Here is a 144,179-nt window from a genome sequence, read left to right as displayed (position 1 = left end):
GAGGACTCAGACCTCAATATGGTCAAGAGGCAGGTCTTCTGGGTACCAAGAATAACTACAGGGCATTTAGAATGTCCACATGTGCACTTTTCTCTACATGACTCAGCCTCACTCAGTTAATTACTTCGCCACCCAGAGAGTTCTTATTTACAAATAAAGAACTTGTCTCCATTCTGCCTCAACCTGAGAGGAGAAGCCAGTTCATAGCTTTAGTCTAAAATCAAACTGAGTTTTAAAAGAAAAAGTTTGTTTTATGGGCCCAAAAGGGCTACAAATTAATACTAAATTTCCACAATTTAAAAATATTATTCTGGATAGGGGTCCATTGACTTTGCTAGACTTTCAAAGGGATGTGTGGTACCCCCCCCCAAAAAAAGATTAAAAATATCTACTTTAGATCTTCCTTAATTAAATGACCAGAAACAATCCCAGTGGACAGTGGATATTATAATTGCTCTAGAACTGTGGATCTTTTGCTAGTCTTGGCCCTCACTCCTAGTCTAAAACTACTCTAGATTAAAGTGAGTGCTGTATAATACATGTCCATGAGTGAGTTGTTCAAGAATGTGTTCTCAAGATATAGAAGTACAATCCCAAAGTATACAGTTTCATTTATCTGAGATTCATTGGGTAACAAAATATAATTACCACTCTTTGGAACTAATCTAAATATCCAACATTAAAAAAAATTAAGTCTACTGCTGTTAAAACAAATTAAAAAGTTTGATGTTAGCAAGGTGGCAGAAGTATTTCTTCAACAATTCTTACACTATACAATCCAGGGGGCAACTGGGTAGCTCAATGGATTGAGAACCAGGACTAGAGATGGGAGGTTCTGGGTTCAAATATGGCCTCAGACACTTCCCAGCTGTGTGACCCTGGGCAAGTCACTTGACCCCCATTTCCTAGCCCTTACCACTCTAGTCCTGACCTTAACCAATACACAGTATTGATTCTAAGATGGAAGATAAGGGTTTATATATATATATATATATATATATATATATATATATATATATATATATATATATATACAATCCAACTGGAACAGAATAAATATCAGATTAGAGAGGTTAAATGAGTGGTCCAGTGCCACATAGGTTGAAATGTGTCAAAACCAGCATTCAAACTTTAATCTTCCAGTTATAGCACAGAACCAATGTAGAATTACATTACTACACTCTGCATTGGAGATAAATTAGAAGATTATTAGACCTACAGATTTGTTCATGTCATCTTCCCAGGAAGTAAAATATAATGAAATAAAATTTGCATCTAGTTGATCTACTTTAAATTCTTGCTGGTGCTTGAACAAGATGGTAAGTGGCTCTCTGAAGGGTTAGTTAAATATGATATTTACTGGTAAGGTAAAATATTATTGTCACTTTGGGGTATAAAGAATTGATTTTCTTTGATTAAAGCCTTCAGTTCCTTTGACCAAGTAGTAGTCCTTCTAACCCTCCATAGATCACACTAAATAAGTTGAAAGGTTGCTTTTTGGAAGTTAAGTTGAAATGTAACCTAGAAGTACCTTTTTACTCCCAACTATTGCTTCTTTGTTAAATTTGAAAAAGTTCCTTTCTTTGAAGTTGAGAATATTTTGACATGATTTTTCATGTTCATTTTTCACCCTAAAATTCATAACTAAAATTCAATAACAAAACAAAAACATAAATGATTTTAACCAAATGTATTACATTTAAAAATGTTTAAAATGACATTATTCTCATTTAAATGTTTCAAAAAATTTCTGTTTTAAATATTCTAAATTAATCATTCTACCTGTAAAAACTTGGAATTATATGTTCTACTCTTGCAAATTTTTGTAATCAAAGTATCTAAAAAAATAGAGAGGTCATAAAATAAATAACTCATTTACAATACTTTTGAATTACCTTTTCTTTTCAATAGAATATGAAAATATATCATACTAATCAAGGCAAAGGCATACACAGAATTGTTAAGCAATTCCATTAAACACTTGCTTAAAATCAGATTACAGATAAATGGATTCATTGTGCTCCAGGAAATTGATCTCTTCTTATAAATCTAAGAAAAAAAAATCACCAAATAATTCCCATGATGCATTTATGATATACTGTATGATTGTACCTTGTGTCCAGGAAACAAATTTTCTTGTGTATTATGTAGTGCAGTGTCACTATTTACTCCTAAAGGGTGACAAAAAAAGGGTGAATTTTGTCTTTTATGGGAAAGTATGTTAAACAATTAGTTTCTTTAGTTCAAAGAAAAAAATCTTTACAGAATGCCTAAGGTTCTATTCAGGTCAGCAATAAAAAGTTTCCATTCCTCAAGAAACAGCATATCTCAAGACCATTTTCCTTATAATTTAAAGGGGATTTAAAAAAGAAATCATGTAAGACCAGCTCATTCAATCTTTTTTAAAGTTGCTCCTAGTTCATGCCCACCATGTGTGGTGCTTCCCTGTGGTTTGTTATTTTACTTCAATGGCAGGGGGAGGAAACCAACAAAGCTCAGCAGCCACACTGCATATCACAATGTAACCATGGAAGCATTTGTCCACTTGTCAGAGTCCCTTGAGAATGATTCAGCCATTCATTTCATTGAATCAATATTGAAGCTTTTAAGATTTATGACTTTAGGTTTGCAAGAAAACTAATAATACAATTTCTTCCTTTCTTAGCATACAGTTCTTGTTGAAAGTAGATTACTAGAATTTTTTACCATATTTTATTGATGGATATGGACTCAAGGACTGTGTATCTCCTTAGAAGAATCGCTCAATAGTATATTTGCATTAACATTCAGGGGAAAAGAACTTTTAAATTTTTCAAAGGCATTCTGTGTATATGTGTGTGTGTGTGTGTAGATATAGATATAGATATAGATATAAAACACCTTCAGCAGAAAGATAAGAACCATAAATTAGAACCAAGGATGAAGTACATATTATAGTCTACTTAAATTATGCTCCATTTAAGTAACTTTTAAGCTAATAACTACTTAAATGGGGCATGATATAATACAATAATATAATGGGTCACAGTAGCAGTCTTTTGGTGTGAAGCATTTAACATTTCTCTTGGATTATAGTCTTCCTGACAGAGGGGGAAAGTGTTGTCAGCAAATTTTTAAGATTCAATTATTTGTAATTTCTTTTTGACTAAAATAAGAAACTTCTAGAAAAGTCAAAGGTTTTAAAATTAAAATATTAGTCTTTTTAAACAAGTATTACAATTATAAATGGTTCTAATGGGTTCGATTGCACAGAATAAGTTGACTTTCTAAGTTTCTATGTTCAATATATCCCTTTTCAACAGAAATAACTTGCTATATTTAAGTGATATTGTGGTTAATGATACTTCTATTTGGCCACACTAATTTTGGAACTTTGCTGCCCCTTTAACATAACATGACCTCGAAAAATTGGAAAGAGGTCAAGTGTATCTTTGTTGTTCCTCATATTTATCTTAGGCGCTCCTTGTTACCTGTAGCCCTTTCTTGTTTACTATTCCACATTCTCAAATACCCCATCTATCTAGAGATTATTTACTAAAACTAGCAAATATACTCAATAAACCCATGTTTTTTAGGAATAACTGGGTCATCCACCTATTTTTCCCCATTCCCCCGTCAATCAGTCAACAAGCATTATTATTAAGACCCTACTATGTGTCAGTCATTGTGTTAGGGAGTGGACAGTTGAATTTGTCCCTGGAAATTACTTTCTGTAAAGAATTTTTTCTTATTTAAGTTTTTCAAAATGAGTCATCTAGAAGCAGCCTTCACTTTCATTGTCAAACCCACAAAATATCTAATAAATTAATAATCCAAATATTAAGTCATATGTAAAGGTGGGCTGTGTCAGCCTAAGCTTAGAACTAGCAGGATCTTTTGATGTCCTCCCAAGTCCTGCCTGGATGGCCTCCTAATCTACCAATATATACAGGCAAATGTAAAGCTGAAAAGAAGCTTGAGATCCAGTGAAGCAGACAATGTGGAGTCCTACTTCTGCAGGCAAATGGATACAGTGGTGTCCAGTTCTGAGATTTCATCAAGTGAGTTTAAGTAGGTTTGGAACCAAGAAGCCACACTGAAAAATTTAAAGATGCAATCCCTACAATTTTAAACAGATTTTTCCCTTTGTTTTATGTAATATCATCTCCCTTGAAAATTATTTAGTGTTTCATATATATAATGTGGGGAAGGTCAATTTGGAAATTTATAAAAATTTTCTGATTATAAGTAGTTTTGTTCACATTTTCTGTGCTTTTCTCATTTGGGGTTTTGTTTGGTTTTAAGGAAAGGGTTTTAAGATTGTTTCACAGTGCATTGTAGAAACTGCCTTTTAATGTTCAAAGCAAAATGCAAACCTTCTTTACCTTACCTTAGTAAAAAAAAATAAAAAACAATAATGCAAAATAGAAAATAAGCTATGTTGGTCAATTTCTGATAACTGTAAAATAATGGGGGGTGGAGGGCACTGTTTCAAAGAAAATCATCCTCCAATGAAACCAGTTATTATCCTAAGCTTTAACTTTCTCCCTTTTCCCACTGTCATTTTGTCAATAAATATTTATTAAGCATTAACACTTGGCAGATACTGTGCTAAATGTTGCATATATAAATACAAATAAAAAAGATGACAGTCTTTGTCCTCAAGAAGCTTACAATCTAATTGAGAAGACAACACATAAAGGAAGGTGAAAAGAGATACCCGACATGGGGTATATAATGTATACTGCCAAAATGTATAAGAGACTATAAATACTGTAACTTTAAGATATTAAAATATTAAACTTTTTTGTCATTCTCCCACCAAAAAGAAAGAGTATTCCAGAATACTATAAACATACAACTTCAGAAAGACAATGTAAATCATGATCAAATTTTATGTAGAATATTTTAGTTGATAACACAAGGTCCTCTATTGCTATAGCTACAGAGATATGTGCTACTGGTGGTAATGGAAGCTAAAGGAATATCTGAGAATTATCTAGGCTATAAACAAACAGTTCTCAAAAGAAGAATTGCACATTCTTAAGAACCACATTAATAAAAACAACATGAAAGAATGATTCAAGTAATTCCTAAGTGGAAAAATTCAAATCAAAACAACACTGAGATCTCTGGCACAAGAAGTGGGAATAGTCAAAGTTCAAGGAGAGACACACACATTAATACGTTGTTGGTAGAGCTATGAATTGTTATAACCCTTCTGTAAAGCAATTTGTCCATGGCCTTGGGACCTAGATTCTACTGCTAAGCTAATGCTTCAAGGAGGTAGTGACAAAAATAAAGATTCCCTAGATGTTGAAATATTTATAGCAGTGCTTTTTGTGTGGGGAAACAAAGTAGATGCCCCTAGGGGAATTGCCAGAAAAATTGTGGTACATGAATGTAAGAGAATAATATTATACTATAAGAAATAATGAATAAGATAAATACAAAGAAGCATGGAAAAGCTTATATGAACTGTCTAATATGAGCAAGAAAAAATATATACACAATGACTATAGCTGGCTCACTGGAAAGAACAACCATCTCAGAATAACCAAAACTGAATGTTACAAAACAATAAAGAATAAGTTTGGTCTAAAGGAAAAGTGAAGATGGCACCTTTTCTAGATGTTTTGTTCAGGCTGGGTCCATGAGAATGGAACACTTCATAAAGCACCAGATTTCATTAATATGTTGACCAATGGCACTGATTTTTTTTCCTTCTCCCTCTTTTTTGTTTTTTAAAGAATTCTTTGTGTACGGGATGACTCCCTGGGAGAGGGGAGGAAGGAATACAGAGGGGAAATCTAGGTAATGTAAAAATAGGACATTCAAGAAAAATCTAGGTTTGTGCATGTGTGTGTGTGTGTTTTTCAAGAAAATCTTGGGTTGACATATATTCACATGGAAAGGCAGCTTGAATTAGTAGAAAGGATGATAGACCAGGAGTCAGGAGACTTGTATCCATTGCTGTTACTGTGGATCTATATATACTTGATCTTAGAACCATAGGATCTTGAGCTGGAAGGAACCTTGAGGATCATCTAGTCCAATTTCCTCAATTTACAGATGAGTAAATTATGACTACGAAAAAAGAAATGGAGCTTGAAACAGTTAAAATACTGGTGAATCTCACAAAATTTATTTTAGCATATCATGCAAACAATTTATTTAATTAACACAGAACATTGTTATTTGTAAACTATGTGTAAATTTATCTTGTTTTAAATGGCAACCAATTCCCTGCTCTCTCAAGGGAAGCAATGCAATGTAATGTCTGGACCAATCAATTAAGTACTCACTATGTGCCAGTGATTGTTAAGGGCTAGAAATACAATTACAAAGAGAGTTCCAACTGTCATGATTATATTCTAAGGAGGGATATAACCCATAAAGGAGAATCATGATGCAAAAGGTATCTTGGTTTAGGAGGTCTTCCCATAAGTTTTCTTTAGATTCCTCTTAGTATCATGAGGATACCAATGGAGTATAAATGCTTTCTATTAATTACCATTTGCTCTTTATAAACAATAAACATGAACTATTAACAATAATAATAATTAGTAGTGGTAGTAGTGATGAGAAACAGCAGTAGTAGGGGGCAGTTTGGTGGCTCAGTGGATTGAGAGCCAGGCCTAGAAATGGGGTGTCCTGGGTTCAAATCTACCTCAGATACTTCCTAGCTGTGTGACCCTGTGCAAGTCACTTGACCCCCATTGCCTGGCCTTTACCACTCTTCTGTCTTAGAACTAATGTATAGTATTGACTCTAAGATGGAAATTAAGAGGAAGGAAGGAAGGAAGGAAGGAAGGAAGGAAGGAAGGAAGGAAGGAAGGAAGGAAGGAAAGAAGGAAGGAAGGAAGGAAGGAAGGAAGGAAGGAAGGAAGGAAGGAAGGAAGAGTAACAGGGATGAGAGAAGGAATAAACAGCCATCTTGGGTGTTGAGAAACACTAAGTTCAAGCCCTACATCTAACACATTTTGGTCAGGTCACTTAACTGGTTGGTGCCTCAGGTCATTCTCTAGACTAGGTTGAAGAGCAAATGGTGATCTGTTTTGGCAGAGTGAATTCTTTAACAAATGAAATCATATCACTAAAAAAAAATAAACTAATATTAAACAGAGATGCATGCATCTATAGATTAATTATAGTTATAAAAATAAAAGACTACACAAAATATTTCTCTCAAAAAGCCAGTAGATCTACCATTCGTATTAATCCTAGAAGAATTTGGGGGCTGAATCTTTCCATTCAGCAATGTATGATCGTATGATCGTGGCAGCAAAATTTTTAAATCTTCATAAACCAGATATGAATGTTTATAGAAACAAATAGATCTGGCAAAAGCTCTAATGCATTCTTGTATGTACTTCAGTGAAATGATAATTAATTAAATTTTATTTAAGATTAACTGACTTTCCTTAAAAAATAACATTTTTAGACTTAGAACTGAAAGCTACTTGATAAGTACAGAAATTCTTCTTTAGTATTTAAATACATGAAGGAAAAGCAAAAAAGTAACTTGCAGTATGGTTTTTCTTAACAAACTGTTTAGTGTATATGTGAAAACCAAAGCTGCTCTGAATGAAAACTGGCTCTCAGAAAAGGAGGCTCTATTCCTCTAGCTATATATCCCACAGAGTTGATCTGAATGTGAAACTCCCTTTGAAATCAGCAGGAATTCTGAGCTTCAAAATAATTTTGGAAGGACACAAAACCCAAGCAGGATTAAAGTCTTGAGAGCCTTGGGTTAAAAACAAACAAACAAACAAAACATGGTTAGGACCCAGAAGGAACCCTTCTTAGGGGCAATAATTACTAGAGTAAATCTAGTTTTCTTACGAATAGTTAAAGAAAGGGGCCCTAATAGCTGAGCTATGTAATCAAATAAAATATATGAATAATAGTTACAAACAAGTCATATTGAATAAAGAGATGAGTAATTACAGAATCTAAATAAATCATGCTAAATTGGAGGTAGCCTGTTACTGAGGAAAGAGTGCTAACTCTGTAGAACTAGGTTCAAGTCTTCTGATATTCAATACCTTGTGGTCCTGAGCACATTTATTTAATTTAATTTAAATTCCCTGGGTCTCAGTTTCTTCAGCTGTAAAATGAGATGAGTAAATTAGACAGACTGAGGTCTCTCCCTGCTCTTATTCTATGATCATACTCTCTTTTTGGCGATTAGATTCTTCTTTATTCCTCTCCTGGCTTTGTTCCTAACTAAATTTTTTCACTATGTCACAGCAGTCTTATTACCCTGAGAAGGGAGCCTTTACAGCACCCTTTCCTGACTGAAGAGTTATTTTTTGGAACCTCCCTTTGAGGAAGTGTTGAAGTCATTTATGCTCCATCCTTCACTTCTCTCCTGCCTCCTCTTCTATCAATACTTCTTCACCTTGCTCCCTCTCCCCAACCTCAGCCTCAGTTTTCTGCTTCTCATATGTGTTGTCTTCTGCAAATCCTGAAATTTCTCAGACTTGTGAATGTTAAAAATTTCCACATTGAGGAATCCTCCATTGGAACAAATTCCCTACTGGGAAACATTCCCCATTTTGATGTGAGAACTCGCCAGGATCAGAAACGGGAGGACCTCTACTCCACCCGTACTTAAGACTGCTTTAGGGGAGAAAACTCCTTGCTAAACAATGAAAGTACTTGGACCCATGCTTATAATAAGGCAAGGAGTTCTTTGAGCCATGCCTGTTTTTTAGAATTGATACAATGAGATGCTAGGTACCTAAAAGGGTTGGGCAAGTTTTCTCTTAATGAGATTAATTGACTCAGCTGTGTTTTCACTGGTTCAGACTTACTGAGGAGATTAGTCAACACAGCAGCAATTTTTCTGGTTCAGACTTACTGAGGAGATTAGTCGACCTAGCAGGAATTCAGATGGGCAGTCCTTTGGAAAACGTCTATGGTGATTGGTAGATGTAAGGACTTAGGGAAGGTGACATAGGAGAAAAACCCCTATATAAGAAAAAATAGAATCTCTTGAAAAAAAATCCTTTTGGAGGCTCTCTGATGAGGATCACTTGGGAAGAATCTCTTGAGAGAGGCTCTGGAGAAGGGAAGCTCTTGGAGGACAATCTCTAAGGAGGTCTTGCTGGAGCTCCTCTGAGGGGACTCTGTCCCTTTGGAGGCTCTGGAGAGAGGCCCTTTGGAAACAGTCTCTGGCTGGGCTCTTTAAGGAGGACTCTGGCTGGAACTCTCTCTGGTGAAGTCAGCTGAGATGGAGCTGGCCTGGTGTCACTAGAATCCTTGCTTAGACAGACCTTGTGGTGAGTGTTAAAAGACTGTCTGACTGATCTCTCTCTCTTAAGACTCAGGTCTAGGCCATGTTGGCTTAAGGCCCTTCATACTTATTTCCTTTTTCTCTCTTTCTCTCTTTTCTTTAATTCCACATTTGTATTAATTAAAAGCTCTATAAAACCCAGTTGACTTGGGTATTTGAATAATTGGGAATATTTCCCTGGCTACCACCTTATATTTGATTTAAAAACCAAGACACCGTAGTGAAACATATTTTCTGCGGTCAAATTTACTCACCCTCTCTTATATCTATCACAATTTATATCTTCCACCATTTTAACTCACTACAGTTTACAACATCACTCTTTTAACTGTTACAGTTTAAGGCCTTCAACCATTTTAATCTAACACTTCCCAAAATAGAATATGGGTGCTTAGAGAGAGTGAATTGTCTTTCTTTGGCTTGTATCATCATTATCAGCAATTAGCACAGTGCTTAATAAATGTTTTTAACCAGCTAAGATATTTTGACTATCAAAACATAAGAAAAGAGCAAAATGTCTTTATCTGAACAAGCTATTCAACAATAACTTACCTCTCTCTCTCTCTATCTAAATGTCTAGCCCTGGAATTTTATGTTATTTCCTACAATCTCAGAGTAGGGAGGACCTTCAGTTCAACTCAGACTCAAAGGAATTCTATCATTTACCTAAAAAGTATATGCTACAGTAGCAACAACATGGAGTCAGAGGACTTGGGTCCAACTCCTACCTCAGATTACTTGGAAGACTACAGGCAAGCCACGTAACTTCCCTGGGTCTTAGTTTCCCCAAATGATGAAGAAGTCAGACTAGATGTCCTCTGAAATTCCTTTCAGCTCTAATTCTATGATCCCCCAGGTCATCCAGCCTCTACTTGAAGACAACCAATGAGGGGAAACCTACTGCCTCCTGAAGCAGGTCATTCCACTTTTGGACAGCAATAATTGTTAGGAAGATTTTCCTGATAGGAAGCCTATATTGATCTCTTTACAGCTTCCCCCATTGCTCCTATTTCTATTCTCTGGGGCCAACATGCACAAGTTTAATCTTTCATGAAAGCCCTTCAAATATTTACAGAGAACTATAGTGTTCATACTGAGCGTTCTTTTCTCCAGGCCAAATACACCTAATCTTCCCTCAGTATTTATATAGCATGATCTCAGTGTCCTTCAACATTATGGTTGTGCTCCTCTCAACTCTCTCTAGCTAGCCATAGCCTAGAAGTAAACAGAATTCTCCAAACATGGCATGACTGGGACAGAGTATTAAATGATTTATCTTAATGCAGTCCAGGATTGTATTAAAATGTGTGGCTGCTACAACACACTGTTGGATCATATTGAGGTTAGAATCCATTAAAACCTTTGGATATTTTATGTATTTGTTTGTTTGTTTATATTTAAAACTCTTACCTTCTGTCTTAGAATCTATAAATGTATATTGGTTCCAAGGCAGAAGAGCAATAATGCTAGGCAACTGGGATTAATAGACTTTCCCAGGGTTACACAGATAGGTCAGGTTTGAACTCAGGTCCTCCTGACTCCAAACCTGGCACTCTATCTGCTGAGCCACTTAGTTGCCCTAACCTTCAGATCAAACTGCTATCTTACCATGTGTCTCCCATGCTGCACTTGTGAAGTTGGTTTTGCAAACTCAAGTGTAAGATGACATTTGCCCCTTTTAAATTTCATCATATTAGAATCAGCCAAATTCTCTAGCCTCTCAAGAACTTTTTGGATTGTGACTGTTATCCAGTGCTTTTAGATATACCTTTTGGCTTCCTGTCATCTATAGGTTTAATGAGAATGTTATCAATATCTTCAATATCTTCGTCCAAGTCATTGAGGAAAATGTTCATTAGCACAGAGCCAGTTCCTGGTGCATTCCACTGGAGACCTCCTGCCCAATGTAATAGATGATATTTTAAGGTGTATATTTGATGGTATACTAGATGACTAATGGATCAAGTTTTGTCTATCCTCCTCCCTTTTTTCTCTCTCTTCAGAAGCCTTTCAGCTTCCCCTCCCCCTTTCTTCCAAGAGCTATGAGATTTCAGAGGAAATACTCTTCTTTTCTCAAGTAAGGGTATATTTGGGGAAGACAGGACAAGGGTAGAGGATAAGGTAAGAGGGGTAGGATTTCCCTATTCTCTATAGAGAGTGTTGGTTTGGAGGATATTGAGGGAAATGGCAATTCTGTCACAATTATGAAACAGAGTCAGTCAGAGATAGAGATATAAGGACCACTGTTATTGTCTCTTCTTCTTCTTCTTCTTCTTCTTCTTCTTCTTCTTCTTCTTCTTCTTCTTCTTCTTCTTCTTCTTCTTCTTCTTCTTCTTCTTCTTCTTCTTCTTCTCCTTCTCCTTCTCCTTCTCCTTCTCCTTCTCCTTCTCCTTCTCCTTCTCCTTCTTCTTCTTCTTCTTCTTCTTCTTATTATTATTATTATTATTATTATTATTAGCCAGGTCACCTCCAAACTTGATTAACTCAAGTCCCAGAGATACAATTAGCTTCTTCCTTCACCTCAACCAGACAGCCAAAAGCCCTTCAGCTTCAGTCACCACCATCAGCCAAAAGACCTTCAGCCCAGTTCAGCAGTTGGCTTGGCTCCAACTGCTTTTCCCAGTAACAGTCCAAAATGGAATTTTCATTTGACTGACAGATGATCCATCCTCAGTTTTCTGTCCTTTGAATACATTGTAAATTCTCTCCTCCACACCTATGGACAATGAGCTACTAAAAGCTAATGACTACAAAACTGATCACCCAACCAGCTCTGAATCCATCTAAATGTATTTTCTTCACTACAAAAATAGTAGGAAATACTTTGTCAAATGTCACTCTAAAGGCTAGGTAAATGATATTTACATCATTTTCCTGATCTATCACTGCCCCCAAAACAAAGATTAGTCTGGTATGACCTTATTTTGACAAAGCCAAGCTGGCAGTTTGTTATCAGGGCATACTTGGGGGCAGCTGGGTGGCTCAGTGCATTGAAAGCCAGACCTAGAGATGGGAGGCCCTAGGTTCAAATCTGGCCTCAGACACTTACTAGCTGTGTGGTCCTAGGCAAGTCGATTGAGCCCCATTGCCGAGCCCTTACCACTCTTTGTGTATTGGTTCCAAGACAGAAGGTAAGGATTCAAATTAAAAAAAAAATCAAGACATTCTTTTCTAGAGGCCCATTAACAATCTCTTTAATGACTTGTTCTAGAATTTCCCCAGTAATTGAAGTCAAGCTCAGTAGCTAGAGTTTGATGTTCCTTACTTTGCTTCCTTTAAAAAAAAAATAAGTAGGACATTTACCTTCCTCCAATCTTTGGCACCTCTCCCAGCCTCCTCAAATGTTCAAATATGACTGACAATGGTATTCACTGGGGTAGGGCCCTCCCTGGTGGAGAAACTTCCTCCACTAATGAACATATAAAATTGTGTTAAGAGACTTGATGAAAGACTCACAAATTATATGTGGATCATAGACAGAACATGAATACAGGTCTCCCCGGCTTCAAAGCCAATCTTCTAAGCCTCAAACATACAATCTCTTTTCATATATATTTTTTTTATTTTAAAGGCTTATATTTACTTTGGATGTGCATATCTAACTAATCTTTCTATTCCTTTTACAAATGTAGAAAATCTAAAATTATTTTTATAACAATTCTGCCTCCATTTTCTTTTTTTCAATTACAAGTAAAAAACAAATTTTAATATCCAAAGTTCTTTAAAAACAAAAAACAACACCCTTATCTTTGATCTTAGAATCAATGATTCTAAGACAGAAGAGCAGTAAAGGCTAGGCAGTTAGTTTAAGGCACTTGCCCAGGATCACACAGCTAGGAAAAATGGAGTCACATTTGAGCCCAGGTCCTCCTGACTCCAAGTCTGACTCTCTATCTCCTGTGCGATCTAGCTGCCCCTTAACATTCATTTTTTTCAAAATTTAAAGTTTCACATTTTTTCTTTCCCTCTCTCCTCCCCCCCTTAAGAATTTTGCCTCCATTAAAAAAACAAACAGTAGTGAAACTAAAAGCCTTTTCTCCCTTTAGCTTAACAACAGGGTGTTTTCTTCTCATGGACATTTTATACTTACTGATAACTCAGGCCTATGTATTCCCTTTACTTATTTGCAGTTCTAGTTCATTCTACCAATTCTCAAATCTCCCCGGAATAATTTCAGCTTCTGGGAGCCTCACGGAAAATTTTTTTGGGCAATCTTGTAGGGAAGGAATGTAGTGCCACCTACTCCCTATAACTTTTATGAATCTGAGTTTTCTCATTTATAAAATAGGGGAGTTAAATCAGATATTGTGAATCTTAAAATTTCTCAGACTCTACCTTGGAATATTTGGTTAAGGCTATTCCCCATTTTAAACAATGAAGGTACTTGGTCAGGAATGTATTTGGAACACTAACATTACTCCACCCATACTTAGGCATACTTTAGGGGAAAATAAAGTTGTAAACTCCTGATGGAACAATGAGAAAAATCTCCAACCCATACTTATAGTAAAGCTAGAACCTTAAGCTAGGTCTATTTTGAGATCTAATACAAAAGGGTGCTAAGTACCTATGAAGGTCAAATTAATCACCAAAAGGTCAAGTAACTTACAAAGGGCAAGCTTAGCAAAGAGGTGTGAAGTTTTAGTCTACTCAGATGTGAACTAAGAATGGTCAGTCCTAGGGAAAACGTCTACTGTGATTGGTAGATGTGAAGTTTTAGGGGAGGTGACATAAGAGAAATTTCTCTTAAAAAGGAGCTCTCTGAACTTAGTTCAAGAGTTCTCTCTGGAGGTGGAGGAGTTCGGAGCTGGGTCTCTGAACTCAGTTCAGGAGTTGAGGATTTCAGTGAAGGACTGGAGTTTTGCTTGGGACAAATCTTGTGGTGAGTTGATAAAGGACTGACTAGTCTCTCTTAAGGCCTAGACCAATTGGCCTAGGCCCTTCCTGCTATAAACTCATCTCTCTACTCTTTTTCTTCCCTTAATTCTTTCATTTATATTAATTAAAAATCTCCATAAAACCCAGCTGACTTGGGTATTTTTCATATTTGGCAATTTTTCCCATGGCAACCACTTATTTTTTATTTAAATCAAGACACTAAAAATTATCTTTACCAGTGTGGACAAAACCTTACAGTTTGGCCATTTACACATTTTCATGGTCACATTATCTAAGATCCCCTCTTCTAATTCTAAATTTGAGACTGAAATTTTTAAAGCTCTCCAGACAAAGAAACTCCATTATGCTAGAAATTTAGATATAAAGAAAAATTTATTGCATTTCAACTAAAAAAGCAATTATAAATTAGGCCAAGATGTTGCCATTTGTAGTCATAGTTTAAGTAAGACATTAAAATAAGTATGCTCCCTTGCCCCTAGAAATGCTACTACTACTAGATATATATCTCCTAGAGGTTCCTACCATTTTCTGTAATAGCAAAGTACTGGAAAGAAGCAGAGGTAACCAATCAAATGTCAAACAAATCCATGAACTGATAAAGAGTGAAGTAAGCAGAATAAGGAAAATGATATACAATGGGAGAAGAGGAGGAAGAAAAGAGAAAATGGCAGGAGAAGAACAAGAAGGAGTAAGTGGAAAAGGAAAAGAAAAAATATTGCATCAAACTTGGTCCTCAAGAATAGCTGAGAAAATGCACTTCCCTTCCTTCAATGTTGAGATGGAATATTGACCAAATTGTCAGCTGATTTGCTTTCTCTATCTTTTTTCTCTCCAATCTTTGTAATAAGATTGCTCAATATATCTGAAAAATATATTCAGAAAAAAATGATATAAAAACAAGAATTATCAACACAAATGAAATAATTTTATAATAAAATAAAGTATCTGTCCCCACAAGGTCTAATCCATTGTGGAGAATAGATAGAAAGAGGACATGGAGGTCCAGAATAATAGAAAAGGAAAAATGAATCAGTGAGTTTAACTTAAAAAACAATAACTATTGTGCTATAAGGAATGAACAAGATGATTTCAGAAAGTGTTAGAAAGACCTTCATGAACTGACACAGAGTGAAATAAGCAGAACCAGATCCCTGTACAAAGTAACAGCAATACTGTGGAATGATAAACTGAAAATCTTAGCTACTGAAAGAATTAAGATTAGGACTCTGGTCCTTAGATTTTTATATTGTTTATTAGAATCACTTGGATAGGTAAAAAGATCAGAAATGGGTAGAAGGATAAATGTAAAATAGTCTAATCCAAACTACCACATGGGTGGTCTCAGCCTGGCCACCACAGCTCCCTAGAGCTCCCTAGAGCAGTCATCAGAGTTAGGGACGGAACACTTTCTGGATCATCTCTTTTATTCCTTCCTTTTACACCCAGGTCAAATTCAGAGTCATGTCCGAATCAAGAGCATAGGCCACACTAGGTGATATAACTAGGTGACCAGCCTAGGTGACATAAGTGATGTAGCTCCAGGAGTGCAGAGACACAGGTGGGACACCATGTGTGATCCTAGGAGAGGGTTCCCTTTACACACTACTCATAGCATTACAATGATCTAGGACAAAACGGAAAGATTTATGACAAAGAAGACCCACCTCCAGAGAAAGAACTGTTGGAGTAAGAAGATGAAGGCATATGATTTTTCACTTGTTTATTTGGGTTTATGTTGTGGGTTTTGGTTTTATAAGATTAGTCACTTACAAAAATGAACAATATGGAAATATGTTTTGTGTGATGATACATGTATAATCTAGATTGAATTGCTTGCCAGCAATCTGGGAGTGGGGAGAGAAGGAGAGAAGGAGACAATTTGGACCCTATAACCAAGGAAAACGTGAGTGAAATTTATTACATGTAATTGATAAAATATATATGTATGTAATTAAATTAAAATTTTTTAATGACAACTATAAAATATTTCTAAAAGAAATTAAACAGATTTTACTTCTTAACAAACATAGAGAGTGTGACCAGGAGGGGTCTGGTTAAAGTTGATGAGGCTGAAGGAGATGACCTTTCTCTTGGCTTTGAAGATATCTCCCTAAAGAACATATTAAAAAATTCTCAATGACTTGGGAATTTGATGCTCTCATTAATAGAATGCAAATGGGAGTTTCAGGGACTCAACATGGTTAACTCAACATAGTGTGATATAGCAACTAGGACAGCTAATATGACCATAGGATCTATTTTAAAAGACAAAATATCTAGGGATGATGAGATGAATCTCTCTGTTTTCTACACTTAGCAGAACACATCTGAAAAATTGTGTTCAGTTCTTGGTCATATTTTAGGTAGGACATTGATAAACTGAAGACTGTCAGGAGAAAGGCAACCAGGATGATTTAGGACCTTGAATTCATGCTTTATGACGATCATTTGAAGGAATTGAGGACATTTACCCTGGAGGTTTGTTCATGGTCATGGGAAAGCAGTTGGATAAAGTTGACAGTAATCTTCAACATTTTAATATCTTTCACTTGGAAAAATATTTGGCTTGTTCCATTTGGACCCAGAGGACAAAACTAAGAATAGGTAGAAGTTGCAAAGAGGTGAATTTAGGTTTGTGGAAGGGAAGGAAAAATGTCCTAACCACTATAGCTTTACAAATGATGCTGTCTTGGAAGGTTTCTCTTCATAGAAGGTCTTCAAGCATAGGTTAGGCATCCACTTATCTGACATATTGTCCTTTTTCAACTATATAATTGTGGGTAATATTGTGTGTGTTAGAGGCAGCTGAGTGGTACTGTAGATAGAAGACTGAGCCCAGAGTCAGGAAGTCCTGAGTTCAAATCCAACCTCAGATATTTCCTGTCAGTCTGAACCTAGATCACTTAATCTCATTCAGCCTCACTTTCCTCAATTATAAAATGGGGAAAGTAATAGCACCTATGTACCAGGTTTGTTGTAAATATACAAATGAGATAATATTTGTTTAGGTCATTGCCTGGTACATAATGTGAAGGTGGGATCAACTCTCCCCCGCCCATTTTTAGATTTAATCGCCAGAAGTGTACACCCCACTTGCACTTGAGTGGGGGAGGTCTGTGACCCACATGTGCGAAAGTGGGTGATGTATCAGAAACCACTGACTACCCCCTGGGCAGTCCTAAGCAAAACTATGGACTATAATTCGTCCATGTAAAAAAGTAGAGGAAGGCACAGGAAGTGATGCAAAGAAGCATCTTTAAAAAGAATTACAACTTCTTGTGAGGGGAGTTCTAAGTTCGAGTTGGAGGCTGGTGAAGAATCTGCTTACTGGACCTGAGACCTTGGACTTGGTGAGACTGTCTTTGAATCTCTTCCTTTGAACTACCACATGGAGGAGTGAAAAAGGCTGACTCCTTTCCTAGATTTTCTGAAGGGACTAGCCTCAGGAGAGGCCTCCTCTCTTGAGAGAGGCTTTGTGACTTGAAGTTCTTGCTTTATTCATACCTTGGTCCTCAGCTCAAGGCTGAGGCCCCTCTGGCTGAGGACTAATTAGCCCTGCCTGGGTTGAGCCAGGGCCAGAGCAAAACACTTAGGTTTGATATCTTACCTTATGCTCTCTCTGATTTTCTTACATTTACTCTTTCTCCTTTTGTAAATAAATTACCACAAAAAATCATTTGGAATTGATTAATTCCTGGCAACCATACTCTCTTAAATAATCTAGTCCAACCCCTTACATTCTGCCCCTTAAAATAGTAGGTGCTTAATAAATGCTTATTGCCTTCTTTTCTGGGTAATTATTCTTCTCCAGAATATCCTGACTCCATGAGGCTAATTGCATCACCTCATTTGAGATTACTGAAATAAGTCCTGATTATTGAAGACCTGAGCTACACCATTTCCTGCAGGCTCCTTGCCTTAAGATGATTCGTGCCTGTCCAAAAAAAGTGCATGACGCTAGAGGCAATAGCTGCTGGGAACCTGAGAACTCCAAAGCAGGGTCTTTAGGAAGTCAGAGGGATGAGGAAACATGGCTTCAGCACCTGAGAAAGCAGATCCCAGAAGGTTACTTCTGACTGTCCTGAATCACCATGACTCAGCTGCCTTTTCACCCTATATGTTCTCTCCACTGGATATGGATAGTATTTTGGAGAAGGACCAAGGTCAGATATGCTTCATTCCCTTCATAGTTATGCTTCAAATTTTCTGGATTTCACCATCCTCCTCCTTTCTCCATTGTTGTAGAGTTACATTCCTCCATCTCCCCCTTTTCAGCTCCCTTTTAATTGTTGTCTTCCCCCCAAAAAACATGAAAAGATAGTCCTGGAGGGCAGGGACTATCTGTCTTTGTACTTGCATTTGTATCTTCCATGTTTAAGCACAGTGCCTGACACATAGGGTTTAATAAATAATTGTTGCCTGCCTGAATGCCTGTATCATTGGAATTATCCTTCAAAAGAAAGCTGACAGGGGCAGGTAGGTGGCTAAGTGGATAGAGAGTCAGGCCTGGAGGTGGGAGGTCCTGGATTCAAAAATGATCTCAGAAACTTCCTAGCTGAGTGATCCTGGGGCAAGTCACTTAACCCAACTGCCTAGCCCTTAATGCTCTTCTCTCTTGAAACCAATATTTAATGATTCTAAAAGAGAATGTAAGGAGAGAGACACAGAGACAAGGAGATGACCCAGGGAAGTACAGACATATAGAGAACTTTGTGGCCCTATGAGGGGAACCTGTTCTCCCTTTCTTCCTCCTCACTCCCCACTCCCTCCCAACAGAGAACCTCTCTTGTCTAGTCTGTAGGAATCCTGCCTTCTTCTATTACTAGTTTTTTATATGATCTTGGTCAAGTTCACTTAACATCTTCTTCAGCTTCTTCATATGTAAAAGGATAGTCACGTGAACTTTAAAAACTACTCCACCCTACTTAGACATACTTTAGGGGAAGATAAAGTTGTAATCTCCTAATTGAACAATGAAGGTATTTAACTCATACCTTATAGTGAAGCTAAAACATTAATCTAAGTCTATTTTTAGATCTAATACAAAAAGATGTTAAGGGTAAATTAATCACAAAAAAGGTCAAGTAACTAACAAAAGGTGAACTTAACAAAGAAGTGTGAAGTAGCTCAAAATATATAATCTAACCAGAGAAGGTGAGAACTAAAGAGTGGACAGTCCTAGAGAAAAATGTCTTCTGTGATTGGTAGACATGAAAAAATATAGGGAGAAGGAATTAAGGAGAAGAGAGAGAGAGAGGAAAGAGGTAATTTAAACTGTTCCAGTTCAGGCTGAGTCAGGCAGTAGTTAAAGGCCTTGGCCAAAGTGGCCTCCCTGAGCCCAAGGGAAAGGGAGTCAGTCTTATCACTCACCATGAGACTGTCTCAGGAAAGCTGTCTGAGAGAGATCCTCCAGGCTCAGTTCCTCCTCTGAACTGACCTTTAGCTGCTCATATAGACCTCTTTTTAAAGATCTTTTCTCTTCTGTCACCTCCCCTAAATTTTCACCACTACCAATCACATCAGCCGCTTTTCTCCAGGACTGCCCATACTTTTAGTTCTCACCTTCTTTGATTAGATTTATGAGTTACTTAACACTTCTTTGTTAAGTTCACCTTTTGTTAGTTATTTGACCTTTTTGTGATTAATTTAACCTTTATAGTTACTTAACACCTTTTTTGTATTAAGATCTAAAAATATACTTAGCTTAATGTTCTAGCTTTACTATAAGGTAAGAACTAAGTACCTTCATTGAACAATGAACAATCAGGAGATTACAACTTTATCTTCCCCTAAAGTATGTCTAAGTAGGGTGGAGTAATGTAAAGTACTACAAGACATTCCTGATTCTGTTAAAGAGAGTGTCTTCATTGTTACAATCAGGAAATAGCTAAATCAAATATTCTAAACTATGGTCTGACAAGGGTGGAGTAGTTTTAAAATTCACAATATTCTGTACCTGATAAAATTGTTGGAAAAATCATACAAACTGCTCACAAAACAAAGTTTGCCCTAAATATCATCTATTATAATTCTGCCAGTTTCCCTCCTGTACGTTCCCATTGTCAGACAGGCACACAAGAGAATCCGAATCCAAGTCTAGGTGTCTCCAGACTCAACTTTATCTTAACTCTTTCCACTCCAGCACTGCTTATCTCATGAATTGTTGGTGTTGAAAAGGTACTTTATAAACTGTAAACCCCTATTATGTAAATGTAAGCTATTATTATCACTAATAATTATAATTATTGGCCTATGATTAGTCTTCTTCATATTCAGTTTTTCTTCTACACTTTCTTGTGTACTTGACATAGTCACTTGTCTCTTCTCTTCCCAGAGGAATATAAATTCCTTGAGGGAAGGGCCTATTTTCTTTAACTCTTTAAGCATTTTGCTAATAAGTGTTTCGAGATCTAAGGAAGGAAGCAATGGGAGAAAGAATGAGAAGAGTTGAAAGATTCAAGAATGATCAAGAGACAGCACTGACAACTGTTTTAAACACAAAATGAAATATTTTCAGGGATTTTTAAAAACCTATTTTCCAAGCTAGTTTGTGAATTATTTGTAGATTTTGTGCTATTACTAAGAATGGGTCTTAGTCTTGACTAACTCTTTAAGACTTCATAGTACAAAAAACACATCGCTAGAAATTATGAATCCCTCCAAGTATAGTATCTTTTAAAATATCAGGATCAGCATGTTTTCATAGAATTCACATTTTTACTTCTGTGGAAATTTCAATGTATGACTATGTTTCAGTTTAGATCTCAAAAAACTTAAATCTTTTTTTTTTTTTTAGTAAGAGAAAGCACTTGTTCCTACTGGTTTGATTTCTGGAACATGGCCAAAATTCATGGATAACTGAGTTCTTTGTATATTACAATAACCAAATATAATAGTATACTTAAGACCTTCTGAAAATTCAATAACAGTAGCTTCTTTAAATATAATTCATAATGATTTAATAACATATATACATTTTAAAGAAAGTTTTACATAGAAGAAAACAGTTACATTCCTTTGGTAATACTTCAAATTCTATCATTTAGATTCTAACATGGACCCTGCTGCTTACTGACATTAAATAAGAAAAGTAACCTATATGCAGAATGAAGGTGGTATACCCATTAGCATTCATGAGAGTCCTGCAGCTAGAGCCCTACACATCAAGTTGGGAATATACCCTTTGTCTACTGATGAGAAAATGTCTCTGTGATAAATGGTTACAGACAGGGGTGTCATAAGGGCAAGAACACAGCTCGAATAGGACTATTTTTTTTTAAACTGCTGCTCCAACATTTCTTTTTTAACCTAATGGGGCATAGCTCACATCCACTCAGATAAAGAAAAATATTATAATGTAGATCTAGTTGTCCTAGCCTTTCCTATATCACTTACTTTCAGAAATAAAAAATACCCTAAAAATAAGCTAAATGGATGCCAAAATAGCTTTGAAAGACTCTATGCCATTGAAGATTCTAAAAATAAAACAAAAAAACAACCTTTCTCCTCTAGACTTTTCAAAGATAAAATCATTTCAAAACACTTTGCCATAAATATATGGCAAATTTGATAAAATGACTCAAAAAGTATGCTGATCACAAAGCTAACTGATCTATTACTAGAGTTGGGGACAAAGCAGGGAAAGAAAACTATAGAGCAATATTGCTAAAGAGCATCAGTGTAAAAATATTAAATAATTTATTCATGAAAAGACTGTTAGAAACATATTGAAAAGATTATACAGTATGATTCCAATAAATGTATACCCAGAATGAGTAGCTGGTTCAATATTGGTAAAAATATAAATATAATAGAATATGTTCATTACAAAAAATAACAAAAACCACCTAAATGTCAGTAAAGACATAGTACTTTTGAAAAAATATAACAGTCATATCTTTAAAAAAAGCAAAGGAATAAATAAAACCTTCCTCAATATGTCATATGACATATATATATCTATATATGTGCATATATAGATATATATGTATAAAACTAGGAGCCAGTATTTTCTGGAATGAAGAAACAGTAGATGTTCTTCCAATAAGGTCAGGTATAAAGCAAGGTTATCCTTTACCACCACTATATTTGATACAGTTCTAGAAATATTAACTATAGGATTAAAGAAGAAAAAGGAATTGAAGGGATAAGCATGGGCAAAGAGAAAATGAAATTATATCTTTTTCTGCAGATATGATAGTCTTCTTAGAGAATCCTAGAAATTCAACTAAAAACAAAATGGAAAGAACTATTACTGTTAACAAAGTAGCAAAATTAACCCATACGAACCATCAGCCCATCTCTATATTACCAACAAACCCAACAGAAAAAGAAATTATATTCAAACTAATCATAGAAATGTACAAAACACCTACCTAGAAATACATAGGAATTATTTCAATGAAACTACCAAATATTCTATAGAATTAAAAAATTAAGAGTTATTTGGAGATGTATTATGGAGATGCTTGTGTTTGAGTCATGCTAATTTAGTAAGAATGACAATATTACCAAAATATATTTACTAAATTAGTGCTATATCAAACTACTAAAGAGTTACTTTGGAGAACTAGAAAGATATTGCAAAACTCACCTGGAAGAAAAAAAGTCAAGACTCTCAAAGAAAATAATTTAAATAAAAACACCTGGGAAAAGGCCTAGTAGTACTTCATCTCAAACTATATCACAAACCTATAATCATCAAAACTATTTAGTCATGGTTAAAAAATAAGCAACATCGATCAATGAAACAGATTAGGTTTACATGATCCAGAAAATTAGCATAGAAGCAAAATATACAAAGACCCAATTGTTTCACAAAAACTACTGAGAAAATTGGAATCAGTGTCAAAAATTAAGAGAAGTCCAACATTTCATACCATATACCTCAATAAGCTCCAAATGTATACTTGACCTAGATATAAAAGGTAAACAAATTAGAGAAGAAGGGAAGGTAACAACTCTTTCATCTCTGGTTTGGGAAAGAATTCTTAACCAGCTAGGTGGCACGGTGAATACAGTGGACTCAGGAATAAATGAATTCAAATTCAGACTTAGACACTTACAAATGGGCAAAGTCACTTAACCTTTGTCTGCCTCAGTTTCCTCAATGTAAAATGACGATAATTATAGCTCCAGCCCATCTCCCAAGGTCGTGGTGAAGATTAAATGAGATATTTGGGAGCATTTTGCAAACTTAAAAAACCTATATAAATGCTAACTAGCTATTCTTGGACTATATGTACAGAATAGGACCTGCTCCAGATTGTTAATTTGTTTTGAACGACTTCTAATTTGATACAAGGGATGGTTTGGAGAGGTGGGGAGAGAGTAGTGATAGCAGTGCAGAAAAAAAAGAGAAAGAAATAAGAAATGTCAACAAAATGTTAAAATGTATCAAAGAGAACAGAAGAAAGGCCAGAGAACAGCTAGGTGGTTCAATTGGATAGAGCCAGATCCTAGAATCAGGAAGACCTGACATCAGTTAAGACTTCAGACATTTGCTAGCTGTGACTTTGGGCAAGTCAGTTAACCTGTTTAACTGTTTCCTCATCTGTAAAATGGGGTTAATAATAACAGCTACCTGTCAGAGTTCATGTGAAAATCAAATGAGATAATGATTATAGTTTAGTCCAGTATATGGCACTATAGAAATGTTAGCTATTATTGGAGCTATTATTAAAGAGGTATAATAAGTAGGACGGCTTCAGAATTAATGTTTGAATTGATTATATATCTATTCATGGTTTCATATCCATTTTTTAAAGGAATTGGGCGTTATTAAATTCCAGCAAACTGTCATATATGAAGTCCTGCAGAGGACAAAAGGCACACTTGGGCTAAGTCCTGGCCTTGAAACATGAGACCAAGCACCAGAACTGCTGTTTCTATTTTCTGTTCCTGACCTAATAACGAATCCTACCCGAGCGAGTGTCCACACTTCCCCGTGTGGACTCTTGGTGGCTCACTTTCCTTATCAATTAATGCTAGGGGTTACAATAGGGTGAGTGGGTTTGCCCCGTTTTGGGAGACTAGAAAAAGCCTGGGCTGGGTCCGTTAATTTCAAAAAGCGACATTCCCAGCCCCTCACGAATGCATTCACCCGTAGGGGAGAACAGATGCACGGTCCTCTTCCGGGAACTGCCCGTGCGCCGATGCTCTAGACCCGGCCTCATAACCCTAGCGGTTCGGAGGATAAGGCACAAATTTCCAAGTCGGCTGAGTTTGACTCCCGGAGCAAGCCGAGACGCCACTGCGCGTGCGCATCGGAGGCCCGGGTGTTTCTCCCCACCACCACTCTCGCCCCGGTCGATCCTCCCGCCCTCTCCACCCCCTCGCTTTCCTCCCCCGCCCCTTCCCACCTCCGCGGTCTGACGTGATGACGTACCGCAGGTTTGCGGACGTGGCGGCACTGGCCTCGGTAGGGGCAGCTGGGCAAGTCCGTGCGGAAGGGAGGGAGGTCACCGGCGGTGGCTGTGGCCGAGGAGGCGGAGGAGTAGGTAGCGACGACGGCCGCGGGGAGCCTTGGCCATGAACTTGATGAGATCCGTTGCAACTCCCGCAGTCTCCCCCGCTTGTGGGAAAGGTAAAAATGGCGGTGGGGGTGGTGGAGAAGAGAGGGATTCCCCCCCCCCCCCCATACCCTTCCCCAGTTTGGTCTTCAGCTTCCTTAGAGGAAAAGAAGCTGCTGTTCCCAGGGGACCCCCTTCACGGGCCTTGCTACAGGTGTACGGGCCAGGGCCGGCGAGCACATCCCAACTTCCCCCCATCCTCGGCTCCCCGGAGAGCAAGGCAGATGCGTTCAGTGGACACGAATTAAATTATTTATCGCATTTCTCCTCCCGCCCCCTGTTCAAGCTATGCGGTGTGACGTTTAAAAGTCGTGAGCTGGACATAGACTCAGACGGGCAGGTGTGGATGGATTGTGATCTGCCTCGTTGGAGGGACCATCCACATCGATGAGACCGCAAGTCCTTTGGAGTGGACGAACCCACAACCCAGACTAAGTCCCTGCAGGTGACCAGGAGGTAGTGGTATAAAGGATGGGCTGGGAGGGGGCCAACACGAAATGAACCAAACAGAACTCCGACCCATCCCCTGGAGATCATCTTGGTGTCGCAGTCCTAGCCCCATTGGGGCACAAGCCCTGTGTCACCTTTGATTGGACCTTGTTATGCAGGGTCAGATGACCGCACCCGCGGTTCTTACCTAGGACAGGGGTATTTTAAATTAATTTTGACAGCACGACCCTGTTAAAGTGAGTACTTGTCTCCTTAGCTCCGCTAGGGACAGTCACCTGTAGCCGATCTATAAAATCTCTGGAGTGCAGAATTGTTCTAAAAGAACAAAAAATGTGTGGGCAGTGGAGATTTTGTGAAGAAAGGAGGTGGGTTGTTTGTTTTTTTTTACTCTTGTTCTTTTGCCAGATGACTGCAGTTATATTTGTGACCCTTGTTTTAAATAGTTGGCCCAGTAAATAATCTACATAGGCCAGATTCCCACATTTCCTTTTCTACTGGATAAACTCCTGGTTCTTTAGAAGTTGATGATCAAATTCTGAGGTAAAATATTCACTGGGAGGAAGTTGGAATTCATGGCTTACGTGAAGCTTTGCAATTTCACTGTGGATTATCTGGCTTCACAAAGCTGCAACATAATGGAGAGTAGTAGGTACAGTTTCTGTTACCTTTCTAAATCTAGGGTAAACCCCTTCCTGGAGGGATTGTTTCATTTGTTTCTTTGTATCCCCCAAACCCACAGTGCTCTGTTAGGGGCTTACTAACTGGTAGTTGAATGGGATTGCATTTCAAGTCCTTTTGAGAATTAAATTGATTTTTTTACTTTTGTTGTAATTTAGAAAAAACTTAAAACTTTTTAAATTTAAAACTTGAACTTTTATTGGGGTCTTTGATATGGTATTGTCTCTTTAGAATGGCAACTATCAGAATTTTAAGGCTTAATTACTGTAATAAGGATTTAACAACACTTGAACTTAACAGAATAGCTCATTATTAATTTATCCTCAGTTTTATCCAATTCAGTATTCTGGAAAGTTTGATCACAGAGTGATTTTCAAATTACTTAGGAATATTTCTTTTCTTTTCCCTTTTTTAAATAACCTTTTGTATTTGGGAAGCATACAGTAGAAATGGGGAGTGTTATACAGAGCCAGGGAAGTACTTGGCCAATTTAAATTACATTTAACAAAATATCTTTCCCTTTAAGGAAAAGTTATATATTTTAGTCAAAGTATATAGTACATTCAACTAATCTTAAACTTTAAAAGTAAATCTTCATTCTCAAAATACATTCAAGAATCAACCATATGCGTTGTCCTGGCTGTTGAAATCTCATGAAAACTGAAAAATAAACAAACAGCATAGACATGGGATTCTGCTGTTTGTTTAGCTGAACTTTGAGCATTTAATCTACTGCTTTAATTTTAGTAGTATCTCATCCTGTATGACTCATATGACTTATGCTTAGTTTTTAGTAAATAAGTGACCAAAACAAAGCTTTATCTTAAGATTTCTTTTAATTCAATTATAAAATTGCATTGATTTTCTTTTGAAGGGAGTAAAAGAGTATTTAAAGAAAAATGTTCGCAATGCAGAATGTTAATACTTGGTCAAGACTACATTCTTTTCCATTGTGCATGTCCCAACTTTAGAAAGAGTTGTTTTATTATTAGTGACTTACTTTCTGGGGAACCAAAGGTCAATTTTACATTAGTTTGTTTTTGTCTTAGGTCACCTATCAGTCGACAATATTTATTGACATTTTTTTATGTTATACATTTGTTAATAAATATTATTGATTTTAGGCCACTAGAGTACTGTTGTAATAGAAAACACGCTGGTTGGCCTTAAGTAACAACATTGGTTGCCTAGACTTTATCCTACAAATGGAGAGGTCCAAGTAAGAGCCCTTAAAAAAAAGTTATAGTAATGAACAAAATAATGTTCTGATTCAGAAAAAAAGCAGCTATTGTACATTGAGATTATTCTCTTATTGAGAATATAAATTTGTGCAAGTTGCTTTTCACACACCCAGGAACTTGAATATAGTAGTCCCAGAAGTTTAGGGCACAGGCACAGCATGTATATTTAAAATTCTTCACAATGCCAGAACTGTTCTATCACTATCCGCACTCCATTTCTTTAAATATAGTGCCAACACAGACACCTAATTATCTGGTACCCAGGACAAGCTTCTCATAACCTCTAAGGAGGAGGTTAGTTCTTTGACTTTCAAATTATTCCTTAGAGATTTGTCTTTGTTTAAACATTTTCTCCTCCCTCACCCAAGCACAACACAGTTGGTGAATTATTCTTCTTATCCTCCAAATTGCTAAAATGTATTTTAAGACTTAGAAATTCTAAGTTTATCTATAGATTATATATACATACATATACATAATAAAATTATTTTAATAGCTTTGAAAATAAGCCGCAGGTAGAAAAACTGTTTTTTTGCTTTAAACATTGACTCAAACCATTTTTCACAAGTTTTCTCTTTTCTTCTAGAGTTTGAGGTTATGGCAGGGAGGAATCAGACTCGAAATTTTCAGTTTCCAATAACTCAATCTGTGGTGAGCAACCAAATATATTCATTTGGAAGTAATACAGACACTGATATCTTTGAAGACGATGCTGAAGTATATGAACTTCGACCAAGAGGAAGAGAGAAAGTCAGAAGAAGTACATCAAGAGAGAGATTAGATGATATTGTATTATTAACAAAAGATATACAGGAAGGCGATACTTTAAATGCAATAGCCCTTCAGTACTGTTGTTCGGTAAGTCTTTTTTCTTTAGTTGTCCAAAAAAAAAAGATTTATAACAAAGCCAAACTGAAATTCCATTTACCTTATTTCTCCTTTTCCCTGTATTTCTCATTTTCTCTAAGAAAAAAAATTACATATATAAAATTCTCAGAAAGCTTCTGCATATAGACTTATAAAGATTATAGGCTTCATTTAAAGTTTCAGTTTTGATGGCTAAATATATACCTATTAGAATATTTAAACCCTTTTTAAGCTTATAAAAAGTGTCTATCTTGGATATCAAATAGAAAATCTCTCTCTCCGCCAAGTTCTTAGAACATTGTGTATAATTTATATTGCCATTTTGATGGTACTGATGTAGATAATGTCCATTATGATACTACATTCCAAATTTTATTCTATAAATCCTAAACAACGTAACATTACAAAGATATTGCAAAGTTCAGCTATAAACACCAAAATAAGTTTATGATATATAAGATATGAAAATTAGTGATCTGAACATGCTTTATTACAAAGAAAATGAGCTCCAAATTTGATGAAGTTAGACTCAGACTTTAATTTAGCTGTTTCCTCTAGCAATTAACATGATTCTGTATGTGGAATAGGAACTTGATAAATCTTTTTTTCTTTTTTTAATGAATAACATTTCTTCCAAATTGATAATTTTAGGCATTGGACTAGATGACCTCTGAGGTCCCTTCTAACTCTAGATTTATGATTTTATAAGCCTGTAAACCTAACATTAGACTATTTCAAGATAATAATCATATTAGGAAGGTAAAATATAGTCTATCATTATCAAAAGCAATTTATTCAGTGCATCTATTATCACAAGCTTATAATGTAAATAATATTAATAAGTATGTGGAAATAACATGACAGTCAAAACACTTAAACATAAAAATCAACAGTAATATGAAATTAGAAGTTATTAATCTGTTCAAATTTTAAGCATTTTTTCTTATTTTTGCTTTTAAAAGTGAATTGGTTGTAATTTGATTGTAAAATGATGACCATTAATGAATGAAGCTATTTTGTATTTGTACAAGTAAATTTGAGGTTTACTCTTTCCTCTCTAATACCAGAAGACATCATAAGTATGGCTTAAATTTAACTTTTGAAATGGAAGTAAGAAGATTTTTATATAAGCTAATTATTCTTACTATAAAAATTACCAGATTTGGCTTATTTAATTGGGATGGAAATCAGGCCATCAAATGTAATAGCTTTGTTCGAGAAGACTATTGGCTCTTCTTTGGTTACCTCAGGACAGTTTCAGGGAGGAGGAGATACTTCCAGAAGGTTTTGAATTACTTAGACAATATGGTGGACTGAGAAAGTATGAGTATTTTAGGCAATGGTATTGCTTTGGAGAACGTTTCCAACTGGGAATGTGATACGCAGGCAAGTTAGTGTTTATGGATGAATTCAATAAAACTTTTCAATTATAAAGAGGAAAGATTTATCTTGATGAAGGGCTTTTTGGAAAAGGAGAAAAAATCAATTCATCAGGAAAACAGGATTTTAACCAGACATAGAATAAAGAAAACGTGATAGCAGATAAGTACAGGTAAGAAGTTGTGTTGAATTTAGGGAGTCCAAACAGACATTTGAAATATTTCAGATGAGAAGTAACTAGAACTGAAAGTATTAGTAGTATAGAATTAAGGACAAATGTGGGAACAAAAATGTGTTGTGTATGAAATGTGAATGAAATGAAATGTGTAATGTATGAAATGATTAAGTATTCATATATGATAGTTACAGTATCACTGGTTCTTGTCAGTAGATATCAGAGAAAGGGTGCTATTATCCATTGGTCTGATGTAATGTGTCATGAGACAGTCATTTAGAGAAGTAGAGCCTCTCTAACTTTGTTACATGCAGCCTAAGTGAGTTATCTAGCCTGAAGAGTTTTTGTATGCCAGGCTAATAGAAGCTATTTTATGAGTTTCCTTTTTTCGCTTGTACTTCCTTTTCAAATCCCCTTGATCTGATCTCTCATTATCTCCTCCTTTCCCACGCAGTGCGCCTTTTCCTTTCCAAGTCCAGTCCCCCTGAATTTGTTATTAATCCCATCACCTTCCATCTTCTCCTTAATTATCCCCTTTCTCACCAAAATCTTCTACCTCTCCCTGTCTGCTAGTTCTTTTACCTTCAGATATGTGCAAGCCTTCTCCATCCTTTTAAAAACTTCCTTAGATCATACCTTCTCCTTAAACCATCTTCTTATCTCTCACCACCCTTTCTCAGCCATACTCTTTGAACAGCTTTCTCTAGACCATGCCTCTACTTTCCTGTCTTTCACTGCTTAACCTTTTGCAGTCCAGCTTTTTTTTTTTTTAAACCCTTACCTTCTGTCTTGGAGTCAATACACAGTATTGACTCCTAGGCAAAAGAGTGGGAAGGACTAGGCAATGGTGGTCAAGTGACTTGCCCAGGGTCACACAGCTGGGAAGTATCTGAAGGCAGATTTGAACCTAGGACCTCCCGTCTCCAGGCCTGATTCTCATTCCACTGAGCCACCCAGCTGCCCCCTGCAGTCCAGCTTTTGACTTCATCACTGAGTCAAAATTGCTCTCTAAAATGTTACCAGTGGTCTTTTAATTGTCAAATCTGATGGCTTCTTAGTCCTCATCTTTTTTCATCCATCAGCTGCATTTGGCATTGTTGAGCCACCTTCTTCTAAATAGTTTCTCCCCTTGGGGCTTTGGGGACATTATTTTATACTAGTTCCCTCAAAACTTTGATTGCTTATTTTCGTCCTACTTTGCTGGTTCTTTATCTACCTCTTGTCCTCAAAGTATGAATGTCTCCAGTTGTCTCTACTTCTTCTCAAAACCAAATCAGCTCCATTTGGCTTACTTATTCTTATGCAAACAGATCTTATATATCCCATTTTCTCTCCTGAGCTTCATTCCTGGGTCACCAAGTTGCCCTTTTGAAATTTGAAACTTAATACCTCAAAGACATCCCAAACTTAGTATGTTCAGCAGAATTGATCCCCTCCCCCCCATACCCATGATGGTGAACCTATGGCAGGTATGCCACAGATGGCATGCCTAGACCTCTGTGGATACGTATGCCAAGGATCCAGTGTGCCCATCCCTGTGTAGCTGGGCTGCTCCGTCTCTCCACTAGAAGTGAGTAAGCAGGTCTCTTCAAGACAACATCCCTTGCAGGACAAGATTGCCCCACCTCATTCAGAGTGCAAAGGCCTCTTTACCTTTGGCCTGAGTGAGACAAAAACAACTTATGTCTTTACTATCAGAAGCAACCAGTGTCTTTACTATCAGCCTTTACTATCAGCCCTGCATCCAGATTAAAACCTGACTTCAACCCTTGACCATTTGCTAAAATAGGTTAATTTGGAGGATACCAGCTTCTGGCAGGCTGGAACTAGATGGGATAAATGTGTCAGGATGATGTCATTTAACCCAAGGCTTATATTTTCCTATAAATAATGGGTTTCCCTGTAAGATGGGGCTTTTTTGCTTTTTTTCCCCCTAGGTTTGAGAAGATCATGGTTCATTTAACTAGAGGGGAATAGAGTGCTTGTGCCTATTACCTCTCCCTCTCCTCAAGCCTGACTACATCACCCACCCCCCTTCCCAGCAGTTCAATGCTTCCTCCCTCTCCTGGATGGAATAAGGGGGGGAAGGGGACACCCTGCTCTCTGGGGGGGTGGGGGTAGGGCCTGGCACTCCATCTGTTAAAAGGTTCCGCATCACTGCCCTATACCCTCCCATCTTTGATCCTCTTATTCCTTTCAAAGGCATCAGCATCCTTCCAGTTTTATCATCCTGATGACTCTCCCTCACCCCACATATCCCATCATTTATCTACTCATGCCATTTCTGCCCCCACTTTCTCATATCTGAACCTTTCTGTGATTCATATAACCACTGCCTTAGTTTAGGTTCTCATCACCTCATCCCTAGATGATTTCTGTGGCTTCCCAGTTGGTTGCTGCCTGAAATTTTTACCTTTCTCCAGCGCATTCTATATACTGTCCAAAATGATGGTTCTGGAAGCATAAATCTGACCAGGCAACTCCCCTAGTCAGTCCAACTCTAGATAACTTTTATTCCCCTTAGATAAAACTCCTCATTCACAACCTTGCTTTAAAAACTTTTCTCTGTTCCTCATGCACAACACACTCTCTTTCATCTCCCTGCCTTTGTACTGGCCATTCCATGTAGCTGGAATATACTCTCCTTATTGCCATTTTATAGAATTTCTTTAAGACAAGCTCATCACCGTCTTCTGTATAAAGGCTGTCCTGATCTCTCTGACTCTTAATGTCCTCCCTCTCTAACTTATATTTTGACTACTTTTCATTTACTTGTGTTTTTTTTTTTTTTGCTTTTTGCTGTATGCACTTTATAGGTATACCTATCTCCCATTTGGATACAAGTTCCTTTTAAGTAGGAATGATTATTATTATTTTTTTAAATTAAAAAAATTTTATTTGGTCATTTTCAAACATTATTCGTTGGGAACAAAGATCATATTCTTTTCCTCTCCCTCCCCAACACCCCTCCCATAGCCGACGTTCGATTCCACTGGGTATCACACGTGTCCTTGATTCAAACTCATTTCCATGTAGGAATGATTATTTTATCTTTTATCCTACACACCTCCAGCACAATGCTTGGCACAAAGGATATCCTTGCTAATTGTTGTTGGTTGATTGATTGACTCAGACTCAGCAGAGGATAATCTTAGGGCAGGAAAGTTGATTTTTGTCTATCATTGAAAAGATCAGTGGCCTTTAATGTGGGATTCATGACCTGACCCTTAGAAATATGTGAATAACTCTCAGGGAAATGGGAAGATGGGTAGCACACCACCCTCCCCTCCATAGCTCATCTGTTGTGGGAATCACAGCTAGCCTTCTCCCTCTGCCCCCGCTGCCCTCCTCTTCCCATTTTGCAAGCTCCCAATCTCAGTGCTACTGTGATGGGTGTTGGCACCTCAGGGTAATTATACCTTAATTATAGCCTAGCTACCAACACCAGCAGCTCTGCAGGTCTTTGTGAACTCTTCCTTCCCTAGAGTACTTACCCTACCTCTAGCACTGGGCTCTGCTCTGCAGTTTAGGCACATCAGAACCCTCCCTTTTTGGGTGGGACAACGTAGTCACACAGAATGTACAAGCATGCTCATTCTTTGGATGAGTTTCAGTCTACAGGCCACTTCACATAATTTTTCTTTGGAAACACACCCCTCATCAAACTTTCTATTGCTATTGAGGGCATCCTCCTCCTCCTAGTCATCCTGGATCACAACCTTGGCTTTGCCTTCAGCTTCTCACATTCCCAGCCCCTCCATGAAATCTTGTCATTTCCTCCACAACTTATTTTGCCCCTGCTCCTTTCTCCCTTCTTTTATAGCCACCACCCTCATTCAGAACTTTATCACTTCTCTCCTGAACTACCACAGTGGCCTGCTAATTTGTCTCATTGCCTCAAATCGCTTCCCTCTTATCCATTCTTTTCATAGCTGCCAAATGATTTTCTTAAAACCATATCATTCCCCTACTCATTGAACTCAGTGACTCCAAGATTGAAATTATTTCAGCTTTATCTCATCCTTTTTACATTTTAATTTTAATATCAAATGTCTATAATTATTAGCATAGTAATATGGGTAAATTTACACATCTGGGGAATGAATGTCAGGAAAAAATTATTTATTGACAGGGGGTGCACAATCAAAAATGTAGCCAGTAACTACTTTTTTTGGAGGAACAATATTGCTGTTGGGTTTAATGGTTGGTTGAAAAGATTAGTATGATTTAGTAGTAGTGTTTTAAAGGTCATGTTAATGATAAACTAGTCTATACTTTATCATTAGCTTAGAGTATAACAGCAGAAATAGTAGATTCTGTAGATGATCCAAAGTTAGAGAAGAAGGCAAGGAGTCCAGAGTCCACAGAGAGGTTCAGGTTCAAGCTGAAATGACCCCAGAGATACTGAGGAGGAGCTAGGAAGTGACCGAGTCTGGTGGGGAATCAAAGTGTGCAAGAATTATTGATCCATTCTGAGGGACTTATGAGAAAGTATGCCACCCACATCCAGAGAAAGAACTGTGGGAGTAGAAATGCAGAAGAAAAACATGATCTATCAACATGGTTTGATAGGGATGTGATTGGGAATGTAGACTCTAAAAGATTACCCTAGTGCAAACATGAATAATATGGAAATAGATTTTGAACAATGATACATGTAAAACCCTGTGGAATTGCTTGTTGGTTCTGGGAGTGGGGAAGGAAAGAACATGAATCATGTAACCATGGGAAAATATTCTAAATTAAACAAATAAATGAATTTTTAAAAAAAGAATTATTGATCCAATGAAGGGGAGCTTGTCAAGGCTGATCACCAAGAAGGAGAACATCACAAGATCATTGGTTTCAGAAGGCCCTTATAACCAAATTTGTGTTGTGGGGCTCATAGTGTTTCTTCCACATCAGTTATGTAGAGTAGATAATGGTAGCATTATTTCTTTTTTACAAGTGAGGAAAACTGTTTCCGACAAATTCAGTGACTTCCCTGTGGTCTTGTAGCTAGCAGCTTTAGCTCAGTCCAAGCCTCTCTGTATACCAAAGCTGGTGCTCTTTCCATGGCTCACACAGCCTGATCTCCAAGATGAAGGTGTTTCATATAAGACCGACATTTGGTTCATTTAACAAACTCTTACTAAACTGCGCCTTGGTGATGGGAATATGAGGACAAAACAGGACAAACACTGTTCTCAAGGAGCTCGCGGTCTTAACTATTAGAAAAAGGACATGTGTACATGGCACGGAGAGAAGTTGAGGCAAAATTCTGTGAGAAACTGGAGGAACAACTTTGACTTGTTTTCAGTAAAAAGTTGGAGGTTAGTGAAGGTCACTGAAATTTTTTCCTCTCTTCTGATTTTGAATTCCATTGACCCTTGTTTTAACAATTTTTTTTTAACAGGTAGCAGATATCAAGAGGGTTAATAATCTCATCAGCGATCAAGACTTTTTTGCACTTAGGTCTATTAAAATTCCAGTGAAAAGGTTTAGCGTACTGACTGAAACACATTACTCTCCCAAAGGACGACAGACTTCACGTCCTTCAGCTGCCCAGTGTGCTCCAGAACTGCAGGAGATATCCCCCAACTTGGATCTTCCAGTTTCAAACGAGACTGCTGGGAATTTCTTGAAAGAAGTGGACAAAGACATAGAACAAATAGTAAAATGTACAGACACAAAAAGAGAGAACCTCAATGAAGTGGTTTCTGCTTTAGCAAAACAAGAGCTGTGTTTTGAACCTGATAGTAAAAGCATTAGACATAAGGATCCCTATTATGGAGCAGACTGGGGAATAGGCTGGTGGACAGCTGTCGTGATAATGTTGATTGTAGGCATAATAACTCCAGTATTTTACTTACTGTATTATGAAGTTTTAGTTAAAGTAGATGTTAGTCACCATTCTACAGTGGATTCCTCCCATTTGCACTCAGGAGTCACAGCTCCATCACAGCAGAGAGAAATAGGGAATGGAATAATTCCAACAAAAGGAACAAATGTTGGACAACAAGATGATTACAAACTTCAAAAACAGAATTCTCAGTCTCCTACATGGCATATAACATAGCATTCACTTCTGAATTATAATGTTTATAACTACAAATGTATCTGGAATGCAGAGAATCAGTTATATCCATTATTTACCACTACTGGGCAGTATTTTGGTTTATTGAAAATGTTTTTATTTCTTCCAGAGACTTTATTTTGAGCCATTTGCAAGTCAATTCTATATGAAAATTAGGCTTGCTACCTTCTTTATGTTTCGAACGGTTTAAGTCAAAGTTTCTCTTGTGGCACTGCAGAAATGAATATCAGTACATAGAAATTTCTCTAGAAAATTTTACACCCTCTTCTCTTATTTAAACATAGCCTTGAAGTATATTTTTTTTAAGAAAAAAAATTTTTTTTGTTTAAGGTATTAATGTTAAAGTTATTCAGCAATGAATAGTAGCACTGGATGTATGCCACTGAAAAAAATACTGCGAGATGATATCTCGTAGCTCAAAATGTTTAATTGAGAAAACACTTGTTTGATTCTAAAAGTATTTGTGACGGGCACATTATGAATATGATGCTACACAGTTTTCTATCACTTATAATTCAGCATAAATACAAAAGTAACAAAATCAGAAAGGAAGGTTATAATATTGGCAAGAGGAGATAGGACTTTCAAGTTGATATTAAAACCTCTGGGAATTATGTAGTGAAGTGGTATCATTGACTATTTAGAATATTGGAGAAAATCAGAGGATCTGAGATGTTTAATTTGCTTAATTTTTTGGACATTTCTTATAATTGCTATGTCTATGTTTTGTTTTGGTCTCCAGTAAAATTTACTTAAGACTTCTGTACATTTGTAGTTCTTTGAGGAAAAGTGCTACACATGTACAAATACATTATTTGGGGAAAAATTCTTAGTGCCCTCTGATGAATTGTTGCAGTTCCATACATGCAGCAACATGCCTTAATTAAATTGAATGCCTTAATTAAATGTTAGTGTTACTATAAGACTTACATACTTTTTAGAATCAAACTTATACTTCAGTGTCCTAGACTTCCCTTTCAATAGAATTGATGCTTTTATTGTATGTGTAGTGTAAACTGATTTTAGCTTTCAGTTAATCAAGCACAATATAATGGGCAACATCTATGTATCTTGTCTTTTTTGTCTAATGTGAATTGCCAAAAAATGGTTCACAAAGAAAAAATTATAAACAGGGTCATTTGCTTTGGTAGGCAAAAAAGATTGAGTTCTTATTTCTTTTACTGATCCCTCACCCTCTCTATCTTCCAAAGGAAATAATTGAAGTAGAAAATGAGTGAAAAAGTTATTTTCTCTCTAAACTACAGTGTATCATGAGGACTAGAGAGGAGGAATTGGCTAGGGATGGAGATAAATTTGTCTTCTGAGGTAGATGATAACGTTACCTGTCATGCCTTAACTTCATAGTAATCTGGCTAAATGAGCACTTGCCTACTGATTGACTATATTTATAAAACACAAAAGTGGTGCTGCCATAGGAGATAGGTTGATGGAGTCTGACTTGCCTTTCTTAGATGTGTAATTTAAATTTTTTGTGTATTTTAGGTATATGATATTGCCTCACTTTCTGGGCATTATTTCCTAGTGTCTGATGTTTGAACTTAAGAAGCAATCATTTTGTATCTTAAGACCTATTGAGTGAATAATATGGCAAATGAGTAACCTAGACCCAGGATAAGAGTATCTTTTTCTTTTAGAAGCAAAGCATCATAAAGATAGAAGGAAAACAACACTCAGCCCTTTCATATATTAGACATTTGCCAGAATGTTTTACTAGTAAATACATCTACTCATTCCTATAAAAACAACCTGAGAAATGAGCAACATTCATGAAGCCACCTAAATTATGTGAGCATCCATCCTCAAAAAACAATCTTAATTTTTGGAGAGGAATGCAGTCTTTTTCTAATCCTTAGTCAGTGTTACCTTTAGCTTTTTAGTAAGCCTACTGAAAAACCAAGTTTTGAGGGGAATAAAATTTACAAATAGTAAAACTCAAATTATGTGAAGAATTTATACTGTTAATTAGATGGGTAAGCTGAAAAGTATCAATAATTGCCTTTTACTGGTGCTACTTTGAAATTATAATAGGGGTGTAATAAGTAAATAGGTAAATAAAAGTACATTACTTTTATTTTAAACATGAAACCTGCCTAGATATAAAAACCACTTCTGCTCTATAGAATGTCATTTTTGGTGGAAATGTGAACATAAAATGCATCCTCTTGGCTGCTAAGTAGTTCTCCCTCATTTACCTGTCATATGGCTCTGGAATACAAATTTGATCTTTAAATACAACAGCTGAGATATGGTTAAACTTAGCAAGGAAATACAATCTTAGTAGTTAATAAGTTTTCAGTTTGTTAATGTGCTAATGAGCACCATGACAATGGTATGTGAAAGCTGCTTAATGTAATTTTCTCAATGGGGGCATCTTTTTTGTTTTGGAAATGGGCTTTAAGGTTAAATGTATATTGAACTCTTATTCTGGTAAGTGTTCAGATTTAATTGGCATACTTTATATTAGCATGTGTCAAACTGACAAAAATACAATTGGAAAAATATACTTGGTTCCCTTGGAAATGTTTGGTTATAAATAAAAATATTTTGTACTTGTGTTCAAAGATGTAATTGCAATTTTAACCACTCCAAGGTAAAACATGAGCCTCATTCTTTTAAAAAAAATGTATTTTCATAGATAATGTGTGAGTAAATTATAAAATCTCTGCCTTCTATATGAATAAGATAAATTAGTTTTGAATAGTAAATTAATTTCTCTAGGCAATTTGTTTTTAAAATCTGCATGATAAGGTGGATTGTGGAGTTATTTAAATGACTTACTAAACAATGATTTAGTCCCTTTCCTGATACTTCTGAAATTTATTTAATTAGGGAATAATATGAAGTAAAAATAGTGAGAAGTTTGCAAATATAATGAACAAAGAATACAGTACAAAGAAATGTTAACGGTTGAACCAGAGATAAACAAAATGTATTTAAATGGTGCACTATGCTGAGAATCATGCTTTAACTTAGAACACTTGCTCAGGAAATCAGTATTTTTCTTCCAAGTATGTGCATATTGCACTGTTAGATCATAATTAGAAATACCTGAATGCTTTATTTAAGTATTTTTATGCACACTAATGCTGTAAATCTCTTATAAAAATATATTTTATACAAATGCAAAATGTAATTGTAGAACCATGTGTTTAGCATGTAAGTTTTTTTTAATGGTGGCTTGAAAATTTTTGCCACTTAAAACTTTTCATATCTTCAGATGTCTGAGTGTAAAACATAATAAAGTTTCTATTTTATTATCCAATCTAAAATGGAAGCTGGTGAATTTAATCAAAGAAAGCCAATCTCTCCTTTCCATTCTCTATATTCAAACAATAGTTTGAATTGATGTACCATTTTTGTTAAGATTCAAGCTAAGAGTTTGAGGAGCAGACCAGTTCAGATATACTTCATTTAAAGGGCGTTATTAAGCCAAAACTTTGTATCATTTGTAGTAAATACATTGAACCAGAATCTGGGTGGCTATAATTTCTGTGGTTGAACTATTGCAGGGAGACAACTGACAGCTAACTCTATGACAGCATAGTAAACCAAGAGCCCTAATTCAGATTTGCACTTGGAAAGGATGTTAGTATTTTTTCACTAACTTCCTCATTTTACATAAGACCAAAGAAATGTGCCAGCATTAAGTAGCAAAGGCCCCAATTTGAACTCCTGGTTAAATAATCCTTTCACATAGCCTCTTAAGTTCTACTGAGATATCAACTTCGGTACAAGATGAAATTGTCTGATGTCTACATGTTTCATCACTTTAAAACATAGAAGTTCGGTTTTGATCTGAAATATCAGATGGCATTAAAAACTTTGTATATTCAAGTTCCAGTCATAGTGCCAAAGTAATTCTAACAAAAGAAAATGCCCTTCAAATACACAAATGGTTTGATTATATGAATATTCCTTCCAATGGTACAGAATACAATACATCCTATGATTTTGGCCCATACCCCTCTCTAGGAATCTTATCATCCTGGAAGCCTTCCTTGATTTCTCTTGACCCTGTAAGGAGCAAAAAGTCTTAGCTTTCACCCCACAATCATAAGTCTTTTTGCTTATCATTTCTCTGAAGGTTTCTTTTTCAGGGTGCTCTCCAAAAGAAAGCTTGAGGACAGGGAAAATCTTTTTTGTACTTATATCTCCAGCACTTAACAGTGTTTGGCATACAGTAGGAACATAATAATCCTTTATTACAATCCCTTTTTTGTAATATAGTTAACTTACACCATAAACCTCATTGCTCTTTTATTGGTCTTCAATTTTAATTCTACAGAGACTGTAATATCTTATGACATAGCTATACAACCCCTGAAACATACTGGATTTTAAACATACACTTTTGTTTCTGATGGATATGGATAAAGTACATTATTCAATGGCTTCTTTGTCCATAAACGGTTCTTCATCTACTCAGTGGATAGTTTATGCCAAACTCTAAAGTGATTATGACTCTTATTTAGGAGCCACTGTAGGACTTTGGCCTGATGCAACCAACACAGTTTCTTCTGCACCTGTCTAAAGGACCTTACCACCACTAGGGAATGCCTGTTAAGCTTGGACAATGAGCTGATTCTCCTCTATAACAACAGTGAAGAGACTAGTAGTCTCTTCCCAATTTTATGCCAAGTAATATTAATGACCCCAAAATTTCTTCATGACTTTCAAGGGATCTTAAAGAATGCTTGCTTATTAACTAATTAATTGCATTAACTACAACTTTCAATTGTGTAATAGAAAGGGCATGGTCTATTGTATAATAGTGCTGGCAAACCTTGTTCTGTGCTGATGTCCTTATCTAAAGGAAAGACTAAACACATCTATATAATTCTTGTAAAATTTTTTTATAAAGATTGGAAAGTGGTTATATGGTTTGGCAGCTGCTTTCTTCTCCTTAGGGCCCCCATCCCTTTTATTTTATAGCAGGACAAAAGAGGCAGTATCAGGAATTTTGGTTGATTTTTTTTCTTTTGGATGTTTTGGGTCTAAAAGTATTATGATTCTGCTTGCATATAGCACTGTACAGAGTAAGTAACACTCCCAGTGGGTTCCCAACTTTTTGAAAATTGTTATAACCCAAATGCTGTTTGGGGCATATTTGTAAACAATGCTTCTGGAATTGGAGGGAGTAGCTAGATTAAAATATTTTTCAGAATTTTAGTGATATCCTTTGAGTTAACTTGAGTGCTGGGATAGCAAAGGTTAGAAATCATTGCTCTACCAAAAAGATACTTCTCAGTATGGTACCCCAAACTGGAGATAGTTGCGTCTCATATACAAACAACAACACAGGTATCATAAAGACAACTGTTATTGTTTGGGGAGCTAATTAAATTTCAGAAAAATATTGTCTTTGACCGATCAGAAAAGCATAAGCAACTAATTGAATAATTTTAAATAGAGATGTTATTTTAAAAATAGTTTTGATAAAAGATCAGTGTAAACCTTTCTCTTAAATCAACATTATTTTGGTGGATAATAAAATTATTGTGTAGTCTAGGTTTTGGAAATGGCAAACCACTCCAGTATCGTTGTTAAAACCCCAAAAGGAAAAAACAAAACAAAAGACAAGGGGTCATGAAAAGATGGACATGATTGTGTGGAAAGGAAATTAAAACAAGTTCTGGAGTTTCTGCCACTGTGTTGGAACAAGCAATGGTGGGAATATTCAAGAAGAAACTGACAAGACTGACAGTTGGTGGGAGAAGGGGCAACTGGGAGTGGCAGTTGGTCTAGTGACTTCCTGGGGTGGGGAGTAGGAGGAGTTGTTCTTCCCAGTCTCTGGATAGAAGTGCCTCTACTTTCTTCAGCCCAAAGAGACAGGCCCAACCAGCTCTGAAGATCAAAACTTTTCTTGTTTGCTGTCTACTGCTAAGATTTTGAAATTAAGAAAACTTGCACAGGTATAGCATAGACAGGAATAAGAGAAACCATCCACCAGCTTGTGAGGCATGGCCTCAGCTCCAAAACTGAGAAAACCTCAAACCTTATCTAGGGAGATCCCTCTTCCCTTTTCCCTGATACCTCTCCAATCTGAATTGGTTATATAAATTTATCTTATTTGAATATCACAGTCAGATAAGTGGACTATCTTTTCAGGGGATATAGAGGGAGCTGAACCTCAGTTTAGTCATTCAACTACAAACAGTCCTTATCAGACCCCTGCTGGGCGACCAAAGTCTGGGGAAAGGCTTGTCCCTCAGGAGGGTTCATAGGTTTACCTGCTCTGGGGCATCTTCAGCATCAATCCATAGAGAAGACATCCCTACAGGCTATCATAAGTGGTTCATTTCTTGGACACCCATTTTGTTCAAAAATAGCCTCTGGGGGGGGGGGCAGCTGGGTGGCTCAGTGGATTGAGAGTCAGGCCTGGAGACGGGAGGTCCTAGGTTCAAATCTGGCCTCAGACACTTCCCAGCTGTATGACCCTGGGCAAGTCACGTAACCCCCATTGCCTAGCCCTTAACACTCTTCTGCCTTGGAGCCAATACACAGTATTGACTCCAAGATGGAAGGTAAGGGTTTAAAAAAGAATACCCTCTCGGGAGTGGGCTTCTCTTTCCAGCAGCCATATCCCCTCTCTCCCTTCAACTCCTCCATTCACTGCTACAAACCTTCCATATCCTCTGTTCTTATCCAGCACATCTTTCCCTATAAATGTTACAGTTTTGGGCAAAGCCAGCTAGGTTTTCCAACCTATTTTGTTAAGAATTTGGGAAGAAGTCAGTTGGAGGTATCAGAGAAGTTTTAGATAAATCAGGACTACATACATTTCAAAAGCCTGTGTGACTATGGAAAGCAGCCATTTTGAGAGCAGTGTTGAGTGCAACTAATCTGCCTAGTAACACCACAGCCAAAAGAAATCACTCCTTCTGAAGGGAGGAGGCAACTCTTAAAGGGCCAGGCTTAAAAACATTTATTTTTCTGTTGCAAAAGGCTTTTCAAGATACAAGATGACAAAGAAACTATTACTTGCCATGGGTTATCTAGGCTGGATTGGACATTTCTTTTATATGTTTTAGAACTTCTTTTTTGTCAAGGTTCCAGATTATATTTATTTTCTGCTTACCATCTCTGAAAGTTTCAGTGGCTGAATATAAGTGTAAATTGCTTGATTTCATTCAACCCCACATATGCTGGAGCATTATTCTTCTTAGTCCAATTATACTATGCCCTAAAAAAAGGTGTGCATCTAATTTATGGAAAAAAAGCAAAAGATAATGAAATGGCCGTGGTGATTTTAGCCATGAGGGATGAGATGACACAACTAAAGCAAATGATTAAGCAACTGACTGAGAAACAAAGTGGCAAATATATTAACACACAACACGACATACCTAAAAATAACAATGTAGTTAAGCAAGAAAATACAGATGGGGCTGAAGGTGGAATACCAATATTGCCACTAAGAGATCAAACAAGCCTACAACCAGATAGTGGCATAATTCATATTAAAACACATAAACCATTTACAACAGCTGACCTTGAAAGTCTGAAAAAACAGATGCCTTCCTGGTTTTCAGAACCTGTGAGATGTTTGAAAGAATTTAAAAGAGCAATTAGGCTTTATGATCCAGATTTCCAGGACACTGAAATTCTTCTCTCATAATTATTTTCAAAAAGGGAAAAACAACAATTCATTGATGAAACTAGAAACAATCCAAATTTAACATCATGGCCAGAGGAAGGAAAAGATTTAGAGTTATTTAATAATGAAAATCTACGTTATCTAAAAAAGGCCAGACAAGATCTATTAGAGGCAATGAAATTTTTTTTCAAAAAGACCAGATACTTGGGGACATTTTGAGAAATTGAGACAGTAAAGTGGGAAACATCCATCAAAGTTCCTCGATAGAATGATTGAAGTAGCAGGGGATGTGCTTGGATTTGAAAATTTAACTGAACAAAATCTTCAACACATAAGGAGACAATTTGTGAAAGGCAGTAAAACACCTATAAGATCATATTTTAAACTTCAATGCCCAGACTGGGAAACAATAAGTCTGGAAGATTTATGAAAAACTGCAACTTACATATTCACAGTTCTTAAAGGAACTGTGAGGAACTTAGAGGAAAAGGATGAAATAATAAAAGAGCTTAAAACCAAGCTCAAGGAGGCAAATAGCACAATTAAACATAAATAAATTGAAGAAATAAAAAATCTAGCCACTCTGCAATCATACAAATCCACAAGAAATTACACACAAAGCCATCAAAGGAGAAATGTACCCAAATGTTTCCTATGTTGAAAAATGGGTCACATGGTTTGATACTGTTATTTAAAGGCACAATTAGTCTAAGATAATAACAAACAGAGGTCCTGGAAAAGCAACATAAATTATAGCAGCAACAATACACAAACAAATACAAAATGTTATAATTGTAATTGCAAGAATTCATTGCAAGCACCAAATTTGGAAACCATGGAGAGATACATCCAACAAGGAGCGAAACCATGTTATTCACAAGTAGACTCAGGTTCTGCCAAACAAAGTCAGTTATGAAGCCAGGTGCATGGGGTAACATCAAAAAAGGCAAGATGGGAAAGGAAATGGGGAAAATGAAAAGGAAGGAGACTGCATGCAAATAGAATTTGGGGGTCCAAAAGAACAAAAAAACTAAAGAACAGATAGAAGAAATCCAATTAGATAATGATGTAACAGAGATTAAAGAGAAAATTTTTGGAACAGTGGAACAAGCTACAAAAGAAAGAGGAAGGAGCAGAACTGGCAACAGTCTGTAGTACACAAATCTTAAACTTATTAGGACATTATAACTTTAAAAGGAAAGAACATGAAAGATTATATCCAAGCAACAGTGATTTGCAACATTTCTCAGCACAAGCCAAAAGTAACTTAGCAGAAAGGAAAGAATATACTTTAGAAACAGGAAGTATCTCTCCACACAACTAAAACTAGACTTGAGCAATTGGAAAAACATAAGAGCTAAAGCAGTTGTACAAAAAATCAAGCCATTCTCCAATTGATAAATGGGCAAGGAACATGAATAGGCAGTTTTCAGCCAAAGAAATCAATACCATTAATAAGCACATGAAAAAGTGTTCTAAATCTCTTATAATCAGAGAGATGCAAATCAAAACAACTCTGAGGTATCACCTCACACCAAGCAGACTGGCTAACATAACAGTGAAGGAAAGTAATGAATGCTGGAGGGGGTGTGGCAAAGTCAGGACATTAATTCACTGCTGGTGGAGTTGTAACTTGATCCAACCATTCTGGAGGGCAATTTGGAACTATGCCCAAAGGGAGATAAAAGACTGTCTGCATTTGATCCAGTCATATCACTGCTGGGTTTGTATCCCAAAGAGATAATAAGGAAAAAGGCTTGTACAAGAACTTCTGCGCTCTTTGTGGTGGCCAAAAATTGGAAAATGAGGGGATGCCCTTCAATTGGAGAATGGCTAAATAAATTGTGGTATATGTTGGTGATGGAATACTATTGTGCTAAAAGGAACAATAAAGTGAGGAATTCCATGGAGACTGGAAACACCTCCAGGAAGTGATGCAGAGTGAAAGGAGCAGAGCCAGGAAAACATTGTACACAGAGACTGATACACTGTGGTACAATCAAAAGTAATGGACTTCTCCATTAGTCTCAATGCAATGTCCCTGAACAACCTGCAGGGACCAAGGAGAAAAAAACACTACCCACAAGCAGAGGACAAAGGGTGGGAGTAAAAACATGGAGAAAGGACAACAGCTGGACTACAGGGGTGGAGGGGATATGAAAGAGGAGACTCTGAATGAACACCTTACTATGGAAACCAATAGCATGGAAATGGGCTCTGGCTGAGGAAGCATGTGATACCCAGAGGAATCGTACATGGCCAATGTGAGGGGTGGGGGGAGGAGGGGAGGAAAAAAAAAGTGATCTTTGTTTCTAATGAATAACTTTGGAAAATGACCAAATAAAATAAATGCTTAAAAGTTAAAATTAAAAAAAAAACTATAGGTATTCCTTCCATATCTTGAGGGTAGGAGAGCAGCACCCCCACGGAATCTGGAAAATCTGGGTGAAAATTTTGGCCCTCCTTTCATACCTGAGAAATCTGTATTTTTTTCTTTTATGAGGTGTTTACTGTGTATAGTTATGATATTAAAGATAAAAATGTGTTGATATTATATAAAAAAAAGAAACAGGAAGTATAAAACCAAAAACAGAACCAAGTAAGACACAAATAGTAGAGGGTTATAAAGATAAACAAACTGTAATGAATTAATTGAAGTACAAGAGCAAACAACAGAAGCATGCAATGGGGAGGAAAATGCAATAACAGAGAACATTCAAATTAGCAGACCTCCTGGAGACAATGACACAATGAAAGCAGGAATGATATTACAAAAGAAAATACCAATGACATAATAGAAAAGTCAACCTTAAATCCTTATGCAGAATAATTCCAACCAATAGTAACTGCACAAGAAAAAGCAAACACAAACATTATTATGCCATCCTTAAGTCTTCATGATAATGCAATTCCATTGCAAACTATTGATGGATTGCAAAATGAATGTTCAAAGCAACAAGAAAAGTCTGTAGCTTTCTCTATAAATATTACAATTGAAACAACTGAACAACAACAAAAAGAATGTGGATTCTGTTCTGAATGCTTGCTAATTGAAAGACAGACAAGGGAGAATTCCTCCTAGAGTCTCCATTTAGGAAGAATGGCTTGGGCAGTCATCTCTTCATTTCCCACCTAGCTGCAGGATTTCATCATGCCCCACCTCTCTCCCATTCAGCCCTCTTTTATACTTCTTTTATGTGTGGTCTTCCCTCATTAGAATGTGAGCTCCATGAGGGCCATCTTTTGGCTTTCTTTGTATCTCCAGCACTTAGCTTGATGCCTGGGACAAAATAAGTCTAATAAATGTTTCTAGTCTCATTTGTCCCTAGATCCTTTACACTACGGGCTTCAACACTGTTAGATATCATGTGAAAATGGTGGGGTGGTTGGTTCAGTGCAGAGAAATGAGAGGAAAAGAACAGCTTTAAAAAACACACACCTATAAAAATGGTTAAAAACTTTATTTGAAAATTTTGAATAGCAATCATTCAAAGTGCATTAGATTTCTTCACTTCTCTCTGGCAAGAACATCACTTTTCTCAGTTTTTTCTTCTGCTTTTCCAATGAGATTTAATGTGAAACTGAAAATTGATACTGAACACCAGAATTGGCCCTGGCAATTTTCTTATTTAATATCTACCATGTAAAATTATTTATCAGATTACAAATATATAATGTTAAATTATAAAATATATAACTACAAAATTAGTGATATAAATGTATTATCTTTATGTTCTGTTTATATATTTTATATCTTGAAGTATATTTATTATATCTTAATAAACCGTAATATACATTCATTAACGAATACCTAAAAGGATGATTAAATCTCCCTTTTGATCGGACATACATACAGTGCTTCCCAGACAAGCCCTTCACCACAGTATCCCCTATATCAATGGTCTTCAAACTGGGATGCACTTGATAATCCACTTGTATGTAGAAAGAATATTAGCTCTGAAGAAAGTAACATAGTTGTTTAGAGTTGCAGCTGCTACTTTCCTCTAGTCTCCTTTCCTCTGCCTGGCCGAGGTCCAGGGTAGGGTTGTGTTCCCACTAAATTGCATATGCCTGGTCCTCTCCTGATCCCATTCCTACAGCTTCAGCAACACAAACTCTTTGTCTCTTTCCCAACTCCTCCTCTCCTGGCCCCTAGGAAAACAAGATAGGGCTCCTGTCCTGAGATTTAAGGCAAATAGCAGTAGCTGGCAGAATGCAAAAGGTGGCCATGGTGGCTGCCAGTGGGCTTAGCTAATCACATAACTCTCTCAAACCTAAAATTCTACTCCTGATCCCCACCCTATCAGTCAAATTAGAAGCAAATAAAGGCCATTCATCACTAGGAAATTAGGACCTAACCTGGACTCTTGTCATCATTTACTTTCAACTGCTCCCTTTCCCCTCGTCTCTGCCGTTCTCTGGCCATGAGATCTCACTTCCAGAAACCAATCCTTTCCCCCATATCCCTGTCCAACTCCCAAGAAGAGCATATGGAAATTGACTACCTAGATGCCAATAAAACTTTGAATAATTTATGAATGGTATTGAAAAATGGATAGCCTGTGGACTCCTTTCATTTGATCTATACTTCCATGAGTTACCTTCTGAAGTTATGAAGCCATTAAAACTTAAGCCTTGAAAAAAAATTAAACAAGATTTTAAAAAATAATGAATGCCTTCATTAAAAATTATATTAATTCTCTGACTTTTAAAGCCTTTCATAACCTGTCACTTTCCTATTTTTCCAGTTTTCTTACACCTTACTCAGCCCACTGGATTTTATATTTCAGTGGCACTGGTCTCCTTGCCATTGATACTACATGAACAACTGTCCCCAATGATAGACATTTTCTCCCTTCTCACCCCTGCCTCCCTAATTTCTTCAAGTCTCCAATGAAATTCCACCCTCTGTAAACCTTTCCTATCACCTTTATTTCAAGTGCCTTCCCCCTCAGATTATCTCCAGTTTATCCTGTATATAGTTTATGTATACATAGTTGTTTGCCTGTCCTCTCTCCCCTATTAGATTCTGAACTCCTAGAGAACAAAGACTTGATCTTTTTTTGTATTCCTTGTACATCATAGATACTGAATAAATGCTTGTTGATTTGACTTTAAATAAAAGTTTTACAAGTTATTTTTAAATACTTTATTTAACCCATCCTTTTTAAAGTTCAATTTTTTCATTTTTACAATGTATTATATTAATATAGTAGCAAAAGTCCTATTCAAAATTGGCTTTGATGAGAGAACTAGAAAATGACCAAAAGAAACAAGAAAATGCACAGGATGAGTTGAGAAACTGTTCCACCAGTTACTAGCCCTATGGTCTTGGGGAAATTATTTAAAATTATTTAAAAATGAGTTTTAGCTTTCTCTTAAGTAAAATGAGAGTAATCCCTGCCCTGCCTAACACACACATATATGGAAGATCAAATGAGTCACTGTATGTAAAAGTCCTTTCAATATTGTAAAACACCATATGAAAAAAGTATGCAACTTGGTGGAACAGATACAGAATTGGAAGACAGAGATTCAAATACTGCCTTAGACATTTATATTAGTCATATGACCTTGGGCATATCATTTAATCTTTCTGACCATTTAATCTTTCTTCATATGTAAAAAGGAAATACTAGCACCTACCTCATAATGTTATTGTGAGGATCAAATGAGAAATATGTAAAGTGATTTTATAAACCTTAAAGCACTATATAAATGGGAGCATTAATAAGTAATGGTCCTCTTCTATAAAGATATAAATCCACAAGAACCACTCTATTACATTAAATGTATATTTATTTTTTTTCCTCCCCAAAAATATATTAAGCATTTTAGTGTGGATAAAGTATCTGGTCATTTTGCTTTTAAGAAAATTTAATTTTTAGACAAAAAAAAATACAAGAATTTCCTTAATTCACATAAATGCGTTATACAAGAGGAAATTAAAGTACTGCTTTTAGCTTCCTGCATAGCAAATTTTAAAAGTTTTTTCAAATAAAGACTCCAAACTGACCACATTCTTTCAATCAGAATTGACTTCATATTTTGTAAAATAAACTATTTTATTCAAACTAGAAAACCAAGAGCTTATAAAAATAAAGCACCCACAGAACTGAAAATGCTTTGCTGTCTCCTTTTCTTATGTTAGTAGCCTACTTGAAGAATTAATAAGAAAAGTGGCAGCACAGAAGAGTTGGTAGAGCCAACCTCAAGAATCTGGAAGACCGGGCTTCACATTTCATCTCATTACATACCATCAATTGCAAGATGCCTACTGATCTGCATTAATACAGAGGGTCCATATAGAAATAAATTTAAAGTTCAGACTTAAAAAAATTTTTTTTCAAAGGGGAAAGGCAGAAGAGCAATATACTAAGGTCATTCCTGAGTGATTCCTTGATCATAAGGTTAACTTAATCACCTGCAGAGTCAATACAGGAGGAAACAGTTGGGAAAGTGATCTAACCCAAAGGCCAGTAGTTATCTGCAGGGCTTCAGTAGAGCAACTAATTTTATAAACTATATGTAACAATTTTCCAAGTATTAAATATTATTTTACTATAGAGAATCTTGGAACAACAACAAAAATATTTGTGGGTTTATATATCTTATCCTTCCAGGAACAAGATTTAACTGTATATTCTCTTTACTCCTTACTGGGGCAAATCACTTAACCTCTTAGTGCCCTAGGCAACGTGGGAGTAGGATGTCAGCCTCCAACCATAGGAGTTTCCTTCCTCAGGAATTCCCTTTACTAATGAAACCACAAATTAAGTTAATTCTATTGGAATTACTGTCAAAGCACAGAATCTCAGAGTTGGAAGGGACCTCAGAAACTAGCCAAACTTGGACCTGAACAAATATATTGTCTTTACAACAGACCCAGCAAGTGATTATTCAGTCTCTGTTAGTGGACCTCTATTTGGGGCAGCCTGTTCTTTGGAGACAATCTACTCATTTTTTAATGAGCTTCTATTACTGCCTCAGAGGCCAATAACAATTCTAATCCCTTTTACTCTGAAAGACCATCAAGATCTTGAAGACAACTAACCATGTCTCACTTAAATTTTCTCTAGATCGAACACCCTTAGTTTCTTTGATCTTCACACAACATTAAATCAAGTCTTATAAATAAAAAGTAATGATTTCATGGGAAAGGTCCAATTTAAAATGCAGCCTGCTCCAGCTTACTCAAAGATTTTCTACATTAAAAAAATAAAGGGCATTTTGAATTTAAAATAGTTATTTCCCATTTGAGTTAAATCCTTTAAACTTGAAGTGATTAGCATCTTATTAACAATAGCCACCATTTTCATGTCTAAAGATACTACAGTAGCAGGATTGAAAACACTATTTTGCCGTTACCCAGGGGTTACTAGCATTCTGTTTCCAGAGGAACTGATTTCTAAATTCTCAGAAAAATGCAGGTAAACTTCTAAATTTCCTCCATTAGAAAAAAGGGAAGATCTTATAACCAAAACAGTATATTGTGAGAAAAATATCAAAATTTGTTTTTCAAATTACACCACTTGACAATTAAATGGTTTATTTTCTATGGTACTCCATTTTTTTATTAGTAGAGGTTATAAAACTGTAATTTAAAAAATGGATCTCTAAAAGATATTTGGTGCAGTAGAATTAGTTCTAGGGTCAAAGGATTTAAATTCAAATCCTGTATGCTTTGCTTTCAAGCCCATGGTGACCCCGGGCAAAATCTCTCACTTAATTCCCTGGGATTGAGTTTCTTCATTGGTAAAATCAGGAGATTGAACTAGATGGTGGCCTCCAAATTCCCTTCCTGCTCTTTATATAGAATGTGAGCTTCCTGAGTGTAGGCAATGGTTCATTTTTGTCTCTTGTCTTCCACATCTGGTATTATACAGGCACTAAATGTTTGTTGACTGCTGAGAATTTTTTTTCTTGTTTTACTAATTCATTCATATTAAGGCAGAAAAAAATTTAACTGAACTACCCAGTATGTCTGAATGGATCAAATACTTCAGGGTAGAAATGGAATCTAGGGCTTCAGACACCTTGACTAGATAATATTGTTGAGTAACAATGATAGGGATGAGAAGTAGGAATGGGGAAGATTTTTTTTTTTTAATTAAACCCTTACCTTCTGTCTTGGAGCCAATTGGCTCCAAGGCAGAAGAGTGGTAATGGGCTAGGCAATGGGCGTCAAGTGACTTGCCCAGGGTCACACAGCTGGGAAGTGTCTGAGGCCACATTTGAACCTAGGACCTCCCGTCTCTAGGCCTGGCTCTCAATCCACTGAGATACCCAGATGCCTGGAATGGGGAAGATTTTTAAAAATCTTTTTTCTTTTTAAAGAGAAAGACCACAGTCTTTGAGAATGAAGACCTCAATTTTTAAAAATTATGTTCGACTCAGAAATTAGGATTTCTGAGAAAGCTTATATTTGTGAGTGGAGAAAATTTTTACAACAGGCTTTTAAAATAGATTTGAGGTATTACTGATTATGGTCAGAGACAGATTCTAAAATCACTTATATCTGTCTAATAATACTTTCCACAGATTATTCTCGAAGTGTGAAAGCCATCACTAAACAGTACACTACAGTCTTCAGAGGACAATGTCTTCATATTCTGGAGGTTTCAAAGAAATGTCCTTAAAATCTAGTTTTCAAAAGGCAGAATGGGGTATATTTTGCTGTTCTACTGAAAAAAGGTAAATTTTATTTTCAAGATATCCTGAGCTTTATTCAACATCATTATGTAAACAAATATAATTAATTCTACAGCTTATATGTTCTATGCAGTATTCAACAGACTTTATCTACCTCAAAGAATTTATACCTGCATGGGAGTTTAAACATCCACACTAAGATGCATTATTATGTAGGAATAAAACTTATGGAGTAACTGTCTCATATTCTTATATATTACAATACTTAAATATTGTTTCCCAAAATAGCCTGATTTTTCTCCTCTGAATCCAACTGTTCATGGATGAGAATTATAAAATGACTTTTAGCCTTAGCCATTTCCTATACTGCCATGTATAAAGAAGTTCCCTGGCATCTTTTTATCATTCAATGTTCTTTCATTTCATCTGACTGAGGTCGGGAACTATAAAAATTCTGACTTTTACTTGCTTCCTTGTACAAAATTCATTTTAACTTTAAAGCTAACTTGGAAGATGTCTAAAAGGGTACAAAGCCATCAGTCTAAATGCAAGAGGGTCAAAAATACCAACTACTTTCAAACTTCTTTGTTTTTAAAGTGCTCCATGTGCAATGTAAGATTAATTTCCAAGATAAAGAAATTCATTATGAAGACCAATAAATTTTTCAAAAAATCAGTAGTTAAAAACATGAGCAGCTTGGTTCAAGTATTAATTTGTAGGCTTTAGGCACATTCAAATCAAAATGGTATTTGCAAAATTTCTTTGAATATGATTGAGGCAAAGGTGTTTACAGGAAAGGCCTGCAAACTAAGATGTAAACTGTAACAAATCTGTAAACTCAAAGTGACTTTGGAATTTTTAAGTAAGAAATGCTCACAGGATAGTGAACAAGAATACAATACTTACTTCATTTCTCATCAGAAACAAAAGAGGTAATAAGTTTGCCTAGTACTAGTCAGAGGCCATGTAATAAACAAAAATGATCTGAACAATTATCACTAGTAGGTTGCTTCATCCATGTTGTCATCACTTTCTGCACCAAAATCATCTCCATCTTCAAAGTAAGAATTGATGTAATCATTTTCCTAAGTAATAATAATAGCAACATTAATACATAATTAGAAGGCTAAATTATACTTCCACTTCTTATGCAATAATGGGAATATAATCTGGAAGTAATGACTAAATTTTTAATTTAGAATTCCCAGAATTATGATTTTGTTTATCTATGTTAACCTTGCCTAGCAACCCAATTTATACACATAAAAATACCAAGAAAAAAGTTAACTATTCCATTGCTCATTTTTAAACTTCTCCTTCCCCCTTTCTTTTAACTATTTTTCAAATATCCTTGCATCAAGTTATTTGATTTTGAGTAGGCAAAAGCCCTCACTTTTTTTCAAGCTTTTATTTTCTGCTGGCTTCAGTCAAAAGGAAAAAAAAAACTTTCCTATTGCTCTCCTCAAGAATATGTGTTTTTCTAAGGAATGCCGATATTTCTTTTTTTATAATAAACTCTTACCTTCTGTCAGAAGAGTGGTAAGAGCTAGGCAATGGGGGTCAAGTGACTTGCCCAGGGTCACACAGCTGGGAAGTGTCTGAGGCCAGATTTGAACCTAGAACCGCCTATTTCTAGGCCTGGCTCCCAATCCACTGAGCTACCCAGCTGGCCCCCCACCAGCAGGATTTCTTAGCCAAATCTCACTGGTTTCAGGCAGGGCTGAAAGAATATTTGTCCAATAAAGTTAGTCTTTTAGGAATCTACCAAGTTACCAAGTTAAAAGAATTTTGAAGAAAGACTCAGTAATCCTCATCAGTCCAAAACAGGGGACATTAAAGCTGATGTGACTGATTCCAACCCACAGTCTGGGGTAACACCCCCTGGACTAAACAGCTCTAATCTTGGGTTGTCCATAGTCCAAAAGGGGAGCAAAAGGGCAATATCATCCCTCATTCTTCACATCTAGGTAGTATTCCTTAGTCATCCTGAAGATGAGGGTAGCCACAGAGACTATGGACTTGGAACTAAGTCTTTGCCACATTTGAAAAATTTCCAATTCAAAGATATCCAGAGAGCCTAAATACCTTTAATGGTTCGTTAGGACTTGTGTTTAATCAATCCAAGCTGTCACCAATACAGCTGGATTAATAAGGTATTTATTTGTGGGATAATATAAACTGATGCTCAACCCAAATCAGAATACTAAAGGACATATATATATATATATGTATATAGTAGGTGTGCATTAGAGCCAGCTTATATGAACTCAAGAGTGAGCCAACTGTTAAATTTTCAGTGTAAACACTTCAGAAACTATCAAATGCTACAAATCAGGGCTTGACTTGTTTTGTTGACTGTCTAGGCATGAGAAAGTGATGAAGAAAATGTTAACAATGTAGGTTAAACTTGTTAAACATTTACCACCAATCTCCTGCTGAATGTGTTTGTGTATCTGTGTATGTTTGTATATATGGTAAGGTAATGAATGAAACTGGAGCATACCACTCAACAAAAAATCCATTTCACTTTATTGCCATTCAAATAAATAAATAAACAAATGAATAAATAAATAAAGCGAAGTCTTTGCTTTATTGTAAATATAGAAGACTTGTTAGTGGTTACAAGAATTACTGAAAAGGTTATAAAACTCCACTTCTACGGTCCTGTGCTTCAGTGGAGAATGTGACCCTATCCTATGATAAAAAGAAGGGGCAAGGGACGCCAGTATAACTCAGAGACTCTAAAGCATTTATTTATATTGAGGACAGAGGCAGAAAACTCCCCAGACATCCCTTACCAGACCCGAAAGGCTTTGTAAGTAGAGTCTGAATTGGTCTTATCAGGCTTATGCCAACAAACCATATGTCTGACCTATTTCTTCTTACCCTATTCCTAAATTTCTGATTTAAGAAATTCACATGAGTATCTGAATAAAAATCACTCCCATAAATTAGAGCGAGAATTGCCAATCCATTATTATAAAGCTGACTACCAATCAAGCACATTTACTTTCTAAAACTATATTTACTAAATCCTATAATTTCAGCATCATAATCATCCAATTGATTTCATTGTTCTTTATGTCATTGGTAATAATCAGGTTCCTTGTTCCTATTAACCAGTTGTTTTAAAAAACCATACGCCCATTCTTTATTACCTCTATCCCCAATTTTGTTATTTTGTTAAAATATTTTGTTGTTATTTTTGTTATTATTGTTATTATGTATTATGTTATTCAAAAATGGTACCTCTTCCTGTTCTTCTTCATCATACTCTTCCTGGTCGTCAGCTGCTTCATCATCTTCACCATCATCATCTTTTCTTTTCCCTTTGCCTCCTTCTTTCTCATCAGTTTCTTCATCTGATTTCTCTTCATCACCTTTCTTTTCCAAGTCCTGGTATAAGTTACATTCATTAACCAATTTAGAGTAGCAACTTGGTCACAACCACTCCAAACACATTTACAAGACCACAAAATGGTAGCAACAGATCCCCAGAATTCTTCAGAAGAACTGATATAGTAACTTATGGCTAAAAGATTTGGTTTTCTACCATCATGTCAATTTTTAAAAATGTGTTAATTACAATTTTGAGACTTAAGGTAATGCTTTATTTGGGTGATAGATCTTTCAAGAAAATAATACAAGTATATACAAGTGCTGTACAAATATCTCACTGGCTTCTCACAACTACCTTATTTCTATTTTACAGATGAAGAAACTAAGGCAGACAGAGGGAAAGTTATTTGCCCAAGGTTGCATAATTAGTAAGTATCTGAGGTTGGAGGTAAGCTTAGATATTCTTGTTTTCAAGTCCAGCACTCTCTCCTCTGCACTACTACCTTGATGCCTCTTCTTCTAATGTATATTTTTAAAAAGAGAAAAATCATATGCTCATTATAAATATTTAATTTGATTCCTTCTAAAACTGGAGTGAATTTTCACATATTTATAAAGGAACTACTAATATTATATGGGTAAGATTTCCTAAAGTATAGGTATTTTGTTGTTGAGTCATTTTTCAGTCATGTCCAATTTTTTGTGACTCTATTTGTTGTTGTTGCTTTTTTTTTGGCCAAGATACTAGAGTGGTTTGCTATTTCCTTCTCCAGCTCATTTTGTGGATGAGGAAACTGAAGTAGAATTAAGTGACATGCCCAGAGTCATACTGCTAGTAAATATTTGAGGCCAGATGAGTCTTCTTGATTCTAGGTCAGGAGCTTTATACCACTATGACAACAAAGTATCCCTAAGCATAGATTTTAGTGCAGTGGTAATTATTTTCATCTTAGTGTACAGGTTTTTCAGTTTGTAAATCCATCATGACTATCTTCTTTTCCTCCAGGCCTATCTGACTACTGTTTGTTGACCTTCATTCTTATTAATGTATTCAGAGGGTTAATAAGGGAAGAGAGGATGGAACTTGAGGCAATCAGAGTCATTTCCAGTGACATTTGTGCAAAATGGAAAAGGGTTGGAAGTTAATACTTAAACTTTCACTCTAGCAATATTTTGACTTTTCACTTAAATGACTATGCCAGCCTGTATTTGCAGAGAAATTTAATTTGACTACATGTTGACATATCTCCAATCTATTAATGACAGTCTGATTTATATTTCTATGGCCAATATAAATTATTTGTTTAAACTAAAGTCAACAGCAATGGAGTAGTAGAAAGAATGCTAGGTTTGGAGTTGGAAGACTTAGGTCCAAATCACAACTCTGATACTTTTAAATATTGTATTATCTCTTTCCCAAGGGTGACTTATGATGGTCCTGAGGATCAAATGAGAATCTGTGTGCAGAAGCATATATGTAAACTGTTATAATTACTGTTATTTATTGAAGCCATTAGAGCTGAAGTCAATGCATAAATAATGTATTTAAATTTCTTTAATGTGTTAAAATGTCAAATTAGGTAATATATACAATGTACTTTGTATTATTATTAGTATCATTATTATTAGAATTTCAGATTTCCAGAAATATGGCTCAACACCACTTTTGCAACTGGCATTATAATTTAGGCATAAATTAAGATTTTTCCACTAAAAAAGAATTTTTCACAATAAAAAATTCTAGTTCACAATTTTACAAAAAAAATCTTCCATGTAGAGAATATAATCTGTTCAATTCCATCTTTATATGTGAATAATGGAATTGATCTTTTGTGCCTTTCTGCAGTTTTATCAGAACTTTCAAGAATCAGAAACAAGGAACATATTTGGATGGCCTTGAATACTAAAACACAATTCAGTACCTATCTTTTTGATATGTCCATCCCTCAGGGAACGATTCAATGATATTAAGCTAAAAAGCAAAGATACAGTTTTTAAAGAGTCCTTTGACTGAATCTGACTTCCTATGTGACCTTAGATAAATTACTCATTCTCTTTGCTTCTAGATTTTTAATCTGTAAAACAATACTTGCCTACATACTTCCCCAAATGAATGAAATGTTTATGTGGTCTTCCTCTCAATATGTGCATTAGGATGTTTCAATGCATTGCTAATAAATAATTCTGCAGAAATCCTATAAAATATCATCAGAGAGATATGTAACTGAAAAAAAACCAAAAATGTAGACCAGTTCTGTAGTAGAGATAATTGATAGGCAAATAGACCATTCTATTGATATCCATGCAATGTTAGGATCACTGGAAAAAGCCCCCCAGCAAACTGAGTGAACCTCCTCAGAGAATTCTTTGTAGGCCATGGACAAGAGTTGAATAAAATAGACAGGCATCAATGGATTTCAAATTACAGCCCATGAGAGAAGACACTAATTGATGAGATTGTAGAACAAACTATGTTGCTAATAATAACAATAATAATAATTAGCTTTTAAAGTGCTTTTAGGTTTGAAGCAAAGTGCTTCACATATGTTCTCTCATCTGATTCTTACAACAACCCTATTAGATAGCTGCTATTGTTATCCCATTTTACAGAATAGGAAACTGAGCCTGACAAAGGTAAAATGATTTGTCTAGAGTCACACAGGTATTAGAGGTTTGAGGCAACATTTGAATTCATGTCTTCATGACTTCAAGACATGTCAAACAGTATTTTTTATTTTCCTTTAAGAGGCAACATTGATGCCCCCCCCCCAAAAAATAGACTTATCAGGTTAGGCTTGGAGCTAAATTAATCTAACGAGTAACACTATTTCCATCAAGCTGGGATTCTAACTACTATCTATAACATAGGTTATAAATATAGTGGTGGCAAAGGGGAAGGAAGAGGTGAAATATGCATTTTTTAAAAAGTTACGGGTTTGCGGCTTTATACCTATAGTATCAGATTCATTTTCTAAAATCTAGGTAATTAAAAACCAAAAACTTGCCATGGCCTTGAATCAAATCTTTTGATTTCCGTAGCATTCAGAACCTAGAACTGGATAAAACTCAAATTTTACTGAATGCAATTTGAGACTTAACTGTGTTATTTTTCTTTGAATATACATACATTTCATATTAAAGACCTGGACTATTTCTTATTTCTGCCTCTGAAATAATGAGATGGTCATTTCAATTCTAATTTTATTCTACTAAACTGATAACTTTGATGAACTTTTTAGGTTTCATAGGTTAAATATGGCTTGGTCCATATTCGAGTTTCTCCCAAAAAGCCCTTCTACCAGGAGAGTGACTCTCTGTCCTAAAGATAAACCATTCAGAGCTCCAGATCAATTGTCCTTATCATGCACATCTCATGCACATCTCTTTAGTACTCATCCCACTGTTGAACTCCAAGACTGGCCAGAACCTAACCAGTTTCAAACAATAAAAACTGGCTAATGCTCAAAACCATTAACAATCTCATTCATCATCTCACCAAATTTAAGTCTGGCTTATTTGACTATTGTTCTTTTATTAATACTCACAATTTTAGGAAGTCCATAATGGCACAGTGGGTACATATACAAAGTTACGTAGAAATAAAATTCTATATAGACATGGTAGAGATAAAGGGGGGTGGAAGTACATTTAGAAACTAAATATTGTAAACAAAAAGGATATCTACAACAAGGGAAATAAGAGCTATTTAAATGTATGCATTTGTAATTTGTATAAGTAGTAAATTATAAATGTTTACATTTCACACACTTATTCCTCTTTCCTTCCCCCTAGTTCCTTTATTTTCTTTTTATCATTTCTGGGTAGGAAGTCACTGAGTCCCTAGAGGAAGAAGGCAAAAGAATAGAGAATAAAATATGAAAACAGATGTTTACAGTGGACAGCTAGGTGGCTGAGTGAATTCAGAGCCAGGACCAGAGATGGGAGGTCCTGGGTTCAAATGTGACTTCAGATACTTCCTAGATGTGTGACTGCGGATAAGTCACTTAACCCCCATTGCCTACCACTTACCATTCTTCTTCCTTGGATCCAATACATGGTATTGATTCCAAGATGGATGGTAAGAGTTTAAAAAAAAAAAGAAAAGAGACATTTACAAATAAGAAAGGAAAAGATGGTAAAGGCTGAGAAAATGGTGGGAGACACTTGACAATCTCTAGGGTCTCTGCCAGTTCTAATATTCTCTGATTACATGAAACCAAGGAGACAAATTATGTCACTTTCCAGTTAATCCACTGGCTTATTTAGAGAACACATGTATTTTCTGCAAAGTGTGTTTTCCTTCTGCCAAATAGGTGATATCAAGGGATGGTATAGAATAACAGTGGGAGTAAGCTTTTTCAAAAATATGGTACCCACCACCCTTTAGTGGAACACATATTCAGAGTGCTTAACAAGTAGATGAAGCTTACCTCAATTTTTTTCAATACATCCACAGTACTAATGAGTGTAGAAACTTTGGCAGTACTTTTTGCCCTTTGGCATTTGGGGCCTGCTAGGGAAAAACAATTAGTTAGTACATTTTTCATAGAACAATAAAGAAGGCTGAATGGTGCCATGCATTACATTGCTTTGTATTTCATTGAATAAATAATAATGAGACCCTACATTCCATTCTTCTAAAGCACATCTCAGTTTATTAAGCACTTTTAAGTACAGGTATCCCTTCTATATTGCTGTGGTTGCAGGAAAAGCCCCTGCCCACCATTTGGAAAAATCCCCATAAAATTTTTTTGGCCCTCCCTTCCTACCAAAGAAGTCTGAGTTTCTCTCTCTCTCTCGCTCTCTCTCTCTGTCTCTGTCTCTGTCTGTCTGTCTGTCTCTCTCTCTCTCTCTCTCTCTCTCTCTCTCTCTCTCTCTCTCTCTCTCTCTCACACACACACATACACACACACACACACACACACACACACACACACACAGTACCTTGTTGTAAAATTTGGTTTAAGTATCTGGTCATTGGCCATTAAGTTTCTAAATTTTTTCTGAGCCATCTGATGTCCCTCATATGTCTTCATGGCTTCCACAAAACTTTCCCCAAATTCCCATTTAATTTCTTATGCTGATCCATGAAAATCAAAACTATGATAGGCAAAGGTATGATGTGGAAGGGATGTCTGCACTTTCATTTGGTTCCTTAGTTAGAAAAAATGTCATCTTTATTTTAAAGATAAGGAACTGGAAGAGAGACTTATTTGATCCAAGTCCCACAGTAAATCAGGAGTTTGGACAGAACCAAAAATGGATCTTTAGACTCTATCTAGTAAGTGTTATTCCACCGATAGTACCCAGGCTCTACCTTTGACTTGAAAACACTTATTATATATTGACTATGGGCAAGGCAATCCAGGCATATTCACTAAATGGCTATAATCTAAACAAAAGACCACAGCTTATATTAGTAAACAAACATGGCAGAAGCCATGAAGGCATATGAGGACCATCAGATGGCACAGAAAAAAATAAGAAACTAAATGGCCTATGGCCAAACACTTAAACAAAACCAACTATTTTAAATAAAAGTATCAAATTTCATAAAGGGAAAACAGTATAGTACAATAGTTTAAAATGCTTTAGCACTATTGCGTTTTTAGTGGGAGGCAGGAATTGGAGTAGGGAAGAAGTTAATACTGATATTTGAGATAATAGCTGGAAATTCTGATCAAATCTCTAAGCATGAATCCTTTTGATCAATCACTATCCTATATACTTTATAAGAGAAAACATTTCACTATGCTTGAAAAATAAAAATGTAAGATTTTTCTCTTCATGAATACAATCAGATTTTTAACATCTTCTGCACTAAATTGGTAGAATAGGTTTACTCAATAAGCTACTCAATGATTAGTATTGAATTTGTATTATTTCAAATCGACACAATGACTCTTCTCTTCAGTCCCACCATGATAAGCTACAAAATAATACATTAGCCTTTGCTCTGAAAATAATGATCCTCCCCTCCCTCAAACCTCAATTTAGTGAGATAAAATGTACACAAAGGAACACCTGATTAAATTAAGACCTTTATTCAGACTTTTTTGATGTACTGACCAGTTTTATTGATTTTGTTTTTGCAGTCTTTCTCTTTTCCTTTCTTTTAAAAAATATCATTTGTTTTATGGAATGGTTCTCTCGGAATTGAAATAGGAAGATTCTGGTACCAATTCTGGTGATTTTTAAAGAAAAGAATATCAAATGAAAACTTTTTTTTCCAGAGGTCAATCAATAAGCATTCTTTACAATGTAAACTTATTATGAGTGGGGATCAGTTCATTCTTTGAACTTGTAGCCCTAGCACTTAGCACAGTAGCTAGCTCACAGTTGGGTACTTGTAAATTCAGTATTTACTGTATGCTAGGCACTACATTAAAGCACTATTCTAAGGCCTGGGGTTACACAGAAAATGCAATATGTAAAACTACAGAGATAAAAAATAGAGTAGTGGAGTGTGTTTGGTCAGCCATAACTGAAAGAAATGCAATTTTCTATCATTTGCACCAAATTATGATTAATTAAGAAAATAGGCCCATCCATGGCCATAAATTTTTGATGAGCTCTTACTCAAATAAAAGTAACTTTGTTGGACTTAATGGTTGTTTGCTTAGTACTCTTAACTTTCTAGTATTTTAGAATGGGATACCCAGAAAGAGAACAAGGACACTGTTCACTCCTCTCTGTAGAGCAATAAATAGTCACACTTGGGAGAATCCCTAATAAATAGTGCATCAAAAAGTCAAATAAGCCAGAGGTAGTAAAACATTATGTACTAGAGTGTTTTTCTCTAAGGAGGTCTTATCAAAAGTATCTCATTTCAGGGGGCAGATGGGTAGCTCTGTGGACTGAGAGCCAGGTCTAGAGACGAGAGGTCCTAGGTTCAAATCTGGCCTCAGACACTTCCCAGCTGTGTGACCCTGGGCAAGTCACTTGACCCCCATTGCCTAGCCCATTACCACTCTTCTGTCTTGACTCCAAGACAGAAGGTAAGGGTTTAAAAGAAAAAAAAAAGTATCTCATTTCATAGAACACAAATCCCTCTAAACTATGTACCAAAGATTTGAAAAAAGGAAATGTGCTTCATAAAGAGGCTTGCTATATGCACTTCCCAGCGTGTCAGAGACAGAACTAAAACTGCTGCATGTTCTTGTTACAGAGATTTTACACTATTACCTAAAATGGATCTTTTCCTATTCACAGGAATATCGAGTTCTCAAGATCTGTGTTCAAGTTTTTGATTTAAAAGTGTTTTCATGAAAGTATGGATTGTCAATATAAGGTAGCTCATACCCTTGCAAATAGTGTTTGGCTATTAGAAAATTATTCACATTCATATTTGTATGTTTTAGTGATGGGGAGGGCTAGCAATGTCTATAAAAGACTTGATCTTTAGGGGAGCAAAAATCCCGATGTTCGCTAGTCATTCCTTCCCTTGACCTTCCTCTTTTCATCTGTCTTTATAACCCAAAAGAAAGTTACTGAAGGTAAGGCAAAATGTGAAAGAGTCTCACCAACAAGAAATCAGAAGATAAAAAATGGTTATTTTTTAAGCACTATTAGGTTTCCAAAGCACTATACATATAGTATATTATTGGATGTTCACAAGAACCCTGGGAAATAACTGCTACAAGTCTTATCATCCCCATTTCTGAATGAGGAAACCTCCATTCAAGGAGGTTAAGTAATTTACCAAAATACAAAATAAAAATCAAGGACATCAGGAAATTTTAAGGCAATATGAAAAATGGCAGCTTTTAACAGGAGTCTACCAGTAACAAATACCTAAGCAACAAGAGATTTTTTTAATCTTATTTTTTAAAAAAAGAAATGGCTTTTATAAGTTAGAATACAGAAATGAGGGATCTGATCTCAAAGTATTGTGAAAATCATTAATAGTTCAACTTCCCAACACCCAAGTTAATCTTAAAGATCTCTCAAACTTACAGCCTATTTTGCATCTATACAAGGTCATAAAAAGGCCAGTTAGCCATCTATCCATCCTCCCAGTAACAGTGACATGGCAACCCAGAGACATGCATAACCCAGCTATTCTTTCTATTCCGCCATGATTATTAAAACCTCTGCCATTCCAGCTAAAAAACTGATAAGGGAGAGTAAGGATTTGGAAAGAGTACTTGATATCTTCTATAAGGCTAGTCAAAGTGTTAGGAACTAAAAGAAAAACAATGTTATATATGATGAATGCTTTTTAATTTCTGTTTTAGTGAAAATTTTATGTCTAAAAGTTTAAGGAAAGGGAATATGACCTAGTGCATAAAATGTTAGTCTCAGAATCTGGAATACCTGAGCTCAAGTCATGCTCATGATACATATTGACTATGAGACCTTGGATAAGTCATCATTTGCTCTGCAAACCTTTATGATGCCAAACATGTTGATTTGTATGGGGAGAAATGGTCTATTTATTAAGAATTCTCTGTACCAATGTGAAAAACAATTTTTTTAAAAGCCTGAGGTATCAATAATCAAAGTAAACTAATTTACACATCAGCATTTGGAATCAAAAGTATACAGTAGTTCTCCTCGAATTACTCCTTCCTTCAAAACAAATCATTCATCTAACCCCCACGCCCAAATCACTCACTCCCTACACATCAATATCTGGTAAACTATAAAAAGGACTTCAATTCTTATTGTGACTATGACTGCCCAGTCCTGCCTGGCAGCTATCATCGGCTATGTGTGCCCTGAGCACCTAGAAGGGGATAACTGTATCCTGTTTTTCCCCCTGTACCCTTGGCACCCAGCAGCATTTCAGACTCTGCCCTGAACATGTAGAAGGGACCGATCACAAACATCATGTTTTTCTAGCTGTTCCAGGAACCCCCTGACACATTTACCTGAATCTGGGTATACAAAGACCCCTAACAAAAGTTCTCCCACCTTGCCTGCCAGGAAGTAGACCTTCTCTGGGACTAGGCCACTAGCTTTTGTGATAATAAAGCTCCCCTTTCATCCTTAAAAAGAGGCTCTGTGAAATTTTCACATTTGAATCTACAACTGGCCAACCATTTTATTTTGGTACTGAAACACTGGATCCCTCTTTGTGGGTCTGGCTCATGAAGACTGATTCCCTCTTAAGGTATATTTTTTCATTTGAGTCCCTCTCCTCTGACTTGGTCCTGGCAGGTTTCTTTACTCTTTCTTGGAGACATTCCATAGGAGTGTCTAGGTATCCTAAAATTATGGCTCACCCAGGGACACCTGAGGCAAGTGTTTGGGGACCTTAGGAAGGGGCTCCACTTGTGTGGAGGGCATGACAATCATGTCGACTTGGAACCACCCTGAAGATAATGGGCCAGATCTAGTCTATTCTGAAAGATTCCTCTTTGGGGTGTCTCTTAAAAAACCAGGACAAATTTGATGGGCAGGAATTAAATATAAACACCTCATTTTCTTTTGTAAGAGTGAATAGCCACATGATAATCTGGAAGACCAAGAAAAATGGACTGAGGACCCATTCATCCAAGCATTCATGACTCTTTGTGGTTCCAGGAGATCTTGTATATCTTCATTTCTGGAACTGTTCTGTCCTGGATGGAAGGGACCTTATAAAGTCATCCCTACAACTACCATTGCTGTAAAACTCAAGGGACTTTCTGGTTGGACTCATGTATCCAGCGATAATGGAGAAGGTGGTAAAAGAAATAAGATCTAGGAGAGACAGCTGATGTTTAAGATTAGCTCAGAAAGAGAAGGGGTTTGGAGATTTTTCTTCCTTCAACCTTCCCTCCTCAGCTATGGCTATTCTCCTAGATTTGCTCTTGTCTTTCTTCCCCCTTGTCCTTCCCTACTACTAAAGCCTAAATGTTCCCTCCTTTAAATTGTTCCACTCACACTTGATTCAAATTTGGGAAAGGATAATCACTTTAATGTCAATTAATTCAATTAAGCTAATACAAAAGAATGGGAAAGAAAAAGGGGGAAAGAGGGTCCCTTCTCTAACTAACCTTTTCCCTCCCTCCTTGAGTTTGGGGGGAACTCGGGTTTTGGCAGTCTGAGCCCCCTGAGTCATAATCAGGTTGACTGATCCTGGGTTTGGCCCCTTGGCCACAGTTCAGACCCAGGGCAACAGGAGCTGAGGTAAAGTCTGACATGTCTTTCTGAGCTTTCTTTTCAGTAGTCTTTTCAATTAGGAAATGTTGGGGGGAATGATATCCAGTCACCAACAAGAAAAAGGTAGATAACCCTCAGGAAAAAGTCTTAATCAGCCCTCTCTCTTCAGCTTCTCAAAACAGAGACCAACTGCTTTTCAGAAGGAACCTTCTGGCTCCTCAAGATTCCAGCCTTAACATGGGGCCCCTCTCCTGATAAGGAGAAATATTTGGCCTGGCATTCCTCTTTTAGTGCCATTCGCTATCACAAGGCATTACAACATTCTCCCCTTCTGAACTGCCAAAGGTCCCTAATTCCTATTCCTGTGGAGGATCTCAAACTCCTTTGCTGATGCAACAACCCATCTGATGGTGATCACTGAATCCTTTGTCTTGCTCTTTGTTCTTGTGTGGCTGGTCCTCATTATCCTCATAGCCCTCTAGCTCTCCTATCTTCTCTCATGGGGACTCTCTCTGACTGACTTTCTGTCTGACTCTCTCTCTAATCATGTCTCAACTATTCTGCTCATCCTTATGACCTCTTCCTCTCAACTGAGGTTAGATTTCACAAACACCACTGCCAGAATTCTCAACCTCCAAATGTGCTGACTTTGTCCCCAGGAAGAGTCTACTTAAGCCTTCTTCCTGCCTCCGAGTGGGATTGGGGTACCACTGTTATGTATATAAAAGTGACCCCCTCTGGCCCTACCCCTGAGGTGGTAACTATACTCCCAGCTAGATGTGAAAAGAGCAGATAACCTTCTACAATGTGCACTCCACTTGTAAAAACCCCAACTGCACTTCTCCATACACCTCCGAGTTGTACAAATGCCTCTATATCCCTTGTATGGCCACCTTAAACTGGTCCACTTTACACCAATTTGCAGATCTCTCCCAATCTTGTTTTCCCATATGTTAAAAGCCCTAACCTTGGAACACTCAATTTATCACTCTTCTCCTAGATACTCTCTTTGATTTTTTCTTTTTTGTGGATATTACTCTCTCCTAATTTGCTTAGCTATCTGAAAACTCTACATTCTCCTATGTCTTTATCCAAATCATACCCAGTGTGGAAAGGAAAACTAAAGCAAGTTCTGGATTTTCTGCCACGGAGTTGGAACAAACAGCAGTTGGAGGATTAGAGAGAAGATATTGACAAAACTGACAGTTAGTGGGGGAAGGGGCAACTGGGAGTGGCAGTTTGTCTTGTGATGAGCACTTCCTTCCTGATCCTGGAACTGGTAGGAGTCTCTCCCTCCCAGACTCTGAATAGAAGTACCGCTATTTTCCTGAATTTCCCAACTGTGTGCTCTCCCTGGACTCCTGTGATCCATGTCATCGACAAAAGGACTTAAGGGATGCAGTTTGAACTATAAGGCCGGTCTTTAGGGGTGTCAGCCTGAAGAGACAGGCCCACCAGCTCTGAAGGTCAGAATTTTCTTTCTCTCGCTGTCTACTGCTAAGACTTTTGAAATTAAGAAAGCTAACACAGATATAGCATAGAAAGGAATAAGAGAGACCCTCCACCAGCCTGTGAGGCCTGGCCTCATCTCAAAAGCTGAGAGAGACTCAAAAACCTCATCTAGGGAAATCCATCTTCCCTGATACCTCTCCAATTCTAACTTGTTATTAAATTTTATCTTTATTTGAACATCACAGTCAGATAAGAGGACTAACATTTCAGGGGACATAGAGGGAGCTGAATCTCAGGACAGTCAGTCAATTATAAACAGTCCTTATTGGACCTCTGATGGGTGACTAAGTCTGGGAGGAGGCTTGTCCCTCAGGAGGATCCATGCTTACCTGCTCTGGGGTATCTTCCACATCAATCCATAGATAAAACATCCCCTCAGGCTATCATAAGTGGCCCATTTCTTGGGAACCCCATTTTTCAGAAATAGCCTCTTGGCAGGGGGCATCTCTCTCCTTTTACCTCACTGGCAGCCATATTCCCTCTCTCCCTTCAACTCCTCCATTCCCTGCACAAAACCTTCAGTACCCCTGTTCAACCTATCCCACCCATTTTCCTAATAAATATTATACCAGTAGCTCTGAATGTCTTCCAAAGCTCTTCCCCAGGTCCTTTTCTCTTTTCCCCTCTATTCTAATGCACTTGATGATTTCATTAGCTCTCAAGAGTCTAAATATTATCTTCATGCAGATCATTGTCACCTAGCACTTTAGAGCTGAGTATCAAACATAAAGTATATGGCCCATGACATTTCTAAGTGTGATCCAAACCAGATCAAAATGCAATTGGTAAATATTTAATAAAAAATTTTAAAAACATGAAAAAATATAGCTAATATTAATATGTGATCTTCTAAGTCAATATGTGGCCTACATGGATTCTTATGTGTGGTTTAGTGGCCCTGGTTCTATGTGTTTGATGCTGTTGCTTTAAAGTACAGAATACATTTGTCCTGTCTGCCTTACAGAGTTATTTACATATTCATTCATCTATTTATTATTATACCAATCTTTATATCTGTCTACTAAGATTTTTTTCTTTTCCTGACAATCTGATGTCAAATATGCTGGGATTTTTTTCTACAATTATTTCGAGAAACTCTTGTGATTTCTTTGCGGGCTTCCTATAATTCTCCTGGTCCCCTTTTTTCCTGTTTATTTCTCAGTCTCCTCACTTTCACAAAAATAACTAATTTTTCACTCCTTTTGGTCCCCCTTCACAGTAGACAGGGTAAGTGGGGTAGATAAGTAAGGGTAAGTTAAAGCTAGATAATCAGAAAGTCTAAAAAAAATTTTTAAAAGCATAATTTCAATTTAAAATATATCTAATTTCTCAACTTATATTTCTAGTACCAGTCCAAGTAAACAAGTTCTGTGGGGGAAAGAATGACTCATTAAAAGGGAGGCACAAAAAATATCTGTAAGATGGTATGAAGAATTAGCTGTTATGTATGCTCAGAATGCTCTCCTGTCTCTTTTCTCTATCTAGGTTTTATGCCTGTCACTTCTTCAGTTCAAGGATAAAGGTGAATGAGGAAAATTGAGCATAAAAGGCAGTAGTCATGGAGATTGGTTCAGCTTTATCTGTTCCTTTCAGAAACACTATAGGGAAGCAGGATATTAAAGGTGAACAGGCAAGGTTTTATAGAAAATTAAAGTCCTGTTGCAACCTCTAAAGAAAGACAGAGAAAGTACAAAGTTGCTTGGACATACTGCTAATGATTGAGAACAGGCTCCACCTTTCTCTAGTAGAGTTATATAGCATTAAATATTTCAACTTTTTAAAATAGCAAATACAAGACTAGGTGAGATAGATTTTAAGCATGGAAGGACCATACTATCAATTTCAAGGAATGAAAATTAGATATAAAAGTACTAAGTGTAAAACAGTAAAAAGGAGGGTGGGGTGGTGAAGGGTAGAGCAGAATGACTTGAGGTTTTAAATGATGACTAAGGATAACAAAAGGCCTTTTTTTGTCTTGTGTTAAAGCTTGGTTGGAAGCAAAAAGATAAAAAAGGATCACCCATGAGGCAAAAGAAACACATAACACATAATGGAGAGGGAGGAAAAGAACTCAATTTCCGTTTTACTTCTGTTTCTTCTACCTAATAGAATGCCATTCAGGATTGGAAAGTCTAGAAAAGAAGTGGCTAATAGGAGATTGGAACATAAGTGATAAGATGATGAAAGTACATCTCTCCATTGAGCTCAAATCATCGGTCTAGGAATCTTAGGATCCTGAAAGAACTTATGGTCACAACTGACAAAACAAACTGATTTTTTCTCTGACTCTTTTTTTAAAGACTGGGTCTCCATAGATTGCCCAGGCTAGGAGTACATTTGCCCACTTATAGGTCTGATCCCATTGGTGATCTACATGGAAATTCTGACCTGTTCCATTTCTGACCTGGGTCCCAATTTGGCAACCTCCTTGATTCCCTTGGGATCCTCCATATTGGTGCTGGACTTAGTATACACACTTTCTCAATTTACCCTTTCTGTGGCTTAGAACTACAGAGCTCATGGGATCCAAGAGGTTCCGTTTTCCCAGAAGCAGGGATTACAGATCAAGTGAATTTACTCAAACTGTCCTGACAGAAGCATGGTATTCAGAATAAAGCGGTTTATAGTTCTGTCCTACTTAAACCAAACCTAAAATAATATTTTCTGTTCTATATTCTACACTTTAGGAAGGATACTGAGAAGTTATATCACTGGAACAATATGAAAATGTGATGCCTGGAAACCTTTTCTACTAGAACTCATTAAAGAAATAGAGCATTTTAGCCTAAAAGTAAGGAAAGACTTTGGTTTTCATCATGATGGCTTATCTTCAAGTATTGAAAAGTTATCATATGGATTACTACCTCATTATTATTCAGGCAGCTAGTGAATAGAAAACTTGAGTCAGGAAGGCATGAGTTGAAAGATAGCTATAGACATTTACTAGCTGTGAGATAGATAAAAGCCATTTCACCTCTGTTTGCCTTAACTTTCTCATCTGCAAAATGGGGATGATTAAGTACCTACTTCACAGGGTTGTTGTGAGAAATCCAATGGCAATCCACTGTGTGCTGTTGCATATGCATTACGTACCTCTTACCTCATTACCTTAATAAAAAGAGAGGAACAGCTGATCCTTCCTCTTACCTTCCTTTTCTCTCTCACCAGGAACTTGGCTGCATGCCAAAGAATCACTCCCTCTATGGAGCTCCATTGTGCTCTCTAAAGATCTTCTTTCTTTATTCTTTTATTCCTTCTCACCTGACCGCCAGCCAGTGCATCTGCACTTGGAGTTTTAAGCTCCCATTTCTGCCAGCGGTACTTTTTCTTCAACTGATCTCTATCCTCACACCTGATTCCACATATTCTTGACTATTTTTATCTTCCTTCACTGTACACCCTACAAAGGAAGACAATAGGAACCTGCCTGCGCTGTTCCTCCCCAGCATCTGATCTGTGTGTGCCTCAGTTTGTCAACCCTCTCTCTGGCTTCTGTTCTCCTCCTCAAAATTACATTCTTTTAGATTTCCCTTTTATGCAGTGGTTGTTGGCCGACTGCTGTAATAAGGGACATGTTTGTGGAGGGTCTGGCACACAAATAGGCACTGGAAAGATGCTAATTGTGATGATGAGGCTGGAATAATACCGATTTTGCTTGCTTTCACGGGGACCAGATTTCTTGGAGGTATATTTAGGACCAATATAAACAACAAACTTCCTAACAATTAAGAGTTCTCTGAAAATAAAGTGATCTACATCAGAAGACAAAACATTCCACTGAAAAGGAAAAAAACAAACAAACCTGAGTATCCATATAACATGATGGAATCCTATGAAACAAAATAGTACTATGTATTTTATTTTCTTTTTAAACACTTACTTGCCATCTTAGAATCAATACCATATATTATTTCTAAGGCAAAAGAGTAGTAATGGCTAGGCAGTGGAGTGACTTGACTTGCCCAAGGTCACACAGGTAGGGCATATCTGAGGCCATATTTGAACCCAGCTGGGACTTTTTATTTCTAGGCCTGATTCTCAATCCACTGAAGTACCTGGCTGTTTCCATGGCTTTTAAAATGTGGTAACATGAAGGAACAAGAACACTAAACCCAGAATAGGAAAAGCTTTCTGTTACAAATGCACTTCCTCCAGCACTAACTGGTTGTATGGTCCAATGCAAGTCTCCTTAGCTTTCTATACATTATTTCCTCATCTCCACAATGAAGTGAACAAAATCTGTGTCAACCACCTAACCAAGTTTCTTCCAAGATCAAATGAGATCACTTATGCAAAATGTTTTATAAATCTCAAAACATTATGAAAACACTAGATATTAAGCAACATATTTGTTTTAGCTTATTTCCTAAATTTAAATAAATATCTTAAGGAAATACTTCTGACTCCTACACAAAACTGAAAAGCCTTGATGAGCCTATCAGGAAACCCCAATAAAAGCAGAATCTTAAAGAATTCTTAGGTCATTATGTTTCATCAAATTAATTTGTTCAAGAGAGAAAGTATAAAATAATGGATAGAAAGTTGATGTATGAATAAAGTACACTTGGGTACAAGTCCTGCTTTTTACACATGCTGGCTATGTAACTTTGGATAGTCAATTAATCTCCTAATGCCTCAGGCATCTCTATAAGATAGATGGTAATGTAATGGTAAGGTAGATGAAATGTAGTAATAGGAGTTGCTCCTATCAAGAGTTCCCTGAACATCAATGAAATCACAGGTGCAGATTCTACACATCTCACCCAGGAAAAAAAAAGGAATACTGAAGCTTTGAAGCAAAAATGGAACTTTGGATAAAGCCAATATCAAGTAGTAATATAAGAATCTGAACTTCATTTTTTACCATATATTACCTTTTGTGTGTTTTTTCCTTGGCATCATTTCTCTTGGAAGTCTTCTCCAATCTAGGACAGGAAGCGGGGGGGGGGGGGGGGGGGGGGGAACAGAGGAGAGAAAGAGAGAAACATAGGGATGTTACCAGTAATTCTGACTGAGGAGACCATGTCTCTAGGTTCAATATATAATCCAGACCAATATTTTCTCTGGCAGAGATGAAAGGGGTCAAAGGCTCTCTGTTCAAATAATGGTAAGACTGTACTTTAATTCAAAATGTTAAGGTTCTCAGAGTAAAGCACGCTACTGCTGTGTCTGCCACCTGCAAGGAACAGTAAAGAATTGACAGTTCTCTGCATTAATCTAGTATAAAATCCATATTGTTAAGATAAAGGTAAACTATTTCAATCAAAAGTCTGCTTCTATCTTTATTCACCTTTATAACTACTACTATTTTCCTTGTTTCTTCAACTGTGTAGACATGGTACCAAGCTTAAAAATAAAGCATCATTAAAAAATAATACATCCAAAACATTGCCAAACCACAAAGAAAGCTCATTAAATTTGTAGCCAAAAATATTTAAATCTCAAGTTCATGTGGCATTCCTTAGCTAATGATTTCTACCCTGAATATTTACATTTAACGGAGAAAATGTTTCATAGAAAATCAAGCTAAAGTATGAAGAGATAATGTTTTAGGGACCAGTTGAGCTGAATAAGAAAAAAACAAGAGACATTTATTTGAGACAGTTTCCATGGAAACTTATGTCCTCATCAACAATAAATGCTGACTGACCACGTATGTGCACATTATAAGATATGAAAGAAGTAAAGCTCTCTTAAGCCCCTTTTGAAAGGTCAGGTGCAGAAAAACATTGAAAATACTGATTAAAATATGAGATGGGTAGTACAAAAAAGAAAACAGCCCTAGTTTGAGAGAAAAGAGATCTAAGTCCAGGTTCTGGCATTTCCACTAACTCACTTACCACTATGGTCTCAATTTCCTCATCTGTTTCTAAAATATGAGAGGGGAAACGGATTAGGTGATTCTCCCCAGGGGCCTGAGAAGAAAAAAACAGCCCTAAACCTTTAAAAGAAGTATTTGAATAAGTTTATTGCCATTGTAATCTTACATGTTTTCTTTTTACTATTTTTTTGGTAAAATTTTTGCAAATTTTTCAAATAATTTTTTATAAATTATTCTGAGAAAGGATTTATCATCTACTTTACCAGACAGCCAAAGGAATCCAAGAGACACAAAAAGCTTAAGAATCCCTGGGTTAGATGATCTTTAAAAGTTCCATTCATCTCTAATTCTGTATCAAAGGTAAAACTTGTGGATATTGTAATTACAAAGCAGTCAAAGTAGATGATGTTAGAAAATGCACCCATACAACTAAAAATAATTTTACATATGCATAAATGAAAGAAAGGTGAAGTATTGAGAGCAGTGTGGAAAAAATACATTTGAAAAGTAGAGTTTTAAGTGTTCAAATTCTCTCAGAAGAGGGGTAAACCATTATTGGTTTTACAATAGGGTTAAAAGTCTGAATAAGAAACAGGAAAGTGCTTTTATCATGGAAATAAAATGTTTTTGAGACTATAGTAGTCCCAACAAAAAGAAATGTCTTTTGCTGACAACTCTAACTAGATATTATAGCTCATCCTTGCTTTCTAGTTTATCCCTGTTTTAAAATGTGAAAAATCCTTTTTTTAATACCAGCTCCTGAAGTATTCACATATCAGTTTATGCTAAGGCATGGACCATGGGTCACTTATTCTTGTACCATTTCTAGTGTTTAACAAAGGGTTCTGCACAGATTAGTTATTTAATAAATATTTCTTTAATTGAATTATTGAAGCCCTAATAACACATTATTAACTCAGAATATATAAGAGAAGACAAAATTTTGAATTTGGGAAGAATGCTTTTATCTCTAAAGTATAAAGATAATAAAGAGATGCTCATGTTATTTATTCTGAGGTTCTCAAATGACCAAAAAATTTCTATTTAAAAGAAGACAAAAAATGCTTAAAATAAAAGTGTTAGCTACATATTTTCTATTTACCTGGTACCCATTCCAAATCATCGTCTTTGTAACTTTTCAGATATCTTTTACTGTATCTTTCAATTTCTAGAAAAAAGATAGAAATTATACATTAGCATAAAATAATATGATAATAAATAATAGCACCACGCAAGCCTGATTTCAGGTCATATTTATTATAATTAAAGGCACTGAATATTTCCTTTCATTTCATGGATTTTTTTTCTTCTAGTATATTAAAAACAAATTTCTAAATATATACAGAAACAATGGGTTACATTCTTGCCTTGGTCACAATGAGATTAAGAATTAGACATTTTAAAGTTCAAAGAAATTTCAGAGATCCTTTAATTTTACACATACAAAAAACTGAAGCCCAGAGATTATATATATGTGTGTATATATATATACACACATATATATATTACTTGCTCAGGTTCAAAGAGCTAATTAATGTTAGAGCCAGGAACAGAACCTGCAAATTCAGATTCCAAAAAAAAAAAAAGACTCTTTCCCTTACTTTATACTTTGATGTATTCTTTTTATAATTTATCTTAATGGATTTTCTCTTCCTTCAACCTACCCTTAACATTGAAAAAGAAAACAAAACACTTCTAACAAATATTCAGTCAAAAAAAATAATTTCCTATATTGAACATGTCCAGAAAATACATATCTCAATCTGAACCTTGAATAGATTATCTGTTTACCAAGGAGTAGTGAAGTATGCTTCATCATTAGTTCTCTGGAATCATGATTAGTAGTTCCATTGGATGAGAATTTTTCTTAAGTCTTTCAAAATATTTTTCTATAGTGTTACTTATTGTAAAAATTATTCTCCTGGTTCTGATCACTTCACTACATCAAATCATATAAGTCTTCCTGGGTCTCTCTGATATTGTCCCATTCACCTTTTTTACAGCACAATAGTATTCCATTACATTTATATACCATAAGTTGGACCTATCGTCCAAAGGATGAGCACATCCCTTGTTTATCATAAGTACATGAGTATTTTTCCTCTTTCCTGGTCTCTTGGATACAGACATAGTAGTGGTATCCCTTAGTTAGAGAGTACATATGTCCAATAGTAACTTTTGGGTCCTAGTTTCAAATTGCTTTCCCAAATAGCTGTTAAGTTCATAATGTAATATTTTTAGGGAAAGAATGGGAAATTGAAAAAATAGGGGATACCAGAAGGTTTGTGGTAGGGTATGGAGGAGTTGAAGGAAGAGAGGGAATATGGCTGCTGGTGAGTCAAAGGTGTGAGATGCCCCCTGCCGAAGGGCTATTTTTGACCAAAGTGGGATGTCTGAGAAATGAGCCACTTATGATAGCATGTGGGAATGTCTTCTCTCTGGAGTGCTGCCGAAGTTGCCCCAGAGTAGGCTAAACACAGACCCTCCTGAGGGACAAGCCTTCCCCCCACACACACTTTGGTCGCCCAGAAGGGATCCAATAAGGACTGTTTGTAATTTGATGACTGAATTGAGGTTCTCTATGCCCTAGAAAAGATAGTCCACATATCTGACTGCGATATTCACATAAGATAAATTTTAATAACCAGTTCAGATTGGAGAGGAATCAGGGAAAAGGGAAGAGGAATCTCCCTACATAAGGTTTGAGGTTTTCTCAGTTTTGGAGCTGAGGCCAGGCCTCACAGGCTGGTGGAGCTTTTCTCTTATTCCTGTCTATGCTATACCTGTGCAAGTTTTCTTAATTTCAAAATCTTAGCAGTAGACAGCAAGCAACAAGAAAAGTTGTGATCTTTAGAGCTGGTTGAGCCTGTCTCTTTGGGCTGAAGAAAATAGAGGCACTTCTATCCAGAGACTGGGAAGAACAACTCCTCCTACTCCCCACCCCAGGAAGGAAGTGCTAGTCACTAGACCAACTGCCACTCCCAGTTGCCCCTTCCCCCACCAACTGTCAGTCTTGTCAGTTTCTTCTCTAATATTCCTACTGTTGCTTGTTCCAACACAGTGGCAGAAAGTCTAGAACTTGTTTTTGATTCCTTTCCACAATAATTACATTAAGAATGCATTAATGTGCCTCTTTTCCTGCAGCCCCTTCAGGATCTGTCATTGTCCTTTGTCAACTTTGTTGATCTGTTGGGTATGAGTTAGAACTTCTGAACTGGTTCTCTAATGCCTGGTGATTTGGAGGATTTTGTTTTGTTTTGTTTTGTTTTGTTTTAATATCACTGTTGATAGCTTGGATTTCTACTTTTGAAAACTGCCTATTCATATCCCTTGACCATTTGGCAACTGAGGAATAATTCTTATTCTTAATAGTCTGACTCGTTTCCTTATGTATCTTGAAAATAAGATTCCTGTCAGCAAAACTTAACCATAAAGATTTTCTCCCAGGATTCATGTATTTTTAAAAAATTTAAATTAATTTATTTAGTCAATTTATAACATTATTCCTTGGTTACAAGAATCATATTATTTCCCTCCCACCTCTACCCCCACCTTTCCCATAGCTGATGTGCAATTTCACTGGGTATTACATGTGTCCTTGATCAAAACCTATTTCCATGTTGTTGGTGTTTGCATTAGGATGTTTGTTTAGTCTACATCCCCAACCATGTCACCTCAACCCATGTATTCAAGTAGTTGTTTTTCTTCTGTGTTTCTCCTCCTATGGTTTTTCCTCTGAATGTGGATAGTGTTTTTTCTTGTAGATCCCTCCAAGTTGTTCAGGATTACTGCATTGCCACTAATGGAGAAGTCCATTACATTCGATTGTACAACAGTGTCTCTGTGTACACTGTTCTCCTGGTTCTGCTCCTTTTGCTCTACATCAATTTCTGGAGGTCATTCCAGTTCCAAGATTCATGGATTGTCATCATTCCATACTGCCTGTTTTGAACAGAGCAAGTCAATAACCCTCATTGCCTAGCCTTCTGCCTTAGAACCAATACATAAATTTGCTTCTAAGATGGAAGGTAAGGGTTAAAAAAAAAACAAATGGAAGGGAATAAAATGAAATTGCACAGGAAAGATAGCCTTGAATGTCAAACATACCCTGACTGTTTTATTCACAATGGTCTCTCAACAAAGATATACATTTCTTTTCTAACTGCCTACCTCTCAAAAAAACAAGCAAAGAAACATACCTTTTAAGATTTAGCTGAAATGTAACCTGCTTCCGGATAGTTTGATATCTTTAGACAGAAATATCTCTCTTTCTACTGAACTCCTATTAGAAATCTGTACCTTTCTCATACCATTTAACCTGTGTGTAACCTATTATATCAAAATGAATGTGGTATCCTGTGTATTTAATTGTTTCCTGAAGTCAAGGATCATACCTGTGGAACTTTGTAGCCCTCCTCATAAAATCATTTTCTATTTGGGTTTTAACTTTGTATTCACAAATATCTAAATAAATGAGCTAGACATGAAAGTTAAATGGAAGTGTGTTTTTTTTTAAATGCAGACATTTCCCAGAAATCAAGCCATGATAATGAACTTCAAGCAGCTTTGTTTTTAAAAATTAAACACACTAGCTATGTTTCCCATAATTATGAAATGCATGTAACATTAAGATGAATTACTTTCTTTTTCACTTCTTAGCCTTTCTAAGTCTTTCTGATGGAAGGAAAAGAAAAGTGAATGCATTTTTAATACTAATTGAATGTGATATTTCTATATGCATTCATCATCATGTCTTAATGGCAGTATCTTTGATAATACAAGGATGCTATTGATTTGTCTAACTACTACAATGAAAGAAAAAACTAAGATCAATGCACAGCCTAAACTAGCTGCTCAGCAGAAGCTGTTAAGTATTTATGAAGACACTCATAGCTCCACTTTAATTATTGTTAGATGAATAAAGTGCTCATCACAGTCATTAACTACAAACAATGGTCAATTGAAGGTCTGTAGAAACTGAAGTTTGTTTCTATAGCCTTAAATACAAATTGAAGTCCATACATATTTACTGAATGCCTACTTCATGCAAGGCCTTGACAGTTCTAGACACTGTGAGGGATACTAAGAAGAAGAAGACAGAATTTTTGACCATGGCGAAGCTTAAAGCCCAATTGAAGACATAGATCTCAATTAAGCTCTATGCATATAACCAAAAGAAATATATTTAACCAACTAATGGAAACAAAATTTCTGTAGCAATGGATAGAAATGATCATCTATGTTTCAACTTCAAAAGTATAAAAACCTGAGAGATGTTTACTATCCAAACAACCCCTAAGTTTCATAAGATGATGTGCTTACTGAAAAAAATAAAAGGAATAATATAATTAACAAGCATGATTTTTATATTAACATTTTTGTGTAAAAGCCAAGAATATAAAAACTTTCATCAAAGTTCAAGTGAAAATATTCAAGACTGGGATCCTTCCATTTTTCTTAAAAAGGAATGATCACTGATGTGCATGAAGAATTATGTCTATATTCATAAAGACTCCTTTTAAAAATGCTAAATGTAAATGGAACTCAATTAATCATATTCAATATCAAATAGCCAGTGGAAACAACAAAACTTGGACATGGCCATTGTGTGGATTAGTTTTGCCTGATTATGGGTATTTGTTAGAAGGATGGTTTTTTTCTTTTCTCCCCTTTAATTGGGGACTTTGGATGGGAAGAATGTGGGTAATTAACTAGAGTAGTGCCAAAAAAACCCAAAGGGATGATTGTAACATGTTTTTAAAAGCCATAGAAGAGAATAAATGGAAGTTCAGAAGGAGACAAGAACTATTTGACAATAACATGTAGAATTGATCATATAATTTTTAAGAAATAGACAGCAAGAAAAACATTCATTATTTTATATATATAAATATATACATATTTATCTTTTTCATTCTGCTATCAATATAGATGCTTTTGATATTTAAATTCAAAACAGAAGGGTTTTGTTGTTGTTGTTTGTTTTATAGTTTCCTGTTGCCTTGTGAAATCGTTTGCTTCTAGTTGTTGGATTCAAGTTTTTAAAGACTGAATTTCATCCCTGGCTTTTTGGTTGTCCTTCTCCTTCTGGTCTGATTTTCTTTGGAGGTCATCTTTCATCTCCTTTGCCTCATTTTCAAGCTGATTAATTTTGGCTTCAAGAAACTATTTTCTGTTTCCAGATGGTTTATTTTGCTTTTTAAGTTCTTTTCCCAGTTGTCTTCAGTCTTTATTTTTTTTTAATTGTATTTTGAGTTCTTCCAAAGCCTGTGTCCAATTTGCTGGAGTTTCTGTGTTTTTGCTTGGTGTTCCTTGATCCTCCTCTGTTTTATTTTCTCTTTGTTCATTGCCTGGATAGAAGCTGTTGATTGTAATTTCTTTTTTCTTTTTCTGTTGTTTACTCATATTTCCCCCTTCTTTCCCAACTGTAGTTGCCTGTAGTCTTGTTCCTCTCATTATGTGCTGGATCTGTGGGTTTGGGCTGTTCTGTTCTAAAGGGGCTTCTCTGTTCTGCTGATTGATCAGGTTAGTCAGATCTTCCCCACCTGACAGTAGAAGCTGAAATGGAGCTGGGCTTCTCGCCCTGTTATCAAGGTTGTTGCCTATAGTTTATTGCAGCCTTTGCCTTTGAAGCTTAGTCAGCAAGGCTCTCAGATCAGTCTGTGGGGAAGGGGTGATGGATCTTGAGCTTCCCTGCCCTCTGAAGACTTCTTATCTGCCCTATTGATGAGACTGAGACAAGGTAGAATTGATCTGCAAAGCTGGATGTGCCCTGAGGCCAAAACTTTGAGAAGGGGAGGAGGGGCAAGATGAAGTGTCTTGGTTGTGACTAGGCTACCTGCTCTGTGCTTCTCCTCCAGCTGCCTCTACACTGCCTGTGTTCAATGCCCTGAGCCTGGCACAGCTGTGCCAGCAAGGTACTCCTTCAGGACTAGTGCCCTTGCCCTCCCAGAGATTCCAGCCACCCCTTGAGGCTCATCACTGTATGTGGGGGAGGGGTCCTGGGACCTTCCTTCTTCCATCCCCTTAAAGCCACGTGTTTTAGAATTCAGGCTTTTGGTGGGTCCAGGAGGAGGGTTCTCTAGCTCTGTCCTATTGTTAGATTTGGTTTTCAGTCCCTTCCAAGCATTGTGCGTTTGATTGGTGAGGAAGGGTTTGCGGAGGTCTGAACTGTTGCTGTCTTGAAGCCCCCATTTTCAAAAGGTTTTTTTAAAAAGATAAGATATGGAAAGAACTAAGTTTAAAAAAAGAAGGAAATCATGAAGGTAACAGGGTAAAGACTGGACTAGTAAGGTAGGTCATAGATTGAATTTAGGGAAAAATTTGGTGAAATTTTGGAGAATCTCAGGAAAATATAAAGAATCTTTAGGTTCAAATAAATACTGCTTCAGATTTTATTTTTGGGTTGAAAAAGGAAATGCACCTCTGTTTTCATATCTAAAAAAAAGAAGCATTGGTACTAGATGTTCTCTGACATCTCTTTCAAGACATCTAGGATCTTTAGATTCTATCATAATTAAGGAAAACATAAAATGATGAATGAGAATCAAGTAGGATTAGACATTTATACTGAAGAAGAAAATCCAAGAAAAAGGAGGAGGCAGTTGACAAGACCAGGTAAGTAAATAAAGTTGATTGGAAAGTAAAGCAATACTGATAAAAGATATTGGCTGGTAGGACAAACTGGTGAAACAACTAAGAGGCAAATATGAAGCTAACAAGGAAGTAGCTATGGTTTATGGAGTTGTTAAAACTAAAGAAAAGAAGCTGAGTGGGACTGTCAAATCCTTAAGAGGTGATAATTGGCTATAAAAGTTTTAACCAGGCACTTAAGAGAGAAGGAATCAATATCCATAAAAATAGCTGTTTTTTTAAAGAATGAAAATCTCAGCTATTTCTAGAAAAACAGAGAAAAAATTATAGTGACTTATGTAAAGTGTGCTGAATACATTTTGCCATAGCAAGGTGACTTTCCTGTGTTCCAAATGAAGACTGATCACCCCTCCTAGAGAAGTCAGTGTATTTGAAGAATAATTCTCCACAATTCAGATTGTTAGGAAGAATGAAGTGTTCCAAAATGAAAAAGGAGCAAGTATTCTATGGCAGGGAGCGAACAAAGTAAAGAAAAGGAGACTTGGTCATTGTCTGAATACTATAGAGTTTAAGTACTCTCTAAAGAGAAGAAAGGAATGGGGAAATAGATGAACAAAAATGTGCTTAAAAATTTTGGGGGACTCTTCTGAAGAGGAGGGAGCTGATGTTCTGAGAAGAAAGAAGCTGCTTCTTTGAATAATGACACAGTAGAACCAAAGAAGCTATCAGGTAAAATATCTAGTAAGGGCTAGAGGAAGAAGAGAATAACAATAGTCACTGGTGATTCTCTATTCAAGGACAATGAAGCAACTATATGTCTACCTTACAATAAGAGAGAGGTCAGTTGCCTTTCCATGAAATTACAGATTATTATCAAAGATTTATCAAAAATGGATGACAATTATCCACTGCTGGTGATTCACATTGGCACGAATGACACTGCCAGAAAAAAAAAACTAAAAAGGATCACAAACAATTATAAAGTCTTGGAAGAGAAAAAAAAATCCAAAACTAAAGACCATCCTCAAGGCTACCCACTGAAGTAAAGGAATATATATATTTTTAAAAAAAGGGAAACTAATTTGGAAACTGAATGACTAGCTAAGAAAATGGTAGCCAAGACTGGAATTTGGAATTCTATCCCATGGTTAAAATTCAGGGATAATAGATTCCTGGCCTAAGAAAAAAGATACCTAACAAAGGCTAGTAAGAATGCTCTTGGTATCCATGCAAATTCAATTCAATAAACATTTATTAAGTACTCAGGATGTGCCAGGCACTCTGCTAACTAGTGGGAAAACAAATAAGAAAAGATAGTCCCTGCCCTCAAAGAACTTACAATCTAATGGAAGAAGACAAAACAAAAATGGAAGGTCCACCAGATGGTATCAACACAAGAACATAATGTTTCTTGGAATCAAAACCAGGTTGAGCTGCTGATGGTAAACAAAGAGTACCTGGAACGTTTTGAGCACTCTATGAAGGTAGGCTTTGTCAGGACGTTAGACCAGGGATTTTAAATGGATATAAATATTCAAAAGAAACAGAAAAGTTAAAGAGGTTGTATATTATGAAAATATACTCATATGAGTAAATCTAGGAACTAGATGAAAAAAGTATGATGGAAATTATTTTAGTGAAGGTTAAGGGAAGAAAGAAATTATTTTTATCCCTGAAGTATGTAATAGATCACCAGACGAAAGCTGAAAAAGAAGTCTGAGAAATAGATTCCAAACCTGACAAAGAATGAGCACTATCTCAAGATCAATGTCAATACACAATAACCAACTTAGATTTTTAAAAGATCCATATAGAAGATGGCAGCAAGGGCACATAACAGAGGATGAATGTAAAAGTATGGTGGAATAGTGTCTTAAATGATTTTCAGAATGAGCAGAGGCTGGTAGTAATATGGTACCAATAAGTGATTTCAATTATCTAGCCATTTCCTGAAGCCTTCTTTCTCTCTCTGCAATAAGCATAGTATCTAATTAACTTTTTCACCTAGTGATAATTTTATCCTTCATAATACAGAAGACCTGGTGGCAGAACCAAGATGGTGGCTTAGTAGCAGTGAAAGCTGGAATCGCTCCAAGAATCCTTCCATAATTTGGAAGATCAAAAAGGGGAAATTCCATATTAGATCTGATTCTCATTAACTAGAAAGAAGGTAGTGCTGCAGTGGGCCTTAGGAAGAACTAGCCATTCTCCTAGAGTTTATGATTGAAAGAAAATCTGAGCATAATTTGACATGTACCCTAGGTATTAGAAAAATAATTTCAAAGGCTTTAGAAGAAAGATAGGTAGAGGATGTCATGGATTAAAATGTCACAAGAGAAGAATTCATCCCAAGAAGATAGGAGATTCTCAAGCTACAAAAGAAAACAATTCCTATAATGAGAAGGAAATGAGCACTATCTCAAGATCAATGTCAATACACAATGTACTCAATAACCAACTTAGATTTTTAAAAGATCCATATAGAAGATGGAAGCAAGGGCACATAACAGAGGATGAATGTAAAAGTATGGTAGAATAGTGTCTTAAATGATTTTCAGAATGAGTAGAGGCTGGCAATAAAAAAACTTTTAAAAAGGATCTATGGTGAAGAAAAAAAAGGTTAAAGGAAGGAATACAGACTTTAGGAAGGATGGGACTACAAAAGCAGAGCTGCTTAATTGTTACTCTGATTGTTTTCTTTGCCACTAAGAATGACTTTGATATTAGAAATCACAAAATAAAATAACAAAATGAATAAGGACTAAGAGAACATCTACAATGCCCTTGATAATTTCAAGTCACCTGGCCCAGATGAATTCAAGTAATGAAAGAATCAGCAGATGTGATTGATGAGATTTTGAAGATAATGGAAAATTAGAGAGATACAATAATATTGGGAAAAAGAAAATAACCTGAACTTCAAAAGAGGAAAAAGACAGTCTACAAATTATTAGTCACTGGGTTTGACTTGAATACTGAGAAAAGCCTAGAATTGATCATTAAAAAGTTTTATAAGTAAGAGAGAAAATGAGGTAGGTCTGCAGGGAGATGCAGATGCAGAGAAAATATTCTAGAATATGGGAGGGGGGGGAGTGTGAGACAGTAAACTAAAGTTGGAGCTGAGGTCCTTCTCTGGTTTGACCTGGAGGGACTGGCTGCTTTCCCTTGGTGGCTGTTTCTACCTTGTCTTTCCCATCCTACCTGCTTACCTGCTGGCTTGTCATCTACTGAGCTTCCTGGTGTGATCCTGAATCATTTGGGCCATCTGTCTGTAAGATTAGATTTGGAATCCTTCTGGATCCAGGATCTCTCCCTGGGCCCTGCCCCACCAAACTGCCAAAACTCACTACCTCTATTACCATCAAAAGGGGGGGGGGGGGCTTCTGGGTAAACATGGCGGCAGTCTAGATGCAGGACTCTTTCTCTCCTCAGCACCCACCAATATAGACTACCTCAAAAGACCAAAAAAAACCAAATTCATAAGAACGAAGGGACTCTACAGTAGGGAGCAGCATTGAAGGATTTGGGCATTTCCACACTATAAGGGGGTGAAAAATCTTTCACCAAAACACGAGCTAATCTACACTCCCCCACCCCACCTATGGAGCCAGAGTCAGAGCCAGTGCTCCCCATAATCAGCAAGTGAGCAGGGGGCACCTCTAGGTCCTTGGGAACTGACTAAGACCACCAAAGACCTACCCCTGAGAGCAGCTACACCTGAAACCCCGGTGGGCTGGGGAATGCAGACCATGGGCTCTCTCGGGAAGGTGGTGCAGAGAAGGGCAGCGAACAGCAGAAGCTGAGAATATTTGAGAGCTTGCCTCAGGCAAAATCCTTGCTCCTTAACACCATACACAGAGAGCCTGCTCATATCACTCATATTTCTGACTAAAAAGGGAAGGAAAAACCTTGACACCAATGGCAAATTGTGCCCAGGAGCTACAACCTCCCTCCACCAAAAAAAAACAAACAAAACCAAGAATAAGGCATTGACCCTGGAAAATTTTTATGGAGGAAAAACACAGGCTACAGAGGAAATAGAGGAGGAAATTCAAACAAAGTCAAAACCTTCCACAAAAAAATGGAAATTGTCCACAAGCTCTTGAAGAATTTAAATTGGAGCTTATCAAAAAGATGGAAGCCTTCTAGCAAGAAAAGTGGGAAATAGTTCAAAGAGAAAATAATAGTTTAAAGAACAAGAAGTTTCAATTGGAGATACAGCTGGAAGACATGAAAATCAGGATAGATTAAACTGAAAAGGAAAGCCAGTCTTTAAAATCCAGAATTAGGCAATTGGAAGACAATTATCTTGCAAAACAGCAAGAATTAACAAAGCAAAGTCAAAAGACTGACAAAATAGACGAAAACATAAAATATCTCACTGAGAAGATAACAGATCAGGAAAACAGAGCAAGGAGAGACAATTTGAGAATCATTGGTCTACCTGAAAAGGTAGAAATAAACAGAAATATTGACATCATATTACAAGAAATCATCCAAGAAAACTGCCCTGATGTTCTTGAACAAGGGGGTAAAATAGACATTGAAAGAGTTCATAGAACACCCTCTACCCTAAATCCTCAAAACACAACTCCCAGGAATGTAACTGCCAAATTCAAAGGCCTTCAATCTGAGGAGAAAATTCTACAAGAAGCCAAAAAGAGACAATTCAGATACCAATGAGCACCAATCAGAATTACACAAGACCTGACAGCTTCCACACTAAAAAACCATAAGGCTTGGAATATGATATTCAGAAAGGCAAGAGAATTGGGTATTCAACCAAGGCTCATCTATCCATCAAAACTAACTATATACTTCCAGGGGAAAGTATGGGCATTCAACAAAATAGAAGATTTCCAAGTATTAGTAAAGAAAAGACCAGAACTAAGTGGAAAGTTTGATATCCAAACACAAAGATCAAGAGAAACATGGAAAGGTAAATAAGAAAGAGAGGGAAAAGGGGAAAAAAATTTTTTATTCTAATTTTCTTCTTTAAGCGCTACAATAAGATGAAATTATTTCTATTAATATATGGGGAAAATGTTATTTGTAACTCTCAAAAATTATATTCACTATTATAGTAATTAGAAGAATCATTCACAGGAAGAAATTGGAGTAATAAGTGCTATAAGATGATATGCAAAAAAAAAAAGAAAAAGGGAGGGGGGAATCGAGGATGGCACCAAGAGACACTTGAAGAAATAAAATAAATAGGATAATATTTATCACGCAAAGATTCCCATGGGAAGGAGAGGGGAAGAATACTCTTATAAGAAGGAAGAGAGTGCTAATAGGTAATATATAAACTTTACTCTCAGTGAAATCAATTCTGAGAGGGAAGAGCATCTAGATCCATTGAGGTATTGAATTTTATCTTATCCTACAGGGAAACTGAGAATGGAAAACTAAGAGGGGTTAGGGAGAAGGGATTAAAAAAGGGGAGGGAAAGAGAGGAGAGGGAACTTAACAGATCCTAAACAAATAAGAGGGAACGAAAAAAAAGGAAAGAAGAAAACCAAATTAACAGTATCATAGATGAAAAGGGAGACCTCACCTCTAACGAAGAGGAAATTAAGGCAATCACTAAAAACTATTTTGCCCAATTACATGGCAATAAATATGCCTATCTAGGTGATATGGACGAATACTTACAAAAATACAAATTGCCTAGAATAACAGAAGAAGAAATAGAATTCTTAAATGATCCCATATCAGAAAAGGAAATTGAACAAGCCATCAAAGAACTCCCTAAGAAAAACTCCCAAGGGTCTGATGAATTCACAAGTGAATTCTATCAAACATTCAAAGAATAGCTAATGCCAATACTATACAAACTATTTGACATAATAAGCAAAGAGGGAGTTCTACCAAATTCCTTTTATGACACAAATATAGTACTAATTCCAAAGCCAGGCAGGTCAAAAACAGAGAAAGAAAACTATAGACCAATCTCCTTAATGAACATAGATGCAAAAATCCTAAATAGGAGACTAGCAAAAAGGCTCCAGCAAGTCATCGCGAGGGTTATTCACTATGATTAGGTGGGATTTATACCAGGAATGCAAGGATGGTTCAATATTAGGAAAACCATTCACATAGTTGACAATATCAACAAGCAAATCAACAAAAACCATATGATTATCTCAATAGATGCAGAAAAAGCCTTTATCAAAATACAACACCCATTCCTATTGAAAACACCAGGAAGTATAGGAATAGAAGGGTCTTTCCTAAAACTAATAAACAGTATTTATCTAAAACCATCAGCCAACATCATCTACAATGGGGATAAACTATATGCATTCCCAATAAGATCAGGAGTAAAACAAGGATGCCCATTATCACCTTTATTATTTAACACTGTACTAGAAACACTAGCAGTAGCAATCAGAGAAGAAAAAGAAATTGAAGGTATTAAAATTGGCAATGAGGAGACCAAGCTATCACTCTTTGGATGATATGATGGTCTACTTAAAGAATCCTAGAGAATCAACTAAAAAGCTAGTGGAAATAATCAACAACTTTAGCAAAGTTGCAGGATACAAAATAAACCCACAGAAGTCATCAGCATTTGTATATATCTCCAACACATCTCAGCAGCAAGAAGTAGAAAGAGAAATTCCATTTAAAATCACCCTAGACAATATAAAATACTTCTATCTGCCAAGACAAACACAGGAACTATATGAACACAACTACAAAACACTTTCCACACCATTAAAACTAGATCTAAACAATTGGAAAAACATTAACTGGTCATGGGGAGGATGAGCTAACATAATAACAATGACCATCCTACCCAAACTTATTTACTTATTTATAGTGCCATACCCATCGAACTACCAAAAATCTTTTTTACTGAATTAGAAAAAACTATAACAAAGTTCATATTTAGGAGGACAAAAGATCAAGGATATCCAGGGAAATCATGAAAAAAAAAATGCGAAGGAATGTGGCCTTGCAGTCCCAGATCTCAAACTATACTATAAAGAAGTATTCATCAAAACAATTTCGTACTGACTAAGAGACAGAAAGGAGGATCAGTGGAATAGACTTGGGGTAAGTGACCTCAGCAAGACAGTCTATGATAAGCCCAAAGATCCCAGCTTTTGGAACCAAAATCCACTATTTGATAAAAACTGCTGAGAAAATTGGAAGAAATGTGGGAGAGATTAGGTTTAGATCAACACCTCACACCCTACACCAACACCTCACACCCTACACCAAGATAAATTCAGAATGAGTGAATGACTTAAACATAAAGAAGGAAACTATAAATAAATTAGGTAAACACATAATAGTATACATGTCAGACCTTTGGCAAAGAAAAGATTTTAAAACCAAGCAAGACTTAGAAAGAAAATCACAAAATGTAAAATAAATAATTTTGATTACATCTCATTAAAAAGTTTTTATACAAACAAAACCAATACAACCAAAATTAGAAGGGAAGCAACAAATTGGGAAACAATCTTCATAACAAAAACTTCTGACAAAGGTCTAATTACTCAAATTTATAAAGAGCTAAACCAATTGTACAGAAAAATCAAGACATTCCCCAATTGATAAATGGGCAAGGGGCATGAATAGGCAATTTTCAGTCAAAGAAATCAAAACTATTAATAACCACATGAAAAAGTGTTCTAAATCTCATAACCAGAGAGATGCAAATCAAAACAACTCTGAGGTATCACCTCACACCTAGCAGATTGGCTAACATGACAGCAATGGAAAGTAATGAATGCTGGAGGGGATGTGGAAAAATCAGGACATTAATGCATTGCTGGTGGAGTTGTGAATTGATCCAACCATTCTGGAGGGCAATTTGGAACTATGTCCAAAGGGTGCTAAAAGACTGCCCTTTGATCTAGCCATAGCACTGCTGGGTGTGTACCCCAAAGAGACAATAAGGAAAAAGTCTTGTACAAGAATATTCATAGCTGCACTCTTTGTGGTGGCAAAAAAATTGGAAAATGAGGGGATGCCCTTCAATTGGGGAATGGCTGAACAAATTGTGGTATCTGTTGGTGATGGAATGCTATTGTGCTCAAAGGAATAATGAACTGGAGGAATTCCACGTGAACTGGAATGACCTCCAGGAATTGATGCAGAGCGAAAAAGGAGCAGAACCAGGAGAACATAGTACAAAGAGACTGATACACTGTGGTACAATCAAATATAATAGACTTCTCCATTAGTGGCAATGCAGTGATCATGAACAACCCAGATGGATCTACAAGAAAAACCACTATCCACATTCAGAAGAAAAACCATGGGAGCAGAAAGACAAAAGAAAAACAACTACTTGAATACATGGGTCGAGGGGATATGATTGGGGATTGTTAGATTTAAAAATAGTGGGACCCATAAACTATGATAATTAAAATGGTTGAAGGCCATAAACTGTAGTAGATTAAAATAGTGGAAGATATAAATTGTGATAAATATAAGAGTGGGTGAGTAAGTTTGTGACCGCAGAAAATATGTTTTCACTACAGTGTCTTGTTTTAAATCAAATATAGGGTGGTCACCAGGGAAATATCCCCAATTATGAATATGCCCAAATCAACTGGGTTTATAGAGAATTTAATTAATAATACAATGAGGAATCAAAGAAAGAGAGAGAGAGAGAAAAAGGAAGTAAATGAGAAAAGAATAGGCTGGCCCAGGCAGCCCTGGCCAACCCAGGCCTAAGCCCTAAAAGAAAAGATCAGTCAGTCCTAATCACTCACCATAAGATCTGTTCAAGCGAGGATTCAGGGGGACAGAGTCTCCCCAGAGGGAGTTCCAGCCAGAGTCAGCCTCCCTTGAAAGACCTCCTTAGAGATTGTCTCTCAAGAGCCTGTATATCTCAAGAGATTTTTTCAATAGTCTGTCCTTTTTCTTATATAGCGGGTTTTCTCCTACGTTACCTCCCTTAAGTTCTTCCATCTACCAATCATAGTAGACATTTTCCAAAGGATAGCCAATTCTGAATTCACACCTGAGTAGATTAATCCTTTTAGTAATCCACACCTGAGTAGGTTAGAATCTCTGTGTAAGTGTTTTCCTCTTTGCTCCTTTTAAGTTTACCAGTTGCCTGACCTTTATAGGTACTTAGCACCCCTTTGTAATTAATTCTAAAAATAGGCATGGTTTAAGTATGGGTGTAAGTATTTTTCATTGTTCAGCAAGGAGTTTTCTCCCCTAAAGCAGTCTTAAGTACAGGTGGAGTAGAGGTCCTCCCATTTCTGATCTAAGTAAAGTTCTCACGGTCCAAATGGGGAGTGGTCCCAATAGGGAATTGTCCCAATGGAGTATTCCCCAATGGGGAATTTTTTTAACATTCACAAGTCTGAGAAATTTCAAGAGTCACAGGATGTAGACTCTAAATGAACATCCTAGTGCAAAAATCAACAACACGGAAATAGGTTTTGATCCAGGTCACATGTAATACCCAATGAAATTGCACATTGGCTATAGGAAGGGTGGGGGAAGAGAAGGGAGGGAAATAATATGATTCTTGTAATCGAGGAATAATGATTGAAATTGGATAAATTTAAAATAAATAAATAAAAAACATTTTTATAAAAGGGGTGGGTGGGTTAGTGTAGGTTTATCTGTATTAGGGACTGGGGTCTTTAGACAGATAGGTAAGGATTAGGTTAGGTCAAAATCCATGAAGACTCTTGGTGACGAGACATTTAGATCTGGGAGAAGTTTAGGTAGTTGTTATTAGTTTAGGATTATCAATCCCCTTTTCACCTTTCCTTGTCATAATAAATCCAACATCTATCCCTGTTATATAGTGGTCTGTGTTTGTTACCTCAGGATAAGCTCTGCTTGGACTGGGTCTGTTAGCCTGTCAGCACACAATTAACATACTGACACTGTTTCTTTTGATCTTCCCAATTCAGTTAAATCTTCTGATACTGGCCCTATCTGAACCATCTAATCCCATCCCCAAACCACCCTCCATTACTGATTTCTAAGTGCCCCCCACCCCCAAATAAGCAGCAATGACAAAGAGCCAACAAGCTTCATATAGAACAAATAATTGAACTAGTCAATGACAAGCAAGTGGGAGATATATTTCACCCTGATTTTTGGCAGGCTTTTGAAAAGTAAAGGCAGTGTTGCATAGTAGATAGAGTTAGCTTTGAAGCCAAATAGACCTTTGTTTAAGTCCTCTCTTCAATACATTGATCGAATGATCCCTGACAAGTTATTTAATCTCTCAGTGCTTTTGGCAACCCTCTTTCTTAAGCTATCTGGTAAAGGGATATCATCACCTGGGAATTCCGAACACCAGTGAAATCACAATTCTAGTCCCCATCCTTTTAATAAAGTATCTCACAATATTTTTGTGGAAAAGGTGGGATGATAATATAGTTAGTTGTATTCAGAACTTGTTAAATGGTCAGAGTTTGATAGAATTGATAATGAAGAAGAGTTAATACTGAATGGTTCAATGTCAATGTGGTAAGAAATCAGTGAAATTCCCCCAGAGATCTGTTCTTTCTTTGGCTGATGCTAGTTGACATTTTTATAAATAATTTGGATAAAGGAATCGATAGCATGCTCATCAAATTGGCAGATGATGCAAAATTTGTAAAGATAACTAACACATGGCAGAGTTGGAATCCAAAAGAATCTTGATAGGCCCAAGCACAGGTTAAATCGAGTAAGATGAAATTCAATAGGAATAAATGTGAAGTCTTACATGTAGATACAAAAAAAAAGATCAATTTCACAAATATAAGAGCAGAAGGCATGCTTAGTCGATAGACTGTCTGAAAAAGATAGGAAGTTTTAAGTGGACTACAATTTGAATATGAATTGGAAGCATAATGAGAACCAAAAAGTTAATGTGAACCTAGACTCTAGGGAGGGAGGCAACTCCAGCAATATGGATATCATAGTCCTATCATACTCTACCATACTACATCAGAACTGACCCACAATGTTTTATCTAGTTCTGGGTACCACAAATGAAAGAGGATACTGATAAGCAGGGGAGTTTCCCGAGGAGGGCAACCAGAAAGTTGAAGGGCCTTGAGTCCATGTCATATGAGAATCAACTAGGCATATATAACTAGGAAAAGAGAAGATTCTGGAGGAATATGACAGCTATCTTAAGGTATCTGAAGAATTTCCATGTGCAAGACGAATTTGATTTATTCTTTTTTTGCAGAGCAAAGAACCAGGAATAATGGATAGAAGCTGAAAAGAGGCAAATTTAGGCTTGATAGGGGAAGCAAGGTGGCTCAGTAGACAGAGAACCAGGACTAGACATGGGAGGTCTGGGGTTCAAATTGACCTTAAACACTTCCCAGCTATGTGACCCTGGGCAAGTCAGCCATTGCCTAGCCCTTACTGTTCTACCTTGCAACCAACACATAATATTAATACTAAGATGGAAAGTGGGGGTTTAAAAAAATTTATGCTTGAAATCAGGGGAAACATCTTATCAATTACTATCTAGGAGTGGCATGAACTGTCTCAAAAGGTGGAGGTCTTTAAGAAAAGGATGAATGATCAGGGAGTGGGAATTGCTTTCATTTGTGGGTGAAGCTAACTAGATGGCTGCTGAAGTCTCCTCCAACTCTCAAATTATGCAATTCTTTTTTTTTTTAATTTTTAATTTAATTTTTTTTGGTTACAATATTCACTTTATTTCCCTCTCTCCCCTCCACCCACCATTCCCTTAAATTATACAATTCTGAATGTTTTGCTTCTCTTAGCATTAGAACCTGTTAAGACTGTGGAAATGGAGATCAATTAAGACTTTGCAGGATCCCTCTATCTACAAATTTCACCATTAAGAGAATCAATAAATAAGATTCTTAATTTTGTTTTCTATATAAACACTGATTTTAAAACAAACTAGAATTTTGAAAATTGAAACATACATGTATGCATTATTATCTCCAATATTATAACTTTTTAAGGCTATCTATCATATATTGGTGGCCTTGTGTAAAATTGTTAGCCTCAATTCTAAGCAAATAGGCAACATTAGGCAATGTTAGCAGAAGATATTTGAGACAACTCTTCTTCAGCAGTGGTTCTGGGCTCCTAGGTAAGTGGTATTTTTTGACATTGTAAGGATTTTTTGACATAAGGGTTATGTAAACAATTAAAATGTATATATGAAAACCACAAATTCCTTGTAGCCAACAAAATCACTATTAACTAAAAAAACTATTATCACACATTAACTGATAATGATGAGGATGCTTTCCATAAATAAAGATAATTCTTATTTGTTATGAATAAGATATGTACTTTGAGTGATTCCAATTCAAGAAATATTTACTCAGTAAATCATCTACCCTGGCTCAGTTACAACCTCTCTGAGTCTGTTTCCTCATCCAGAAAATGAGAGGGTTAGTTGAGATGACTTCAGAAAGGGTTAGATGAGATGATTTCCAAGATTTCTTATGGTTCTGGCATGCTATGATTGTCATGTGTAAAATACTATTCTAGTGAACCTGAATGAAAGCACTGCTGAAAGTTTAAATACCGCCTATCTAGATAATATCAAAGTAGGGGAAACAGTAACTTTAAAAAACAGCTAACATTATGTTCTTTGGAAATTCAGAAGAAAATGTGCTTTTTCTCTAAATAGCACACTTAAATTCTATCCAAAGCACATTAATTGAGCATTTGTACTTCAGCACTTATATTAGTAAACTAAAAAAAAATCACCAGGAACTCACGCACACACCTTGTTTTTCTTCCTCTGTGTCCATAAAATAAGGTGTTCTTCTCATGGTTGCTCTAAACTCCTGTTTTAAAGCCAACATGTATTCTTCTGCTTCTCCTGCTTTGAGAGGCACTGGCTTATAATCTGTGTCCTATATAATTAAAGAGAGAGGGAGCAAACGTATTTATTTTTTTAAAGAGCACACATATATTACAATTTTTTATCCCATTAAATTTCCCTTTCATTTCAACAGGGGTAGCTAGGTGGAACATTAAACAGAGCTCTGGACCTGAAGTCAGGAGGATTTGATTTCAAATCCAGCCTCAGAAATATACTAGCTGTGTGACTGTGGGCAAGTGACTTAACCTCTGCTCTAGCTCCTCATCTGTTAAATGCAGATAATAACAGCATCTACATCCCAGGGTTGTTGTGAGGATGAAATGAGATAATAATTATAAGTGTTCAGCAAATAGTAAGACCTAGGTAAATGTTATTTTATTTTATATATTATACAATTCTTTAGCCCATCAAATTTCCTTTTAATTTTGAAAGGGATGGCTAGGTGGCTCAGTGGATAGAGAGCCAGGTCTGAAGACAGGATGTCCTGGGTTCAACATCTGGCCTCGGACATTTCCTGGTTATGTGACCCTGGGCAATTCAGTTAACCCCAATTGCCCAGCTCTTACCACTCTTCTGCCTTGTAAATGATGCTTGGAATCAGTTTTAAGACAGAATATAAGGTTTATTTTTTTTTAAATAAAAGACTAACCAACTAGGAGGCCCTGCAGTAGTTTAAGGTAGAGATAACTAGGGCTAAAATCAGGATTGTTTTGTCAGGAGTAGAACAAAGGAGACAGATATGGGAGATGTTATACAGATATAATGAACATGACTTAGCAACTGATTAGATATGTGGGATGAGGAAGAGGAAAGAATCAATTATAGCTCTGAGGCTATAAATCTGGTACCTGGAAAGATGGTGGTATCCTCTCTAGAAATAGGGAAGTTCAGAAGGAAAAAACCTTGAGCTCTATTTTAGACATGTTGAGCCTGACATGTTTCTTGAACATCCTGAATTGCCCAATGGGCATTCAGTAATATGGGACTAGAGCACAGAGATATTTGGGAATCACCTGAACAGAGATGTTGGATAAACCATCCAAAAAAGCTAATGAGATGTCTAATATTCATAGTCCTTGATTTCTTAAGCAGCATACCAAAAATTGGGAATTGATTTAACAAGTGTGCAACTGGATAGTGTAAATAACTTGGAGTCAAGAAGATCTGAGGTTGAATAATTTCTCAGATACTTACTAGCTATGTGATCCTGGAAAACTGACTCATTTTCCTCATCCTCAAAATTGAAATAATAATGGCAGCTTCCCCACAGGGTTGTTGTGATGATCAAATAAAATGATATAAAATACTATGTAAAACTTAAAGCTTCCCATAAATGTTAGCTATTATTAAGCTTGAAGCATGTTAATTAAATCTGGATATCATGCTAACTTGGAAAATAAAAATGTTTCAAAGTAACTTGAATAAGTTAAATAACTAGTTTAAATAGCATACTTAGGAACAAAATACAATTTTATACATACAAGAGGGACAGAGTATTTAAGTAAAAGTATAGTTTAAGCCCTTTCTTGCCCTCCAGGGGGGGGGAAAACCTGGTTGTTATATGTAACAATTTGAATATAATTTAATAAAGCAGGCCTATAATTTTTTAAACAGATTAAGATCTGGAGATAGCAAAAAGTAAAATATTTAAAAGTAGTAAAGGTTATTATCCTAATGATCTATTTTGCTACTATTTGGACCCATAATTAAATCCTAATCCACTCTTTCTCACTTTCTTTATTTTATATTTTATTTTCACAATTACATGTAATAACAATTTTACACGTTTCTCAAAATTATAAGATCCAAATTGTCTCTTTCCCTTGCTTCTCTTGCCACTCCAGGAAATAGTAAGCAATTGGCTCATACATCTTGCAAAACTTACCCCCCACATTTTAAAATAATACATGTAAATACAGCATAGTGAATAATAAAGTCAGGAAGATATAGTTTTGTCCTCTGTTACTTTCTATTTAGGTTACCATAGACAAGTCAAATAAATTCTTGGAGTCCCAGGTGTGAATCTTAAAATTTCTCAGACTTGTGAATGCGAAAAATTCTTAGACTCTACCTTAGAACATTTGGTTAAGTCCATTCCCCATTTTAAACAATGAAGGTACTTGATCAGGAATGTGAGAACTCTAACATTACTCCACCCATTTGTAAGCATACTAAGGGGAAGATAAAGTTGTAAACTCCTTACTGAACAATGAAAAAGTACTAAACTCTTACTTATAGTGAGGCAAAAGCCCTTAAGCTAAGTCTGTTTTTTGATCTAATACAAAAAGGTGCTAAGTACCTATAAAGGTCAAATTAATCACTAAAAGGTCAAGCAACTTACAAACTTGCAAGGGACAAGCTTAACAAAAGAGGTGTGAAGTTTTAGTCTACCCAGAGAAGTTGAGAACTAAAGAAGGTGTAAATTAAGAGTGGTCAGTCCTGTGAAAACATCTCCTGTGATTGGTAGATGTGAAAACTTAGGGGAGGTGACATAGGAGAAAATTCTCTTTAAAAGGAGGTCAGAAAGGCCTCTGAAGGGGATTGCAGCCTTGAAAGCTGAAGTTGAGCTGAGGAGCTGAACTGGTGGGTCTCTCTGAACACTATAATCTTGCTTGGGACAAATCTTGTGGTGAATGGATTAAAGACTAACTGATCTCTCTCTTAAGGCTTAAGCCTAGGCTGGCCTAGCTCTTTTTCTCATTATTTCCTCTTACTCTCTCTCTCCCTTTCATTAATTCCTTAATTTGTATTAATTAAAATCTCCATAAAAATCCAGCTGACTTGGGTATTTCATATTGGGAATTTTCCCATGGCGACCACTTTATTTTTAATATAAAATCAAGATACTGTCTTGAAACCATATTTTCACGGTCACAGTTTAAGGCAAACACACAGGTAACTCTCAAAATTATAACAAAATTGCTCATCTGTATTGGTAGAGGTAGTTTCTATACTGGTAATTCTCCATCTGATGAAATCATATTTCTAGACCAAAAGAGGGCTGTGTAGAAACTGAAATCAGTTCAGAGAAGAATAAACTAATTCAGCAAAAGTAAGTGAAGTAAACTTGAATCTCTTCCATTATTATATGGGCTCATGTAATTGGGGTCCATGTAATTGGGTCCATGAACTTTAAAAAACTGCATTTCAGTACAAGTGATTCCCTTTGTAATTAATTTCATGTATTTTGTTTTATGCATTTAAATTGATTCTGAGGTGTCCATAATCTCTACCAAACTGCTGGAAGGGTTTATGGTTGAGAACCCATACATAAAAAAGAATAGCAAACTGAGATACTTACAGGATATAGAGGTGGAGGTTTCAATACCACATCAGGTAACTTTTCACCTCTAGCAAAACCAATGGCCTCGATATTAAAGGTAAAAGAAGCACGCCCTCTTCCTCTGTTTCCAGCCATTAGAACTTTTATTCTATAAAAACAGACAACCAAATCCAAAGTACAGCATGTTAGGGGAAAAAAAATTAATTTGAAAAAGATTCATATTCCCCCATTCAATTATAAATTTGTCACTTCAGAGACCATCTCTTCAAAAAAGATTTACTGTAGCTCCTATTATGTTCCAGACACTGACTTAGTCATTAGAGGTTACAAAAAAAGAAAAGAAATAAAAATTACTGATGTAAAATTGATCGTTTTGGGATAGAGAAAAAGAGAAAGAAGAGAGATAGGTGAGCAGATATGAACATACCCAGATAAATATAATAAAAAGCAGGGAGAAACTGGTACTAATGAAAAATCTAGACAAAGTGCTCTAAGAAAATTTGAAAAATGAGAATAAACTGGGGAATCTGGAAAAATTACAGAGAAGTTGGCACCTGAGTAAAGTATTCTGAAAGGGAAAGATTAACAGGAAATGAATCCCATGCATTGGAGATGTTCAATGTGAATACAAGGAGGAAGAAGATAAAAGATTGAGCTGAGGGAATGGCAAGTAACATAGATACATTGTAAAGGGTATGAAGGAAACTATTAGCCCATTTTTTCACCTTCATAGTCTCATTACCCAGTCCAGTGCCTTGCATGAAGTAAGCACTTAAATAAAATTCCATAAGAAATATTTATTTTTATATAAAAATGTTATTAGTCCCAGTTCTATGTAGCACTAGAACCATAGAACATAAGATCTGGACAAGGCATGGGTATACCAATTCTAGTTCTGTTTTTTTATTTGTAAAATGGAGGAATTAGGAAAGATAATCTAAATTTGCTTTTACCAGTGAGAATTTGAAAATTGGGTCTCTTAACCAAGAAAACAACATACCCAATGGCTACAACCCTGAAAATGAAAAAAAAAACAACAAAAACAACTAAAGAAGTTAATACCTCATTTTATAATGACTTAACTTACCCCAATAGAAGTGTTAAGAAAGTTAATTTCTTTCCCTTACAGAAGTAGTGGTCTAGGGGCAGCTGGGTGACTCAGTAGATTGAGAGTCAGGCCCAGAGACAGGAAGTCCTGGGATCAAATCTGACCTCAGACACTTCCCAGTTGTGTGACCCTGGACAAACCATTTAACCCCCATTGCCCAGCCCTTACCACTATTCTGCCTTAGAACCAATACCTAATATTGATTCTAAGACAGAAGGTAAGGGTTTAAAAAAAAAAAGAAGTAGAGGTCTAGGAGTATAGAATTTTAACATATGAATTCAGATACCATTTAAGTTTTAAGTTTGCTTGCTTTGAACTGACGTTTTTCTTTCTTCCTTTTAAAATATTTGTTAATAGGATGACTCTCTGGCTTGAAGGGCAGGAAAATTAATTCATAAATGAATATGATATAAAAACAAAAGGGCATCAATAAAAACAAAATTTAATCAAAAAGGAACCCAGATCTCAAAATTCACAAACCAAAACTCTATCACAATATCTTGTTTTAAAAGTTTTATTGTTCCCTTCTACTTTTATGACCCTATCATTTCCCCCTCATTGTTTGTCCTTTTTTTCCAAGAGGACCAAATGGGGAGTTGTCTTGACTCAAGTGTGAATTGGACTTAAGTAAAGCAGAGTTGTACAAAGTCAGTAGTCTAATTCTCTTTTTTCTTATTAATTGAATTTTTTTGCAAGTATCTTAGCCCCTCCCTCTCACCCCTATATCATAGAGGCATCATTCACAAGATAGATATGTGTGCATAAATCAGTCTTTCATTTTTCCAATTTTCAGTTCATTCTTTGAAGGTAACATTCACAATTTACTTAAGTATTAAATTTGTAGCTGTGTATAATGTTTTCTTGTTTCTACTCATTTTGCTATTCATTATCCAATGTAGTTCTTTCAAAGTTATTTGTTTGTTTTTTAAATTAGCCTGCTCATATTTTCTTATGGCATAGTAGTATCCCATCACAATCATATATCACATCCTATTTAGTCATTCCCCAATTGCTGGGCATTCCCTCAATTTACAGTTCTTTGTCACCACAAAGAGAGATGCTATTAATATTTTGGAATGTATAGGTTCTTTTTTCTTTTTTTCAGATCACCTTAGGAAATAAACCTAATCATGGTATTACTGGGTCAAAAGGTATACATGGTTTTATTACTCTCTGGATATAATTCCAAATTGCTCTACAAAATAGCTGGATCAGTTCACAATTTCACCAACAGTATTTTGATATCCTCATTTTTCCATATTCCCTCCAATATTTGTCATTTCAGGGTATCTGTTGGGTGTGAGAAGATATCTCATAACTGTTTTGGTTTACATTTCTCTAATCAGTAGCTATTTAAGACATTTTTTCATATACTTACATATGTCTGATTTCTTCACTGAAAAATTATCTCTTCATATCTTTTTGCCCATTTATCAACTGAGGGATGGTTCTTACACTTATAAATTTGACAAAGTTCTCTATTTATTTTTATTTTCAGTTGCATGTAGAAAAGTTTTTTGACAATTCTTTTTTAACATTTTAAAATTTAGCACCTCTTCTTCTCTACCCTACCTGATGTGGTGAATAGTCTGATATAGGTTATATCTGTACTTTCCTGTAATAAATATTTCCATATTCTTCATGTCATGATAGAAGACATATATCATACATAAAACAGAAATCTGATGAAGGAAATATAGTAGAAGATGGCATGTTTTGATATGTACTCAATGTGGATAGCATTTTTATCCCAAGTCCCTTGTAGTTATCTTGAAATTTTGCTTTTCCATTTTTTTTTGCTGATTCATTTTAAAACACAGTTCAAAAGTAGTTAATTATGTTAAGCATCCTCATTTAATTTTTTCCCCTTTTCTGCTAGTTGACATTTTATGATTCTTCACTTTTTTTTTTTTGCTACAAGACCAAAAGGCCAAAAATATTAATGCTCAAGTGGCATACCTACACCCTCCACTGGTTTTTCAAATGCTAAGTCAATGGAACATACTAGGTCCATCAAGACAAAATTTGAAAATACTGGGAAGACTGGCAGACTAAACATTTTTCCCAATTCTCATTGACTCTGAAAGAAAATTCCTCCAAAAAAGGAATTATCTGACAGCTTAATTAAAGCTGAATCCATAGAAAGAGAGAAAAAAAGATGCCCTCATAAATAAAATCCTTAGAAATTAACATACAAAAAAAGCTAAGACTTCACTTAGCACCTTTCCTCCATGAGCCAAAAGGTCCCTGGGGCAGAGGCACACAAATCAATTGGAGAGCCTGGACCTGGGGATTATCCTTCCTACATCTCTCCTCACACTCTTATCATACTGCTCCTAGCTTCTCTCCCCACCCCCCCAGAAGGCTGTAGAGGCTGTTAGGGCAGATCCTGATTAAGCTGAACCAGCGAAAGAAAGGGAGGAAAACCAAAGGTCCTTCTAGGGCAAGCCAACATGAGTCTGAAAAGAAAGAGAACTAAAATTCAGTTAGATCTACTCTTGTCCCCTACAAAGGATATGTGAGAGACAGGAACTCAAGTCAATACATGCCAAGTCCCTAATGAGGAAGGAGGCTAAGATAGCTTTGCAGCCTCGCTCCAGGATACCTATCAGCAGAGAGGGAGGAGACATAAAGTAAGCATAGGAATATCCAGGGGAAAAGAGCACAGGCAAATAAAACAACAGAAGATAAAACTAGAAGGGAGGATAAGAAGATTACAAAACTCTTTTAATAAATATTACAGAAGAAAGTGAACCAAAGCCTGATGAGGCACAGAATTTTGTAGCATCCCAAGAAATTTTGGAACAAAAAGAAATTTGAGGATGGGTCAAAAATAAAAAGAGGAATTTAAGACATTCATGAAAAGAAAAAAGAGGTGAACATAATAGTAGATTTACAAACACCTCAAACATTATAAAATAAATTCCAATGCATTCAGAAGTTGTTGGTTTTTTAAAGGAAAAATTAACCTGGAGTAAAAAAAAATAAGGGGAAATCATGAGGAAATAAAAAGCACATAAGGAAATAAAGTAGAATTTAAAGGGTTAGAAAACACAAAGCAGAGGAGCAGAATTGAAGCTCTAAATACTCTCTAAATAGTCTCTCAACAAGAAGCTGGGGTACAGGAGAATGGGAGAGAGGTGGAAGAAGTGAGAAATTAAAACTGAGGGAATAAAAAGGGGATCTTAACCTAAGAGAGAAAGAGGAAAGGGTCCAATAAAAGAATACTAACTATGGAGAAGAAGAGATATATGACCATGAAGAGAAATGGTGACTTAATCTAAGAGGAGTTGATACATGGAAGATTCCCTCCTCTAAGAATATGTTGCACTATGGTAACATCTTGTGCCAAGAGGAGGGAAATTTGAACTCCTAGGAGCAGCTGGCTTCCTAAAGTAGGAGGGCATGGATTAAAAAGTGAATGGTCAAGCAAATCAGAATATAGTAATGGGAAGAGCAGATTATAAAACTTGACATTTTGGGACACTAATTCCTACAATTTGACTGTTTCTATCCTATATTATTTCCCTATTAAATTTCTAAGAGTAGGGTACAAAAGAAAAAAAAAGGAATATTTGGGCAGAGTCTATGAAGGCAAAATGTTAAAACAGAGTATTCCAGTACCTCAAAAGCTTTAACTGCATGAGAAAAGCAAATAAAGAAAAAATTAGGATACAGAAAATAAAATTGCAAAGAAAGTGAAAAAATCACTTTTAGAAAAACCTTCCAAAAGGCCACAAAATCTGTTGTAGGAAAGAGGAGGAAGATTTTATTTTAATTAACCACTTGACTTGGAGTGAAAGGAAGGAGAGGAAGAAATGGATAACCAAATGAATGACTTGAAAAAATTTTAAGTAAACCCTCCAAAACTAGAAAAAAAGTTGACAAAATTGAAGACGCCTTTAGGAATAGGGTTATATGTGGGAGCTAAGATTTTAAATTTAAAAAAATTAAATATTAGGCTTAATGAAGGAAAGGGAAATGAAGTAAAGGAAAATATAAATATATCTCTCATAATATTAAATGTTGAGCCAAGATGGCAGAGAAAGGCAGAACAGCTCAAGGTTACCATCAGAATTCCCCCAATCAATATGAAAAAATAAAACAAACAAACACAAAATGAATACAAGAGCAAAAGAACCAATAAAGAAAGAGACAGAAACAATGTTCAAGAAACAAAAGACTTAAAAGGAAGGCAGAGAACATCTGGGGCACTGGGGTGAGAGGGGAACCCAGACAGCAAGCCACACACCCTGACCTCACATCTGTTACCCCAGGTTTGGAATCTAATACTAAGCCAATATTCAGACCCTGAGAACTTACCTGGACAAACAGAGGTCCAAGCCAAACCATACCATTTGAGGTTTCAAGCCTGTAGTGAAGTTCAGAATCCCAGCCCAGGGCAATCTATACTAAAGTGGACTGATCTGTATGGGCTCAGAGGAAGCCAGGAGTCCCAGTCTGACCCTGTGGTGAGGACATAGACCCCAGCTTGGGGTAGTTAGTTTATCTAAGGGGGGAGGGAGGGATCTGGATCTTTTTGCCAGGGGCTCAGGGCAGAGCTCACTGTGTACTTGATTTGATCAAGTTCATAGTGAGATCAAAAACTTATGCACTAGCCTGAGGCAAGTCATAAAGCTATCAGCATCTCAAGGGTTAACTGAATAGGCAATGGCAGGAGGCCCTCAGAGCTCCCAGCCCTCAGGCTATCCTACTATCTTAGAAGAACTAAAATTGGCAGAAACCCAAAAAATAAGGTAAGGAGCATCAGGGAAGGACTGAAGTTTAAGAGGGTAACCTAAACTCCCAGAAAACAAAGCCTACCTACAAAAAGGTAGAAAAATGAGCAAACAACAAAAAAAGTACCTAACTCTAAAGACTTTTTATGGAGACAAAGACCAAAGTACAGACACAGAAGGGGATAGTGAAAGCAAAGCAAAAACACAGAAAGTCCAAAAGAAAAATATGACTTTGACACAGATTATGGAAGAGCTCAAAAAAGACTTCAAAAACCCATTAAGAGAGGCAGAGTAAAATTGGGGAAGAGAAATGAAAGCATTGCAAGAAGAAATAGGCTAAATGAAAAAAAAAAACTGACAGAAGAAAATCAGGCCTTAAAAATCAGAATTGATAACTAAAAACTAATGGTTTCATGAGAAATCAAGAAACAATAAAGCAGGATCAAAGGAATAAAAAAACAACAACAGAGGAAAGCATGAAATATATTCTTCAAAAAACAACTAACCTGGAAAATAGATCCATGCAAGACAATTTGAGAATTATTGGACTACCTGAAAACCATGATCAAGAAAAAAGCTAGGACATCATAATACAAGAAATTATCAAAGAAAGCTGCCCAGATATCCTTGAACAAGAAAATACAATTGAAATTGAAAGAATTCACAGATCACCTCCAGAAAGAAATCCTCAAATGACAACTTCCAGGAATGTAATAGCTAAATTCAAGAGCCCCCCAAGTCATGGAGAAAATATTGCAAGAAGCCAGAAAGAAACAATTCAAATACCATGGGGCTATAATCAGGATCACACAGGACCTAGAAGTTTCTACATTAAAGGACTGAAAGGCTTGGAATATGATATTTAGGAAGTCAAAAGATCTAAGTTTACAACCCAGAGTCACCTACCCAGAAAAACTGAGTATATTCTTCCAGGGGGAAAAATGGACATTCAATAAGATAGAAGATTTCAAAGAATTCCTGAGGAATAAGCCAGACCTAAACAAAAATCTGAAGTCCAAACAAGAAGAAACCATAAAAGGTAAATAAGAAAGAGAAAATTTAAGAGATTCATTAAGGTCAGAATGTTTATATTTCTACATGTAAAGAGGATATCTGTAATTCTCAATAATTATTCTTAGTAGTAGAGGAGATAGAATGAATATACTTAGAAATATGGTGGGGCCGTAAGTTGATTATGTTGATATGATATATATGATGATATGATGTGTATATAAATATGATAATATAAAACAATATGTATGTATGATGATATTTATGCATATGATAATATGTAAAAAAATCAAGAGTTGAAAGAGGATTGCATTGAAAGAAAAGGGAAGGGAGAGACAATAGAATGGAGTAAATTATATAATATAAAGAGTTGTGAAAAATCATAATAGGGAGGGGTGGAAAAGGATGGTAATGGGCATTGCTTACATTTTATTCAAATTTTAACTGGCTCAGAAAGGGAAAAACAAATATACTCATTATGGTATAGAATTATATCTTACCCTACAGAGAAGTAGAAGGGAAATGATATAAGGGAAGGGGGAGATAAATGAAGTGGGAGGAGAGTGGGTGGGGGGGTGATAAAAAGCAAAATATTGGTGAGGAGGAACAGGGTGAAAGGGAATAGAGCAGGATCTAAAGTGAAAATAAGATGGAGGGCTATACACAGTTAATAATCATAACTCTGAATGTGAATGGGATGAACTCACCCATAGATGGAAACAGATATCAGAGAGGATTAAAAACCAGATTCCTACTATGTGTTTGCTTACATGAAACACATTTGAGGCAGGGTGACACACACAGATTAAAGGTAAAAGGCTGGAGCAAAATTTATTATGAATCATCTAAAATAAAAAAAGCAGATAACCTTCCCAAAGTTTATTCTTCTGATATTGGCCCTACATTGTAACATTCCCAAAAAACCCTACCATTATTTCAATAGCAATCATGATATCAGACAAAGCCAAAGTAAAAATCGATTGGATTAAAAGAGATAAGGAAGGAAACTACATCTTGCTAAAAGGTACTATAAACAATGAATTTCAGTAATAAACATTTATGCACCAAATGGTATAGCATTCAGATTTCTAAAGGAGAAACTAAAGAAGCTAAAGGAAGAAATAGATAGTAAAACCATACTAGTGGGGGACCTCAACCTTCCCCTACCAGAACTAGATAAATTGAACTAAAAAAAAATAAGAAAAAAGTAAAGGAAGTTAATGAAATGTTAGAAAAATTGTTATGAATAGGTATCTGGAGAAAACTGAACAGGGATAAAAAGGAATATACCTTCTTTTCAGGAACACATGGTACATATACAAAGATTGATCATGCATTAGGGCTTTAAAAATGCAAACAAATGCAGAAAAACTGAAATAATCTTTAGATCATAATGCAAAAAAAATTCTAATTAGTAAAGGATAATGGAGAAGCAAAATTAAAATGAATTGGAAATTGATCTAGTTCTTCAAAACTGGGGGGGTCAAAAAACAAATCATAGAAACAATTACTGATTTCATTGAAGAGAATGACAATGAGGAGACAATATATCAAAATCCATGGATACAGACAAAACAGTGCTTTTCACATCTCTGAATGCCTATTATCAACAAAATAGAGTGAGGAGATCAATGAATTGGGCTTGCAACTAAAAAAATTAGAAAGAGAACAAATTAAAAATCCCCAGATGAAAACTAAATAAATGATAATCCCTTACTGAATTTAATGAAAAAGAGTTGAATAAAATTAACAAAATAAAAAAATGAACAAGGTGAAATCACAACAAACCCAGAAGAAATAAAAAAAATCATGACTTATTCAGTACCAACACAACAGAGAATTCAAAGATAGAGAATTAGCTACAAAAATATAAAACACCTAAATTATAACACCAAACAGAGATCTTAAATAATTCAATTTTTTAAAAAGGAAACTGAAGTAGCTTTAAAAGAACCAATGATATGGCATTGACTAAGAGACAGAAGGGTGGGTCAATAAAATAAACTAGTGGTAAATGACCCCAGCAAGGTAGTGTTTGATAAACCCAAAGACCCCAGGACAAGAACTCAGTATTTGACAAAAACTGCTGGGAAAATTGGAAAACAGTATGGGACAAATTAGGTTTAGATCAACATCTTATACCCTATACCAAGATAAATTCAAAATGAGTAAATGACTTAAAAATAAAGAATGAAATCATAAATAAATTAAGTGAACATAGAATAATATACCCTTCAGATCTGTGGGAAAGACAGGAATTTAAGACCAAGCAAGAAATTAGAACATTGCAAAATGTAAAATGAATGACTTTGTCTATATTAAATTTAAAAGGTTTTGTACAAACAAAAGCAATGCAACCAAAATTAGAAGGAGAGCAACAAAATGTTAAAAAAACAATTTTTATAACAAAACTTTCTGACATAGGTTTAATTTCCCAAATATATAAGTATAAATTAAATCAAATTTACAAAAATCAAGCCATTCTCCAATCGACCAATGGTCAAGGGACATGAATAGGCAGTTTTCACATGATGAAATCAAAACTATCAATAAGCACATGAAAAAGTGTTCTAAATCCCTCCTGAGCAGAGAAATGCGAATTAAAACAACTCTGAGGTACCACCTCACACCTAGCAGACTGGCCAATATGGTAGCAAAGGAAAGTGATAAATGTTGGAGGGGATGTGGTAAAATTAGAACACTAATATAGTGCTGGTGGAGTTGTGAATTGGTCCAAACCATTCTGGAAGGCAATTTGGAAACATGTGCAAAGGGCTTTCAAATGCCTGCCTTTTGATCCAGCCATACCACTGCTAGGTTTGTACCCCAAAAAGATAATAAGGAAAAAGACTTGTACAAAAATATTTATGGCCATGCTTTTTGTGGTGACAAAAATTTGAAAAATGAGGGTGTATCCATAGATTGGGGAATAGCTAAACAAATTGTGGTATCTGATGGTGATGGAAAATTATTGTGCTGAAAGGAATAATGAACTGGAGAAATTGCATGTAAACTGGAAAGACCTACAGGAATTGATTGGTACAGAGCAAAAGGAGCAGAACCAGGAGAACATTGTACACAGAGACTGATATATTAGGGCACAATCAAATGTAACAGATTTCTCTACTAAGCAGCAATGCAATAATCTAGGACAATCCAGAGGAACTTATGAGAAAGAATACTATCCACATCCAGAGAAAGAACTGTGGGAGCAGAAATGCAGAAGAAAAACATGTGATCAATTACATAGTTTGATATCGATATGATTAGGGTTTTGATGTTAAAAAGATCACTCTATTGCAGATATGAATAACATGGAAATAGGTTTTCAACAATGATATATGTATAACCTAGTGGAATTGCTTTTCAGCTCCAGGAGCAGGGAGGGAAGGGGGTGGTATTCATGAATCATGCAACCATGGAAAAATATCCTAAAGAAAAAAAAAAGAACTACCAATGTATGGAGGTTGGGGAAAGGTCCTTGGTTTAAATGTATTTTCAGTAAAGTTCTACAAAATTTTAAAAGAATAATTAATACAATAACATTGCTAATCACTAATCATTAGAGAAATGCAAATTAAACAAACTCTGAGGTAGTTTGACACACCCAAAAGGATTGGCAAAATTCACAAAAAGGGAAAGGACAAATATTGGCGAGACTGTGGGATAATAAGTACACTATTTGCGCTATTGGTAGAGCTGTGAATACAAAATTATTGTGGAAAGCAATTTAAAATGATGCCACAAAACTTATTGAACTGTTCATACCCTATGACTCAGCAATGTCACTTCTATGTCTATACTTCAAAGGAATGAAAAACACAAAGAACCTATATGTACACAAATGTTTATAACATCTTTTTGTAGAGGCATAGAACTAGAAACTAAAAGGATGCGTATAAATTACAGAATTGCTGACTTCCCTGGTTTCCTATAAGAAACAGCTGAAATCCTATAGTAAACTTTCCCTAAATATTCTTCCATTGTCTTTCCTCTTTTAATTACCTTCTGTTAATCCTGTATCTTAGCAGTTAAGTGGCACAGTGAATAGAACACTGGACCTAGAGTCAGGAAGATCTACAGTCAAAATCTGCCTCAGACAATAACTGTGTGACCCTGGGCAAGTCACTTGCCTCAGTTTCCTAAATTATAAAATGAGGTGGAGAAGAAAATACAAATTGCTCCAGTCAAGAAAACCTCAAATAGTCACAAAAAATAGAACATGTCTAATTAAACTCCTGTCTTTTGGTTCTTTATGCATCCTCTGTATTTAACACAGTTATCTAGCACATAGTAGACACTTAGTAAATGTTTTTTGATTGATTATATGAATGTAATGGAATACTAATGTGTTATAAGGAATGATGAAGGGGACAGCTTAAAAAAATATGTGAAGAAATATGTGAATTGATGATGTGTAAAGTGGGCAGGACAACAATTAATACTCTTAACAAGTATAACTGTAAAGAAAATAACTCTGAATGACTTCAGTTTTTATCAATGTAATGATAGGATGTAATTCCAGAAAGGAGATGATAAAGCAGATCCCCACCTTCTGATAGGGTGATGGTAGATAAAGCATGCATGAGAATTTTTTTTTTGGCTATAACCAATGTGGAATTTCTTCTTGATTATGCAGATTTGTTACAAGGGTTTTGCTTTTTCTTTCATCTTTCTCTCCTCTCCCTCAAAGGTGAAAGTAAATATGGCAAAGAGAGAAAAACAAATATTTATAAAGCTTTTAAAAAAGTATATCTAGTTATAAAAAGTTTTAAAGGAGAAAGTTGTAAATTAATATTATTAGTGAATATAAATTCAAAAAATGCTAAATAAAATCCTTGCAAAAATGCAAGGCAAAAAGCTAGCAAAAAAAATGAAAGCGTTTTTTTCAAAAAGTCATTTATTCTGATTAAGTTGGATCTACAACAAAGATTAAAGGCTAATTCAATATTAGCAAAGCAATTAACATAATCATATGAGGGCAGTCTAAAACTGCATCATTTTATCAATACTCAAATAGATCTATAACTTCATTGATTTTGGAGTTCCCCAGTTCCCTCTAACAATGCATATGACAATGCATCTTTGCTTGCCCACACTGCTGGTATGACTCAACTACATTTGCCCTAAATTTTACCACATGGAATCCACTCCAACATTCTGGATGAATGAATGAATGGATATAGAAAGAAAGAAATATAGATATTGATGTTGATAGAGAAAGAAAAAGCATTTAAGTACTATATGCCAAGCACAGTGCTCTGAGTGTTTTGGAACCTGTGCCATAGGCTTGCCATCATTGCCCAGAATTACCAATAAACCTATGCAAAAAGAAAGGTAGTTTCTACCCTCAAAAGGCATACATTTAAATGAAGAAAGACACAAAAGAAAGGAAGAAGAAAATCAGGGAGAGGAATAGTGTGGGAGAAGGTAGAAAAGCAGTCCAGAGAACCCAACCTGAGGTAGAAGTGCTCACATCTAGCATGGGGAATTCCTCAAATGGAAATATGAAGGGAGGAATCTATTACTTTAGAAAGACCACAGGGCTGGCAGTATCATTTGCTAGCATGAGAAGGCTGCTGGCACAGAGGGTGAGAAGTGGTCTGATGAGTGGCTGAGCCAGATTTCAAATAAGCATGGCTGGAGGCCTTTCTTACTTTCTCCTGATTTTGTAAGGGTACCAGCAGAGTACTCTGGCTGTCCACCTGTCATCTTTCATTTTTGGCATACATCCAGTCCTTCTTCTATTCTTGTCATACAATTCAATGGAACAGTTTAAACAAAGAAAAATCAGAAATAATTGAGCACCTCAACAATCTATCGATCCTCTTATTTGACAAGAATTACAGGGGAAAGCAAAAGAAGCAACCTTGTAGAAATTAGAATTAGACTAAGGTTTCATGGACCCCTTTGGCAATCTAGTGAAGCCTATGACCCCCTCAGAATAATTTTGTGAATGAATAAAGTAAAATATATGGGATTACCAAAGAAACCAATTGTATTGAAATGGTTATTAAAATATAAAAACACACACACACATACATGCATGTACACATTCACATTCCCCCAATTAAGAACTCCTGATTTAGACCAACATCTTATACCATCTTCCACAATAAATTAAAAAAGGATATGTGACCTGAATATTAAGGATCATATCATTTAAAGATATTAAAAGAACAATAGATCAAATGCCTTTCATAGCTATGTAATGGGGTTGAATTAATGGAGTTGCTTAACCAAATGAGGAATAGAGGTTAATACAACTGAAAATTTTTTGTATAAGCAAAATGAAAGCAGCAAGGATAAGAATGGAAAGTGTCAAGTAGAGAAAAAAAAAATCTTTTGTTTCAAATATCTGATAAGGGTCTGATATCTAAGATAAAGGACTAAGGAAAAAAATAGGTGACCAAAAAGCCATTTCCTAATGGAAAAGTCTTTGTTTTGTCATTCCTTTTTAAACCCTAGAAGTGCTCTAGAACTTAGCAGAGAGCTCAGTGCATAATACAAATTTTAATGAATGCTTTTTCATTCATTCATTCATCAAAAGGCAAAATTTTCAAAAGAAAAACTAACAACTATATGAAAGAATGCTTTAAATTATTAATAAGGGAAATCAAAAACATAAACAACCTAGAAATCTAACCTCACAAGTAGCAAAATGACAAAGATGACAAAAGATAGAATGGTCAGTTGTCAGAGGTACTGTATGACTAAGCATACTTGGTGATATGAATTGGTCCAACCAGTCTAAAAAGCAATTTGAAATTTTGCAAAGAAAATTAATAAAATGTCTATATTCTTTGACTAAGAGATTTCTACTGCTATGCATACACCTTATGGAGGTTAATTATAAAAAGGAAGGCTTCACATACACCAAAATATTTTTGTTATTTTTAACAGGAGTAAAAGACTGGAGACAAATTATATTCTTCTGATTGGAGAAAAGCTGAACAAATTATAGTACAAGAGAATTATGGAATATTACTAAGATGTAAGAAACTAGGTATATAACAAATATGAATAAGAATGAAAGAACTTGGGAACAGATGCAAGAGAGGTAGGAAAGAACAGAAAAATCATATACACAATAACTTTGAGAATTTACATGGTAAGAATCACAAAACAACTAGGAACTAAATATTACAGAATAGTAATCTCTACGTCTTGTCTTAAAAGAAGAGAGATGATTTGCAGAGGTAATATACCACTGATGTGGAACTTTGTGTATAATGGAAGAGTTTTTTAATGGTTTGGCTAGGTTTGCTTATCTTTTTTGTTGGTTTTTTAAAAATTTTGTTATATGGTGAAAATTTATCACACCAATACAGAACTCCAAGCTAAATAATAGGTTTATTGATCAGAACCAGAGACCCTGAGCCTTAGAAGATGGCCTTGTTTAAATGGAGAAATCCTATAACATAGTGACAGTGATACAAAAAAAAAAAATAGTGAATGCAAAAGAAGATCACTTTGGGTGGTAACTTAGGTCTATTATTGTTGCTGACCTTTCAAAGGCCTTTCTTAGCCCTCTTGGTGTCTTTTACTGACAATATTAGGAATCAGCAGTTTGTAAAAACAACAGTGACCCTCTACCTCCAGTGTGACTGTCCTGCTTCTTTGCTCAAGGAAGGCCTCCTTCCTGACCTTCTTGAGCTTCCACCCAATAGGATTTGGTGGGCTTGGTAGAAACTTTTGGATATAGCTTAAGGTCAAAAGATGTAAACAAGATTTGATGCCACCCAAAACTGTAACTTTCTTAGCTAATTCCTATAATTTTATAAAGTAAACTGTATCACTTTGACTATTAAATCAAAACTAATGATTAAATTACAAAAATAATCATAAAGGTAAGTATTATCATAATCATAAAAGGGGGTAGGAGATTTCACACTCGCAGTTATTGTGAGAGATGCTTCTAAGCGGGAGTTGGCACAGGAATATAGTGGGATATACAGGTAAAAATGAAAAATATCGATAAAAATATGTTAAAAAATAAGGAATAAGGCAAGGCAAGCAAGAAGCAGCAATACAAAATAGGTGGACAATCAACAGTTTAGACAACAATCACCACTGACAATTTAGACTAAGGGCAGGAAATTCATCTAAATTTGTAATAACAGAATTATATGGTCTTTTTTAAAGTAATTATTTTATTATTTTCAAACACTGTATAGGTGACACAAAATAAAGGCTTTCAGAGGATTCACAGAAAAGGTTATCTGACCTGTTTTAAGTAAGACAAAAAGAATTATTTAGAGTTAACATGCCATTTGTAAATTTGAAAACGAGTTGTCGACAAACACTTATTAAGGACCTACTATGTGATAAGGTGAAGGCAAAAAAAGGCAGTTCCTGCACACAAGGAACTCAGTCTAAAGTGGAAGACAATACACAAAAACCTTTGTACAAAATATATGCAGCTTAAATTGGACATAATTTCATCGACTGTTAAATAGAAGGTCTCAGTGCTTTATTTCTACTTTGTATAAACTCCCTATTCTAATCTCAAAAAAATCAAAAAGCAAGTTTTTTCTTTAGGTAGCCTTTTATTCTCTTCAGGCTCAGAGGAAGAAGTATTCCTTCCCCCACTCCACCATCATTAAGTCCCTCCATATGGTATTATCTCTCTCATCCACTCTGGTCCAGACTTCTGTCTTTCAATTATTCTCCCCTACCTTCTTCTCTGAAGTTCTCCCATCCAGTAAAACAAACAAACAAAAAACCTTTTGCTCTAATTACTAATTACTACTACTACTACTACTCTAAGAATTAATTCCCTTCTTTCTATTGTCAAAGTTCTCAAATGAGTCCAACCTTTCACCAGAACTAGTCACTGGAATCTGACTTCAGTTTCAAATCTTTTCATAGAAACTTGCTTTCAAAAGTCAGATAGCCTTGTATGGACCTGATTCTAGAACTTTATTTCAAATCCTCATTCTTCTATATCTCCTTGAAGCACATACCATATATAACCTTCCTGCTTCAATATCAACAAAACACAAAACTCACTATCTCCAAAGAACATATATTATATTGGGGGAGGAAAGGAAATATGTTCAAAATAGTGAGGGATGGAGAGATTTCGAAGTGTTCAAAGAATAATTCATGAGAAAGAGAAAGCTTTCGGCTGTTAGAATTAGTTAAGGTTATGTGAAAGAGGTAATACCTGGGCAGAGGCCTTAAAGGTAATGAGGCTAGAAAGTGAAGATCATGTCTATTCCAGGCATGAGGAACTACTTGTGAAGCTTTCTCCATTTTAAGATTTTCTCCTCTCTGGACTTTGCATTTGTTTATTTTTTTAATTATTCCAAAATTTACAAAACAAGTATTTCCCTATACAATGAAAAAGACAGTACACAAATGAAATCACAAATCTTCTATGTTTTTAATTAAATTTTCATCAAATTGACATAAAAAAGCCTGCCCACAAGTGTTCCAGCCCCTCCCCACTCATCACAGATCTTCATCACAGAGATATCCTCAAGGAGACCAACATGTACAAATAAATCTTTCATGTTTCACCTTTCTGTTCACTTTCTGGAAGTAATATTCGGTTTATTCTTCCAGCATTAATTCTGTGGCTGTGTATAATGTTCTCCTGGTTGTACTCATTGCACTGTTCGTTATCTCATGTAGTTCTGTCCAGGTTTATTTAAAATCAGTCTACTTATTGTTTCTTATGGCACAGTAGTATTCTATCACAATAATAAACCACATTTTGTTCAGCCATTCCCCAATTAATAAGCATCCCCTCGATTGCCACCTCAAATATTTCTTTTCCTCTTTCCCTTATCTCCTTGGGAAGCAAGAGTTTTATAATTCTTTAGGTATAATTCCAAACTTCTCTCCACCATGATTATCAGTTCACAGCCCCACCAACAATGTATTGGTGTCCCCATTTTTCCACATCCCCTCCAACATTTGTCATTTGTCTAATAGTTCTAATAGTTCTAAGGTGATATCTCAGAATTGCTTTGGTTTGCATTTCTCTAATCAGTAACGATTTAGAGCATTTTTTCATATGCTTGATTGCTTCATTGAGATTATCTGTTCATATCTTTTGTCCATTATCAATTGAAGGATGGCTCTTATTCTGGTAAATTTGACAAAGTTCTGAATATATTTTATATATTAAACCTCTACTAAGAGGCTGTCTATAAAAATTTCTCCCTAACTTTCTACTTTCCTTATAATCTTGGCAGCATTTGCTTCATTTGTAAAAAAACCTTTCAACTTAATGTATTCAAAATTATCCATTTTATATTTCACAATGCCCTCCATCTCTTGTTGACTCATAAATTCCTCTCCTATCCACAAATTTGATGGATATATTGCTTATTCTTCTATTATTCCTTTTTTGTAGAAGGAAGCCAGTATCAGGGAAATCAGAATTTTAGATTCAAGCTGGATGGGATCTTCTAAGAGATCATTTCATCTAAGCTCCTCAGAATGGTCTAATCATTTGCTGCCTTCCTTCTTCAATCATCAGTTCTTATTCTTCTCTTGGCCTTAGTTTTTCCCAATCACAGGCTTAATAATTTTTAAAAAAAAACATATTTATTTAAATTTATTTTTAGAATTTTTTCCATGGTTACACGATTCATGTTCTCTCCCTCCTCTCTTCACTCTCCCCTCCTCAAGCTGACAAGCAATTCCACTGTTTTATACATGACTTATTACTCAAAACCTATTTCCATATTATTCATATTTGTAATAAAGCAATCCTTTAAAAACCACAACCCCCAAAATCATATACTCATATAAACAAATAATAAATCACATTTTTCTTTTGCAATACTACTCGTATAGTTCTTTCTCTAGATGTGGACAGCAACACAGGAACTGGCTGCATCCATACTACTGAAGGACTGAAGGGCATGAAATATGATATTCTAGAAAGCAAGGGAACTGGGTCTACAACTAAGAATCAACTACCCAGCAAAAGTGACTATATTCTTGCAGGGGAAAGTATGGTCATTTAAGAAAATGGAAGATTTCCAAGCATTCCTGAAGAAAAGACCAGACAAACAGAAAATTTGATGTCCAAATACAGAATTCAAGAGAATCACCAAAAGGCAATTAAGAAAGGGGAAAAAAAAATTAAGGGACCCAATAAGTTCAAATGATTTGTATTCCTATGTGAAAAGATAGTATTGATAACTCTTAAAAATTGTTATTATCTGGAGGAATTCCATGGGGACAGGAACAACCTCCAGGAAGTGATGCAGAGTGAAAGGAGCAGAACCAGGAGAACACTGTACACAGAGACTGATACACTGTGGTACAATCAAATGTAATGGACTTCTCCATTAGTGTCAATGCAATGTCCCTGAATAATCTGGAGGAATCCATGAGAAAAAACACTATCCACATGCAGAGGGAAAACTGGGAGTAAAAACACTGAGGAAAGGCAACTGCTTGACTACAGGGGCCGAGGGGATATGATTGGGAATGTAGACTCTAAATTAAGATCCTAGTGCAAACATCAACAACATGGAAATGGGTTTGGATCAAGGACACATATGATACCCAGTGGAATAGCGAGTTGGCTATGAGAGGGGTGGGGGAGGAAAAGAAAATGATTTTTGTATCCAATGAATAATGTTTGAAATTGACCAAATGAAAATAATGTTTAAAAAAAATTGTTATTATCATAAGGGTAGCTAGAAGAAGTATACTTAGGGGGTACAGTGACATACTGTATAGGATATGTCAAAAAAAACTAAGGGTAAAAAGGTTAATACTAAGAGAAATGGGAAAAGAGATAAAATTAGGTAAATATATATTTCAAAAAGAAGTACACAGGAGGAGAAGACCAATACAATAGATGTGGATAGCATTCTTTTGCATAAGTTCCAGGGGATTGTTCTTGATCATTGCATTGCTATTAATAGCAGAGTCTATTTTATTTGATCATTCCACATTTCACTTTCTGTCTATAATGTTCTCCTGATTCTGCTCACTTCACTCCACATCAGTTAATGGAGGTCTTTCCAGTTCAGATAGAAATCAAGCAGTTCATCTTTCCTTACAGCACAATAGTAGTCCATCACCATCATATACCACAATTTGTTCAGCCATTCCCCAATTGAGGGACATCCCTTGTTTTCCAATTTTTTGCCATGACAAAACCTCAGATATAAATATTTTTGTACAAACTTTTTTTTTAACTCTTTGGGGTACAAACCCAGTGGTGATATAGATGGAACAAGGGCAAACAATCTTTTAAAGCCCTTTGGGTATAATTCCAAATTGCCATGGTTGGATCAATTCACAACTCCACCAGCAATGTGTCCCAATTTTGCCACACCTCCTCCAATATTTATTATTTGCTTCTAAGGCAAAAAGAACTAAGTGACTCTTTTTGCCTTAGAAGCTTCCCCATTGTCCCACATCCCCCTTTTGGGGATCCAACTGAGGACCTTCAGCTTATGTGATGGAGGTGCTGCCTACTGTGTAACGAGTCACTTGGTTTATACTTAGTCCCACCTAACTAGGATTGTCATTTACCTTATGATCCATTATTCAGTCTGAAACTGCTAGCCTGAGATTCCCTTCAGGGTGGATTCTCAATGGAACCAAGAACAAGTAGAAGCTTTGGGGTCTCCAACCCACAAGTTAGTCCTAAAACTGGGGTTCATCAGATCTTACTAGGCTACAAGTTTGGGGTTTCTAGATTCCATGTTGACACTACTTAAAAATATAAGCATGTAAACAGTGATACTGGTTAGAAGTTATGAATTTTGTATGGTGCTATAGGGCCTGTTTAATTAGCTGCACATTTGGAGCCCATGAAAATCTGAGGGAAATTAATACACTTTTGAACAATTCAGGGCAAAAGATTTCCTGTGTTTTAAGAACTACACTATGTCACTCAATAGTCTTTGATAAACCAAAGAAAAAGGCCATTATGTAAACCCGCTAAATGTGGAAAAAATTTATCACACCATTGCAAAAACTCCAAGATAAACAGGTTTACTGAGAGGGGACCAAACTCCCAATAAAGCCGGACCCTGGTCAAGATCAAGACCAGAGACCCTGATCCTTAGGAGACAGCTTTTTTTATACCAAGAAATCTGATGATGCTGTGACAGTAAAAAACAATCAAAATTAAAATCAAATGGATCCAAAAATCTTTCACATGGGTGGTTCTTAATTAATGATGAAAGTGCTAATTAAACTAGTGGGTGGAAAAGAAGATCATTTTGGGTGGTAACTTAAGTGTATTATTATTATTACTGACCTTTCTAAGGCCTTAAGTCAGGGTCTTGGTGTCTTTTATTGATGATTATGGTGTAATATTAGGAGTTATTGGTTTGGCAGGTACATACAAACAAGAGTATCCTTCCACCTCCTATGTGACTGTCTTGTTGCACAAACAAGACCATACTCTCTTTTTGTTTGTCCACCGTGTTATACACCCAAGAGGGATATGATAGGATTAATGGAAATTCTTGGAATATAGGCTTAAAGTCAAATGCCTGTAAAAAAGATTTGATACCACTCTAAACTGTAATAATCCTTATACTTTCTATAAAGCAAACTACATTATTTGACTATTAAATCAAAATTAATGATTGTGTTATGATAATAATCATAAAGGCTAATACTATTATAATCACAAAAGGGGGTAGGGGATTTCACACTTACATAAGGTTATAATGTTTAGGTATCTCTTAGAGAAATGTAACAAAATTCTCTGGCTTTCAACCTAATCATTCCACTCACATGGTTCTCTCCAAAGATTACTAATGATTTCTCAGTTGCCAAATCAAATGGCTTTTTCTCAATCCTCATTCTTCTTGACCTCTCTGAAGCCTTTGATACCACTGGTCCCTTTCTCTTCCTTTAATAACCTCTTCTCTCTGGGTTTCTGGGACACCACTCTCTCCTGGTTCTCCATCTACCTATCTGACCATACCTTCTGTCTCCTTTGCTAGAACATCGTCCAGATCACACCCTCTAACTGTGAATGTTCCCTCAGTGTTCTGTCCTGGGTCCTCTTCTTTTCTCTCTCTATAACACATTACTTGGTGAACTAATCAGCTTCCATGGATTTAATTACTATCTCTACATTAGTGACTCTCAGATCTACCTAATCTGCCCCAATCTCTCTGCTGACCTCCAATCTGGCATCTTCAAAAGTCTTTCAGACATTTAGAACTGGATGTCCAGTAGACATCTTAAATTAAACATTTTCAAAACCAAACTCTTGATCATTCTACCTAAATCCTCCTTTATCCCTCACCTTCCCTATCACTGTAAAGGGTAATAAATCAAGCTTCCAGTCCCTCAAACTCACAATATTAGTGTCATCCTCATTTCACCACTATCTCTTAACCCCTCTTTACCTGTTTTCAAGGCCTGTCCATTTCACCTTTGCTGTATCTCTTGAACATACTTCTTTATGATTCTACCATCATTCTAGTGCAGATCCTCATCACCTTGGACCTGGACTATTATAATAGCCTGCTGTTTGCCTACTTCAAATCTCTCCCCTCTCCAATTCATCCTCCTACTAAATTCATCCAGCTACTAAAGTGATTTTCCTAAAGTGAAGGTCCAATAATATCACCTCTCTATTTAAAAAACTCCAATGGCTTCCTATTGCCTCTGGGATCAAATACAAAATGCTCTATTTGATTTCAAAGCTCTTAATAACAGAGGCCCCTCCTACCTCTCTGGTCTTCTATCCTACTGTCTCCAACACATACTCTGTGATCCAGTGATGATGGCCTCCTGGCTCTTCCATGAATAAAATAATCCAGTTTTTGGCTTTGGGCATTTTCTCTGGCTTTCCCTCATACCTGGAACACTTTCCTTCCTCATTACTGACCTTTCTAGTTTATTTTAAATTCCAATTAAAATCTCTTCTTTGACTGAAAGCCTTCCTTAATTTGCCCCTAATTCTAGGACCTTTCTTCCTATAACTATTTCCTATTACTTTTATATATTTTCTGTTTTCCTCTCTCCCCTCCTATTAGACTCTAGGCTTCCATTAAGCAAGGACTCTGCCTCTATGTGTATTCCCAGTGCTTAGCATGTTGTAGTTGGTGGTGGTGTTTAATAAAGGTTTATTAATAGACATTAATTATATATTACATAAAAAACATATACAGACATAAAAAGGAACTCTGCCTGTCTCCTAATCCATTCACTATCCCCCTAACTAGAGTGGCTTTTCCAAACATTTTCATTCCTCTTCAAACTTCCAGAAATCTCCTATCCCCTCTACTTCAGTGGAAAACTGAAAAAAAAAAGTCATCTCACATCACTCAGATCCCTTCTGTTGTAGCCTCCAGTAGACTGTGAGCTGCTTTGAGGGCAGGGACTGATTTTTTTTTTGCCTTTCTTTGTATCCCGTTAGTAAGGCATATAGTAAGTGCTTAATAAATGTCTGTTGGCTTGACATTCTACTGGGGTATAAAAAATGTGAGCAGAAAGGTAAATTTGAAATATTTAGACAACATTTTCATAACTAAAGCCATCTTAAACAATTTTGTAGTCTAATAGCATACTGTCCTTCAGAGGCATGTTAGTATTTGCCTCCATAAAATACAGTTTGTCTAATTATCTTTTATGACTCCATATAGCAGACTTCAAGAAACTCTCAATCTTGGAGGGCCTGTGTGATTAGAAAAGCTCTTACTGGCCAAAGCCTGAAGCTACAATCCAGAGGTATTTTCTAAATCTTGGTGGATGTAGTCAACATATGCTTGGGGTGAGAGAGGATGGGGAGGGCAATTTAGAAAGGAAAACTTATTTTAGATGGCTCACAGGGCCACACCCACCATACCCAATCTTCTCCAATTCATTTCTTGCCAGCTACTTGCTTTTACTTAGCTTGGCCTCTTTCAGTTCCCATCCTCTTACCTAGCTTTTATTCCAACCATGTAAAAAGTGTCAAAAAATTGATTTTATTTTGTTTTTAACCTTGGCAGCCCTCCTCACCTCATGAAATGGTTTAATGTGCTGACTGGTAAGTAAAGAGATACTAAAGGTTCTGCCCTTTGCTGCATGCTTGCTGCAATGACCAATAATACCTGAGGGGAAAACCCTTCACTACAGAAGGTTATGTTCACATAACGTGCTTAATGGCCCACAAAGTCTTCAGTAATGAGTAAATTACTTTCTAATCCCATTGCAGTCAATCCCAGCAAGGGGGGTGGGGGAGGCACACTAGGTTACAATCAGATAACAACCATTATAGGACATTTGAGGTTTAATGTGAGCAGGAAGAGGCAGCCCGGTCCAAACTTCTTTCTAGCTGGGGGCTATGTTCTCAATTAACTTCTCCAAAACCGAAAGCCCTTTCCTCAAGGCTCCACGTTAATCCCCCTTTCCCCTCAAGGTCCCCATTGCCTACCTCTCCTCCCTGGCCGGACTTGGCTGGGGCTGCTTAGGTTCTCAAACTCACAAGTGTGCTCTCGAAGGCTAGCAGGGAAAGGGTGTTGGGTTACCTGGGTAGCTTCTCCCCGTCGCAGGGTTCCACCTCCAAGAAAACTGGGCCCCTCCCTTCTCTTTTCCCCCTCCAGAGCAGCATTCAAATTCCAGCTTACTGAGGCCTCTTAGCCCCGCCCTAAGCCCCGCCCCCTACACAGCAGGCTTTTTCAGCCCTGGGCAGGCGCCCTGACTGCTGCCCGACTAGCCTCGCCCCCACCCTTTCCAGGCCGGTTTGGCGAGCACGAGTAGGCGCGCCTGGGCCCCGCGAGCTTCGGGCACGCGCTCTCAGGCCTCGTTCGCGCGGGACCTGTGGCTTTGCGGACGTCGCTCTCTCTGGCTTCCCCCTCCCTGCCGTTGCAGCAGTTTGATCCACCCCGGGGTGAGGAGGGTGGAGCGAGAAGGTGTCGCTTTCCTCGCTCTCTCTCTCTCTCTCTCCCTGCTGCAGTGGTCTCTGCGTTGCAATTGGAAGGCGCTGCCCCGCGACGCCCATTCGTGGGGGCTCAGTTGAGGCTGCTGTTGCTACAGCGTCCTTCCCACCTCCCCCAACCCCCATCCTCCGCCTCTCGCCCGCCCCTCCTCTTGGCCCTGGGCAGCGCAGCCTCTCCCGCGCCCAGCCCCCCTGGACTGAACCCCCAGCCGAGCCCTCCTCCTCTCCAGACGACGCCGACAGCCTGTGGGAGCTGCAGCTGTGTCAGCAGCCTGAAGAGAGGGAGAGGCCTGGCCGCACCCCTGCACCCGCACCCCCACAAATACACCCCTCTGCAGCTCACATCCCCACCCCTGCACTCCCTTCCCATCCCCGACATGTCGGCTCTGGAGTGGTACGCGCACAAGTCCTTGGGCGACGGCATCTTCTGGATCCAGGAGCGCTTCTTCGAATCCGGCAACCGTGCCAACATCTGGCTGGTGCGCGGCACTGAGCAGGACGTAGTGATCGATACCGGGTTGGGGCTTCGAAGCCTGCCCGAATATCTGTACTCGGCTGGCCTCCTGCAGGACCCGGACAAAGGAGAGGACTTGGTGCGACGGCCGCTGCTGGCCGTGGCCACTCACGTTCACTTCGATCACGCCGGTGGGCTCTACCAGTTTGACCAGGTAGCCGTGCACCGGGCCGAGGCGGACGCCCTGGCCCGCGGAGACAACTTTGAGACGGCGACCTGGCTGTCGGAGAGTGAGGTGGTGCGGGCGCCCAGCCCTGGCTGGAACGCCAGGCAGTTTCGAGTGCAAGCGGTGCAGCCCACCCACATCCTGCAGGAGGGTAATAGAGCCCTAACCGCGCTGGCCCCTAGGGGGGAGAGAGGGGCTAAGTGAGAGGGAGGGGGAGAAGAGAGGGTGCATGCAGCCTGGAAGAGCAGTTAGTGCGTTTAGCGAAACGGGAGGGGGGGGGGAAGAGGGGAGGAGGAGGAGGAGGGAGATCCTTTTCCTCGTCACCAAAATGACACCTGTCTCCATTCCTTCCCTTGGAAGGGAAAAAAAGATCCCTGAAGAGGCCCCTTCTGGGAGTGGGTTCCCAGAGTCCTGAAATGGGAGGGGAAGCAGCTCTGCTACAGTAGAGATACTGTGTACTATCAGTGGAGTAGAAGACGGCTCCGCCCCCTAATTAGTTTATGGAGCCTGGTGCAGTGGGAATGCCACAGGCTGTGAGACTGGATTTCCGGAAAGATTTCCACCCACTCAATCCCACCCTGAGCACCAGCCTGGCATTGCAATTCCTTTAAAAAAAATTTTTTTTCTTTCGATTCAGCCACTTCCTGATATAGACCTCCCCTCCTTCAGACCCAATCTTAGAACGAAGAAAAATGTTTAACCAAAACCAAAAGACACAGCAGCCGTTTGGAGCATTCCCTATCCTTACTTTCCTTTACCACTCAAAGGGGAAATGTTTTATTTGTATTCCAAGACCAACTCTCGTTATTGCATTTAATCAGAGTTCAGATGCTTTTTAGTGTTACTGATTCACATTATTGAACTCATTGACCAGTCTTCCTTAGTTCTGCTGTCTTCATTCTGCCTCAGTTAATACAAGTCTTCCCATGTTTCTTTGTATTCCTTATCACCTCCTAGCCTGACCTTATGTATGTTGGGTACTGTGTAAAAAGCACAAGTTCCCAAGTGAGAAAGCCTGGATTCAGCTTCACCTCTTACACTACATATGTGACCTTGAGCAAATCACTCAAAGCTCCCTGAGCTTACAGAGCTTACGGTTTTCTTAAGGGCGCTAGATACCATTTAAGGTGACTCCCAGTCAGAGATTCTGAGATGGGAGAAAATCGCATTTTTATTTTAATATAATTTCTTTTGTAATCTTATGTATTGTATGCCCTTGAAAACCTTTTGAGAAAAAGGCCACGATACTTTTGCCAGAAAGCCAAGGGGATACATGACACAAAACAGGTGAAGAACCCTACCTCCACTATTATTTAGACTAATAATCTCATTCTCATGTCTCCTCTGGCTGGGCCTGTAATTTCATTAGGGTATAACACTCTCCACTTCATCCTTGGCTTAGCCCCTTTTTTGTAACTTTGTATTTTCAGGTAGCCTGGTACTTTGAAAGTTTAAGGGGCAGCTGGGTAGCTCAGTGGATTTAGAGACAGGAGGTCCTGGGTTCAAATTTGACCTCAGACACTTCCCAGATCCTGGGCAAGTCATTTGACCCCCATTGCCTAGCCCTTACCACTCTTCTGCCTTGGAGCCAATACACAGTATTGACTCCAAGAAAGAAGGTAAGGGATTATATTAAAAAAAGAAAGTTTAAGTGACTTCCTTACCAGCCCATATTTAAATGTATCAGGCAGAACTTGAACCTGTCTCTTCCCAAAGCCGTATCAGTAGCCACCAAATCAGAGCAATATTCCATTACATTCATATGCTACAATGTATTCAGATATTCTCCAGCTCTTGGGCAGGCTCTGTGTTTAGATTAAATGTTGTTTTTAGATGCATATACAATTCCACTCAGTTCACACAAGTCTTCCTGTGTTTCTCTGAAACTTTCCCCATTCATCTTTTCTTATAGCACAATAGTGTTCTGTTATACATATAACTTTGTTAACCATTCCCTAGTCAATGAGTACCCCCTTCAGTTTTTAATTCTTTGCCACCACAGAAAGATCTGATGTAAATATTTTGGTACAGATGGGTAATTTTCCTCTTTAAGGTGGGAGTATGGAACTTGTTACCAAAAGGCATGCATAGTTTAATGACTTAAGTAACACTTCCAAATTGCGTTCAAATATGGCTAGATTTCAGAACTTGTTTTCCCACAGTCCCTCCACCATTTGTCATTTAACTTTTTAGTCAATTTTGCCAATCTAATGAGAATGAGGTGGAATCTCAGAGTTACTTTAATTTGCATTTTTCTAATTATTAGTCATTTAGAAGATTTTTTCACATGACTAGAGATAGCTTGGACTTTTTTCTTTGAAAACTGCCTGTTCATGCCCTTTGATCATTGGTTAATAACTTTTATACTTAAAAATTTGAATCAATTCTCTATATATCTTAGAATGAAATCTTTATCGGAAACTTAACTGCAAACCTTTTTTGTCCAGTTGACTGCTTCTCTTCTAAATTTAGCTGCATTGGTTTTGTCTGTGTAAAAATGGTTTCGTTTGATGTAATCATAATTGTCCATTTTACCTTTTGTAACCCTCTCCATCTCTAATCATTCCTTATCCATACATCTAGTGGATATTTTTTTGTATTCTTAATTTAGTTATGATATCACCTTTGGTCCAGCAGCATTTTAAAATTATTTTTTAAATTTTATTAAATATTTTTAAATTATTCTTTTTCATAGAATCTCTGCCATCAACTCAGTCCATTGCATCATCAACATATAGCAGATTTTTGCCTTTTGACTCAGAGGACCCTTGATTGTGAGAATAGAAAACCAATGAAGTTGGCATCAAATGAACATTTAACCTACCCAAATTCTATTACACAATTCCACTAAATGCACTAGGCAGAAGAGAGGAGAATCAACAGTTTAAATGATACCAGTTCTGGCTGCTCTAAGTGCAAATAGCATATACCCAGTAATGTATTCGAGACTGGGAGAGGACTCTGCTGCTTCTTAAGCTGGTCTCAGTACATATGGAACCACTAAGTGTGATTTTTAGAATCATGCCTGTAAAATGGTAGAGCTAATAGCTAGAGTTGGCTTTCTTAGTTTTCTCTGTTTATCTGGAAGATCCCTGCTGTATACCTTTTACTTTATTGTGTTCCCTCTTGGACTCATGGGGAAGCAAGAGGAAAAAAACATTTTTATTCCAATCATTTTTTTGTGAAACTTTTTCAAGAATAATTTTTTCCCTAATTATCAGTTTGCCAGCCGGCTAAGACTTCACCTGTTTTGTTGTCTTCCTTTTGAATGGAAGTTCTGACTACCTGCTTCCCCTGATTAATAACTTAAGTAATGGAATTGTGAAAAATAAGTGTCAAATTCAATTGTTTCCATAGCAACCATCTCAAATCTCACTTGTTCTTTTATGCCTACTGACTTGTCCCCCTTCTAAATGTTAACTTTTAAAAGATGCTTTACTGTTTTTTTGTGTGTGATTTAAAGAAATTGTCAGAATCCTGTCATCACCTTACACACAGAATTTGGAAGTTTACTCTCTCTTGTAAGAAGCAATTCCATTTTTTTTTAAATAAAGAAGCAATTCCATTTTTTTTTTAAATAATATCCATTTCACAACTGCAAACAAGGCTTGCAAAAGAGCCTACTGACAGGTGTTTTCTTTGATATGAGGATGTGAGTACTCAGTAAATTGTGCATTTTGAGTAATGAGTAGTTAGTTGTCTGCAAATGTTAATGTATTTCAACTAGTGCACTTAGATATTTTTCCCTCCCAATTTGGGTCATCTTGAATTTTGTTGTTGTCAACAATGTATATTTTAAGAAGGCAAGTTGAGCTTATGGACCTGGTAGAAACTGTGCCCATAAAGCTAAACTATTCTAGAAGAGGGCCTGTTGTCTCTTTAATTCCTTAACCAACTTAGCTGATTGGTTACAACAGCAGTGCCACATCTGAGGTATGGACATATCTATTATTCCCAGTTTATAGTTAAGAAAATTGAAGCCTGATTAAGAGAAACTAGGTCCTTTTTACCCTAATCTCTCTACCACTCTAATCTATCTTCTATACTGTTGCCAGTGATTTTCTTAAAACTCAGGTTTGAGGTTTGATCACTCAACTTGGTAGGAGAAGGTGAAGGGAATGAGCATTTATATATATAGTATTTTATACTTGCCAGGCTTTTGGCTAAAGGCTTTACAAGTAGCTCATTTGTGACTCAAAAGAACCCTTGTTAGGTATTGTTATTATCCCCATTTTATAGTTTAGGAAATGGAGGCAAACAGGTTAAATGACTTGCCCAGGGTCACATTGCTATTGTTTGAGGCCAAGCTTGAACTCTGATCTCTCCTAGTCTAGATCTAATATTCTATCCACTGTGCTACCTAGCTGCCTCCAGTGACCCCTCTGTCCTCCAAAATCAAATTTAAAATCCTATTTGATGTTCAGGGCCCTTCATAACCTGCTCTTCCACTACATTTCCAGTCTTCTTTCATATCTTGGATATCTTCTTCTACACCACCCCCACACACCCCATATAATCCTGCCATCCAAAGACACTGGCCTCCTTGCTCTTTCATCTCCAAATTCCAGGCATTTTCCCTAGCTGCCCCTCCTGGCTAGAATTCTCTCTTCTCATCACTGCCTACTGATTTCCTTTAAATTCTAGCTAAATCTCACCTTCTATAGAAAGCCTTCCCCATCCCTCGTTAATGCTATTGCCTTCCACCTATTAATTATTTCCAATTTATTTTATTTTTTTTAACCCTTACCTTCCGTCTTGGAGTCAATACTGTGTATTGGCTCCAAGGCAGAAGAGTGGTAAGGGTTAGGCAATGGGGGTCAAGTGACTTGCCCAGGGTCACACAGCTAGGAAGTGGCTGAGGCCAGATTTGAACCTAGGACCTCCCATCTCTAGGCCTGGCTCTCAATCCACTGAGCTACCCAGCTGCCCCCTTATTTCCAATTTATACTGTATATACTTGTTTTTATGTAATAGTTTATATGTTGTCCCCCTCAACTGGGCTATGAACTCCTTGAGAGTAGGGGGCTCCCTTGACTTAACTTTGTTTTTGTTTTGTTTTTTTTTTCAAACACTTACTTTCCATCCTAGAATCAATACTATGTATTGGTTCTAAGGCAGAAGAGTGGTAAGGGTTAGGCAATGAGGGTTAAGTGACTTGCCCAGGGTCACACAGCTAAGAAGTGTCTGGGCCAGATTTGAATTTAGTACCTCCTGACTCTAGGCTTGGCTCTCAATTCACTGAGCCACCAAGCTGCCCCCTTAACCTAACTTTGTAACTTGACTTAACTTTGTTGTTAACATTGTTAAGCTATTATAATTATTGCATTTATTAAAGATGTTTTATAAAAATAAAGTCAAGCATTTAAAAAAAGTAATGGTTTAGGCAGTTATTAGTTACAGCTATATAAATTTTAAAATTAATAAAATATTTGGAGTGCCTGTTTGTATTTTAATGTTATAAAGAGCAGCTTTTGGAAAAGGTAAGAGTAATTTGAGAAATTTGGGGGAAATTGGGCATCTGTGAAGTCCATTTTTCATGACTAAATGTGGTGGTTTTCTAAATTTTAAGGTGTGGGGGAAAAAACATAGTATTTACAAAAACACTTGGAAAATTGATAATTCTAACAAGCAGCTTCTACTAACACATCAGGAGCTGTAAGTTTCACCTTTTATAAGTAGTATCTAATATCCTCCTTACCTAGGAATGTTAATTTCCTGTCGCTGAAAAGTGTGTCCTAATACTTTACGGGCAAAAAAAAAATAAAAGATCTAGAAAAAGCTGGATTTTTTAATAATGATGTGGAATAAATAATAGAGGTATTTCTTTTTCAGAATTAAGCACTAGAGAAGCAAAGGATTGAATCGACTTTATTAAGTGACCAGTTAACTTAATTTCTTTCCTTATGGCCAACAGTTGTTGAAATGTATCCCTTTGCAGCCAATAAATTATGCACAGAGGGCACAAGGAGAGAGTGACCAGTTCATCCCACTTAGCAATAAAAGAAAAATTATCCCCTTCTATTAATGATATAGAAATATCATTTTCATAGTTTAAAATCATGGCTTTCACTTATAATTTCATTTATGTTTGGTGCCTTTGTGATATGAAGATGAGTGAATATTATAATTTTATAGAGTGCTTAAAGTAGAAGTCATTGTACCCAAATAATTCTACCAGACTAATTATACTGCCTGATTACAGGACTTGAATCTTAGAATGTTTTCAGATTGGGGTTGAAATCCATTTAGCTCTAATAGTCTCTAGGTCAGTGATGGCAAACCTATGGCATGGATGCCAAAGATGGCACGCAGAGCACTCTCTGTGGGCATATAGGCCACCTTTGCCCACCTGCATACCTTCCCCTGCCCCCCAGTTTGTTATTAGAAAGGCAGAGGGACTCTGGTGGAGCTACTTCCTTCCCCTTCTATATCATGCCTGGGGTTAGGGGTGGTGGCGTACAGCACTCAGCCCTAAGAGGTGTGGTGGGGGTGTAGCCTGGCACTCTGTCTCTAAAAGGTTTGTCATCACTGCTCTAGGTGGTCCAATGCTTCTAACACAAGACCAGAAGTAGACTACTTGGGAATGCTGAGACAATGCAAAAATTTTAAAGGATACAAGCCTAGAGTACATACAAAAAGAGGCATCATTGTTCAGATTTGGGGTATGGGGGTAATCTATACCTACTGTACCCAGCTTTCATCAAACCATATTCAAAATATTGTGTTCTGTTTTGGGTGTGAAATACCCTTTTAGAAAGGGTATTATCAAGCTGGAATGAGTCCAAAGTTCACAATGAAGGAACTAAACTATGTCATGTAAAGTTATTTAGAAGGAATGAAAAAGGTGCTTACCCTAGGGGAAGAGAGACCTACAAGATATTGGATCAAAAAGTCGTCATGTGGAAGAGAAATCAGGCTTCTTCTGTAGAACTTCAGAGGGCCAAGATAGCTGGCTCAATGATTAGATAGATGACTCATTTTTGTTCATCAAGATAAAATTTCCCAAAATTCAAAATAGATTCAGAAATGACTTATCTAATGAGGTAGCAAGTTTTACATTATGAGTAGGGCTCAAGCAGAGTCTACAGCTTATAAATTATGTAAAGGACAATAATGTACATGGTGAGAAGTTGAACATTTAGTTTGTATTTAGCTCATTTGGAATCCTAAAGCTCATCCCTGCCCCAATTGAATTAATTCATTCTTGGAATCCTTGTCTAAAGAACAATGAAAATGAGAACAGAATGGCATCTATTCCATGATCAGCTAAAGAGTTTAAAGTTTTTTTGCCTGGAAAGGCAAAAATCAATAGACTGAATTCCCTTAATAAATTTTTGATTGATTAAAGTCTTTAAGATCCTATAATATTAAAATCAGAAGACTTCAGTTTTCCTTCCAGTCAAACAATATTGTCCTTTGATGCTATAGATGGCAGATAGGAAATTGGAGTCATTTGGGATACATTCCTAACTCTTTGAATTTGTTATCATGGAGGGCAACTTCAACATTTAGCTATGAAAATGCTTTGGTACCTTTAGCATGCAATGTTATTTTGAACAACTGGATTTAAAAATCTAGCACTCCAAAGATATATTTCCTTTTAAGTACTTTACCTTTTTTAGAATGTGCTTCTCAGCTCTTTGATCAGGTGGTATCTGTATTGCTTCCCATTTGGTTGAGAACAAAATTGTGCTTTTTTCTGTACCCCCCCCCTTTTTTTAACCCTTACCTTTTTTTCTTATAATCAATACTGTGTATTGGAGTTCCAGAGCAGAAGAAAGATGACAGCTAGGCAATGGGAGCCCCAAGTCACACAGCTAGGAAGTTCATAAGGTCAGATTTGGACCCAGGGCCTCCCATCTCTAGGCCTAGCTCTCAGACCATTGAGCCACCTAGCTGCCCCCTAAACTTTATCTTTTTTTTTTTTTAATTCTTACCATTTGACTTATAATCTATATCAATTCCAAGGCAGAAAAGTGGCAAGGGCTAGGGAATTGGGATTAAATGACTTTCCCAGGGTCTTGAACCCAGGTCCTCCTGACTCCAGACCTGGCAATCTGTCCCCTGAGCCACCTATGTTCCCCTCTCCTTTTTAATCCATTCTTTTCTATTTCCCCCCAAATTCTCTCTGTATTAAAATAACTATAAATAACAAAGCAAATTATCAAAGTAAGTTAACTTACGCTAAAGAATAAGTTATTAAAGAATGCAGACATATATTTAAAATATATACCTTTCTTACTGATCTACACTATTGTAGTATTGCTTTTCAACCAATCTTTTAATAGATTGAGATTGCTTTTACTTGATTCAAAACCTCCTCTGGGTATGTACCTTTTGTAGTCAAAAGCACATGCCTTGCTAATGAGATATAATTTAATAGACAAATGGCTTTTCCATTACTACAAACTCTTCCTCCTGACTTTTTTGCTTCTCTAGCTGCAGGTAGAAATAGAAAGAACAACTTGGCATTTCACCCTTTCAAATAGTTTTTTTTAGGAGACTAATTTCTTATATGGGGAAGGGCCAGGGTTGGAGGTACTTTTATTACTAGATAGTTTGATGTCCTGGCTTGGCACTAAGTTATTGGGAGAAGATATTTGAAGTTTAATTATAATGGTACTTGTTCTGAATGTAGGAAAGTATTTTATTTTTTAAATTATTTTTGTGTTTTTGAAGTAACAGGTATTTATTTTTTGTTAACCTGCTCCTCCCCTTGCCTCCCTCAATCTTGCCTAATAAATAAATCCCTCCATATAGTCTACATAATCTGGTTAGCCATGTGTTAAAAATGCATGTCTTTTTCTGCATCTTAAATTCATTACCTTCTGTCAGGCGGTTAGTGGTGTATTTCACCTTTATTTTTTTGGCTTGTGGTTTATCAAAATTTGATCAGAATTCTAAAGCTTAAAAGTAATTCCTCCTGTAAAAATCTGTTAAAGTTTATCCCTAGAGAAGCTCCATGACCTTTCTGTCTTTTCCTTTTTTAAACATGTTAATTTGTGCCAGTTTTCTTCTTCTTAGTCTAATTCATATGTCTTTTATAAACATTTCCTTTGAAAGGTCTTGTGGGTATTTAAGAGCTTACATTTAAAGGAAGGTTCCCAGTCCAGAACATATTCTAGTTTATACTATATACTATATATCGTATACTACTTTTTAAAACTCATTTCATTAGAGCTAATCAAGATCTTTTAAACAGTTATAAAAATAGTTTCACTACATTGCCTATGATAGAATAAAAGACCAGGGAAAATATTGCTCTGATGTAGCATGGCATTTTTGATGTTCTAATAATACTCCCAGGCATACTACTCATGGTATGAACATTAGAGGGTTATTTCGAAGATCAAATGACAATAATGTATGCATGTTTTGAAGCAGAGGCTATGTGAGAGTAAGAACTTATGATTTACTGCTGAATCTGACCTTACTTAAAAGGTTTGGCACCATAAGTAAAAGTTTGAAAAGTAAACTGATCTCTCCTAAGCACTTGCTTACTCAGTGGATGATTGTGGTCAGGTGAGCTCTAACAACTTTCAGTAGGTGCATTCATCTGACCATTATTAGGCTTATCTCAGCCACAGATAACTGAAAGAAGCACATCACCCACATGAACACATTTCCTATAAAAATGCAACTCTTTAAACCATTTGTATTTTGCTTAATCTCTACTTTCTACTAAAACTGTATCCATACAAGTTAGTACAAAGTTCAAAGCAATAGAACACCTAAGTTCAAAGTAAGTACTAGTCTGAAGCTTTTAAAATTTTCTCCATTAATAACATATTGATCAGACAGGAACTGGCAGTATATAGAGCTAAAAGGATCCTAGTCAAGAGTCTCATCTTGTAGATGTGGAAACTAAGGCCCAAAGAGTTGGGCCTTATTAGTTACTCGATAGTAATTAATTAGATAATAATTAATAAAGCTGGAATTTGAACGTAGGACTTCTGTTATTAGATCCAGTGCTCCTCCCATTATTTTATATTAAATTCACAATTAGTAGTAGTAGTCTCTTGGTAACCAAGGATGATGATTGTCTTTGTGTGTTTTTGTGCACAAAGACACTTGTGCATGAAGATTTAAGTGGAAAAGTCGATGCACAAAGACTGTCCCACTCTCTCGGCATTGGAAGCCTGGGTCTAATGGCACGAAAAGTTGTTACATCTGGAGACTTCCTCAGCTTCATTGGATGGCCGTGTTGTCTTTTGTGCTCCAACACGCCCTAAGCACTCCACAGTGCCTTGTTGTGTCGCCATCTCAGCCGTTGAAGCTTCTTATTGGTTTCTTCCGTCTGTTCAGCGAAGCAGTCTTCACATGCTGGGTGAGCAAAGCCCTAGTTCACCAGGGGTCGATGACAACCCGATGGCTACCCTCACAAGGTTTAGCCGGCTTGTCGAAGCAGCACCTGGTTGAAAATCATCACCTTTGGGGGGCAACTTGGTGGCTCAGTGGATTGAGAGCCAGCTCTATAAATGTGAGGGCCTAGGTTCAAGTTTAGCCTCAGACACTTCCTAGCTGTGTGACCTTGGGCAAGTCACTTAACCCCTATTGCCTAGCCATTACCATTCTTTTGCTTTGGAACCAATACACAGTAGTGATTCTAAGATAGAAGGTAAGGGTTTGGGAAAAAAAAGAAAGAAAATTATCACCTATTCTAGCCTGTTAACATTTGTTTAGGGAAGAGTTCTTTCCAGTAAATTAAAAGGACCTCTGTATAAACCATTTGATCACAACTGAGCAGTTATTTGACAAACCTAAAAGGAGTTTCTTTCCCCTGCCCCACTCCCTCACATACTGAGGATCAAATAAAATTAGATTTGTAGGTTTTCCAAAGGCATTATATTCTTACCTTACAAGAGAATTCTAATCCCAAACCACCAATCCATAGAGGATCTTGGAAATGTCTGGTTCCATTCTCATTGGCTTGAGACCTGGCACCTGGAACAGGTAATGGCAGTATGAGAAGAGTCATTTGTTTTGGACATAGAAGCAAGAGCTTAGTTATAACAGCCTTACCCCAAGTGCCTTAATGTAATCTCCTGAAGCAAATTTCAGCCACCTGATTCTAAGAAGCCATTGTTTTTTCATTTGATTCCTTTCTGGAAGAACAGAAGTATTAATTCAAAACTAAATTCCCCCACAAGCTCCATTCTGAACAGCTAGGGGCTCATGGTATTTTGTATCTCATGTTACAATTGAAAAAGAGTTTCAAGCAAATGGACCCTAGCAATTACTGGCTGCTTTATCTCCCAGAAAGTATTCCTTTTCCTTACTAAGCTCTCTCCTTTGAGGCTTCCTTGAAACCCTACTTCCATTATAAAAAGATTTTACTACTGAGTTGAAATGGAGAATTCATATTCATTTTACTCCAATCACTGACCTCACTAATCCCACTATTTTTATTTCACTCTTTCTGCTTTAATTTTCACTGCCTGCCCCCAAACCTTTTTTATAGTTTGCACAAATAATTATATTAAATATCTTAATTCATATAGCCCATGTTCAGTATTTGTGTAGCATGATATGTGAGTGTATACCCTTTCATAGCCTTTTCCCACTCATACTATTCTAAATTACTAGAGGACATTATTATAGCTCTGTAACCTGAAGATGGAGTTTCTGAAGAATCTAGAACTATCCATTTTGGTCAATTACTATTTTAAATGGAGATAGAACAGAGAGGATTATCCAAGAACTTAACAGTGGAAGTAGAAATGAATGGAAAAAATAGAGAGGAATATATGAACAGCCCATTTATAAACTACACTATCACTACAGAGAATGTAATTGCTCAGTGGCTTAATAGATCCTTAAGAATTACTATGTCCAAAAAAATCATTCCCCTCCAGCCAAACTGGCAATGAGCATCTCTGAGCTTCTTTAAAAAGCCTTTGCCCAGTCATATATTCTATCACCAGGCGGGTACTTGAAGTGTAACCTAAATTCTAATTGTTATGCCACTCTTAAAACTCACTTGGGGAAGTATCTCATTTGTGAAACAAAGTATAGATTGTAAATGAACTTTTTACCACCTAATATTATCTTTCTCAATGCATTTAACTTTGTATCCTTATGCAGTTATCTTTGTAGCAAAGTTGATGGGACTTTTATCTTTAAAATCTGTTTTCATTTCTAGGGGATGTGATCAGCCTTGGTGACAGACAGCTCACTGTTATGCACATGCCTGGTCACTCCAGGGGAAGCATTTGCTTACTCGACAAAGATCGGAAGATTCTATTCAGTGGAGATGTTGTTTATGATGGAGCAATGATTGACTGGCTTCCATACAGTCGGATAAACGATTATATTGTAACCTGTGAGCGTCTGATAGAATTGGTGGACAGCGGTGTGGTAGAGAAGGTGCTTCCTGGTCACTTCAACACTTTTGGAGCTGAAAGGCTTTATCGCTTGGCTTCCAACTATATTTCAAAAGCTGGGTTGTGCCACAAAGTTTCAACCTGTGCCATGAGATCTCTTGCAAGTTTAGCTCTGCGTGTAACCACCTCTAGGACCCCATCCTAGTTTGTGTGGATTGATTTATCATGTAGTTGATACTTTTAAAGCTAAGTAGTTTTGTTGTTGAAATAATTGACCATGATCATTTCAAGAAGTGCTTTCTCAATATTAAGCGGGAGGGAAGGGGGATGATTTGAGAAGGAAGAAGCCAAAAGAGGGAGATTTCTTAAGTTAATTCCCACCAAAATAGTAGTAATAATAAGCCTCTTAAAGCAGTGAATAGCTTGCCAAAGCTGTTGCCTTTTAAATGTTTGTGGGTTCTTTTGTTTTTGGTCACTCAAACTGTGGGATGGTTGCATGGGGAGGGCATTTTGCAGAAAAGGAAAGAAGAGTTATCCATACCCGCTTTGGGAAACTCATTTTATTTCTTATGTGTGTTAAAGTAAGTTTTGTTTGTGCCCCAACCTTGAAATTTTCAGTATTACATTTAAATTGAAAGATGAAACTTCAGTTTAAAATCCATTTGAACTCAATGTGAAACATATAATGTAGCTATTTATATGACATCTGAAACATTTTACTACTGTAGGGACTGGATTCATGTGTGCCATAATTTATTTATTCTTCGTGTAACTTATTAATGAAATAGTCACTGTCTATGGAGTGTTTATTTATTTTTAAAAATAGTAAAGTACATTTGGATTTGAGGCAAAGCTTTATAAAACAAATGCTTCAGTAAAAAGGCTGAAAAGATAATGTTACAATTGAGGTGTTTTGCAAATAGTGAAAATTTTAAGTGTGCATATTAACTGCAAATGCCTAGATTTCTTGAAAGGACACTGTCAGGTATATTTAAAAATATATGTGATTTGGAATATTTTCCTTCACTTCCTTTTGGTATAGAAGGAACAGTAAAAACAGGTCCCATAGCATTCTGTCTTTGGGCAACACTTCATTATGTCAAATCAATTTTGTATTATTTTAAAATAAGAGTCCCAGTTTGTATAATCTTGAAACAAAAAGGTATTTTACTTAGTCCTTTGGTCTAAATTACCAAAGGGGTTTACCAAATTAATCTAAACTTTAAATATTCATTTTTTCCTAATTCATGGAATCAGTTCCTATTTGATGGCTTTTAAATGAACTACCATGTTTGGATGAAATAAAAAGATCATGTTTACATAGTCTAAGCAAATGATAGACTAGTATTTATTGATGCATTTTAGTTTGTGTTTATAAATATATTTATGGTTATATAAATTCTTATTACTGCCTTACTAGACCTATCATTCCTGAATTCAAACTGGAATAGTTATATGAAACTTAGTTTTAGGAATGCTAGAGGAGAGTTTCAGAAAAAGTGTTAAAACTCTTTCCTTCCCCAGAAATTCTCTATATTCATTCATTTAAACAGAATTTAAGCATCTACCCAAAGCAACACTATGGGAGACACCTCAGGAAGTTGTGATGGGATTTAAGGATAGGGTTCCTACCCTCCCAGATCTTATGATTGAGCTAAAACAAGCACCCAATGTAGTGGCCTAACAAAGCAAAGTAAGGATTAACAAGGCAAATTTAGTACACATAAATACTGAGAAATAAGACCAAGGGAGTAATGTTTGTAGGGTAAGGTTAGGGAAATGATGAGTAATGAGCCAAATTTTGAAGGAAATAATGGTTGAGATTTGCAAATTATTTCTTTATATCAAATACCCCCATGATGATTAAATAGGTTTAATAGAAAAATTTTCAGTATTTGTGGTATTTTTGATTAATAGGGAAATAACAAGAGCCAACAGTTTTGCTTTGTGGAAGAACCTATGAAGATGTGGGCTTTTTTTCCTACTTTGTTTTTCTATGACCCTATGAGTAATTAAAAATAAGGAAATTAAGGGGTTCAAGGCTATATAAAACTCTTTATTGTGGCTTTTGTATTCTCACTAGCCTCCCACACAAAGCTATGATGCTCATAATCTGGAATCAAAGAAACCAAATACTTGTTTGAATCCATACAAAGAATGATTCTGTCTGTGCTATGTGATCTCTGCAAATCCGGTTCTTTGTGTAACTATATTGCCCTGATCTATATTGACCTTTCTTGTAATTAAGTTTGGAAATTAAAACTAATTTCAGTCTTAAAAAAATGTGTCATCAAAAAAATTTTAATATTAAAAAGTGGACATCATTGGATCTTTCTCAGTGATCACTTTTTAAGACAGTTGTTCTATTAGATTGGACTTTGAGGCTTTTATGTGAATATTAAGTGTCAATATTATATTGAGAATGATTATGATCATATCAGGGAAGCCAAGAGCAAAATTATTAAATAACATTAGAAAGAACCATTAATTTTATATTAGTGATAAAAATAAAAAGTAAACTTCAAACCCTTATGTCATGTAAGACCTATTAGCTACTAGGGTTTTTATATTATTTTTCCCTTGAAAAAGTAGAGGTTTTAAGTTTACATACTGTAATGGGAATGTCCAGAATTCATTAAGGAAGGGAATACTTAGATGGTAAAAGAATATGATTTCAAAACATTTAAATTGATGTGTTTTAAGCAATATTACTCAAAACTGTATTACTCTCCTGCTGTTGAAACTTGTAAAAAGTCTGGCTTATAATCAGCTCAGTGGAATAAACTTGACAAAGTATATTTTTATTCCCCATGATAAGGGGTGTGCCAAGAATTAAATAAATAAAAAAAACTAAAAGCATTTTCCTAATATATGTTAACTTTTAATATGTATATTTTCACCCTGACAGTGGCCCTTTAATACTGACATAATTTGTTACTTTAAAAAATGTTGAGTTGTAAGTTTAAAAAAAGGGAAACATTTAGAATCATTTTTACTCTTTAAATTGGTAGTGCTGTGTATTTAATAATCCAGTTCCCTTATTAACTTTTTTATGTAAAAAAAAAAGTTAAAGGAACTTTTATCTTTTTTCCATCAACTATAAACTATACATAATTGATGTTAAAGTTAAAATGTTAAGCATCTTTGTTCTTGGATGTAATCTGAATGTAATATTCTCAGACTGTCTGCTTGTAATTTTCAGATGAGTGTAATTTAAAATATATAATAAATATTTAAAGGGATATATTATTTCCTTGAAATTCAATGAGTGATTCTCTGCTTGATATTTTATTTTAAAACCCTTACTTTCTGTATTAGTAACAACTCTAAACAGAAGGGAAATGGTTAGGGAAACAGGGATAAGTGACTTGAACCCAGGTCCTCCCAACTCCAGACTTTGTTCTCTCTCCTCTGAGCTACTTAGGTGTTTGATATTGTTTCTAAAAAGGAACATCTACCTTATTTCTTTACATTAATTTTTGTTTGAATTGTAACTTGTTAAATACACAAGCAATAAAGTACCCTTAAAAATAATAAGAAAACAAAAACCTTAAAAAGGCATTTTAAAATAGCCTTCTTTTCCACTTACATGAAAAGTTTATTCTGAAATAACAGGGAATAATGACATTTTTATGAATAATCAGGTTATATGATAAAAATAAGCCTTTAAGTTTGATGATCATAGGACATTTTTTAAATAATCCCTACTTCTAAAATCTCTTCTTGGGTATTCCCCCAATTTACACTTGTAGGCTAGTTCCCCAGAAAGGCCCCTACTAACAAGTCACAGGAGTAACTGTGGGGTGCCTGCTCCTAACACTAGCTCCTGAACCTCCACTGCTATGCTTCCCATTAGCAAAGGATGTGCACCAACATTCCCAAGTAGTCCTCAATTGCCTTTTCCTTATACTTTTGAAAGGAGGTAGATATTCAGTGTTACTGAGATGTCTTGAGGCATAAAATCAAATCAGCAAAATCCAGGTGAGGCAAAAGCTATCTTCCCTTTGTCTTATTTTGCTATTGGATCTCATAGTAATTACTGTGTAAATCTAAAACCAAGGATCACTGACTGCCTAGCAGGCAACCCAACACATATTGGAACTCTTGACATGGTATACTAGTCTACTTCAATCCTCTTAGTCAAAATCTGGTTGTCCATGCACATCCAAATCTTCCCTGACTTCTTTTGTACCATTGCTATAAGTGATGTGTATAGACTGCTGAACTCTGTGATAATACTATTGGGTAGTTCCTTCAGATGGCTTCTGATATCTATCACAAGGGAATCTTGGACTTAGGTGAATTTTTCTAAGCTATATATCTTTACATCCCACTCTTGCTACAAGAACGTCACCTTTGTTATCCAATTAACTTTTCCTCTAACTGGGCCTTCTAGTCTTCAGGTACTGATGAGTCACAGAAATCAAATTTCTCTGCATCTATCTCTGAGTTTAATAAAACCTGATGTGCCTTGATGTGTTTACTGCCATTACCTGCTACTGTTTTCTTGTATGATTATGCATAAACTAAATGGATGTCCAAAATACTCAGTTACTGATTTCCAGCTTGTTGATCACAATATGTTGTTAGTTTCTTGAATAAACGAGTTCATTTCACTCAAAGCTAATATTCCAGAGGTGTTCTCTTAGTTTGGATATAAAGGCAAGGTATCTGATTCACTTTCCACTTCAATGGAATTAGAAAAAAATCTAATTATTAGACTTTAGTCTAACTGTGATGTAGACCAAGTATGGATAGTCCTTTCTCATTAAATACCTTAAGTTCTTTTAAAAATTAAGAATTTTTTCCATAGCGACATGATTCATGTCCTTTTCCTCTTTTCTTTCCCCCCCCCCCCCCCCCCGGCTCCTGAGCTGACAAGCAATTCCACTGGGTCATACAGGTATTATTGTTCAAAATATATTTCCATATTACTAATATTTGCAATAGAATGATCATTTAACATCAAAATTCCCAATCACATCCCCATTGAACCTTGTGATCAAGAAAATGTTTTTTTCTTCTGTTTCTACTCCCACAGTTCTTTCTTTGGATGTGGATAGCATTCTTTCTCATAAGTCCCTCTGGTAAATCCCTTAAGTTCTAACCCTTTCATAGGCTACAGTGGAATTTTCCTCATGTATCTCTTGTCAAAAGATCAGAGCACAATGGTCCTCTTGATTCACTGTCTATATGGCAGTGCATTTCACATTTTTAATCTTCACTGACACATTTATGTGAGGTCCTATAAGTTCAAGTGGATGGACTCACGTACAACTATTGTTGGGGGGCGGGGGCAAACTCATCTTCTGTCTTAGAATCATTATTGTGTATTGGTTCCAAGGTAGATGGGAGTGAGGACTAGGCAATGGGAGTTAAGTGACTTGCCCAGGGTCACACAGCTTGGGAAATGTCAGGCCAGATTTGAATCCAGGTGACTTGTTGAAATCATGCTTATTAGGTGACCTCAGTCTAAAGCCCCATCTAATGCTGGTTCCACCATTCAACCTTTGGAACATCAACTCTGTATTCTTAGGATCATGCATCACTCATGTCTATCCAATCTAAAACTGTTGCAGAATATCTCTAGTGTCCATTTATCAGATGTGGTTATGAGCTTTGCTTCTTTGACCACTAGGTTCTCCTAAGTGTTTCTGTGGTTCCACTTTTTGTTAGGCTTCTACAGGATCTTGACTTTGAGTCTGAGTCATCACAGTTGGTCTCTTGCCTGGTTTCTGTGGCCCACATGTAGGAAAATGTTCTGGATCTAGGCTGACTTGGGTTTTCCCAAGTTAGATCATTCTTTTCTAGTTGGCAAACCATTCTCAAACTGGATTACCATTTCAAGCAATTGATCAAAACCTGGTGCCTCTTATTTGTCCTAAAAACTAATTACCCATTGGGGGTAAGCCATACTTCCATGTACTTGCTCCAATATCATCCAGTCCTCATCTGCTTCAAATTTTATTCTCTTTTACTAATATCTATAGTTTACTCTTCACCTGAATTAACTAACTCAAGGGGCTATCCTTTTTTCTACTGAATGAATTTAACATATGTTTGCTGTAGCATATCATTACCACCAAATTGCCTCTTAAACTCTGTAAGCATCCTTGCCATGTGACTTCAGGATTTATATTTTTCATACTGTTTACAATTTCAATAGCTATATTTGCATTACTTCCTAGCCATTTAACTCCATTTTTCTATTCCAGATATATGCCAGTGTTGTGGTGCTTTGGTTATGTTTTTGAACCAGATATTTTGTGCTTTTTCCCCAGGGAAAGGACCACAGGTCCTTTCTTGAGAATAACCCTAACTTGGACCTTGAAATACCATCAACAACTGCCCTTGGACCTTGTTATTTTTTCCCCTGCTAGGTCAGTCCTGATAAGCCATCTCCAGACATTCATCCTCAATAAGAAGCCCATTTCCAACTACTTTTTGGAACTCCTCTCTTAACAGGAATTTAGAATGATCTACATTCTCAGGTATCTTGTAGAAAACAGACTAGATTTTTTATTTTTTAAAATTATTTTTAAAAATTTGTTACATTAAAATTCCCAGGTACCTCCTATTGTCCCTGTTCTCCTGTTCTAGAGTAAGTATCATTTAACAAAAAGACATATGTATATATGAAACCATGTCTTGCTATGTTTCTGTTACATCAGTTCTTTGGACGTGAGCATACATGTCATTCTTCAAACAGTATTTCTGTTGCTGTATATAATGTTCTCTTGGTTCTACTAATTTCACTTTCATGTAGATCTTCCCATGTTTTTTTAATCAACTTGCTCATTGTTTCTTATGGCCCAGTAGTATTCTATCACAATCATATGCCATAACTTGTTCAGCCATTCCCCAATTGATGAACATCCCTCTCATTATTTTGTGAGATACTTGCTCTTGATACTTTGGGGATTGTGCTATGTTTATACAGCACAACCTACAAATGTAAGTATGTGTTCATAAAGAACTCTCCAAAATTTCAACCTCATAAAATGTTCTTAGTGTCCCTTCCTTTTAAGTCATAAAACACACCTTTGACTAGGAATCCTCTATCTGGCTCTAAGTACATTAATGATCAGTGGTCTAGGAATACTACATCTGAATTATTCACACTACACTCCATATATTTAATAGATGTAGAAATAGAACAGATATTAGTACTTAAGGATTCAAATAGTAAGCGGTAAAAGGAATTGGTCTGACTTAAAAGGAAACTTGTGGAAACATGGTTCAATCACATTCTAAGAAGAAGAACAATAACAACAAAAATAGTGGATTCCTGCCAGTCCCAGGATGGACAGCTAATTGGATAGAGTGCTGGGTTTGGAATCAGCAAGACTTACCTTCTTGAGTTCAAATCCTGGCCTCATACACTTACTAGCTGTATGATTATAGGCAAGTCACCTGTTTGCCTCAGTTTCCTCATCTATAAAATGAGCTGGAGAAGATGGTTGGCAAGTTGCTCCAGTATCTTTGCCAAGAAAACCACAAATGGGGTCACAAAAAGTTGGACATAACCAAAAAACTACTGAATAACAAGCCAAACCAGGACATCAAAGAATGAGTGCTCTGAATGAAGAATCTCTCCAGCGGTTGCCTGCATATATATAAAGGAAACCTAAATATATCCCAGATAAGTTCCCATAGTGTAACACCTCCTCTTCACCTATGTCCTAAACTTACATTTGCAGGTTGAGTACCCAAAGGCTGTTGACTTCTTCATTGATTTCTAGGAGTAAGCCAGTGGCCTCCTGAGATCCTACTTGTAGACTTCTTCGTAACAGATGGCTTAATTAGCTTTAAGCAAAGGCATTTACTAAAACAAGGTAGTATGAACAATTGGCACAAATATTCTCTCCATAAACCCTGGATGTACATACACAAATTTCACATCCATAAGAAAAATAGGTTCAAACCTTATGATGGTAATAATTTAACATATGTCAATATATATAGCAAAACGTAACTCAGAATTCTTGACTTTTCAGGATCTAGATGTCCTTTCTTCAGAAAATTCCAATGCAATTCACAATGTGGAATGGTGTCAGTACTGAATAGATTTTTTTTTCCCACTGCTAGGCTGGGCAATTCCCTAGCTTGTCCCCCAGTAGTCACATCTAGCTTTGGGCTCAGTTACATTCACCGGCAAGGGTACTTCAGAAAGAACTGAGACTCTTAGCCTAGAATAGAGAGAAACCTCTTCAATTCTACTCCCTCAGGTCTTAGTTTTAAGGCTTGCCATATCCCAGGGAACAGATGAGAGACCAGATGTATTTCATATTCTTTTTTAAAAAATAAGTTCTTGTTTAGATCTTTTGTTTTTTCATGCACTGTATTTCTCCTTGTATCCTTCTTCTCCTTCCCAGAAAGCTATTCCATATATCAAAGAATTATTTTTACAGAAGAAAAAGAGAAAGAAAAAATTGAACATTCCTGTTTGATACATTTTTTAAAATCTGAAAATATATACAACATTCCACACTTATAGACTTCTCATCTCTAAAAAAAGAGTATTAAGGAAGTCTCTTCACATCTCTTTTTCTGACCATGTGTGATTTTTTTTTGTAATTTTGCAACATTCCATCTTCAATTATTTCATATATGTTGGTTTGTATTTATTTTATTTTACAAAACCTCTTGTAAGTCTTTCCATGCTTCTCTGAATTCATTATATCCACTGTTTCTTCCCATAGAATAGGAAATCATGCTACCATTTTGACTGAATTCACTACAAATTTCTTGTTCCTCAACTTGTTCCTCATGCTGCTATGCATTCCTACTCTACTTTCCATACCAATTCACTATTCCACTCTCTACAGCGTGGGTCCCCAAAATATGGCCCGTGGGCCACATGCGGCCCCCTGAAGCCATTTATCCAGCCCCACCGCACTTCTGGAAGGGGCACCTCTTTCATTGGTGGTCAGTGAAGGAAGCACTGTATGTGGCAGCGCCACAAAGCGCCGCACCACTCACGTATAGTACTACTTCCAATGACATAATCCTTTGTGTGGCACCTTGTTCTGAGAGTATCTAAAGTGCCACACAAAGGACTATGTGGCTGTACAATGGAAGACATCAGCATGGTGAGCTGCGATCTGGGGAAGGGGATTCTGCACTGCTGCCTGGTATAGTGGTGGCCATGCTGGGCCTGTCAAGGTGTGACAGACCCATCACAGCCAGCGCTACAGCCTCTGCTATCCCAGACAGCGGTATACAGATTTGTTTATAGTTTGTTTTTTTTAATAGTCTGGCCCTCCAATGGTCTGAGGGACAGTAAACTGACCCCCTGTGTAAAAAGTTTAGGGGCCCCTGCTCTACAGTGACTTCCAAATTTTTATGTCCCTTCTCAAACCTCCCATGCTTCCTTTCCTCCATCTCAGTTGAGAACTTTGCCTCATATTTTACAGAAAAAACTTGAGGCTATTTGTTGTGAATCCCTGTTTCTCCTCTCTTGCTCATCTCCTGTCACTCCAATTCCTTCTGCCACTTTCTCCAACTTCATCCCTATCTTATATAATGAAGTGGCCTTATTCTTAGTAAAGTTATCCCCTCTACTTGTTCAAGTGATTTCATTCGAACCCTTCTCTTCCAAGGCCTCCTCAGATATCCATACTATTTCATTTATTTTCAATCTCTCTATCTACTGGCTCATTTCATACTACTTAAAAACATGCCCATATCTACATTTACCTTCTCCTGAAAAAAAACTTCACTTGATCCTTCCATCCCTTCTAACTCTTCTGTGCATAGTAGTTAAATTCTTTGAAAAGGCTCATTTACAAGAGATGCCTCCATTTAACTCTCTATTTAACCCCTTACTTCTGACCTTATCATTCTAAAATTGCCCAAAGTTAATAATGATCACTTAGTTGCCAAATCCAATGACTTTTCTTCAATCCTCATTCTCCCTGACCTTTCTGAAGCCTTTGACACTGTTGATCACTCTACTTTCTTCTCTCTAGGTTTCTGGGATATCACTCTCTCTTGGTTCTTCCCCTACCTATGTGACTGCTCCTTCTGTCTCCTTTGCTAGATCTTCTTACATACCACTCCACCTAATCATATTTATCCCTCTGGGTTCTGTCCTAGACCTTCTTCTTTTGTCCCTCTATACTTCTTCACTTAGCTTCCATGAATTTAGCTACCATCTTTGTACTGACAATTCTCAAGGCTACCTATCCTATCTCAAAATCTTCTTGACTTCCAATCTCATACCTCCAACTATCCTTCTGATATTTCAATTTGGAAATTCAGTAGACATCAATATATCCAAAATTGAACTCATTATTTCTGTTTCTCAAATCCTTTTTAACTACTACCACTTTCCCTACCAAGTTAGCAGCAACAACATTCTCCCACTTCTTCTAGTCCTCAATCTAGGAGTCATCCAATCTGTCAAGATCTGTTGATTTCACTTTTGCATCATCTTAAATACACTCTCTTTTCTCCTCTGACCCTGCTACCACTCTAGTGCAGACCCTCACTACCTCATGCCTGGATTGTTACACATTGGGTCTATTTGCTAAAAGTCTTTCCTCACTCCATCTATCCTCTATTTAGACACTAAAGCAATTTTCCTGAAGTACAAGTCTTCTCATGTCACATACCCCTCCCCAACCTCCTCCACTCAACATACTCCACTGATTCCTTATTGCCTTCAAGATAATTTTCTATAATAACAGACAACTACAAAATAAAGATATAATGATACTTTGATTACCAGTTTCTTTGGGAATGAAATTCTTTGATATTGTTGCCAAGGTTAAAAAAATCTTAATAAATAAAGTAAAACATTGCTACATACACTCGTTGGAATATATTCTACTAAATCTAAGGACCATATAAAAAAATCCCACAGTTAAGGGAATTTAAATCAGTTCAGAGACAGTCATATCAGTAAATCATTAGTATCTGATGTGTGTATATAGGATGGCCTCTCTTTCAAAAGCTGTGGTATCTCTGCATCAGGTGCTCAAGTCTGCAAAGCCCTGCACTGTTCCCCCACCTTCCTCCATCATGTGCAGAAGGATTGGCTCCCATAGTAACATTCCTAAAACCATATATTGATTGGATTCCAATTTAGTCTAGGAGATAAAACATT

The 144,179-nt window shown here is 36.4% G+C and overlaps 3 protein-coding genes across 10 annotated transcripts; 2 read left to right on the top strand and 1 right to left on the bottom strand.

The window, feature by feature from the left end:
- The first annotated feature begins 24,485 nt into the window (after nucleotides 1-24,485).
- Nucleotides 24,486-38,907, top strand: LYSMD3 (LysM domain containing 3). 6 transcript variants are annotated; one of them, XM_007487323.3, is made up of 5 exons: nucleotides 24,545-24,764; nucleotides 25,037-25,195; nucleotides 25,457-25,565; nucleotides 27,706-27,977; nucleotides 34,937-38,907. In XM_007487323.3, the coding sequence occupies exons 4-5, from the start codon at nucleotides 27,717-27,719 to the stop codon at nucleotides 35,597-35,599; spliced, it is 924 nt and encodes a 307-aa protein (XP_007487385.1). In that variant the 5' UTR covers nucleotides 24,545-24,764; nucleotides 25,037-25,195; nucleotides 25,457-25,565; nucleotides 27,706-27,716; the 3' UTR covers nucleotides 35,600-38,907. The 6 variants fall into 6 exon arrangements, with proteins under 6 accessions (XP_007487381.1, XP_007487385.1, XP_007487384.1 ...); XM_007487322.3 differs by having other exon boundaries at nucleotides 25,037-25,206; XM_007487319.3 differs by lacking the exon at nucleotides 25,457-25,565 and having other exon boundaries at nucleotides 24,486-24,764; nucleotides 25,037-25,206.
- A 9,465-nt stretch (nucleotides 38,908-48,372) lies between these two features.
- On the bottom strand, nucleotides 48,373-119,821 carry POLR3G (RNA polymerase III subunit G). 3 transcript variants are annotated; one of them, XM_007487324.2, is made up of 8 exons: nucleotides 119,657-119,821; nucleotides 96,354-96,483; nucleotides 92,954-93,083; nucleotides 73,751-73,816; nucleotides 71,702-71,752; nucleotides 59,657-59,739; nucleotides 55,137-55,283; nucleotides 48,373-52,972 (listed from the first exon to the last, which is right to left on the bottom strand). In XM_007487324.2, exons 1-8 carry the CDS (start codon nucleotides 119,737-119,739, stop codon nucleotides 52,886-52,888), a joined length of 777 nt encoding a protein of 258 aa, XP_007487386.1. In that variant the 5' UTR covers nucleotides 119,740-119,821; the 3' UTR covers nucleotides 48,373-52,885. The 3 variants fall into 3 exon arrangements, with proteins under 3 accessions (XP_007487386.1, XP_007487387.1, XP_001362783.1); XM_007487325.2 differs by having other exon boundaries at nucleotides 59,657-59,736; XM_001362746.3 differs by having other exon boundaries at nucleotides 119,563-119,689.
- A 111-nt stretch (nucleotides 119,822-119,932) lies between these two features.
- On the top strand, nucleotides 119,933-136,334 carry MBLAC2 (metallo-beta-lactamase domain containing 2). The gene is made up of 2 exons (XM_001366987.4): nucleotides 119,933-120,897; nucleotides 132,889-136,334. Exons 1-2 carry the CDS (start codon nucleotides 120,444-120,446, stop codon nucleotides 133,272-133,274), a joined length of 840 nt encoding a protein of 279 aa, XP_001367024.1. The 5' UTR covers nucleotides 119,933-120,443; the 3' UTR covers nucleotides 133,275-136,334.
- Nucleotides 136,335-144,179: the final 7,845 nt, after the last annotated feature.

Source organism: Monodelphis domestica, chromosome 3, assembly GCF_027887165.1.
Source record: "Monodelphis domestica isolate mMonDom1 chromosome 3, mMonDom1.pri, whole genome shotgun sequence".
NCBI lineage: Eukaryota > Metazoa > Chordata > Mammalia > Didelphimorphia > Didelphidae > Monodelphis > Monodelphis domestica.
Note: the sequence above shows the minus strand (reverse complement) of the source record. Positions and strands in the feature narration are given on the sequence as shown.

Bases quoted from the DNA above. Each gene is read 5' to 3' on its own strand.
- LYSMD3 (XM_007487319.3), top strand. From the start codon at position 27,717: ATGGCAGGGAGGAATCAGACTCGAAATTTTCAGTTTCCAATAACTCAA. The intron at 27,978-34,936 runs GTAAGTCTTTTT...TTTTTTTAACAG, and splicing joins CCCTTCAGTACTGTTGTTCG to GTAGCAGATATCAAGAGGGT.
- MBLAC2 (XM_001366987.4), top strand. From the start codon at position 120,444: ATGTCGGCTCTGGAGTGGTACGCGCACAAGTCCTTGGGCGACGGCATC. The intron at 120,898-132,888 runs GTAATAGAGCCC...TTTCATTTCTAG, and splicing joins CACCCACATCCTGCAGGAGG to GGGATGTGATCAGCCTTGGT.
- POLR3G (XM_007487324.2), bottom strand. From the start codon at position 119,739: ATGCTGCTCTGGAGGGGGAAAAGAGAAGGGAGGGGCCCAGTTTTCTTG. The intron at 59,740-71,701 runs GTAATATATGGT...GTTTTTCCCTAG, and splicing joins AAGGAAAAAACACACAAAAG to CAGGCCCCAAATGCCAAAGG. The intron at 52,973-55,136 runs GTACCATTTTTG...ATTATTACTTAG, and splicing joins ATGAAGAAGAACAGGAAGAG to GAAAATGATTACATCAATTC.